Source organism: Perca fluviatilis, chromosome 12, assembly GCF_010015445.1.
Source record: "Perca fluviatilis chromosome 12, GENO_Pfluv_1.0, whole genome shotgun sequence".
In the NCBI taxonomy this organism is placed as follows: Eukaryota; Metazoa; Chordata; class Actinopteri; order Perciformes; family Percidae; genus Perca; species Perca fluviatilis.
Window position 1 is genome coordinate 19,496,477 of NC_053123.1, and position 143,760 is coordinate 19,640,236.

The 143,760-nt window shown below is 40.0% G+C and overlaps 10 protein-coding genes and 1 pseudogene across 15 annotated transcripts in view; 6 read left to right on the plus strand and 5 right to left on the minus strand.

The window, feature by feature from the left end:
* ackr3a (atypical chemokine receptor 3a) overlaps window positions 1-2,084 on the minus strand; it is a 7,050-nt gene extending 4,966 nt beyond the window's left edge. Inside the window, exon 1 of the mRNA XM_039818602.1 lies at window positions 1,898-2,084. The gene's annotated coding sequence lies outside the window, so the exon portion shown is untranslated. The remainder of the gene's footprint in view (window positions 1-1,897) is intronic.
* Window positions 2,085-11,324: 9,240 nt separating this feature from the next.
* Window positions 11,325-18,575, minus strand: LOC120570076 (annotated as a pseudogene).
* Window positions 18,576-21,502: 2,927 nt separating this feature from the next.
* On the plus strand, window positions 21,503-24,696 carry LOC120570242 (helix-loop-helix protein 2-like). The gene is made up of 2 exons (XM_039818483.1): window positions 21,503-21,732; window positions 23,312-24,696. Exons 1-2 carry the CDS (start codon window positions 21,724-21,726, stop codon window positions 23,711-23,713), a joined length of 411 nt encoding a protein of 136 aa, XP_039674417.1. The 5' UTR covers window positions 21,503-21,723; the 3' UTR covers window positions 23,714-24,696.
* Window positions 24,697-28,273: 3,577 nt separating this feature from the next.
* On the plus strand, window positions 28,274-53,177 carry LOC120570493 (vang-like protein 1). The gene is made up of 9 exons (XM_039818876.1): window positions 28,274-28,484; window positions 33,611-33,860; window positions 35,112-35,283; window positions 41,572-42,000; window positions 42,649-42,824; window positions 47,004-47,137; window positions 49,533-49,683; window positions 50,443-50,677; window positions 51,241-53,177. The coding sequence occupies exons 2-9, from the start codon at window positions 33,790-33,792 to the stop codon at window positions 51,499-51,501; spliced, it is 1,629 nt and encodes a 542-aa protein (XP_039674810.1). The 5' UTR covers window positions 28,274-28,484; window positions 33,611-33,789; the 3' UTR covers window positions 51,502-53,177.
* Window positions 53,178-54,849: 1,672 nt separating this feature from the next.
* casq2 (calsequestrin 2) lies at window positions 54,850-60,165 on the minus strand. The gene is made up of 11 exons (XM_039817121.1): window positions 59,572-60,165; window positions 57,810-57,894; window positions 57,570-57,670; window positions 57,346-57,457; window positions 56,831-56,904; window positions 56,624-56,754; window positions 56,474-56,519; window positions 56,316-56,370; window positions 55,613-55,713; window positions 55,437-55,511; window positions 54,850-55,348 (listed from the first exon to the last, which is right to left on the minus strand). The coding sequence occupies exons 1-11, from the start codon at window positions 59,806-59,808 to the stop codon at window positions 55,013-55,015; spliced, it is 1,353 nt and encodes a 450-aa protein (XP_039673055.1). The 5' UTR covers window positions 59,809-60,165; the 3' UTR covers window positions 54,850-55,012.
* Window positions 60,166-61,033: 868 nt separating this feature from the next.
* LOC120570428 (potassium voltage-gated channel subfamily E member 2-like) lies at window positions 61,034-63,043 on the minus strand. The gene is made up of 3 exons (XM_039818776.1): window positions 62,855-63,043; window positions 62,322-62,363; window positions 61,034-61,910 (listed from the first exon to the last, which is right to left on the minus strand). Exons 2-3 carry the CDS (start codon window positions 62,346-62,348, stop codon window positions 61,578-61,580), a joined length of 360 nt encoding a protein of 119 aa, XP_039674710.1. The 5' UTR covers window positions 62,349-62,363; window positions 62,855-63,043; the 3' UTR covers window positions 61,034-61,577.
* An 11,351-nt stretch (window positions 63,044-74,394) lies between these two features.
* On the minus strand, window positions 74,395-79,115 carry LOC120570427 (sodium/myo-inositol cotransporter-like). The gene is given in 3 exon segments (XM_039818774.1): window positions 74,395-76,840; window positions 76,843-77,211; window positions 78,854-79,115. Coding segments are annotated over 2 exon segments (2,130 nt in total). The 5' UTR covers window positions 76,913-77,211; window positions 78,854-79,115; the 3' UTR covers window positions 74,395-74,780.
* Window positions 79,116-87,642: 8,527 nt separating this feature from the next.
* Window positions 87,643-108,820, plus strand: dop1b (DOP1 leucine zipper like protein B). 3 transcript variants are annotated; one of them, XM_039817991.1, is made up of 38 exons: window positions 87,643-87,849; window positions 90,793-90,970; window positions 91,499-91,680; window positions 91,782-91,952; window positions 93,093-93,282; window positions 93,456-93,554; window positions 93,905-94,028; window positions 94,104-94,213; window positions 94,835-94,946; window positions 95,085-95,205; window positions 95,341-95,460; window positions 95,789-95,897; window positions 96,598-96,834; window positions 96,930-97,228; window positions 97,324-97,727; window positions 97,832-98,103; window positions 98,198-98,350; window positions 98,527-98,627; window positions 99,172-99,362; window positions 99,453-101,046; window positions 101,588-101,687; window positions 101,784-101,975; window positions 102,149-102,271; window positions 102,379-102,513; window positions 102,635-102,690; window positions 102,779-102,883; window positions 103,114-103,180; window positions 103,281-103,440; window positions 104,155-104,237; window positions 104,330-104,439; window positions 104,537-104,686; window positions 105,752-105,813; window positions 106,205-106,333; window positions 106,458-106,594; window positions 106,692-106,747; window positions 106,838-106,981; window positions 107,296-107,428; window positions 108,457-108,714. In XM_039817991.1, exons 2-38 carry the CDS (start codon window positions 90,833-90,835, stop codon window positions 108,712-108,714), a joined length of 6,927 nt encoding a protein of 2,308 aa, XP_039673925.1. In that variant the 5' UTR covers window positions 87,643-87,849; window positions 90,793-90,832. The 3 variants fall into 3 exon arrangements, with proteins under 3 accessions (XP_039673925.1, XP_039673926.1, XP_039673927.1); XM_039817992.1 differs by lacking the exon at window positions 87,643-87,849 and adding an exon at window positions 88,694-88,713; XM_039817993.1 differs by lacking the exon at window positions 87,643-87,849 and having other exon boundaries at window positions 90,833-90,970; window positions 108,457-108,820.
* A 4,810-nt stretch (window positions 108,821-113,630) lies between these two features.
* morc3a (MORC family CW-type zinc finger 3a) lies at window positions 113,631-125,602 on the plus strand. 2 transcript variants are annotated; one of them, XM_039818517.1, is made up of 20 exons: window positions 113,631-113,725; window positions 114,679-114,751; window positions 115,474-115,606; window positions 115,817-116,043; window positions 116,337-116,493; window positions 116,863-117,010; window positions 117,413-117,541; window positions 117,642-117,761; window positions 117,835-117,932; window positions 118,066-118,173; window positions 118,256-118,384; window positions 119,823-119,897; window positions 120,079-120,121; window positions 120,309-120,389; window positions 120,526-120,646; window positions 120,736-120,792; window positions 120,871-120,958; window positions 121,040-122,150; window positions 125,064-125,266; window positions 125,405-125,602. In XM_039818517.1, the coding sequence occupies exons 1-20, from the start codon at window positions 113,687-113,689 to the stop codon at window positions 125,577-125,579; spliced, it is 3,315 nt and encodes a 1,104-aa protein (XP_039674451.1). In that variant the 5' UTR covers window positions 113,631-113,686; the 3' UTR covers window positions 125,580-125,602. The 2 variants fall into 2 exon arrangements, with proteins under 2 accessions (XP_039674451.1, XP_039674452.1); XM_039818518.1 differs by lacking the exon at window positions 120,736-120,792.
* Window positions 125,603-127,875: 2,273 nt separating this feature from the next.
* On the plus strand, window positions 127,876-139,525 carry chaf1b (chromatin assembly factor 1, subunit B). Of its 2 annotated transcripts, none has more exons than XM_039819090.1 (14): window positions 127,876-127,951; window positions 128,348-128,496; window positions 129,608-129,740; window positions 129,901-130,021; window positions 132,030-132,133; window positions 132,290-132,386; window positions 135,278-135,362; window positions 135,758-135,851; window positions 135,983-136,052; window positions 136,155-136,246; window positions 136,382-136,541; window positions 136,802-137,371; window positions 138,107-138,195; window positions 138,997-139,525. In XM_039819090.1, exons 2-14 carry the CDS (start codon window positions 128,371-128,373, stop codon window positions 139,074-139,076), a joined length of 1,821 nt encoding a protein of 606 aa, XP_039675024.1. In that variant the 5' UTR covers window positions 127,876-127,951; window positions 128,348-128,370; the 3' UTR covers window positions 139,077-139,525. The 2 variants fall into 2 exon arrangements, with proteins under 2 accessions (XP_039675024.1, XP_039675025.1); XM_039819091.1 differs by lacking the exon at window positions 127,876-127,951 and adding an exon at window positions 128,018-128,263.
* A 1,884-nt stretch (window positions 139,526-141,409) lies between these two features.
* si:dkey-229b18.3 overlaps window positions 141,410-143,760 on the plus strand; it is an 8,025-nt gene continuing 5,674 nt past the window's right edge. For both annotated transcript variants that reach the window (XM_039818150.1, XM_039818151.1), the window contains exons 1-3: window positions 141,410-142,806; window positions 143,187-143,260; window positions 143,481-143,709. In XM_039818150.1, the coding sequence (XP_039674084.1) occupies window positions 142,461-142,806; window positions 143,187-143,260; window positions 143,481-143,709 (649 nt within the window). In that variant the 5' untranslated portion in view covers window positions 141,410-142,460. The remainder of the gene's footprint in view (window positions 142,807-143,186; window positions 143,261-143,480; window positions 143,710-143,760) is intronic.

Below are 143,760 nucleotides of genomic sequence, written 5' to 3' on the forward strand. Positions count from 1 at the left end.
CCAGTGTAGAGTGCATTGCAATAATCTAAACGAGTAGTAATAAAGGCATGAATTAAAATTTCAAAATCATGTGGCGATAGAACCGGTTTCACTTTAGCCAGTTGCCTAAACTGGAAAAAGCTGGTCTTCACCACTGCACCAATCTGAGCATCGAGTTTTAAACGACCATCCAACTTGACTCCCAGGTTTGTAACCACAGGGCTAATATCTCTAGTTAACCAACCCAAGTCAACAGGTGTCATAGCTGCTGAGTCACTAGGAGCAAATAACACAAGCTCAGTCTTGCTCTCATTAAAATACAAAAAATTAATTGACAAGTATTTAAAATAAGCTCCACCAGCTGCAACATCAAAATGCTGTTTACATGTTAATGAGCTGGACTGTTTATTGAAATATATTTCTATATGATATTTGCATCATTGCTTTTTTGCATGTGATTGTTGCAGATTTCTACTTTACGTGATTAGCCAAAACAGACATTCCATTTGGTTATTATATCTATTAACAGTTAACTGCAATACAACATTCCATACGCTGTGATATAAGATTTAGTGCTTATCACCCACTCCTGACATGGGCCAATGAGCCAATTGACTACTGTACATATTCTACACTTCTACATTTTGAATGCAGGACACTTGTCTGTAATGGATTAATCTGCTAATAATGCTCAGTTGTAGCATACCTAAATAAGTACCGCTACCTCTACTTAGTAATGGATCTTCCACCACCGCCTGTGACAAAGCAGTTTCAAAAATGTCAGAATTCTGACATTTAATTATACTTTCAATTATTTTGAGACACTGGAGAGTGCTCTAATAGAGGGATTTGCTATGCTGAGATAATCCCTCACAATGGTCTCTGTCTAATTCCCTTATATTATATGGAAAATACCTGGAGGTGCCAGGTAGCCACACAGGCTTCAAGGTAATTAACCTCTTAACACCTACACCATCAGATAACAGACGGCACATGTAGCCCATCTCTCTTTTTTTTTTTTTTTTTTTTTTTTTTTTTTTTTTTTTTTTTTTTTTCTGTTTCCCCTCTTTTCAGCTCACGGGCATCCAGTTACAAATGACCTGGAAACGTCTTTTGTTACTCAATACACAGCAAATAAAAGCGATTGAAGGCGATGTTCATGTGCTAATGCTGCCGACAAGAATGGTGCAGGTGCAGCGTGTTTGTCAGAAGTTTCTCCTGTCAGTCTCTGTCAACAGGCTTAAATTCGGGAGGATAACATCTTTGCCTTTTAAGACAGGACATTAGGTTCCCGCGTGTAGGTTAGTACAAGTGCTGCCTTGTTGTGCGTCATTACGCACAAGTAGCGAAAGATCCCAGACTGCTGCTGACGGCAAACACATACAATGTCTTTGTTATCATTGTTGATTTTTATCATGCTGGAAACAAACTTCTCTTATCAGGTATCAGTTTGGTATACAGTCAATCCGTGTTTAAACGGGGAGGCAGATAAACAGCATAGAGGCAGGCTGGAGAACCACAAAAAATCGTTGTAATGTTCCTGATATTCCTATAAGAACTTACTGTTTCAGTAATGCTCAGTACTTATACCGCTTTGGTAGACCTATCTATAATAATAGTAGTTAATAAAGTTGTTAAATGTTAATTACATTTTTATATACATATTTTTTTTTATATATGTTTAAGCTGTTGAATGTTGAATGTGTATTGTGGAGGGGGCTTCAACTACATTTCAATCCTGTATTGTATAATGACAATAATAAATCCTTGAATCCTATCCTATTTTGATATGGCCTGTGCATAGCCTCTACGCACTTTCTATCGCAGGTATCGAGCATCTCTGGGGTTTTCTAAATGTTAGAAAGCTGAGCAACTACCTTCTTCCCCCAAACCCCATGAGGTCATAAAAGCAGCTTACTTGTTTTGGATTCCTGCTCCCTCGCTGAAGTCTCCTCTTTAAAAGAAGAGATTTGTTTTCGTTTTGGGGGATGAAGGGTAACTTCAACTCCACTGCGGTAAACTTGTGTGCGCAACCCTCCGCCTCCTTAAATGAATCGGAGTCTGTTCCTTGTTCTGCACTTGTCGATACTCCGAGGAGCTACGCCTCCAAGGCTGGTCCTAACAGCTATGCGTATTGACATGGCATCGCCTCAAGCGTTCAATTAAGCAAACAGCTCGGCGAGTTTCGGCCAAGAAGCAGAAAAAAAAGCTCGTGGAATTTCCGGCTTACGACGCTACATTTGTAATACATAAAACAACATTTTCACAGTTGTGTATTATATGTGTTACTTCATGCACGTGTTTACATGACATGTAGGTAACTGCAAGTATAGGACAATATTCTATATTAGTATCAATGTATCATATGTAATGTATGTGATAAACATTTTCAAAAAAGTGACTATCAAGTAAGACAAATACAATAGCCTAATACTGTATAGTACGTGCAAACCTACATTTAAAAAAATAAAAACCTTTTCAAATGACACGACCTGTTCAGTGATCTAAATTGTTGAATTTTTGTATTTTTTTTTTGTATATTTGTATATGTTATATGCATAGGCCAATAAATCAGAAATGCATAATAAATTATTGAATTAATTATATCTGGCATGCAGCTCTATTTATGCCAAGTGGCTATCATACTGTAATGCAATAATATTATATTGTAGGCTATACTATATAACATGCATACCTACGAAATTGTACATTTTAAGACTACCTGTTAAGATTGATTTGTCTTGTTGTTATGATTCAGTGACTGCAATATACATGCTATAGATAGATAGATAGATAGATAGATAGATAGATAGATAGATAGATAGATAGATAGATAGATAGATAGATAGATAGATAGATAGATAGATAGATAGATACTTTATTGATCCCCAAGGGATACATGGCATACAACATTCAACATTGCACTGTTACCATATGCTAGTTTGTCTATGGCATGCAGGTCTATGTCTATAACTTCCTTAATCATTATTTTTTATTCATTATTATTCATATTCATGTAATGTATCTACAGTAGCCTATAACACTATATCATATAGAATACTATTATATTATCAGCATATAGCATACAGCATATAGTTTTATCCATGAAATCAGTAGAATGGGGGCTGTAATCGAATAAGACAAAAAGTATATTCCTGAATATGCAAACTTGAGAAACTGTAAATTTTACAACAAATTTTCTAGCTCTTTTAAACTGCATTGGATTTTTATCAGGATTTTGTGACAACCATTAAATCACAATATACGGGATGAATGTATAATAAACATAATGCACAATACACATTAACCACATGAAACCATATTGCAAGGGCACGTCCTTGTGCCCCGCCCCAGTTACCTAAATATGAAACCAGAGCTGCAGACAGCCAGTAAACGACATCTATGTTTTCTGCTTCCACCCAAAACCAACAAACTGGTTAAACCCAACACCCAGTTCAACTGAGGTAACTGAAAACACTCTCTGAATAACGAACCACACCAAAAACTAAATTCATGATTTAGTTTAGGCTATATTTAAAACTTCTGTTATTAAGAATCATTTTGACCAAATTAAGGTGCAAAGCTGTCAATTTTCTTATATCTTTTATTAATGTAATGCTTGTCTTGAAATTAGGAACAACAACATCAGCTGCAGAGGCCTTGTTGTTTCATTGTCCTTTGAGCCTTATTCAGGCACATCCTCTGGAAGCAGCACAAAGCATTGTGGGAGGGCGGCTCATGTGTTTACTGAAAGCCATTGAAAGCTCACCTGCAACTCTGGTGGCCTCACAGCTGCTCCTATCATGGCAATTAACCCCAAGTTCAATACTAAGACAGAATCACAAAATGAAGGAAGAACATGGGGAATTTATAAAAGTATACACATGAATTATGTTTGGAAAATCAAATCAGTCAAATTATGATAATATACTTTGATAGAGCTCATAAGTAAAAATAATTATTTTGATGTCATGTCCAATGATTGAAGTATTGACTTAACCAGGTACAGTGTGTCCAGCATGTTTTCTTAGGAAAAAGATATTGTCGACTCGTACAGGTCAAACCAGTTTATTATGACTGCATGCCCTGAATTCATTGATGAAATGCAGCCAGCAGGCTACGCTGACCTCATTACAGTAAAGAGCAGAGTAGTGAAGTCTGTTTCAATGAGGCTTTAAAGAGAGCTCCCACAACACACGCATACCCATTGTCCTCCATATCAGAAGCATCAGGGGGGATTTGTAAGCCTTTCTGATAAGCATCCGTAGCCCTGCAGACTGCTTCCAACCTCTGTTTTGCAGTCCTCATTCACATGGAAGCGTGCATGGGTGAGTGTGTGTGTGTGTGTGTGTGTGTGTGTGTGTGTGTTTTTTTTTTTTTTTTTTTTTGTGTGTGTTTTTTTTTTTTTTGTGGTGCATGTGCATGATCACTTTAGATACATTTTGAGTAAGTTCAGTTCAGCAACAAACATGAACATACAACAATTGCAAATTCAATTACAAAGTTGATTGTTCATTTTCCCCATCTGTACCCTTAAAGCTGCGAGTCACAAACCCGCAGAGCTCATTGTTTTGATTTTACGGCAACTTCACCAGTTCACTCCATAGACAGTCTATGGTTCACTCTCACCAGTGTCGTTTCCAGACGCAACAAGCAGTGGTTTTCAGTAATAAAAAAAAATAGCTCTGATATGATAAACCATATCAACTAAAAAGTTGAAAGGTCAATGTTAAGTTGACTGCTTGTTTCCCCATGTGGCCAAAAAACAATTAATGCAGGTTTAATAATTGTAATTCCAGTTTTCTATACTGTACTGCCATTAGTAATTATGGACAGGGGGACAAACCTTTCCAAATTGGGTCCCTCATCCACAACCCCAGCCACCATAAACCTCTGCATGGGCCCATCTGTACCCTTTAGTCCCCCCAGCTATACATAGGTTACCTGCAGTTCGGCTTTACATGTGTTCATGCTCACAACAACATCCAGAGTTTTATTTGTCCACTATTCAAACATAAGTGTGAGTCCTTCATTTATTGAGAGTGCATTTACACAGTATAGCTCCCTTCAGCTAACACAGGACAAACAGAATGATCAGGAGATAAGGACATGGAAAAGGGTTGTTGACTGCAAGAGGGATACAGGGTGGCGATGACGCAAATGAGGAAACGGGGGTGGGAGGGGGGTGGAAGTGTGGGAGAAAAAACATTGAGGAAAATAGAGGGAGAAAGATTGAGAGAGTTATTACTAATGACTGCCATTTCTTTGTAGTCTAGTCTGCGTCACGGTGGGGGGTCTTACAGACAATCTTTTTTTGTGCAAATCTCCATTCAGAGGGTCCCTCTCAAATTCATTCTCAATCACATCTTTACCATCAGCAGTTGCCCTCCCTCCCGCTCTGAGGCTCCCTCTTGCATTTCTTTACTCCCTCACATTCCTCCTTATCCCCTGCTCTTCTAACCTCACTCATCTTTCACGTAATTACTTGTTCATTTACAATTATCTTTCAGGAGGTTAAGGACCTGTGTGAGCGCTCACAAAGACTGGGTGGAGCTTGTGAAGGAGCGCATGAACATGAGAAAGCAATGGAACTTTTAAAAAGGAAAGAACAATGGCAGCTATTTGTTAAGTTGGGCTTTGTCTTGGGTTTCCATGCCAATGTTTTGTCACTGCTGATATTCTGTGAGCTTGTGATGAGGTGATCTTTTCTGTCTCTCAGGGATATGTTCATGCAGGTGTGTGTTTGGCAGAAAAAGTGCGTCCCTGTCGGGAAATGTAGCAAGCAAGCATTCCTCATATTGACAGAGCATCCCTCACACCAGCCCATGAATGTCAGAGAAACCTGAGAAGTGCTCAAATGTCAAACATGAAAAAAGGGAGAATATACCAAGAGTCTTTGTGTTTAACAGGAATGTAAAATAAATTATTTCTTAAACCAGATTTTTTTGGCCACTTGGTGACAGAAACAAGATGACCACGATCAATGTATGGGTTTAGTGTGTTAGCATGCTAACATTTGCTAACTAGCACTAAACACAACAACTGAAGCTGACGGCTGTCATGATTTTTGCAGGTAATTGGTCATAAAGCAAAGAAAGCAGTGGGCAAAATGAAATTTTGACCAGATGGATGATAAGGATAGATGAACGAGAATAAAATTGTATAATTCATCCTCTGGGGACCATACATGTGTGTACCAAATTGCACAGCAATACACCCAACAGTTATGTCATCCTCATGGTGGCGCTAGAGGAAAAATCAGGAGATCACCAAAGTCAGAAGTAGGCCTATTCATCCACTGGTAACCTTGAATGTTAATACAACATTGCATAGCAATCCATTCAATAGTTGTTGAGATATTTCAGTCTGGACCAAAGTTGTTGACAGACAGACGGATGCAGCATGGCTAAAAAACCCTAATAATAGCAGCTTTTTGCATTTTGCATAGTCTTTTTCTTGCGGCCATGCAGAGCTCTCTCTTTGCTCTTTTCTTCTTGTTTTCTGTTCTTCTCTTTCTCTGACTTCACTAAATCTGTCAGTGAATTCATGCTTAGCTGTTGACCATGACCGGCTGTGGCTGATACAGTCCATTGACTTTGTCTGTCATCTCTGCACGCAGCAGTAACTCAAACAGCGCATGTTCTGCTTTCCTCAAGCCTTACAGGTTTATGTTCACCCCCACCCGTTCAGCACTCTTGCACACACACACACAGACACACACACACACACACACACACACACACACACACACACACACACACACACACACACACACCATGTTCATTAACATGAGCCAGGTCATTGGGATCATGCAGAAGATGGGTAAAAGTAGCTGAAGAAAAGTCTTGCTCCAGGGGACAGTGAGTGTCCACTATGGATTAGTGAATGACAGAATCTGTCCACAGGTCAAGGTGTCCGTCTCACTGTGTTCCCTGGGGCCTATAGCTCTAATCTAGTAATCCTATCCTGACAATCCTGACATGCTTCACAACACGCTGCCTTTCCATGCTGCCGACACGGAGTTCACAGATAAGGTGGCTAACGTTCACCCCTATTGTCCTGTCACGCTAAATGAAGGATGGACCATCAGCACTGCTGGAATGTGCTGGTGTTTTGGAGAAGCCTGTAGCAATAGCTTCACTGGCTACATTACTTTTAGGTGTTGCCTCGCTGGCCTATGGCTGTGCATGAAAGCCTCGGTGTTGACACACTGTCACTGGGATCAAGTTCATGGTTTAACTTGAGTTTGAATCTTTGCATCAATGGTAAACAAGCCGATTTAACATAGACAAAAAGTGACGTTCCATTTGCAAACAAAAAAATGTCAAGTTTTATAAGAGCGTGAGCACTAAGGGAAAACCAAGCACTGCGGGTTTTATTGGATGTAAACACAACTCCACAGCACTCAAAGATGGAATAAATAATGTAGATAAACATGCTAGCAGAATGAAGCCTGACTCGCTTTAATGGAAAAATATCTAAATAGTGATACAATGTAAATATAATGTCCTTTAGAATGACCCTGCAGCACAAAATGATCAGAGCAACATGTGATGGAAAATTACCTCAAGCCATTTTTCTTTGTCCCAGGTGGTTCCCATTCCTGGTCTCCCCACCAGTCGCGTACACTAAAGCAAACGCGGCACTACAGGGGGATTGCGGCCAGGATGTGGCAACACAGGCAGCATCTGGAGTTGAGTGCCTGAAGCTCCTAGTGAGGGGCACTAGCACACCCATTCATCTAGTCTTTCCTCATAGTCTAATCTGTAACCCTGAGCTTCAGCTACATCTATTACTTGCAGACACAAACATATGAAGCCATTTGTAGTCTTTCATTGTTTATACCAATGTGTGACAGTGGGAGAAATATTCAAGGGAGATGCATGAAACTAAAGCCAGAAAGAAGATTGAATCAGAGATAGAAAAGGGAAGAGGAGTCAACATTGGAGCAAGGGATCAAACAGAAGTGAGGGACAGGATGTACCGTGTTCACCACGTGTCTGTTTCTCCCATCCCTCTTCAGGCTGTGATGGAGATAGCAAAGATCTGCTTCTCATTACAATATAGAAAAGGATTTAGAGAGGACCATTATGGCTGACTGCAGTCTTAACCCTGTCACTCTGACGCCCCAAACCACCAAGAGCCTTCCCCGAACCACCCAGCCACACTCAAACCTCGGTTCGTAAATACGAAACAGCTTTGCTGCCTCACGTCAGCTTTCCTGAACCAGACACTCGATACATCAGAGCCTGAATGGAGGCCAATAGCCTGATGTCCATCCATTCATCAAACCCATAGTGGCAGGCCTTCCGTGTAAAAGTTTCAAAGTTGCACAGTGCAGGCTTGCCTGGAACCTATCACTGCCAGGCGAGCTAAGTGAAGTGCATGTCAGGAGCCTGATTTGTGAAAGTGTTTGCTTATATGTGGTCAAATATACAGTCAGTTCCCCCGGAGGAATATGCCTCCAGTGAACATTCAAATCCTTAATGAACAAAAGATGTGTGAAAAGTCCTATTGTGGTAAAAGTTTCCTGTGCAATTTCACTCTGGTGAGAGGAGAAGACTAACACAAAAGAAGGATGGAGATGAGGATGAAAAGAGCAAGGCATGAAAGACACATCCTGCAGAAGTTCATGAAAAGAGGAAGGAGGCAGTGATTGTTATTATTTTTTCACCCATGTTTTTCTATCCTTTTTTGGACCTTCTTTAAGGAGCTATTTGGCTCTATTTGTGGTTGCGTTTCTCCACAGCTGTTTTAGTCCACCTTTTTTTTTATCATTTTATCTAACCAGCTGTTCAGGATGTGATCCCGAACATAGGGTCTGGGAGATTTATCTTTGCACACACATTTTCAGAAACTCGTGCAGGAGTTACACCCTGAATTTATAGAGGGAGAAAATAAAACCATTAAAATACTTTGTGTCATGCCTGAGGCAGATCAACCTGAAATATTTTGCATAGTGTCTTTGGTATGGTAAGCTACTCCCTGTAGTAAAACTATTTTAAAAATGTTTATGAAATGTAAATAAGTGTTTTATTGGACTATCAATCTCAATTTCTTTTCACGGTAACAAGGACTGTGGGAACCTATGTAGTGCTAGAATAACTTGATTTAAGAGGCTACGGTGATGAGTGTAGTTTGGGGGATGATTGTGCTCAGATGTCAGAGTGAATTCCTCAGTTTCATAATGATGGGCAACACACAATGGACACTCTGTGATACGAAGGCAGAGGGGGCAGTTAGGACTTCAGTTAAAGCATAAAGGGAAACAGCAGTGTAGTTCTTCATTACAAACCTTTCCTGCTGCCAATCTTGATATAACTGCCTTGAACTGTGCCTCACTTTCCTCATGTATATGCACACATGGACTCACTCTCTCACTCTCACAGGAAAAGTTCAACAAGCCATGGTATCGTTGAGGTATAATTGATTGGATTTTAATGTAGAGTCTGAAAGAATGAGGGGATGGTTGGTATAAATAATTTGCCTCATTTCTCAGCTGAGCTCTTTTTCTCCTGCACTTTAAAATCTCTCTCTCGCTCTCTCTCTGGTCACAGTATTTAATGGCTGGCCTGTTGTTAGCCCTATGACATTTGGTGCAAACATAAGAACCCATTTACAGCCTTATCAAAACACTCAAAAAGTCAATGAAGAACAATCAATCACATCTGGCTCAGCGCTGCAGAAATGTGTTTATGTATATACTTTTCGTATTTACATTTTGAACTTTATTACAGTCCTTTAAATTAATAATTTGACATTTTGTGAAAAATGCTTATTTGTTTTGTTGCCAAGAGTTCGATCATCTATGGTGCTTTTCTTTTTGAAGCAACTCGGCTTTAAAGTTTGATTAAGTTCAAAGGTCTATATTAATAAAGACCTTCAGGTCCACTTAACCTTCAGGCTTCCTCTGAACAATATATTGCTATTTTTTTATCTGATTGATTGTGTGTATTTGAGCTTTCAGAAAAGCAGGACTGCTTTTCCGGTGACTCTGTTCTGTATCTGGTTTTAAACGGTGCCCACTTCCTTCCATTGAACCAGCCTAAAATGGCCTTCCCTGCAGCCAGGGTGGGAGAATTGGGATGGACAATGGGAAAACCGGATGGACACCAGATCAGAGACTGGTATAACCCTTACATAAACACTCAATGCCCACAGACAATTCAAACACCAACTCTCTGGGTTTCTGTCTGGGATAATGATGCATATAGAAAAAGCAAACATACAAAATCTTCAAACTGACAGTGGCAGGATTTGTCCACATTTCTGTGTAGATCTAATGACTGTGGTTTTACTATGAGGATAAAGCCAATTGGTGCATAATGATTTACACATTTCACACTCAAGACATTTAAAGGCGCGGTCATCATCGCCAGAGGCCTCGAGTCTTAGCACAGTATAAATTAAATGTCTTATTTTGGTTACTGGATTCCTTATGTTTTTGACAGCAAAATATCTGGACATGTAGGTTACAAAGACAGGTGATTATGAAATTGGACTTGACTGAACACAAAAACTGACCTTGTAAAACCTCAGCTGTGAAATATGCACAACATTGAGTTCCTACATGTCAAAGGCTGGTCTGGACATCAGAGTGCAAGGCCATTTCCTTAAAGTGTACGCCCCACCCCACCACCATCTCATTTCCTCCATACCCAAACAACAGCTACTTCTCTGGGAAAAGTGCTCAGCCACTTATGTTTGTATAGAGCCTAAACCTGCTTGCAAGCAGACTCTTTGGTGGTCAGCATGTCTGTATACAAGGTAGAGAGCACTTTAGCTTCAACCAGACAGCATGCAAGACGATTTGATTTGTTCAAATTAACAAGTCCTAAACAAAGTGCACACAAAACTCAGCCCACCCAAACATTCAACTCAAAACTTCCACAAGAATCAGCCAGAAAGTAAGCTTAACTGCACTTGCAGAAGCCAAAGTGCAGTGTTCATCACTACCCTACATCTTTAATCTGGCTTTTGGGTATGAGCGTTTTTTTCCCCAGGTGGGTTCCCACTGTCAGAGCAAACTCCTTGTTAAGCAGGTTTCAGATGGACTTCAGCTGGAAACCTTCTCTCCATCAAAGCAGTCAGTGGAGGAGGGAGTTTCTCCCAAGAGGTCAAGCAGATCTGAGGTCAGAACGAGGATACCTTTCCGGAGATGGGAGCTGCAAAGTAACTATACAAAATTAAAATCCAGAATTGTTGAAGTCAAATAGGCCATTAAAGTCTGAACAAGTCCAAGTCATTTTTGCACAAGTTGAGGGTTTAAAGAGATGGCATCTGCACTACACACAAAAACAATAAATAAAATAACACAGGCAGACACTCATGAGGCCAGGCAGTCTTCAGATTCCAGCTTTCATCTGGCTGTTGGGTGGTATCACCTTTCCCAGGTGGATCCCCACGGTCAGTCCAAACTCCTTGGTGGCATGCTTCTCATGGACCTCAGGCTTCAGCTGGTAACCCTTCTCTCCATCAAAGCAGTCCAATGGAGTGAAGGAAAGCGTTTTTTCTCCCAGGAGGCCTTGCAGTCGCGTACGCCAGCCCTCCAGCATTGTGCTGCTTGCCTCAGAAGGATCAGAAGATGGAGCCCAGAAGTTCTGAGGAGCCAAAACCGGAAAGCCACAATAGTGCAGGATGCCATTCTACAAGAGAGAAACACATTAGTCACTTGGATGTAACGGTTAACAGTTGATTTAATGCTTGGTTGAGTCATATCCTGTTGCAGTACCTGTAGTGGCCACAGTGTGATGTTCATGTCTCCATTAATGCCATTTGCACTGAACATGGACTCACGAGATCCAGTAGTTTCTTGTCCTGTGCAGGAAGCCAACAGATTGGGCAGGGGGGGGCTTTACTCTAGTATTGCAATGTAAGCCTCGAATTTATTTTACCTTGAAGATTCCCTGGCTGTATCGCTGTATCACATCTTGGCATAGGCCGATGTGAGCACCAGGTCGATCCAGCCCTTCATGATTGCAGGAACAGTGAACCAGTACATGGGGAACTGAGAAGTAGGGCTTACAATTAAATTAGTTTAACAGAGGGTTTATCACAAACATTACTATCACTCAGCCTCTACCTGAAAGAGGATGAGGTCTGCCCGAGTGAGTTTACGTTGTTCCTCAGTGATGTCAGCACACAGTTTTCCTTCCTCCCATGCAAGTTTAGTCTCCTCCGCATAACAGAAGTGATCACCATTCTTAACTTCCCCTGCAGAGACACTAGGCTTCAATTCTGAAGACCACAATCAAGCAGAACTTTTTAATTCCAGTAAGATATTTATATACCAGTGATGTCCTCAGCAGTAGCGGTTGCTTTAAACTTCATGGCATACAGGTCAGATGCTTCCACTGTGCAGCCATGAGCAGCTAAAACTTCTACTGCAGCATCTTTGGCGGCAGCGTTGAATGAGCCAGAGCTCTGGTGGGCATACACGATCAAAACTTTCTTTTCAGCTAAACCAAAGATGAGCGCACATCAGATTTTAAAAAAACAACAAAAAAAACACAACTCTGCAAGTCAAACACTAGCACAATATGAGATACAACCTTAAATCAGAACATTGGGCACATACCATCAGAACCCTCAGAAAAATATACAAAAACACAGCTTAACAGCTCACCCATTCTAAAGCAGGATGTCAACTGTAAATGATATGCTTTACAATTAGCTGGTATGTAAAGAGCAGCTCATTCTGGAGTAATTCTCAAGGTGCCTGTTTTATACACCACACTCAACGCGCAGCCTTCTGGCTCATTTGCACTCTCACAGGTACTGTCAATCAGCAACCATGGTCATCAATCAATCCGCTGGTATCTCTCAAGACCCTTATCAAAATGGCTACATATCTTTCTACACACATCTCTTATTGAACCTGGACTGCATTATTAAATGAGGAGTGGAATGTATGTATCACTAAAAGCCAAGAATATGTAGGTTTTTTATCAGTCAAACCAGCTGCAGATTTAACCCATTTTAAACACAGGATACACTTATAATAGTCTTGCACATACATCTTCTAATTCAATGTGTGTTTTTCCCATTTTAGCCTGCCCAGAAAGGACAGTGCCTTGTGTGTCTCTGTTTTTGTGTCTTTTATACAGTAACCGTGTGGATATTTTGAGAGCATGCATGTCTGTCTTTGTCTGTCTGTGTACAAGATGTTTAAAAAATGTTGTGCCACTCTTGATGTCTTCGAACCACATGAAGCAGATGTGGCTCAGTGATTCTCTCATATTGTTACTGGTTTCCAGCTCTGTTTTCCTTGACATTACTTTCCTCTAACGAAACAGTTGCCTGCGGTCGAGCTCACTCACGAATGTTGCCCTGTAAAAAAAAAAAAAAGCAATGGACATCAAAGGCATGAGACATAAGCTGGCACACATCTGGGACCAAAATCTGCCCTGAGTCCCATCTATCCAGCCACTGAAGAGGAGGGATTAATGAACAACTGCAACATATTTGCACATAGGCGTACATGCATGCAAGCACGCCGCATGAGTGAGACATATGGATGCAGTTTGTCAGCTATCCTTCTTCCCATTGTCTCTCCTTTTTTCTCTACTATTGAAATTGATTTAAGTTGTAAGGGTTGGTAGGCATTTGTCAAATTGCATTGTTAAAATTGAAAATTATGAGGCATTATGGTGTTTATGAGGCCGACTCTTTTCATCTCTGTTGCCCGTTTTTTTTACACTATCCCCACACTAGTATGTTGGTCCTCATTGTGCTTCATATTGAGCCTCTGGCTGCATTCCCTCTGTTGTGACGGGAAGGGATTGTGTGTTTTTCCAGGAGGTATGTTTTTATGGTTTGTGATGTATTGAGCTACATGATCCCAGACTGATTTGTTGCAAAATTGCATGAAGTACTCGCAAGTATGTTTCACACTTTCTACTACATGTGTCAGGTGTTTGGTGTGTGCTGCTCAAGGCTTGACAGAACATCTGCATCCCAGCTTTAAAAGCTCCTTTACATAAACCCACAACAATGCACTTATAGAGTACATAGGAGCATAAAAAAATGCACATACGTGCAGAGGCTCTCAGCTTGTTTATTATTCTGATAAATGCCGAAAAAAAATCTAGCCTACAGTGCCGTCACATGGCCAATGTGAGAAAATACAGCTATTTGGTCATTTTTATATGTGGCCAAACTTTTAATAAATTTTTGTATACTTTCTGCAACTAAGGATATGTTGTATTCAGATGGTACAAAAGTAATATAAGAATGTATTATTTTTTGTAAATGTGACAAGGACAACACTAACCTACCCATAGAGAAATTACCAAACTGGCCTACCAGGGGCCTAATGATCAAGAGGCCCCTAAGCCGGAGCATCTATTGGAAGTAAGTGTTTGTTTTTTGTTTTTTTTAAAGTCAGGGCTCAGTCAAAAATAGGGATGTCCCAATCTCCTTTCATACTGAGAATCTAAGTTGAGTAAGGATACCACATCCGATCAACTTTTTATTTTCATTATCAGGTTGTTAGATTTTTCCGACTGTGCATACTTGGGCTGCAGAAGACCTACACTAAAAAAATGTAATGCAGGTAATTTAAAATGATAAACATTTAAATATGGTTGGCAGCAGAACAGATACATAACTGTACACAAATAGAACCTGCATAGAAGATTTACTTTGCTGATTATTTCTGATTGTATAGTATGTCATTTCTTGTATAATACCTGTGGGAAGGGGTGTCACTGTGGCAGAAGGATTTGTACTCTTCATCTTCAGCATGAACTTGCAAAATGTCGTAGAGGCAAGATGGTGATGGGGTGAACACAGAGGGCCGTTTATTGCATCTGTTCCCAGGAGCACATTGCCCCATAGTGATAGTCCATCCAGTTTCCTGCTTTACAGAAATCGTCCTCCTACTTGTTACCACTAGATGGTGACAGTGCCCAGTTACTTCTCCAGGAAAGAGATTGATTTGATGCTGTTTATGGTTTAATCACAGTTTGTGAATATCTGCCAGAGCTTGAGTAGGTTAAGGCCAAAGTGAGTAATAGCCATCCAGATGGTAAGTCATGAACTGTGGCTGTATATTGGCAGAACAGAATCATTGTAAAGCAAGCAAACTGCAACCTTTAAAAGATTAATGTCACTGATCTAATCACTCAAATGACCATAAGTAAACAGAGCTCCAGGATTTACTGTGATACTTTTGGCGTACTCTCAGCACTGCTGCCTGACAGGGTTACAAATTAAAAGTCATTCAAGTCGTTTCAGCTGGAGGAAGTTTATGTCTTGCAGAGGGCTCTAAAATATCTACAAAATTTTTGCTCAGACACTTATCTGATTATATAAAAAAAAATTACAACAGATCTTTAAGAAAATGTGACAATCCCTTACCCCATTTTTAATGTTACATTATAATTAATTTAAGCCCAGACATATCATCTGAAACTCAGTATTAAAGATCTTCTAAAAACAGTTAATAGAGAGTTTATCAGCAGCTCTGGACAAGCTGAATTATGTGTGTAAGATTAAATAACATCAAAGTAATTATACAGTAAGTATTAGTCCACTAGAGAGCAGCATGCACCAGTAAGCGCCATGTTGCATCACCGGCAGCAAGGAAATTTTGCCTCATTTTTCATGACTTTGACATGGTAGCAGCTGCACCATTGTTGGATGTTTATACAATGTTTTAAGGTATAAACAAAAATTTTTTTTGACTCTCTGTGGTGGTACAAGAGTAACAGACAGTGGATGGAGACAATGGATGGAGTATAATTATATCACAGTCTCTGCCATGAGAGGAACTTTATGCTGCTGTAACTTCAGGTTTTGTGTGAAATAGTAAAATGTGAAAGAGGGCTGGTGACTAAGAGTGCTAACAAGCCAGTGTCTGTCATCTGTATGCATAAAAATAACATTGCATGTACTGTATCTAATCATTTGCCAAATGTAATTGTAGATAGATTTAACATCACCTTAAAAGTGGACTGATTCATCGTCCTTGAACTCTTTCAGACACTGGTGAACATAAATAATTAAGAGGCCTGTTTACTTTTGGATCTTAAATCAAAAAGCAGCTGAACCTGCTAGTACATAACCTTTTGTATATGCAATAGTAGGTATAGCGTACTGATTTCAAGGTGAATTATGCTCACATTCTGTTAATGTTCATACAGTAGGATGGGTGGAAAAGTGTTACTAAGACTGAAAACATCCCCAATGAGACATGAGTTCTCAAAATCACAGAGTAAATATATGAGACGAGATCAAAACAACATTTTCTTTCCATATCAAGAGCTTCTACAATGAAAGCCTCGAAAGAGGAATGTGCAATCTAATCTTTCTCTCAGCTTCAGTTCCTCATACATCTGTGCTATTCTTTATCTGGAGTAATGTTCACATCTCACAATACTTTCCTTATTACTGTGGACTGTAAACTTTTAGGTCAGCTGCAAAACCCATCTTTAGAAAATGCTACTAATGTACATATTGCATTCCTGGCTGTTCTTAGATATTACAGACCAATAAACTGCCCTCAGTTATAAAGAGGTAATAAAGGTCTGCTATAGCTGACAGCTGTGACTGCATGGCAACGGATGGTCCAGAAAAAGGAGCAACAGAAAAGAAAAGGAAACTAAAAAAACAGCATTGACATCAAAAAGTTGACATTTGGCCTTTAATATATGACATGCTAACTGCTATACTAATGCTATACACTTCAATGGACCAATGGACCAGTCAGTGCACAACACTCTACGCTCACCTTTGTCAGCCAAGTAGGGTTTTCTGCCCCTGAAGGCAACACGATGAAGTGATGTTCACTGAACTGTGACGGCGTCTAGCAGCAAAACACAGAGTTACATGGTTAATAGAGTGGATGACAGACAAACATTGCGCATATTTATTTAACAGTCATGTACCGAGATAAGAGTCACTGCTTCCAGAGTAAGTTCTCTGACTAAAGTGAATGTCTGTCTTCTCTGTTGCATTAACATGTCTTACACCTCTCCTACCTGTCTATTAACGGCTCCTGAGGAGTTAGAAACAGGTGTCCTCTGTAATGTCTGTCTTACTGAATTGGCGGAAGGATATAACACTCACATTTTAAATCACATGAAACCTCATACAAGCTTTCCCCTGTGTTATTCTCAGGTGTGCAACAAATCCATCTACTCTGCTTTTCCATTTAAGCTTCTTTTCAATCAATTATATTTCGTAAATTGTCTGTTTACTGCCTCATCCTGCTCTTCTGGGATGCTCCTTCTCTTACTTTACAGATGGGCATTTTGTGCCCAGGCCTGAAAACAAAACAGAACTAAGTGCCAGAAGTAAAACTATATAAAACCTTGTTAGAGACTGGATATGTTGTTTGTTATGTTGTCAATAAGCAGAAAGAGACAACTCTACTAAATAAGATAATAGCATAGTTCCTCACTTTACTTTTCACAAACTGCATGGTACAAACTTGGTACCACTTCATTCAATGGCATGAAAGAACAGCTCCATTTAAACTATTAAATATTCATGAATTATTTATTTTACTGTATTATTAGAAACTCTATTCTTCATATGCTTGCCTGTAGACAAATTGCACATTTGTTGCACATCACTGAGTACCAAAGACAATTTTCCGCTTAGGAACAATAAAGTTACAAATTGTTTTGCATATGTGGTTAGACTGAGAATTATGTTGTATTTGTCAAAAAGGCAAAGATCTTTATGTGCTCAAGTGAGATCTGGTGTTTTGCCTTTGACTGTTGAAACAGAACGATATGTTAATTTAGAAGAGGAAAAACGGATCTGTCCCATGTGTTGTTTGAATGATATAGAAAATGAGTTCCATTTTGTTTTCTATTGTCCTTTTTATTGTGAACAGTGTGATTTTTTTGTTTCAGAGGATAAAAGCAGAGATTGACTTGGTAAATATGGATGATGCTCAAAGACTGAGATGGCTGTTCACATATAGCCAATTATCTAGATAAGATAAGAAGAGGAAAAAAAGCTCTTTATCGAGATGAATTGTAGATGAGAATTTGTTGTTTGTGTGTATGTGTATATATATATGTATGTATATACATATATGTATATGTATATGTGTGTATATGTATATACACCTATATGTATATATAGTATTTGTATTCATGTATTTCTCCGAATGATTTGTATATGCGACAGGAAGATGTCTGTTAAATAAGTAAATTTGTGGTGTCTTGTAATCCCGTGTGGGATGGGCCAAAATGTTTGCCATGATACAGAAATAAAACATAACTAACTAACTAACTACTCTACTCTTACTTTGGGTTTTTGACCCTTGATTAGACAAGCCTTAGGCTCTGGGAACTCACAATGAGCATTTTCTTGTATTTTTATTTAATTTTAAAGACTAAATTGTTGATTTATCAATTAATCACCAGCATTATCATCAATGTAAATAAACATTTTTTTTATTTCACCTAATGCATTATTCTTATAATTGTAATTTGTGATGAATGCTGTTTTAAATTGACATTGTCTGATGTGTCTTATGGACATGGTGTCTCATGGAAGTTGTGCCAAAGACCTCAAGAAAATGTCTCACCTCTCTTCTCCTCTTCTAATCCCCTCATCCTCCTCATTGCTATAGCCATGGTGACAAAGCTGATCGATTTGATGTAATCTGATTCCAAATCAGCAGAAACAATATATGACAGCAGATGGTTACCAGACAGAGAGGAGAGCTGAGGGAGGGGGTGGGTGGGATAAATAGGGACCAAATTAAAATGAAACTACTTCAGCTCATTTGCATTTAAAGTATGTGATTTGTTGGTTACACAAGAGGGTTACAGAAACTGGAAAATGGACATGACAGAAGGTAAAAGTGATACAAAGTAAGAGGAAGTAAGGAGGAATAGAAAGTTGGACTGCACTTCTATGATTGACAAGTTTGTATATTGATTAAGTATTGTATAGTGTTTTTTTGCACATTATTTTTGTCTTTTTATGCTAAATTGCTGTGATTAATAAAGTATCTATCTAAACACAAACAAACACAGTGGGTCAACGCAAACGTTTTCACCACTGAAATACAGATCTTGCATATACATAGCATGCTGAAAATTAATTTGCTTTACTGCGGGTGTGAGCAAAATATTTTGCACATGCATGTTCATTAACACACATGCATGCATGAGCAGATGAGGAGGAGGAGATGAAAATGGAGGTTTGTGGCCCTGGCCTTTAAACAGATGGTGTCCAGACTGACACAGACAAGGAGTCAAACCCAGGAGAATTGGCATAGAAAAAGGGGGGAGGAGAGGACACGACACAGACAAGGTGGAGTGCAGCAAAGGGCACAGAACCTGAAAGTCCTCCTATAATATGATCACAAGTGATTTTGAAATCAAGTAGTTTTTTTTTTTTTATGTTGTCCTTTGGAGGTCCAGTTTTACAACGGCATTACAGACACAGGACTTTTTTCATCATCTGATTGAAATAGTCTTAAAGCATTTGGAAATAAAATAGATCATTTAAAAGGCTGGGTGGGGTTTTAAATCTTCATGGCATTGCATCACTAGTCTTGGCCAGGTGAGTTTATCCTACATATGCAGTACAGAGTTAAGGTTCTGAGAGATGTGGAGGCATCGAGCATTATCTATTCATTAGGCCTACTGCGATACTGTGAAGCTAGGCTTTAGATAAAAGAGGTCTCTCTCAAGAGAATGAATAAAACAGGAGGTGGTATGGTTAGATTGTAATAAATGGTAATTTTCTTCATGATGTACATGATGATAACACAGAAGATGATTTAACTGTTAAATGTTTTTGATGGATAGAAAGAAGATATTTTCAGATCTCATAATACATGTAGCTATGTGTCATTTATTATTACAGTGTTTGAAGTAAAATGAAAGGCCTGTCCACAGAACTACAGCACAGACAGGATTGATTATGACAAATGTATCTGTTCAAAGAACTCATAACCTAATGATTCATATCATCACATGCATTGATTTTCCTGGAAATCATATGACCTTATCCAAACCTTACTTCCCTTCGAGCATGACACTGTATATTCTGCATAAAGAGATATTCTGTTCTGTCATCTTAAAACATGCCCTGACAAACATTGGGTTAGCTAACCCAACATGGCATTCTCCTGAATACCGTATACATCTCTAAATAAGGACATGTCCTTTTTTCACCATTGGAAATTAAATAAAATAAGTGTTTGAGGCGATACTCCCAACACCTCAATATACAACACTTATCTAAATCAATGAAGCAGCTACATTAAGTCTAAACAGACTTAAAAAAAAACAATGCAAAGTAAAGGATGGGCTTCCTACCCTCAAATCAATCAGGTCCTCACTGAGAATGGTGTGCAAATACTGCTTTGCAACAATTTTAAGGAAATGGTCTCTATCCAGGGTGACATTTCCCATCGACAAAACAAGAAACGGTCCCATCTTGGAGAGAATGGTAATGATGTTAGCCATATGCCAAAGCCTTCTCAATACCCAAACATGATCCCCACTGAGCGTTTATGGTGCCATTTCTGACAGTGTCTGAGGAAACATTTCCGTCCATCGTCACAGAGGTAGAGGCCTTTTGGTGATTTACTCACAATGATTATGTTAGTAATGATTAGCACTGATATTTCACTCTAAGAGATGAGCAGATGAAAAATAAAATGCCAGAACCCCAATAAATACCACACCAACCACAACAGCCTACAAACACAAATTGAACCACAATATCCGGCTTTATTCTCCTGTGGTACATAGATACCACACATCCAGTATGTTGGCATAAAAGGCACTAGATTGAGTAGCCTTAATTATATTTGGTGTCCATTTATTTTTTCTTGCTTGGATAAATGAGCTGTTTAGATATACAGCCTCCATTCCCTCACCTTCCTTCTCCAAACCCTGTTCCTCCATCAGCAATGGGCCCATTAAAGTGCTGCAAATGGAGAAAATAAAAAGTGCTTTCATGAAATGAACAGCTTATAACCAAACCGAATGGTGTGCACAGATTCCCAGCTATTTACAGGGCCATTTAAAACTCTCATCACCAGCTCAGGCTTTACAGATATGACCCAATCTTTCTTCAGACAAAGGCTGAATTTACCTTTTTCTGGTTTTTATTTTTTCACGTTTAAATGGGCGGAACAGGTGGAGGCAATTTGAGACTATAACCCACATTTGACTCGATTTTCTTTAGACACAGGTGCTCACTTGACCTTATACTAACAGGATCCAGGAAAAAATGGCGTCATTGGAAGTTGTTGCCCGTCTAGTAGACTATAATCAATGTACGTTCATAGACAACAAGTTTGATAATAAGGTCACTGGGTAACCTTTAGAATGAAACGTCTGCACCTCGAACCAATCTAACTAATAAAGCTCTGCTCACGAAGGCGCGTTTCATCTGCAGGGAATGAAAGTGAAAGCTGAGTGGAGGTTTGGACAATAAATGCTCATTATCCCATTGTGCGTGTCGTCACTTCGCTCCAGTTTTATGGGGATATAGGGCTGTGTATCTTGCGCACAACCAGGCGAGGTTGGATGGAAGAAACAGGCAGAGCAACAAGCCAGACTGTCACTTACTGAAGGATGTAATGTGCACCTGACACCATGACGGACAGGGAGGAGGACGAGCGGGGCTGCAGAGCTTTTTCGCCCACGTCCGATCTTCAGCACTTTAATTCGACTGAACTGCATCAAAACCAAGACAGCATGGAGGCTGAAGGGGAGATAACTTTATGTGAGATTCAGTTGGCTCAGTTTTTTTTGAATGTGCAAGGTAAGTTAAATGTAATGCGGTTTACTTCTCCTGCACTCCTGCGCAGTTTCAGAGGTTCGAGATATTCTATAGGCTAGGTACAGATTGCAAGCTAAAATATTTACAATTTTAAAAAGCAAGTTATTACATTTTGAATGAAAAAAAAAGAACAGAAAATAATTACCACCCTTCAGTCTACTCCTGCGTGTTAGAAACAGGCTGCTAATCTGCTGAATAAGAAGTTCAGCGCAGAAAAGGAAGATATTCTGAGTTGGTAATGTGGTATAAAATGTCTTTTTCTGAGATAACATGCAAAAAGTGTTGCTAGATTAAGTACCAATGGCAGAATATGATGTTTATCTCCCTAATGTTTGGTAATTCGATTGTTGAATTGTTATGAGATAACAACAATAGATTTTAAATTATCGTTATTTTTACTAAATGGCTTGAGAGAAAGTCGCGTTTGTTTTTGTAGTCTTGATATTGTTTCAGCACCTCGGACAGCGTCTGTCTCTGCGAGCAGCAAATGTGTGGATCTGCCACTAGGGGTCAGCACGAGTCCCTTATTTCAGGGTCCTTTTCCTGGGCCAAGTTTTACTCAAATAACTAAATCTGACTATCAACAGAGCGGCAACCAGAGATGTGATGAACACAAGCAGACATGTTATCATAATGCAAATGTACTTTTAGGAATAGCCCATCACATAAGTGTTTGTCTTATTACTAAAATAATATAGGCTAATGCTAGAGTAAATCGAGCACAGTTAACATTAAAGATTTGGGTCACCTTTAAAAGTAAAACCACAAGTTGTTTCAAGTTCGAGATCCTCCATCTATTTAAGATGCCTTTAGTAAAACAAAAACTTTACTAAGAAATACCAAGAACATGTTATTTAAGAAAACAAAAAAAAAAGGTCTTTTTTTTATTTTTTTGTATAAAAATTTATTTAAAGTATCATAGTTAATTTTAAAATTTTTTTAAAGTATCAAAGTAAAATTACTAATTTCGTAGAATGGGACATTTACAGAATAATATTATCAAATATTATTTATGCTATTATATTATTCGATCATGATTAGTGATGCATTACTGTAATGTGTACATATACTTTAATATTGCAGCTGGCTAATATCTATATATATTTTATATATATTACCTTTTCTATATAAAGCTGGGTAGCTTGTGAATTACCTACTGGGGATCAATAAAGACTTAGTGATATAATATCATAATCTTGTTGATTATAGTTTGTATTATTAATCTGAATCTGGAAAGTAACTAGTTACTACAATTATCAGATAAATGTAGTGGAGTAAAAAGTGCAATATTTGCTTCTGAATTGTAGCAGAGTAGAAGTATAAAGCAGCAGAAAATGGAAATTCTCAAGTAAAAAAAATTGAGTGTGTGTATTAGTTGCTACCACTGGATGCCTACATGTATGCATTGATGTAGAGCACATGAGTTTTTGTGTATAAAATAAATTTCCCTTGCCTAAGTGAGTCATTGCTTTTGTTCCAATTCCTGGTCATAAAGTTGAAACAGAATCATTCCCAAAGATCTCTGGATGTGTTTTTTACTGACTTCTACTATTTTCTTTAGGATCTTTCCCAGTCTGAGGTCAGAAACATGATGCTCAGTCCTGACCAGCCTGAGTCTGACCTGCCCTGGGGACAAGGTGACAGAGAGACCCTTCTGGACACTTTCAATGTGCAGTGTGGGTCCATGCCAGCCAAACCTGAGGATGGAGAGGGCAAGGCACGCTCCGTGCACGTGCCCGCCCTCAGCAGGGAAGAGAAGAGGCGGAGGAGGCGCGCGACAGCTAAATATCGATCCGCACATGCCACCAGGGAACGTGTGCGCGTAGTGGCCTTCAACCTGGCCTTTGCAGAGCTGAGAAAACTGCTCCCAACACTCCCACCAGACAAGAAGTTGTCTAAAATTGAGATCCTGCGACTCGCAATTTGTTACATCTCCTACCTCAACCACGTGCTGGATGTTTAGGCTGTGAGGACCAACAGGAGTATGGACTGAGGCAGGAGGACTGTTTGTATGACAGCTGAATGATTTCTTGATATTGATACCAGAAAATTTGAGGAATGCCCTGTATATGGTTGGTTATGCAACACACTGTAGATTACAGTGTATCCTAGTTTTTGGAATATCACAATGATTGTTCATCATGGGAAACAGTTGCAGGACTTCAGGTTTAATGTCAGTAAAAGCATGAAAAGAATGCAAATATTTTAAAAGCTGCTGTATATTATATTTCTTTAGCCAAACTACTAAAACATTGCAATGATCAACCTTAAATTTGCTGCCTTGTCTTTAGTTGTGACTTAATGTTTGCACCAATTTGTAAATATATTTAATTCAATTACACAAAAAAATGTCTACTGGACATTTGTGTGCTTTAAATAAATTGTGACAGCTCAAGATATTCAAGAAACATGTTTGATGCTGTTTTGATGCCAGTTATGTTACAATTTCTCTGAACCAAGACGTTTCTGATCTGATCTGTTGGCCGTATTAGATTTTATCTTAGAATGTGACTTCTGAAAGCTCTTTTTTTATTTCAAGTAAAACCATTAAGAGACGCTACCAAACAAGCTGTTCCTCCACTACATGGGAGAGGTCTTGGTATTTGTTGGGGTTTCTCTCCCTCTGGATGGGGCAGATGTTTCTCCAGAACCAAAACAACCATGTTATGGCCATCCGTCTGCTTCCTCTCTGGGGACATACATACAAATGAGGCAGTAATGTGAACATAAACAAGAAATTCTAGTACTCATATTATGCTTTTTGGCTTTTTCCCTTTCTTTTCATTGTCTTATATATCTTTTTTGTGCACGTTATAGGTTTACAAGTGAAAAATCCCAAAGTCCACCCCAAAGGGACATCTTCCAGAGAAAACACTGCTCACAAATGCTCCAAACAGCTTTATTGTAGTCCAGCCTTTACTTCCGTGACGAACGTGCGTCACTTTGTAACACACGTTATAATTTCGTCTAGCTGCTAGCATGGCACGCCTTCATACTCTGCTTCTGACTGGGTAGTAGTCCTTACCTAGCTACTGTGTGACTCCCGACAAAGATGGAATAGAAGCGCAATGCCTCACTCTGTAGCTAAAACAGAGCGCTCAACACACAGGGTGAAAAGAGGAGCTGCAGCAATGTGCAGTACAACAAAAATATGGTGTTTTTTGATAATTAAACCATGTAAACCTATTCTGTTACAACCTCTAAATACAACTATGAACCTGAAAATGAGCATAATATGAGCACTTTAAAAGACAAGAAAAAAAAGTAAAAGTAGTAAGTTTTGGCTTAGTGTTATAATTTGGTGAAGATTTGGATAAATACTTTTGGTAACTTTAGCCCAAAATATTTTAGCAAAACAGTTCCCACTCAACATTTTAGAATGGAACCTGCCATTATATTTTCTAATGCTTTTAAATGTTTGTTTACATCAGTAGTGTCTGTAAAGCAGTAATTGGCCTTTAATGTCATTTTAATTAGTCAAGGCTACATGATGTATAGTAACATTGAACATCTGAGGTCTTTCTCAGTGTTTTGACTGTTACTGCCCCAGCTTTGCCATCACCAAAATATGGCATTTGTATTTCGTAAGATTTCCGTAAGAACTCCTGCGTGTCCCTTTGATATCCCTCTCCATTTGTCAGACGCTGACTGTGCTCCTTCTCTCATCCCTTTATGCGAGTCTCTGCGGTGTAATGTGGCCCAAGGGGCTTGAGGTATTGTTCATGTCCACTCCAGCAGCACAAGTGACAGCCCTTTGTCCACACACTGCACATTACACACACTACACACTTGGTCTACACACTGGATACAATAGCTATGTTAGAGAGGAGAGGCCAAGACTAACATAAGATTTTAAGATAAATGGGGCAGGAAAAGTTGTAAAGGCCATACATAGATGGTTATTAATATTCAGTAGAGATTTAGCCAATGTGGGTCAAATACTAAAACTAGGCAAGAACTGTAGGCTATTTAAGTCTGCATAGAGCTCTGTCACACATTACTGTGATTGAAAGGAGCAACACTGCCCTCTGATGGAGCTTCATAGAGGGACATTTAACTGTTAAAAGTACATATTCACTTTTTTATATATTTTAAAGGGAATCTTTATTTATTTAAAGAGGTCTTTCCTCAAATGTATTTGAGACAAGTGTATGGGCATATGTATATGTACCACTAATGCCTGCATGCTCTACTGAGTCATTGTTGGTCATTACTTGATTCTTACTTGATGTAAGAATATTTATGCCATCATCACATCAATTACAGTGGGTCACTTAAGTCTTTCTATCACGACCCAAGCCAAGTTATAGGTAGAGGTAGTTATTGCTGTTCATATGATATTCAAGGTTATAGCTGCATGTTTTGTTTGTGCCTTGAGCCATTGGAAACAGTGATTTATTTGCATTGAGGAGCTGTTCTGGAGCGTTCAGTCATATTACATGAGATTCTTCAGCAGATGGAGTTTGCTGTTCAATTTCCAAAATGGAAATTTGATCTGTTGATGAAGTAAAAGCTCTAGAACAGCTTCTGAATGAACCTTGAGGTGAGATTTTTTCTTTGTCAACTGCTGTTTTCAAGGTCAACAATAAACTTTAAAACTCAACGCTGCTAAATTGTGTTACTGATATTAGTGTTGTTTTTTCACTCTTGATGTAGCGAAGGTCTTTTTAACATTTAATGAAGTGTTGCAGGACCACCTGTGGCCTACCTTGCCTTTTTTTCCTGGGTACAAATGATAATTCCTCAACATTTTGTCTCTGCTATCTGGCCAGAGATTGAGTGCCCTAAATGAACCAATTTATCCATATCACAAGGAATTTGAGGCAGATTTATGCCCTCCAAATATTTTGCTTTTAATAGTCTAACATGTTTTTTTTGTTTTGTTTTTGTGTTTTTTTTAACACAAAACTCAAACTAATTACATCTACTGTCCTCATTCTCCATCACTGATAAATCCAGATTCTATAAATATGCACATTTCAGAAGTTTACCACCATGACAAAAGATGTCTCCTACTTCACTGAAAGGGCCCTCCTTAGAAAGTTTACACATTACACTTGCTTAAATTGCATAATTGGACCACATTGGCCTAGGGTGACCAGACGTCCCGGTTTGACCGGGACAGTCCTGATTTTGAGTTGCGTGTCCCGAGTCCCGACAAAAGCCTGTCGGGACACTAAAATGTCCCGGTTTACACCAACCACTATGAAATTGTCCCGGTTGTCAGCGATTACATAGCCGACGTGGTCTTATTATAGCCCGATCATTAACTAAACCCATGTAGAAAGACTAATAAAGCGTCCGGTGTATGATTTTAACAATGTGTGTGTGTGTGTGTGTGTGTGTGTGTGTGTGTGTGTGTGTGTGTGTGTGTGTGTGTGTGTGTGTGTGTGTGTGTGTGTGTGTGTTTGTGTGTGTGTGTGTGTGTGTGTGTGTGTGTGTGTGTGTGTGTGTGTGTGTGTGTGTGTGTGTCAGTCAATCGTAGCGGTCTGCGTCTGCATAATCTGTGCAGCCAGCATTACAATATTTGTAAACATTATTGCAATGCTTCTTCTTATCTGTCTCGTTTTAACGGTTGGGCTATGTCGGGCTAAGCATGCAGAGACATTTTGGGCGGCAGGAGCTCAAGAAAAAAAAAGGCTTAATAGTTAATAAATAATTATTTAGATGAAATTTAAACAAAACACTTAATCTATTAACACAACTCTGACTACCTTACCAATGTATCTTATTTCCCTTACGCAATTGTTTAATAGTTTTAAGAAACACTCAACACAATAATCAGTTCACACTGAGACTATTTAGTGTTCATCAGGTTAATCACAAACAGCAAAGGAAACTATGCCACAATGTGCATGTTTTCTATGCTACTAGCTTCAAGTATATATTTAGAACAAGTGACTGCATCAAGGAGACGGACATAGTTTAACTAAGAATTTGTTCATTTTGCAAATGGCAATACATAATGTGAATTCTTTTGGTGTTATTGGAATAAATAACACTTCAAAAAAACTCTTTTTTATAAAAAATCTCAACAAAAATCTCCACACTAAACTGAAAAAGGCTGTCGCTGCAATTTTGTTAATTTTACAGGGAAAAAAAACACTGTTATTATTAGATTAGAGCCTACGATCAAAATAACGAAGTTACTGTCTGTGTTTATGTCTGACCTAGGCTGGCACATGTTCACGTTAAAAAGGATGAGCGTGCAAAGTGTCCCGGTTTTAGTTCAAGGAAATCTGGTCACCCTACATTGGCCTCCAAAGTAGTTGTGATTTTAGGGAAGGAACAGATTTGAAGGTAAACACAGAGACACGTTCCCACTTCAGCAGATGTGATCTTCGAATGTCTAACTCTGCACATACATACACATACAAGTGCACAGTGAAGCTCAAACACCAAGTAGAAGGAACAGTAAGCAGAACACATTTTTAATGGAGGGTATAGTATACTTTGATTCACAGGGAACATAAACCAACTTCCTGCTTATTGCAGGTAAAGGACGTCCTCTTGTGGGCTGCAACCGAAAATACTCATTAAAGGGCACTCTAGTGTATTGTACCTCCATGCTGCCTCCTTCTCTTGGTACTGCTAACCACAATGGCCAGGCTCGTATGAGGGAGCTGCCCCTGTCAGTAGCACAGACGGCTCAGCAGCGCAGCGGCTCCAGATTCACCAGGACACTGACACCGAGACGCAAGTGGGGAATATGACACACATCGGCGAAAAGAAAGGTAGGTAAATGAACTGATTATCGCGATGCTGTCTTCATTACACCGGGTATATCTTTGCCGAATGCCTGAGACACAACCCCTCGCAGGAATTACTGATGAAGTTCAATGCTGCCGTCGTGAAAAAAAAAAATGGTTTCCTTCTCAACAGACAGATGTAGCCTTTAGTCATCCTAACCCATATTTGTCTGGGAGCTAACCTTGTAGTTTTTCTTTAGACACTGCCTCAGAGCCTCTTACGTAAATAAATAGATAGAATCAAAGTAATGCATATAGGCTGCATTATGGTGATAGTAGCTTATAACCTACTGGGGTTAATGGTGTTCAGGATGTGACTGAAACCAGATATATTGTAACCGAAACTGCAGCTGTGTAATAGAGAAGTAACATCACATCCCTATCTCTCTCTCAGACCCAGAGCCTATGAAATAAAGGGCGTATAAGATGCAAACTGCCGCTGCAGGGTGATGGTGTGTATATCGCCATCATCAGCAGCTGTCTGGAGAGAACACTGTGCACAGCTGGATGAGGCGTTACTATGACTGAAGCCGCTTCCCGTGCCTCCTCTGACACTGTCGGTGCTGTCTTCCACAGTATCTCAGAGTCATGATGCTGCAGTGAAACTGTGCAGCACCTACAGTTATGTATTATTGATTAGTGCTGATAGGTCCTGTGCAGAGAGGTTTAAGGGCACTGTGAGGTATGGGAACCCCTTGAATAGATGAGTCATCCCCTGGAAGCTATTCTTGCCATGAATGATCAAAAGAAAGTGGTGTCAGCAGCAAGGCTTTTGTCATTGCTCTCTTTTAAACCATGTTTTTTTCTGCTTGGCAGGGCAGAGTGCCACAAGTGTAATGAGAAGTGGAGCTACCTTTAGGCTTCTGAGGAGCATTAGGCTCCTGCAAAGCTTGGATAGCACGCTACAATGCATGATGCAATGTAGAGTAGTGTACAGAAGTGTATTTACAGGCATAAAAGCACTGCTCTTAAAGTAGGAATGGACCGAGTTATCTTTCTCACAAGCTCACTCCTTCTCCCTCTACTGTACTTTTATTTAGTTCCACATGAGCGGATCAGGAGGTGGGGGTGCATTCCAGAGAACTGTGTCAGGTCTTAACTTTCTCCTTTTACTGTGGTGTGTCAAAGGTCACAGGTTTGATCTCTGCACATATCTGACAAATACCTTTGTGCCAAGAATCAAATGTCAGACTGTCAGAGCAAACAATGAAAGGAAAATACACAGGAAACAAGTTCCTAATGACCTCATATGTCCCGGTGGTAAGGCCCACGAAATAATTTCCATGGGAGTGTCATGTCGCTGCATCTTTGGCTCCGTTCGTGTGATTTTAGTCAGTTAACATTGATTGTATAATGTGTTAATCTGCAGCTGTTCCCCTGGGTTATCTGCAGTTCATGGAGGGATTGGAGATTGTTATCACTATAAATAACACTGGCACACACTTTGTCACCCATTATTTGTTTTCAAAGAGGTCTTACCCAGCTTTCTGGACTGTGTTACTCACGTGTGTGTATGTTTTTTTTATTTGCCACTTTCAAAGAAGTTTTTTATTTAACTAAAATAATATTTAGCTGAAGTGATTTGTATGTAATTACATTTTGATAATCGGTTATTTATTTACGGCATGTATTTAGTAAAAATGCCAACAATTCAGTGGTTCCAGGTCCTCAAGTGTGACTATTTGCTTTTTTTCTTAGTCTCCTGTAATCATAAATTAAATACTAGGGGTGTGAATCTTCACTGGTGTCCCGATTCACTTATGATTATCCTGTCAACGATTCAAATCGATTCAATATCACGATGCATCACGATGCGTCACCTCCTCAATATTATTATATATTGCTACACATGCTTTTCATCAACATATTCAAGCAGTGAGATATATTATGAATTCCCCTTTTTTTGTATCTGCTCTTAAAAAAAAAAAGACACTTCCTGAATGTAGCGGAGTCCGAACACAGCAGACAACAAACAAAAAGGCAAAAACTAAAAAGAAGCAGCGACCGGAAAATCAACAAGTAACATCATTAGGCAATAATCAATTATGGTCTGTCACGGCATCGATGCATATATATGTACATATGTATGCATATATGCATACATATTGAATACTGTGGAAATTTCAACTGTTAGTTCAGATGATTCAAAGCAATTTGAAAATGACCACACGGTTGACTGTTTTTTAAAGAAAATAATCAGTAGCTTAATCAAAAATGACAATAATCATTAGATTTGGCCCTAGAGTAATGTCTGCTGTAGGTATATGTTGTAGATTTGGGTAGTTTGTAGATTGCTTTGAAATTGTGAAACAAACGATAAAGGAAATAAACTAACAGCAGACTGCCAGCTGCTGCATCTGGCTGATTATGGCAGAATGCCACCAGGGCAGGGAGCAAATGAAGAAACCAAGGCACGAGGTCTAATGGATGTGAGGGAGGGCACAGATGCCATGGTAACCAGGCCTCAACATGTGCTCTAGATGAGCTAAGAGGCTGATCTGCGCCATTTAGGATGCCAACATTGAATCGGACGCTTTAATGGAATCGCAAATTCCGCACCTCTCTTTCTCTGCCCAGATTCAAGGCCAAAGTCTTTGCAGCCAAGGACTTTAAGCTAAAATCCCACATTCTCATCTGTTATTATTAACTGATGAGTTGCAGGGGAAAAGGCTAACCTATCCTCACCTAAAGAACCTAACCTATAAGATGTCAAAGCTCTCCCCATAGACTCACACATACACGTATGTGTTGCAATAGTGAAGCCTGGTTATATTCTCTTTTTGGAAGAAAAAAAAAAAATGAGTAAAATGATCTCACGTGTGCCTGAACCTCTGAGCCTATGTAGTTACAGTACAGTAGCTCCCACTGTGCAACAGCCTCCTGCCACTAAACAAACACGTTAATGAGTGTTTGTTTTACATTAGTGTCACTTTCTGCCCTTGTGAATCTCTTATCGATGCAGCCAACCAGAACGGTCTGCAGCGAAGCAACTACGCCTCGCTAGCAAATACATTTTCAACACAGTCCCTCACAGAGGACTACTGAATTTTTTGGATGGACCGCCTCAGAATAAGCATGTTTTCGCCCATCTCTGATGCACTTTGTTATGCTTTATTCATAGTTATCTGATGGTTTGTAACTGATAGTTGTTTTTACCCCGTGGCTGCGATTTTCCACATGGCCTGGTTCACTATGCCTCTTCATGCTCGTCTCGTGGATGAGTGGCTTCTCAGAGGAGTCATCCTGGCCCACATACCACTGCCACGCTCAGAGATCAGCACTCAGGGAGTTAACAGCTTTTATTCAAACCATTGCCTTATCCATTTAACCATACGGGCACTGGGTGTGATGAGAAGCCATTGTTTGCTCTTTGTGCCCTCACACTGTGCCCCCCCCCCCCCCTCTCACTACTCTCATACACGCATAGCACAAATTTACTCTCAGCAGGGGTGATTGATTATTGCTGCTAGATGGGGCCTCCTGCCTCCAATGTTACCAAGGCAACAGTGGACGCTCCAGATGTGGGTTAGAGATGAGAGATGTGACTTTCCTCTGTCAAATCTCTGGTTTGTGTTTAAAAATTGCTTGCAGCTTTGATACTGATGAGTGGTATGTTCAATTACAATATTTATTGAAGTCCTGCATATATATAAAGCTCTGCCTTGTTCAGCATATGTTCCCCCTCTTTCAATAGCGGCTGTATTAGTGTAGACCAATGTCCTATTCGCTCTTAGAGAAACTATTCTGTTTGGCATCACACCATCATTCGCAAAATTCTAGCTTTTGTCTGACACATGTAATTCAGCCAGTAGTGATATTATTACATCATTTATATGCATGTGTGACAATCCTTAAAGGAAATGATGTGGTTTCTCATATGCACGTCCCCATTTCCCATGACGGGTAAAGAAAGGATAGAAAAACATTCAACCCCGTCTGTATCATCTGAATGGAAATCCGCTACATTGCAGTGTCTTCGTCTAACATTTTCAGAGCATGATCTTTCTGCCGCTGTGTGCATTCACATCCTAATATGCTGAATGGGCTATTTTACTGTTTATATGCACCGTTGGCTACAGAGATAACAAATGGCCTGTCAATGACAGGAGGTAGAATAATCCGGTTAGTAAAATGAGACTGGGCTGGGGATGGTGATTGGCAGGTGGTTGTTGGGACAACAGCTGGCAGACAAAAAAGACAAAAAAGTATTTTTTTTTAACGAAGAAAAAAAAAAGAGTCTGTCCAACCTCATAATGACTTAAACAGGAGTGACAGGATGTATTGGTTTTCGGAACCTGATGGAAATTTTAATTTAATTCAAACATGTTATGACTGGATTGCAGTATTTGTTTAATATAGCTTGATAGCACTTCTACAATATGCTATGATTACTTGTCATTGTTTCAAATATGATATTTTGAAAGACATTTCCTATAATATCTTCAATTAGTGCTGGTTAAAAAGGGTTGCACTGGTCTACGTATTCTCCCTGAAGGTCCTGCATTATGACTGTAGGATTTTGATGTAATTGTTAATTTAATCTATATTCAACCAGGAAATCTCCTGAGATGCATTATTTCTTCTACAAGAGAGACCTGGACAAAATGGCATAATTAACACATAAAAAAACCACTCACAGACACAATTACTTTAAGAGCGATGAATGAGAAAGCTTAACTTTTTAAAACATAAAATATGTTGTAAATGTGGCATTTGAATGCCTGGTTTTGAGGCAGTGTTTCCAAATAAAGTTTGTCTTGTAAATTGTTTCAAGACTAGTGTGCTGTACAAAAATGATGTTTTGCTAAATTCAGAACAGACTCTAAAGATAATATGGATCAATTATAACTGTTAGAGACAGGGGAAAGCAATTTACAGAGGTAGACAGGAAAAATATAGCTGGCTTTCCACTCCTAAAGCAGATAATGAAAATGGTGATTACTCTAATATTTGATTACTGGTCATTCTGCTCTTATTTAAAATACATTGAATGATAATCAGCGCAACCCTGTGCAAAAATATATTGCCTGGCTAATATCTCTAATGCATTATTTGTCAGACATTGCAAGTTTTGATGCAAGACTCATAGCCTCTATTTCTCCATCTCTCAGGTCAATGTGGCTATTAAAGCAGCTCTCTGGGGTAGTTATCAGTCGCCGTGGATTCCTGAGGCCTGTCTCTATAGCAACCCATTCCTCCTCCTGAGTGCTGCTGCCAACTTACCCTCTCCACCACACGACAAATCTCTCCTCATCCCCCTGGCCAATCGCTGGATCTGAACTGCGTTGGAATGGACACTGAGTCGACCCACTCGGGCTACTCCTATCACTCTAGCCGCTCGGGGAGATCAAACCGACATGGGTATGTTTCCTGTCTGTCCGCCTTTCCATCTGCTTCTCAGCTGTATCTTTCTACCTCTCCCTTTCCATGACATGGGTTTCAGCTAGATCACAGGCTGCCTCTTTCGCAGCACCTTTTGCTAAGGTAGTTCATGTAATGACTTCTCTGCACATTGAGTTTGTTGTGTTTGTCTTCAGTTTGAGCGGGCAACGGGTTGGTTGTGGGCAAATTAATCAGATGAGAGACTAAGAGAGAGACAGATCAGAGAACAGGCAAGAGAATGAGACAGACAGAGTTTGTGGATTAGGGTCGTCACAGTTGAGTGGCTCTAACCTATTTCAGTGATTCACTCGGTCTATCTTGCAAATGAGAAAATAATTTGATATCTGTCATGTCTATTCCTCAATATTTCCCTCCCTTTCAACCAGCTTTTTAACAAGTAGGTCTGCAACTAGCCAGTATTTTTTTTAAATATTGTTTAATCTGCCTGTTATTGTCCCTATGTGTTGATGAATCATTGGTCCTACAGGATAAAGTGTCAGAAAATTATAAAAAAAACAAGTTCCCCAGAGTCCACAGTTTATATTCTATGATTGGTCAGACAAATAATCCAAAACCCATAGATATTCAGTTTACTATCATAACATATCAGACGAAGAAAAGCAGCAGATTTTAAACACATTTGAGAAGCTGGAACCAGAGATTTCTTTATACAAAAAGTATTTAAATGATAGCAAGGATTTAATTGTTGCCCATTCATTTTCTGCTAATCGACTTCTTCTTTCAGGTCTTGTTGTGTGTGTATATATGTATTTGAGTACTCATAAACAATCTACATGATTTGCTTAATTGCATGAGACCTGAAATGATTTGTCAATTTATATTTTTTTGATCAATAGAAAATATATGGTATGATTTTGATTCTTTGGTCATTTATCAAGCACAAAGGCCAAGCATTTGCTGGCTCCTAGCTTTTCAAATATAAGAATCTTCAAATTGTCTTTGGCATATAAAAGTAATTAACTAAGTAAACTGAGCTTTGGATGAAGCAGGAAAGTTGAATACATCAACTTCTCTTTGGCAAATTGTGAAAGCATTTTAACTATTTTCCGACATTTTATAGACAAAACGATTAATCAAGAAAATAATGTCCAGATTAATCAATAAAATGCATATGAGCACATGAGTGTATGTATTAATGATCATAACTTGATGTGTCTAAATTTCTTTTGTACCGTGCTTCATGTTCATTGTGTGTTTGTTGAACTTTAGGGATCGAAGTCGCGAGCGGCACAAGGCCAGCAGCAGTAAAGACAGCAGTCGCTCTGAGAGGTCCGTTGTCATCAACCCCCCTGACACGCCCTCCCAGGACTCCCCCGTTCACAATGGAGATCCGCTGCCAGGAGAACCCACACCAGCAGCAGATCAGGGAGATGAGGCCCAGGTATTTTCCATGGAAGTGTACACAAAGCTGTTCACGTGACAAAAATTTGATGTTTAAACTGTGAAGGAATGCAGGCTGTTTGTCAGAGAAATAATTTATTCCTAATACAGTAAATCAGAAGGCCTAGTAATCCATCTACAGTATAAACTCAGCACCATGACCTCTTCCTCTCAGCAGCTGGCTGCCCATTGCCACAGCGCCTGAAACATAATAACAATGGTGACAAGGGATCAAATAGGTCAGAGGATTAGCATTTCTCTTGTAGGCCTGTACGGATTTGTACGGACAACGCTGTGTTACAGTGTGTGTGTGTGTGTGTGTGTGTGTGTGTGTGTGTGTGTGTGTGTGTGTGTATGTGTGTATGTGTATGTGTATGTGTGTGTGTGTGTGTGGGTGTGGGTGTGTGTGCAATGCTGGGTATAACTGTCATGCCTGATCGCTTTGAAAGCAGAGCAAATTGGTACCAGTCATTCCATAAAGCTGATCTTGGTGAGCTCTGCAAGCAATAGAGGTTTTTAAGTAGACACAGGGAGGCAAAATGCTGTGATAATGCAGCTCAAAGACAGAATGGATATTGAACCAAGTCAACACCGCAGGGATTAAAGATGCATTCAAATCGTGATCATTATTCAAAGTAGTTCTAATAAATACAAATACACTTGTGTTAGATGGAAGGTCTCACTCTTACATCTGTCAGCTATTGCCAGCAGTTGGTTAGCTTAGCTTAGCTTAGTTTAGCTTATCTTATCTTAGCTTAGCACAAAGACTGCAAACGAGGAGAAACAGCTAGCCTGCCTCGATCCAAAAATAGATATCTCATTTTAATCTGTACAAAAACCAAAGTGTAAAAACAGCAATTTTTCATATGCCAGACTTTTCTTTTGCCAGGAGCAGGACAGGATTTAGTTATATTATATAGGATATATTGTTCTTTAGCTTTGGACAGAGCCAGGCTAGCTCTTTTCATGCAGATGAGCAGGTACATTGCAATGAAAGTTAAAGAAAGCTGAGTGAGAAGCAAAAAGACAACCAAAGGAGGAGAAAAGAATTACATATATATATTGCTCTGCCTTGGGCTCTCTTCACAGTCTTTCTGACCTACTTGAAATCTATAGTAAAAAGAGAGCATTTTGTCATTCTAAGTACTGTTGGTTTGTGTGTAAGAGAAAAAGGAGAAAATGTGTGTGTATGTGGAGCATACAAGCTGCCGGAAAAATAAGTACTATAGAGTATAGAGTATTATTTAATGTGAATAGTATCTGAGCATGTCTTCAGCCAGACTTTCTGAGAATTTCGGAGAGGTCTGACCTATTTTGCCATCTCGGCTCAGCATCCCCTTCTGGCTGGGCAGCCACATTCCACGATGTCATGTGAGTGTCAGCTTGTATCTTACGTTCATTGTCCGCAGTGTAAAGTAATCTGCCATTGTATTGCATTAGCCCTCCAGAAAAATGTGTCCAAATGGCACAGCAGCAGCACCATCATTACCACCACCAAAGTCCACCCCAGCCACTGTTTCTTTGGAGCAGCTCTGTTAGATGGCAGAGCTGCTGTAACACTTACAGGCTCCAGTGCAGAGATACATTCTCACAGACTGAGATTAGCCTTAACATCCAGCCAAACGCCACTTTGAGGAAAGCTGATATGAATAATCCTCCATGTTTACACGCATGGCTATGACATAAGGATACGGTCTTGGACCTCAGCTTCTGTGTGAGTATGTGTATGAGTCATAGAGAGAGTGCAGAATCTGTTACTGAGACTGTCCATGCTGCTTTGTGAGACAGGCGCGGTGACTTTATGCCAGAAGGCAGCGGCTTCAATTCACAATGTTAGCTCTAGCAACACCAAAGCATATGGGGAGAAGCACATACTCTTGTTTTGGCATTTTTCCACTTTGCTTCTAAGCCCTTTCCATCGAATTGTTGTACGCACACACATACTTATAGCTGCTACACACACATCGTTTAATGTAATGTAAAAATAACCACTCAATTAAAAGAATGGATTAAATTGTAGGGAACCTGCCAGGCATGATAAACTAATGCCAGTTGTTTTTGTCTAGTAACATCTATGACTCACTTGAACACAAACACATACACAGTGACACTAATACGCTTGCAAACACACTAATGTGCAAATTTCGTTTTAACCTCCACCCAGGCCAGTGGGGCTTAGCCATTGTGTTTTGCTGTTGGCAGACTGTCTGGTTTCTGTATGTGTGAGTCTGTGTGAACGGTGCTAATCAGTATGTTGTTGTTGTGTTGTGCTTTATGATGGTGGAACAGGCCTAACCATAATCCATATTCACCCTCTGCCAGATGAAAAGACTGCCAAGCAAGCAGCCATGTTGCCCGCCTCTCTCTCTCTCTCTCTCTCCTGTAACCCTTCTCTGTTTCATTCTCTATAAGTGACTTACTTTTCCTCCTCGCTTTACTGTATGTAGAGATCAGGCCTGATTAGTGTGGCATTAATCTTTGGGATTAATCCATTGAGACTTAATGGCTGGTTCTACCAGTGTATTAGCTCAATAAGTGATACAATGTTTCTCTCACTAAATGAAACATCAGCATGAAAGCTTGCCTGTATAAATGCCTTGGGGGTAATTGTTGAGGTGAATTAAATGTTCAGATGCTGATTTATAAGATCAACTATTAGGGTGCATATTTACCTGAACTGTCTAAAATGTCTGATTGAATTGGCCTTTTTCACAGTAGACATTTTGACTTATAACAAAGTCTTGCATTGCCAGACCTATCTCCACAGCACTGCGTCAGTGCTGAAGTATGGTCTGGCTACACCGCTTATCTATTCTGGGATTGGGGGAAAAAATGCTCTGACTCGTTCGTATTTCTTTAAACCAATCACAACCGTCCTTGGAGGCGCTAAGCCCTCGATGCAGCGACAGGGTGTGGGCCCTTGCAAAATAGATAGCAGAAGGGGAAGGACATTCGCCGGATGTCAGGCTTTATGCCAGCAACATACATTTGTTAAGACAGACTACTAATACATTTAATGATGGCTCTGTTCTATTCAAGTGTCTAAGTGAGTCATGACAGTGAGCCAGCATGCACAATACCAGCGCTTGTGATGTGTAAAAATTACTTCCTTGAAAAAGCCATATTGCATGTAGTTGAGCCTACAACACCAAACCATGTGTCACTTTTGGACATTTTTGTTAAATAGAGGAAGATTTTATAAGCTAAATTTCATCTTCTTCCTCCTCTTTCAGCCAGCAAAAACATAATTGTACCTTAGAGCTGACATCTGGTGATGAGTAACACAGACACAGAGTCTGGTTTCTCTGCTGACTCTCAGCTTCTCTTGAGCTCTATCACCCCTACTGTGTTTAAGATACAGCCAAACCAGGTTTAGTCACTCTCATTTGCATATTTTTCTGCAGTATACAATGCTGAGCTGATCTAAAGGACATTTATTGCGTGAAATAAACAAAAGCTTAATTTGGACAGAGGGTCAAAATTAAGTAAAAATACATATTTATCCCACCATGCATACATACAAAAGACAACGTCTATGTACATGTAAAAACTGAGCAACCTATCTGCTGATGAATACCGTGTAATGCTGCCAAAAGCTAAAGAACAGGTGAATAAGTTGAACTTAAGTGGAGATTGTTTCGTTAACTGCTGTTTCCACAGTTAAGAATGAAGTGTCAAGCTTAATGGGGTATTGGTTTTGTATTCCTACTTGTTCTGCTCTTTCACAGAAGTGTGGAATGACGTTGATTGTTCGCAGAGGTGGGGACCCTGTTAACAGAGTTGGCTTAAAGGTCCCATGGCATGAACATTTCACTTTATGAGGTTTTTTAACATTAATATGAGTTCCCCCAGCCAGCCTGTGGTCCCCCAGTGGCTAGAAATGGCAATAGGTGTAAACCGAGCCCTGGGTATCCTGCTCTGCCTTTGAGAAAATGAAAGCTCAGATGGGCCAATCTGTAATCTTCCCTTTATGACTTCATAAGGGGAAAGGTTACCTCCCCTTTCTTTGCTTTGCCCGCCCAGAGAATTTGGCCCGCCCATGAGAAAGAGAGAGACATCATGGCTTACAAACGAGCGAAGCATGGCAGTTGGTCAAGGCCACACCCCCACCCTCCACCTTGCCCCACCTCTCTCCTCCTCAGTAGCATTTAAAGCTTCAGACACCGAAATAGCACATCCTAAGGAAAGCTCACTGTGGGACTGGCTCGTAGTGGCTGTAATTCTGCACCAAGGCTGAATTTTGGGAAAGAGACTTCAGATACAGTATTAGGGGACCACTGAGGCCTAGTTAAAAGCATCCAAAAAGCAGCATGTCATAGGACCTTTAAGATAGAAAAGGGAGCAAAAGAGGAGAAATGTGAGAGGAATAGAAATGAGATTGGATACTAAATGGAGTTGACACTGCACTTACCTCCCTTCTTACTTCTATCCCACACCTTAAACCACTGCCACCCTCCCTCTCTCCCTTCCCCTTCCTCTCCTCTTATCCTGCTCATTCATGTTCTGCCTCCTGTTGGCATCCCCTCCTCCAGCACGGCTGAGTTAATTAGCTATAAACAGTAATGGAGGGCAGAATTCATATTTATGCACCACTTAATATGCAAAAGTTACATTACTGTAACTTCTTGCGGTAATAGGCACAGTTTACAGTGCGATACACACTCTAGACATGTGAGAATTAATGTAACCATCTTCTGTCTGCGGTACCTTCATCATGCCCATATGGCTTGAGTTTTGGGTTTTAGCCTCGTTTGATGTGTCTAAGTGTGTGTGTGTGTGTGTGTGTGTGTGTGTGTGTGTGTGTGTGTGTGTGTGTGTGTGTGTGTGTGTGTGTGTGTGTGTGTGTGTGTGTGTGTGTGTGTGTGTGTGTGTGTGTGTGTGTGAACATGTGTGGACCCACGAAGGCTTATCTTTTCAGCTTGTCAGCTTGTCTTTTTTCTAGCCCTCATTCCTCTCTCTGCAGCTGCTGCTCCTGATTAGTTGTAGTTTGAGATATACTGTACAATGCAGTGACACTCTGGGGGAAAATGAGTGGCTAATTACCTGAATTAATGACAGGCACACAAAGAAATAACTGCCTCAGATTTGTCATGTATTTATACTCCCTGTCTCTCTTTCTTGGAAATCTTGGAATTTATGCTTAAAATGACCCTGCTTGCTTGAAAGAAAATAATTGACTCTAATTTCCAGTGATGGGCCAGGGCCTGGAAAGCTTCAGCTTTTGTTGTTGTTGTGTGTGTGTGTGTGTGTGTGTGTGTGTGTGTGTGTGTGTGTGTGTGTGTGTGTGTGTGTGTGTGTGTGTGTGTGTGTGTGTGTGTGTGTGTGTGTGTGTGTGTGTGTGTGTGTGAGACGTTACAGCACTCCCTAACATGTCATCTTATATTACTTCAATGGGACATTGAAGGCCTGTCATAATGAGGCAAAACTCCAAGAAAATCAAACATCTCTGAATAGCCTGAAGGATGTGCTGTGTGCATGGTGCATAACATCTATAATTCACTCATGCAAAGACAAGAGTAAAATAGGATAATTAAGGCATTGTTTCTTGTCAGTTTCAGGTTTCTATTTATCAATTGATTTGCCAGTTTCTCATTAATTTTACCCTGATTTGGCTATTTTGTCAGCCATTTTAAAATGACAAAGAAACATCTTACCTCTAGTGGTATCTAGCAATGCAGATAGATTTGGTTTTCTTTGCCCAGGTTATCTCCTCTACCCCAATACAACAACATTTAGTTTGTGCTCACAGCATTGAAAAATGACATTTAAAGCTACACTGGCCAATATTTTCAATAGATCAATGAACTATGGGTAATTTAAATGGGGTTACTCCTACAGAGTATTATCACCCAAATCTGTGCCCTTTAGCTCTGCAGAGCTTTTTAGCATCTTTCTGCTCATTGTTTTGGTTTTTTCCAGACACAGCAGGCAGCTGTTTTCAGCCATGATAAACCCACTGCCCTGCACCTGCCCAGCACCACAAGGCAGACAGACAAAGTTAGCGACTAGCTGGTAAACATAGTGGAGCATTTAGCAACTAAAAGGAGGATGACTACTGTACTTGCATTCATATGAATGTAAATGTTGCCCAGTGTCTGCTGGATGTACGAAAAGGAAGTGTTTTTCTTTCACTTATTAAGGTGCTAATATGTCAGTATTGATTGTACAGCTTGTTCTGCTGCCCTCACAGGGCCAAAAACGGCAGCAAAAAAAGTATTTGTTTTGTGTTATTTGGGTGAACACATTATGTGCCAACCCTCCCTTCAGCTTTCTTTCATTCCTCCCTCAGGATGATAACTGGGGGGAAACCACCACCGCAGTGACAGGCACCTCAGAGCTGAGTATTTCTCAGGAGGAAGTGGTTGGACTGGGGAAGGGAATGCAGGACCGGACCGCAGGCTTCCGCCGTTATCTTCCCCTGGCTGTAGGCTCATGTGTGGGGCTGCTGGTGCTGGCCACGCCCTTGGCCTTCCTGCTTCTTCCGGCTGTAATGTGGCCAGACAGGCTGCAGGCTTGTGGCGCAGCCTGTGAGGGACTCTTCCTCTCCATCGCCTTCAAGCTCCTCATCCTCCTGTTGGCCATGTGGGCCTTGTTTCTCAAGCCAGGCCGGGCAAGCCTGCCCAGAGTGTGTGTGTACCGTGCCTTCCTTACCACACTTACACTTCTGCTCACCATGTCTTATTGGCTCTTCTATGGGGTCCGGATCCTTGATGCACAGGTGGGTTTGAGAGTGTGTCATTAGAGCATTAAAAGTATTTTTATGGCTTCAAAGATCTTATATATTTTTACAAAATATTTAAACAGTGTTGAGGCTGATGCATGGTGCATGTGGTTACCTAGAAATAATGCACAACCAATCAGAATCAGCCACTCTGCAGCGATTGTATGATCATCTTCTAACGTTATCTCTTCTTATTTGGCCCTTTATTTTGGATTTCATTAATCTAAGGAAAAACATTTTTATTTTATTTTTATTCGTCCACACAAACATATCTATAATTGTGCAGTGTGTACATAAACAGTACTTATCATACAACTAAAAAGTATTTTGTGGTTTTAAATACCTCTGGGGTTGTTTTTAATGTGGCATTTGGTTATTAGATCTTATTCTAATAAGCCATTTTAGTCATGATTTATAATCACATTTTTGTTTAATGCTAAATTTGTGACATGTTTGCGTTATTTGTGGTATTTTATTTTCCTGTAACTGGTTATTGCTGCCTATCTTGCTCTTGAAAACAAGATTCTTAATCTAATTTTTAATCTTCAGACTTTTCTGATTAAATATAGGTGAAATGAAATTAAAGAAGAGGGTTTTCATCCAGCAGTGAGTGTTTTCATTAAACCTATGATGTGGTCTGAGCAGGATGAGGACTACCATGGGATCGTCCAGTTTGCTGTGTCCCTCGTGGACTCCCAGCTGTTTGTCCACTACCTGGCCGTGGTGCTGCTGGAGCTCCGCCACCTCCAGCCCTGCTACAGCGTCTGTGTCATCCGTTCCACAGACGGCGAGACACGTCACTACAACATAGGACAGCTTAGGTACGCAATCGCTGTTATTACGTACTCTAAGTGATATACATATATTCCTAATCCCTTTTATATCCTAATATTCCTATTCCTAATAAAAAGATGGATTAAAGAATAAGCTATAAATACAAGCATATTAGCATTTTACATGTGAACATGACTTTTCTGTACAGCACACATTCAGACACTCTCACTGGCACTTGGTACAGTCATTACACTGTTGAAGTGTGTTTGTAAATGGAGGCCAATGTCCACAGGGAAGACACAGGCAGTAATTGAGTTACTCATCAGCCTCCTCGTCTAGTAGTCCAGTTGGGTAGTGCACATATTAAATAATACCGTTACCGTGATAGGTGATAAAAGCACCAAATTTTACTTGAAGCTTTTTAGGACCTCCTGAATGATTCCAGCCTAGGAGCCCAGCTGAAATATTGAAATTTAGTGTCAAATCACTTAAAAATCAATATTCATGAAAAACCTTTTTTGTTTTATTTCCTCTCAAGTAAAACTTTCAGGGTAATGGCCTTTTAAGACCACTGAATAAGCTTCCTTTTGTTAATTTGTGCTCAGGCCAGTAGATCTTAATTATAAGTGTAAAATAGAGTGCCAAGACATCTTATACCTCAAAAAAACTCAAAAAGCCCTGTATAATATAGGCGGAATTATTTAAAAAGGCAGCAAAAATGTTTAAATGTTAAGAGATCTTGGTTTTCTCTTTTATTTTTCAATTCAACTAGGTCATTCATGTAGCTTTCTACTGAGTTCATAGTTTGGTCATTAGTTTTATGTTAGGCTGCATCACATCACATTGAATCCTATCTGTGTGTGACAGTACATAGCTAGATGTACTTTCAGTTATTTTGGTTTCCTATTGTAGACGTGTTGCAGATCAGAATGTCTTGATTTGTTCGTTCTTTTATGCTTACATAACATTTCAATCAGGAGAGACTTCGTTGCAGATATGCAAATATTTATTATAGATGAGCATGATATGAACATAGATACATGAATTATGCATAGTCTTTGGGGATTAAACTCCATCATAGTAAATATTTAAAGGGGCAGAGAAACAGGCATATCCCCCCCCCCGATGGAGCGTAGACACTGGTGATGGCGGAGAGGGAACCAGGAGGTCGAACGGAAGACCCGTCCGCCAGAAGGGACTCCGGTGGCAATGGTTGAAGAAGCCCGGAGGTGGAAGGGGAGGAGGAGGGTTGCAGCTTTGCCTGAGAAGCAACATGTCATTCTGTGATTGGATCATGATTTCGAGGCCAACTCTGATTGGCCTACCGAAGAGTGCACGTCTCCTACCAGCTGAACAGAATTAGGGAGAAATAGTGGTGATTGCAGTCATAGAAGTCTTCCTGAAAGAATTTGCGCTGAACTTCATTAGTTTCTGAGACTTCAACATGGAGCTGAACTGGGCCCTATGTATTATTTGCCAGAAATACTCCTGAACCCCTGAGATGTCCCTTGCAGACACCTGGGACAAGTGGTGATAAATCTGATGCCTATAGATAATTTCTTGCTAATGTCGAGCTATTCTGGGCGATTGACAATCTTCCAACTAAACTCTATTTTGTGAATGATTAAATTGCTAGCAATTTTGCTTCACATTCTGCTTCTTGGCACAAATCTTTCCACCTAAAGTTTAACAATTCAAAGTTTATGAAAGCGACAAAGAAGAACGTGCGGAATGCTGTTGAATCTGGAGGGGGAAAGCCAATGAAATGCCAACGACTGGATGTTCGAAAGTGCTTCTTCTGTGAGGGTGGCATAGGTCAAGGTGCTCTCCATGAAGTATCAACATTTGATACTGACAGGAATATCCGAACCATGATCACTGAACTTGAGCACACAAGGCTTATGACAAGGATAATTGAAGGAGATTTAATTGGAGGAGATTTAATTGCAATTGAGGCAAATACCATTTACCATGCCTTGTAAAGCTGAGAAATCGCTACCGTGGACTCGCTAGTAAGAGCGACCAATGTCCAGAAAACATAGATGAAAAGATGAAGTCTCGCGCTTTCATTGAACTTCAGGACTACGTTGAAAAATGTGTTGATTCTGAATTCCTTCTCTTTATGCTATCAGAGCTCCACTCTTTGTATGTAAATCGACTTCAGGAATTGGGTGTCAGGAAGCAAGTCAACAAACCAGATTGAAAAAAAATAATTTGCTTCAACGCTTTCCAGATGCACAAGAACAATTTGATGGAAGGAATACAGTTCTTGTTTTCGAGGAGGGCATGAGAAATATGCTAAGGGAAGGTATGAGGAAGAGAGATTTTGATGAAGACGCTCTCATCCTGGCAAAAGCTGCGAAGATTATTAGAAATTACATATTCAACCATATAGGCTTCAAATTCACTGGATCCTTCCCAGAAAGATGTCAAGAAACCTAATTTCAAGTCTCTTATCTCAATGATAATGAATGGCTCCAACTTGAAAGATCAAGAGAAATGTGAGTCTCAGGCTTGCTTCACAGTGGGACAAGGCATTCATTATAACACAAAGAAAAGGGCAACACCCACTGCTAGGATGACCAGACACAGCCTTGAACGTGAACCACTGCTCCCTATTTACATAAGCCTTAATGTACATGTACAAACCAGAAGCAAGCAACTGGTCCAGCAATTAAACCAAATGGGTATTAGCATTTCATTTGACAGAGTTATTCAAATTGAAGACTGGCTTGCTAAAGCCACATGTGAACGCTTTGAAGTTGATGGTGTTGTGGTTCCAACTTGTTTCCAGAAAGGGCTCTTCACAGTTGGTATCCTTGATAACCTTGACTATGACCCAAGTTCAACCACTTCTGTAGTCTCCTTTCATGGTACTGGAATCAGCATGTTTCAATTACCAACTAAGGATGACTGTGGTGTACAGAGACCACCCATTATGATACCACCTTTTGAAAATAAAAATAAAGCTCTTCCTGGCACTTTTGCCACTGTCCCTGCTGTAGCTCTGAAAAACACTTCTGTTTCAGTGCCAGAGTGTAATGTAGTTACAGCTATGGGCTTATTAGATTATGCAAGAGAAGAACAACTGGGTCAATCATGCACTGCCACTTCTAGAGAAGATAGAACTGGCCAGTGATGATGCAGTTGCATGGTCTGCATATCATGCTTCTATGCAGCCATTGGTGGAAGACCCCCCAGCAAAATGTGCACTCCTTCCTCTCTTTTATGAGAAATCTGACAACTATCAAGCACTGTTGATGTTCCATGCCTATTCAGGTTGTGATACAACATCTGCTTTTACTGGGAAGGGTAAGAAGTCAGTTTGGCGGGCCTGGCAAGCCTATGATGACCTGCAAATATGGCAAAGCAAGTCTAGACTGCTCACCTCTTTGTATATCCAGCTGTAATGACTCATAATTATCAATTACAGTGCCAATAAAGATCATATTCCTAATACTTTAACGTGTATTGAGGCATAAGTTATGTAAAAGTTCATAAATATAAATAAACATATAAAATGTTAACTTTGGGATTTATTTGAACACTTTATCTTGTGGAGCAACTTGAAAATCACTGTGTTTTTAAGCATATTTAATTCATAATGATATACTTATAATATGACATGTTACAAAGTTTTTTTCCGAGGGCTCCTAGGCCAAAATTACACTATAGACCATAAGGAAACAACATGCAAAATTTGGTGCTTTTGTCACTTCGGTAACGGTGTTTTCACACCACCGGACTAGTCTGCTCAAGGCGAGCTATTCTTGGAGTTTGGGGGGAGGGAAGACAACGTGCTGGACACAGGCGCTCTTCCTTTGGATGTCTTACTTTGTATTTTTTCTAAATGAGTGTGTCAGCATGACTACGAGACAATGTGGTAATTAGATATGGTTTGTATGAGGCCTGAAATACACTACGGATACATATTTTATAAATAACTTCCAATAACTTTTGTGGAATTATTATAAGGCAAAAGAACTGATCAACAGAATCAACAGAACTTTGTTCTCTGTTTCTGTTTCTCTTCTGTTTGTCTAATAACTCAATGTTCAGTGGATCCAAGGGCATTATTATTATCATTATTTCTTATATAAGTCAGCCATTATGTAAATTGTATTTCTTGTGTCTATAAATTTAATCTTACCTTCTCTCTCTCTCTCCATCTCTCTCCATCTCTCTCCATCTCTCTCTCTCTCTCTCTCTCTCTCTCTCTCACACAGCATTCAAAAGGCTGCTCTGTCCATTTTGGAGTATTACTACAGAGACTTTCCACTCCATAACCCAGCCCTTCTCTCTGCCTCTAAGCACCGGGCTGCCAAACACCTGGCCGGGTTGAAGGTGTACAATGTGGATGGTTAGTCGCCTCATCTGTCCTATATTGGTGTTTCATTTGTTCCCAAGGGCCTGTTTCACTTAGTCTATGCTAGACAGTTTCAGATATACAGAGACCAATTTATTTTAAGCCTAAAAAGTTACAGAGGACGTCGTCGGTAGGGTTGGACATCGTTTGGATTTTAAAAATTCGGATTCCAATTCCGATTCTTTGTTTCGATTGCGGTTCTTATCCATTCTCGATTCCGATTCTTTGAGGGGTGGAGTTGAAACGGGTCACATGCCTATTTTCACAAATAAGAGGAAAGTTTTATTTTGATTCAGTTGTGGTTTGCAGTTTTACAGGGCTTTTTCAATGTAAAATAAGCGATAATCGGATTTGAAACCAAATCCTAAACGATTCCAAACAATTCCAATAAAGAAACGATTCTATTGGAATCGTAATTTTTGAAACGATTCCAAGTAGGAAGTGGTTCTCGATGCCCAATCCTAGTCGTCAGTCATTTCTGTTTGCCCAAAGAAACTAATCTGAGCCTACAGGTCTGCACTGCACAGGATTGTATGTTTCTGGAGGTTTTTATGTTGGTACACTCTTAGCTGAATTTTCTGTTAGGGAAACTGTTGAATTCTTCCATAAGGCAAATGTTTTCTGTCAGAGTGCAGGGAGCTGAGCGGTTAGATGTGGTTACTAAAATAGTCAAGAACTAGACAGCTTTGTTTCAACAGATTAAACTGGAAGTCTGTCTGAAGTCTGATTATTCGTTAAAACTAAACCATAGTCAAAGTCTATCTCTGTGTGAAACAGGTCCCTGTTTTGTCTTCCGCTCCTTCTGCTTTCTTGTTGTGATGTTTTCTTTTCCATCTCCATCTCTTCCATGAGCAGCTTTTAAAAACAAACTGAGAAAATACCTTTTGGACAGTAAGTATAGATAAAAGTCCTCAACATCACGCAGCATTCTTTCACAGGAAGCCACTAATTTCACGGTTCAGTTCACTCCATCTTTACTGCACTCTGAAGCCACCGTCCCTGAAATAATGTATATATTGCATGTGGGGAAAGCACTGCTGCTACACACACACACACACACACACACACACACACACACACACACACACACACACACACACAAACAAACTCCAACTGTGGTACTACAATGCTTCTGATACATTGCCCTGCACCCACAAACACACATCCTGTAATGCCACATATTGCACTCTTTCCTGCAATTAAAAGGGTCCTGCAAAGCACAGTGGATTTGATGATCTATGGCAGGGATGCAGTATGGGATATGGTGTCCTGATAGCACCTCCCATCTACCCCACCCCCTTCCCTATCAAAGTGCAGTGGAGAGGCCTCTAGGGGGCCATGGAATTTCAAGCCTTAAATAATTCATCAGAGTAACGCTCATTCCTCACATACTCCCACATCTCTCCTTCCTCCCGCTTAGCCCGTCTCCAGCTCGGCTCGCTCTCACTTTCTTTTTTTCACCCTTTCTTTTCATGTTTCACTTACTTCAACACCCACCCACCCCCCTCTCTCTTTCTCATTCACAGGCATTCAAAGTCACTCTTCTCATGGCTTTAATATTTAGGCCAGGAAATTAAAGAGGCTGGTGTTTACCCATATTTTCAGTGAAAATATTTACAATGCTCCCTGTGCAAATTATCTGACGGTATTCTTTCCACAGTATACACTAGGATAGTTTTTCTTCAATTTTGTCATGGCTACATTCAGCTTATCTTTCTCACCTGCACACACACACACACACACACACATAAACATATGCAGATCAGATAATTAATGATTTATATCCTTACCTGACCTGCAGCGTTTACTCTCTATAACGTCCCCCAAACTGTACTGATCTTCATTAATATGGAGCAGACCTTACTCCCCCACAATAAAATCCCGGGAACTCTAATATACTGCTGTACAAGCTCCATTAGCTTTATGGGTTTGTCACACTAACCAGTAAATTCATAGATCAGACAAGAACCATGGGCTTTGAAGTGTAAAATAGTGAATATTTAATCAATCCAGCCATATAAATGTTTCTGCATCAGTCTTTCTGAGGAGAAACATAGATGCTTCTAGTGGAAATTGCCTCTTTGTGAGTGCTATGATTACATTCTCTGTGCCAGAGACACATGATCTGGCTGGATGCCCCAGATAAGTAACAAAGATTAACAACAACTCTTCTGAAATATTTCTCAAACCTAGGAAATGGATAATACTGACCAAAGAGGCTGATTTATTGTTGTTTTATACTCTCCTCCCATCTGACCTTTGCTGTCCATGATTCAGATTGAGATACAGCCCATTAATCGGAGTCAAGGACCCTGATGGGGTCAGGTGCTACTTCCTCCTGCTTAAACTGATATAACCAATTTTCCTCTGTCCTCTCCATTTGGTCCAGCTCCGGGGAACACAGCAGGAGCGCAGCCTGGTAATGGGAATCAGTCACGGGCTATGGTTACAGCTGCCGCCAAACGCAAAGACAGCGCCCACAATGAGCTGTATTATGAAGAGGCCGACTACGAGAGAAGAGTCCGTAAACGTAGAGCCAGGTGAGACACGGAAAACAATTGAAAGCATGTCAAATGGCTGCTTACTGATCTGTAGACTCTTCCAGACAGAAATGTGAAAGCAATTTTGCACGGTCTGAATGCACGTCAAGTCTGGCCATTAAAGGTTCCATTCCTAATGTGCTTTCAATGTAAGGGATGGAGGATGAAATCCACAGTCCTTGTTTGGTGCAAAAATGTATTCAAAAGTTTATCTGAAGCTAATATGAGATTCAGGAGTCTTGAGTTAGTCAAGTCAAGTGGACTGTTCCAAAGTTACAGTCGTTCTACAGTTATAGTGGATCTCCTGATGTCAAGTATAAACAGGAGGAATATACATCAAGACCAGTTTCAAAGTACATATGGGCAACTGACTATTGTCTTAAAACAGACTTAAAAAATAAAGAGCACTGTAATAAACATTACTTAGTTATCATCTCTTATGCACAAAGAAAATGAAATCAGTTCAATAAACCAGGAAACATTGTGAACGCCATATTTTATGTTGATGCGGAGATTATTCTCCTGTAGTCTATAATAATATAAATGTATTCATAATTTTCCCCTCATGCTTCAGGGCAAATAAACTGAATGACAAAAAGCCATTACTTTAACAGATTTATATTATGTACTCCATGTATGAAAAGGGCTCAACGGTTTTATTGGTAGATTAGAGTGTTGCCCAATGGATTAAATATGAGTGTAGAGAGCCGACAGTAAGTTAACTGCTGTGTGTGTGTGTGTGTGTTCCCACTTTGTCAGGCTGGTGGTGGCTGTGGAGGAGGCCTTCACACATGTCCGTCGGATGAAAAAAGAGGATGAGCGTGAGACACCGTCTGACATCATGGATGTGCGTGAAGCAGCTCTGGCTATATTTCCCTCCATGGCCCGTGTGCTGCAGAAGTACCTCCGCACCACCAGGAGGCAGCACTGCCACAGCATGGAGAGCATCCAGAAGCACCTGGCTTTCTGCCTCGTTAATAACATGAGCCCTAAGGTGAGTTTGGCTTTGAACCTTGACATATTTGAATAAGAATAGATGCAGGTTTTTTTTGTGGCCGGGTTAGCTCAGTTGGTGGAGCAGGCGTACATTTGTGGAGGATTGCTCCTTGACGCAGCGGCCACGAGTTCGACTCCGACCTGCGGTCCTTTGCTGCATGTCGTTCCCCTTCTCTCTCCTCTTTCATGTCTTCATCTGTCCTGTGGAATTAAAGGCCTGAAATGCCCCAAAAAATTATATATATATATATATATATATATATATATATATATATATATATATATATATATATATATATATATATATATATAAAATAGAATAGATGCGTTTTTAATATTCCAAGCCACAGAAGTCAGTGTTTACAGGACTTAAACGATAATCCCAAGTTAATAATGTTCATACTTTTGGCCATCATGATATGATAACATTGTAGGCCTACTTACCAGTATCATTTAAACCATCAAACAGGTTTAAAATAAAGTTCTCAGTGTTGTGCCTTCCCAAAATGGATTGTCTTGGTGAACATTGTTTTTTATTATTGGCTGTTTCTGTGTGTCTAGGCGTTCCTCGAGGCATACCTGGCCCCTGGTCCGACCCTGCAGTACGGCCCTGAGCGCTGGATGGCAGACCAGTGGACTTTGGTCAGCGAGGCTTCTGTCACCGGCGGCATAAAGGAGGGGTCAGAGTTCCTGCTAAGATGTCTTGACTTTAGCTTAGCTGTGACCGTCAAGGGCATCCCGTACATCAGACTGACTGAGGAGTACATAGACCCCAAGTCTCACAAGTTTATACTGCTGCTCCAATCAGAAACCTCAGTTTAACGCAGTGGACCAGTGCTGCTGATCTGGACTTACAGGACTGTTACACATCTCCGACTGAATTTTTCAAACAATGACTTTTTGTACTGTTTTTTTTGTACTTTTGTTTATGTAATTTCCTCACAAAGAATATCTTTGTTTCCTTGTCTTTGTCCCGAGCAACATGAAAGGTGATCAAAGACAGAAAATGGGAGGGAGTATGCTTGGATTTCTCTGTCCTGACGTTTGCAGAACACAGTTCAGGTATTCCTCTATGCACGACAGATGACCCTCACAAACCTTCTTTTTCCTTTTATTTGCATGTGCCAGTGTGTGCCTGCGTGGGGGAGTTCATGATTTTTGAGCAGTGTGTGTGATTTAGGATGAAAAAGTATGTGTTTTGAGTGTAGCGTACACTCAGGATCTGTCTAGACCTGTCTCTTCTTTCGCCTTAGCGTTAGTGACTGGGACATTTGATATAACCTGAACCCTTTTTCTCCCAAACTACTCTTTTAGTTTTCACAACAATTATTTAACTGCCCTGTATTACAGATGTATGTACAGTATTTATATGTGAATATACTTTATCCTTCCAGACTTTTTATATCAAAATTGTGCATTGCTAGATTTTTTTTTTACATTGTCAAAGATATGTTTTTTTACCTTGTCTGTCTGCACTGTTATTGTGGCGATAACTGTACTGTAAATAGATGAAACATGTTTGTAAATGTCAAAATCACTGGAATCTCTTGGACTGAGTGCAACCACAGTACAGCTGAATATAGATGGTTCTAGCCAATAGATTGTGAGCAAACACGTGACCACTTATTGTGTATGTACAGTCAAGTGTGTGCAGTGTACACTGATCTTTTTGTAGGCCAGCAGAGAGAACGCTATTAGGTTTATGTGGGTGACCTTTTATATCTTGTGTTAAAACTGTTGCCTTTGTGCTGTTTAATTTTAAAACATATGCCACTGATTTTCATCTTAATTCATCATGAGGAGAGTGTATTGTTACAGCACCCATCTGCATAATGTAAATCATGGAGCACAAGAAAATGCATAACCTAACCTAACCTACTTTCTCACCTAAATGAATAGTCACTTATTTCATGCTGGCAAGTGTTTAAACATGTGCTGCAAATGAATAATTTAGTGTAAATCAGATCAACCCAGTGTCAGTATTTCTGCTGTCAGTATTTTGTCTCAGTATCACACTACTGCCACCTATCTGCAGCTACTGGAACAGGAACACTGTCCTGAGCTTCAATCAAACTGTTGATTCGTATGAATATTTAATCTGTTTTTTTCAAACCCTTTGTATTTATGAGCACTGTTATGTTGTAAATTTATATTTACACAAGTGTTACTGTGGTCAATGATGGTGTAGTTTTGTTTAGGCTTTTAGAGTGTTGATGGTTGTAAATAGTTCTTGACTACACGTGCCTCAGTTATACATATTTAGGATGTGCTCAGCATACATGTACAGTTTTCAAGTGTGTGTGTGTGTGTGTGTGTGTGTGTGTGAGAGAGCGAGAGAGTGAGAGAGAGAAGAAAGGGAACATAATGAAGAAAAGAGATGCTTTTCCAAATACTTTGTTCCTGTCTTCTTTTATACAACAGAACATGTAAAATCACAGCAGCTGTGTCAAAGTCACATTTGTAAAAAAATAAATATTTGTATCGACCTTTTTACGGCATTTGATTGTTGTAATTTTATGTTACAATGATTGATACATTTTAGCAGCCTTTCTAGTAGTTTAACTGTTAGTTAGTGTAGTCATGTAACTTTGTTCATGGATAGTAAGTTGTTAGTTAGAAACACATTTTTTTGTTGTGAAATCACAACATCCCACATTAAATGTTTTTCACCATGCAGAGATCTGAGGAGCTAGTTAGCCATAGTCCTCATAAATCCACCGGAGTTTAAAATTCCAACACTAAGAAAGCAGAAGGAAACGGACATCAGCGAAAATACATTCATCCGGCGGAATTTCCTGGAGCAATCCCGGAAGTGGAACATCAAGGATATCTATAGACTACTGAACCACCAACTACTGCTGACCTGACAGAGAACCACTACCGGCTGAAACCCTCACAGCTACACATTCTAATGAATGGGTTCGTATGATATTGTACGAAAAGTTATGCACACTAAAACGTATGATATTATACAAAAACTAGGAGACCTCCGACTGGTGACATCGGCTACAGAGCTCCGTGCTACAGAGCAACAGTTGCTAACTGTTTAAGCCGCAACAGAGCTTTGTGCTGCCGACTACAGTGCTCCACATTGTGCTCCGTCAGGTCAGCGGTAGTTGGTGGTCTATTTACCCCAGAATAGGTGACTGTGAGCTGGGTACAGAGCACCACGAGCTACTGGTCATTTCGGCGGAGATACGGTTAAGTTTAGGAAAAGATCGTGGTTTGTATAAATCACTCCCAAGGAACACGTTTGTTTTCACCGGGAAGCAAACTCCAATCCCTGGCTCCTGAATGTTAACGCCCACCCATCCTCCCGGACCAGCTCCCTACGCGGCCAGCCGCGTTGTTATGCAGCAGTCAATGTGGTGCACACAGCAAAAAAGCATGTAAATCATATGAATTACAGTACTTAACTTTTCGTAGCTTTTCAAACTATGGTTCATGAGAACAGGCTGCTCACAGTCACCTATTCTTGGATTGAAGTTTCCACAATGTTATGGTTTAAAAGATGAAATAAATAAGTTAACAGAGATAGAATGACAGTCCTTTATTAACAGTATTTAAAGGTACCCTGCCACACGTATTTCATTACTTTGTGGTAATGTCTGAAGTTCTACCATGGACTCTGTAACATGTTTTGTGGAAAAAATGCCTTGGTTACCTTGTTTCAAGCAATTCTAGCGTGGTGTAGAAAGCCTGCAGGAAGACTCACCTCGATTTGTGCCAGTTCTCATTAATATTCAACAAGCTAAGCTGCTTGACTCTGATTGGCTAACAGCTAGCCAATGAGAGCCTGGCTATCAGCATCCATTACCCAGCGCAACTGGGCGAGCTCATGAATAGTAATGAGCTCAGGCAATATGTCAGATTGACCAGCTTTTGTAATTGGCCTGATTTCTCCACTCATTTCTTTTCAGTGGCTAGAGCTGACAGAGGAGGTAGCAGTTCATTTTCACATTCACCACATAACACAAACACATATGGACCTAACATATTTAAAAAAATACAAGTAAAAACGGTTTTGTGTGACAGGGCACCTTTAAAATATTGATTGTCATGTATTGTGAGGTACAAGTCTGGTCCAGAAACGTAAGTATGTACAGTCTGTATGTCTTTTATTTTAAATCCTAAAACCTATTCCAGGCTTATTTAAATAAAAAAATGACATTTTGGATATTAAATAGATTTATTATTATTATTAGTGGGCACATGTTCAGTACAAATTTGACATTGTTTGTGAAAGGTTATTTTACTGTCTGAAATCCATGGTAAACTCGGCCAGAAGTAAAAAACCCAGAAGAGTCCACATTTACTAGGATTGCACTATGAATTACTCATCGTCGTCATCATCATCATCATCATCATCATCATCATCATCATCATCATCATCATCATCATCATCATCGTCATCATCGTCACCATCGTCCTCATTCTCACCATTATCCTCCTCATCATTGTCATTATTATCTTCATCATCACCACCGTCATCTTCATCATCATCATCGTCGTCGTCATCGTCGTCGTTGTCATCATCGTCGTCGTCATCGTCGTCATCATCATCCTCAGTGTTGACTTTGCCAGAGAGTACATCCTCAATCCAGTCCTCCAGCTCATGGGCGCTGGGCAGATCCTCCTCGTCGTCCATCTCCATCCACAGGCTGTCGGCCTGCTCACAGACAGACAGGTCAAATAACGTCAGGAGAAACTCAACACAAAACGTTCATGTCACGCCAGACAGGTTGTCGTAGACTCACATCTGTAACGTTGATAACGCCAATCTGTGGCCTGAACAGGTCCACCTTGAAGGTCTTCTCCCAATAGGGGATCAGCTGATGGGGGTCAGTGAAAAAAGAAAAGATGCCATTAGACCTCACATGCAGCGTGTGAGCTAAATATCTAGCTACGTTTTCTTTTTCTTTTGACGGCTCACCAGGGGAAAGTCATCAGGGTCAATCCAGATGATGCTGAGCTCAGGAAGTTGGGTGTTGTCTCTTGCGACCTCCTTCAGAATCTCCAAGAACTCAAAACCATCTGGAAGCAAATTCATACATCAATTGATACAACACTCTGCTGCCTAAGTATTGACTAGACCCAGAAGGAGAGAGCACATTACAACCGATTTAAATAAACATTTTCGCATTTAGAGAAATACGCTTATTCCTCGAGAGTTAGTACAATTCCATCACCTTCCATCTAATTCTTGGCAAGAAATTGAATAAGCACATCTCCCAAAATGTTACTATTAACTAACTATTGCTACAGTATAAAGTCAGTCAGTTTTTGTATTGATAAGTTCTGCAAATTCTCTTATATTTTGTAATTCTTTATTGGGATGTTTTCTGAACATTATTATTACATTATTAGATTTTCAACATTACATTTAAATCTTGTTTTTAAATGTTTTCATTGCTTTATATATTTTTCTATCTGTGGTTTTTACCATTTCAGTTGTACATGTTGCATTAGTCTCAAATTGTCTTACTGTTTTATTTTTAGCTTGTTAGTCACTAACCTGTATGAAAGGTGCAAATATTGATTGAATATCAGGACACAAGAGTTACTGAGCCAGTTGCTGTATAATTACAGTGTGTAGATTTAATCTGTTCTAGTCTCATTTTTATCCCCTCCCTTACCGGGGTCCTCCTCCTCTGCAAAAGCCACAATGTGGATCCCCTCAATGTCATCCTCCTGAGAAGAGGCAGGCAAATATAAATGTCACATTACTATACGTGTCAGGGAAAATTAAATATAAAGTTGGTAATGTTGTCCGCAGCCAGCCAATCACACTCACCCAGGTCTCAAACATATCTTCTGCACGCAGCTTTCTCAGAGTTGGTCTGATGGCACAGAAAACCCATTGAATGTTACAGTATGTATTTATACAATATTGGTTAAAGACACATTTGTCTGAGTAATTAGTTCAACATTGCTCTTTGTTTACCGTCTGTGTTCGGTTATGAATTCCACAAGTTCCTCTTCAGAGTGAGGCTTGCCTGGGATGGTGACTGGCTCCTCCATGAAGGGCTCATAGAAATCTACCTCATTCAACTTCAGAGTCAGCTCCTTAGCCACCTGAAGCAACCAAGACAGATGACTCAAGAATAATAATGCATCTGTTTTTTTATTTTTTTATTTATTTGTTACTTACAGATTTATCAAATGTGGCAAAGAACTTAATATAGGGCTGGAACTGCTCTGCGGCTTCTTTAAATGCTTCGTAGTCTGAGGATGAAAAAGTAAATATACAGTGTTATTCAGTTGAATTGTGTTCATTGTGTGTACATGGTTTTGTTGTACTCTTGTTTTCCTGGTCACACATCTGTTTTGTGCTTTCTCTGGCTGTTGTATACATGACATTTGCACATAAGGGAGTGAAAATAGCTGAACTTTGACCTCCACTTAATGCTGTTGGTGAGATGGGATGTCGCTGCAGTAAACTACTCTATACTCTACAGCATGTGCGATGGGAGCAGGCAGTGGCAGCTGTGTGTGCAGCAGTGGTAAAAATGGATCTGTAAATCCGTGGGGATGAAGGGGTTAAAATGCACTCATATTATAATGAAGGGCATGTGCCACAGAAAGCCCATCACAGACCCAGCTAACAAGCAAAGTAAAAAAAAAAATGTACAAACATCATTCATGCCATCAGCCTGATACACTCACGCTCAGAGTCCTCGCTCTTGAAGTAACCAATGAGGCGGATGTCTTCCTCCATCCTATCAAAGGCTCTCAGCTCCAGAGCATTTCCTATCACCTCCACTGGCGCCTCCAACAGCTAGAGACATACAGACAGAGTGAGAAGTACTGGGATAAGCTTGTAACTTTGGCAAGACTGGTGTTGATTAGTGCCAGCAGCTGGGAATCTGCTTTTAAATCAGTCTACTCACGTCCAACAAGAACTCCACCAGAACGTTAGCCGAAAGCAAGCCATCAAACTCGATCACCCGATCGGCCTTGAAAACATACACACTGCCCTCCTCCTCCAGGCCTGTGATCGAAGGAAATTACATTTTATATATATTATATACATTTACAAACTACTCCTTAAGTTATATGACTCGATTAAGGGCATCTTTTAGGACTTTAGTATCAATCAGATAAACGGTATGCTGCATTCATATACTTACCCAGTTTCTTTGCCACCTTTGCATCTTTGTGGGAGTCGACCATTCCAAACCCAACGTCCTTCACCTCCATAACCTGAGCTGCAAGCTGCAGCCAAAAAAGGAGAGCACAAAGGGCTAAATGGTAAGAGCAGGGTTGTAAAAAAACATAAGATGTAAAGAAACAAGACTAACATTATTCATTTTGGGTTCTGACTTCTGAGAACAACAATCACAGTTTAGTTGAAATATTCATAGAGGCAACTTTTGTGAATAAAATAAATTAATGGGAGCTTTACTGAGGTGTTGGGTATGGTCTTAAGAAGAAAAGAAATACCAAAGTTGGCAATATGACAGAGGTGCTCAAGCTGCCCAGGGGCCACGGAGACACAGTTACATAATCACCCTGGCTGCCATGTTCTAAATATAACCAAAGCCACAGTATATGTAATTGTTCTGGCAATTGTTCTGTGAAGTACAGTAGTTGAGAAGTATGAGACTCTCCTGCCGGAAATTATCCTTACACAGATGGAAGAAGCGTATTCAAAGTATGATAAATGTGCAGTGTTCAATGCACAGTAAAAGCCGAGGGTATGACGTTAGGAACTCTATGCAGCAATGGTTTTGCATTGTGCACAAGGACGTTCATGCACACGTGTGAGCATGCAGGCTGTGCGATTCATGTCTTGCCATTAGTTTCAAGCTATTTCACTGAATGTCAGTTGGTGGAAATAACATGCCAACAAACGTAGCAATGCACCAACAATGGTAGTGAAGAAGAAAATTGCTTGTCAGCAAACATGAATTTAAAAAATGCTATCTTCATGTGTTTACAAGAAAATTCCACAGAGCACCTTTAAATTATTTTCCATCAACTTCAAAAAAGAAGTAAATAGATCTCAAACGGTTTGTAAGGCTGCAAAACCATCTGCAAATATGTCAAATACTATCAGCTTTGATAAATTAATCTTCGTACATGGATACTGCACCTGGGTGCCTGACTCTTTAGTAGCATTGCCCACCTGTGCGGTGTCAAATAAGTGAAGCTAATATCAGGACTGCACTGATATGGACTGGGCTCAGATTACCTTTGACAGATCAGAGAGCAAATGCCATGTGTAACATGAGACAGGGCACAGTGTGCACTGTTTCCTGCTGTATGGAATTCAAACAAAGACAAATCAACTAGACGCCTGCTATTTAGCTGAGCCTGAATACAAAATAACTTATAGCTGTCTTTTACATTTTCTTTGAACATCAGAGTCCACCAAAACACTACAATAAAGGAGAAGGTAGTTGTGCCTTCACATGTATTGCTCTAAAACATAATACACATGAGCTTATTTCTGCCAAAAGAGGAGAGCCACAGGCAAATTCAGAGTGACATATTTCTAAGGGATAGAAGCACACATTGATTTAAGACGATAGAGGACACCTTAGGTGACAGCACTGCATCTTACTGGACTATTGAGAACTCATAGAGTACAAACATATACACAATGACCTTGATGAAACTCATCAACACATACAAACATTAAGATGGAGTTGTATATCTAACCAATTGGCACTCTGATTATTTGAGCACTAATGTGGAGTTATTATACTCTAAATCTTTTAAGTCTGGTTAATTTGACTATTAGTGTCCTTTCCCACTGGCACCAAAACAAACTGTCTTTTTAATTACGTTTATGTCCTTCATCTCCTGTAGCGACAACTTTCATTTCATCCCTGCTTTTCTCCCACTATCCTGTTCCTCTACCTGCTTTTCCTCTTCTTAATACTTTACCTCCAATACCAACTCAGTCATCTGGTGTCGTTTTTGCAGCTCCTTGCTGTCTGGTATGGGCCCATGATAGAACATGCACACCATGCTGTGTTTCTTCAAGGCTTTCTTGTAGTTCCTGTCATTGATGTCTAGGACACGGTCTTTTCCGTCATACTGTGGGAACTCCAGGCCCTTCGCAGCCGGGGCCAGAGGCACAAGGCTCAGGCAAGGGAGCAGGAACAGGCACAGGGAGAGCATGGTCCAGAGCTACCACACACCCCCGAAAGTCAGAGTTTGGTTTTAGTCTGACAGTATAAAACTTCACAATCAAAAAGGTCACCTTAGCCCCGCAGAAGGGTAGGGAAATTTAGGAAATGCTGCAGAAAACGTTGGAGGTAAAAGTTGGTCCGTCAGTGGCAGTTCTCAAGCATCTCAAGCGATCCAGAGAAATCCAACTTCTACAAGCATCCTCAAGACCTAGCAACTGTTTCTCCCTCTGTGATCACTACTACACGCATTCTCTCTGCAGACACAAAGGCAAAAGAGGAGTACTGCCGGGCCTGAGAGGTACCAGGGGGGTGGATACCATACATAGCAGCGCTCCTCTGCCACTACTTGTGCAGGACAGGCCCATTTTTAGGAGCCCAGTTGTTTGAATGCTAAAAATAAAGCGGCAAGTGAGAAAGAGAGATAGCAAGGGGGGTTAATAGTGAGTACATTTCTTGCTCCCTGTGAGAGAGTCCGTGATGTGGCGGAGAGAGTTGAGCCCCAGAGATTTGGGGGTTTCAGTTATTTTTAGGTGTTTAAGTCTGTGAGGATGTTTGATTTGGTGGTGTATTTTAAGTGACAGCTTATGAGACAATCTGCCAACAGGTGTGCAAAGGGCAAAGCAAATAATCTGTGTGTAATGGTTGCTCTGCAGATGTCCTCATGATTTTAGCACGTGCAATGTCTGACTATAAAGTGAACATATTGTTTGATTTGTTTGATTGTCAGAATGCAATGTGCCTTCTTGATTTCTCAACAATTGTTCCCATTTTGCTCTTCACAAGCCTACACATTCTTCATAAACTTTATATTTAATCTTCACATTCAGTGTTATTACACTATTGACAAAGCCACAGCAGCTGCACCACAGATGTACAGCTGCACCTCTATTTTTGCCTCCCTCTTTAGTCTTCTTCATCTCCACTTTCAAGTACAATAGTTTTCTAGCTGCTTGGGAAGGAGCCTCTTCTGCTCTCTGCAGGTAGAAACCAAGTATGCTCTGATGAATAACGAGAGTTACAGCGCAGCGTGTGGTGGATGGTCTGGCAAAGCGAGACTAGAGTTACAGTAACACCACGCCTAAAAGTTTAAGATGCACTTATGCTTCCAGGGTGTCCAGGGGATATGTGAAAGAATCATGGAGTAGCTCAGCTTTTGGATAATAATACAACACAAAAATAGGATTATAATTGGTGTGAGGTTGAATTTTAGTATATTTATTGTCAATAGCCCTTTTTCACAGTAGGCATGTTGACTTGCAGTAGCATGAAAATCAGTTGTTTTTTCTAATACCATTAACGATGGCTCTGTTCTATTAAGGTGCCCCAAAAAGTCAGGACAGTGGAATGGAATTCAGCCATTTTTTATTTCATTATTTCAGGGTCACTATAATTTGTATTCATTTATAATTGTAACAAAATTCAATTTTATATAATGAACAGTGTCAAATAACATTCTCTTTAAAACTAGGGTATGGGTACTTGATTTCATCTGACAGAGCCATTGCAAAAGGTTGGGAACCTCTGCCCTAATGCCTTATTGATGCTGATGGGTGAAAGATCGAGGTCTAAACAGCTGAACCACAAGTTACATACACAATATCGATTAGACTTTATTATTATGGTTACAAATTTGACCAGTGTGAAAAGCATTCACTGAAAAAAAAAAAGATATTGACTTGTGCAAATCTTTTATAGTTATGCTGATGCTGCTTCTGCTGATAATAATGATCTGCTGTGAATTAAATGTCTTTGCTTGCATTATGCAGCTGCAAAGTTGTTGACGATGTCACCCTGTTGTATTTGGGCAGTCCAGTCCTCCTTGATGTATTGGTGGTAGGGGTCATTAGAGTGCTCTCTCCTCTTGGATTTGACTGTGCTCACCAGTATAGCCACAAGAATGAAGGCAAACATGCCAATCATCACCGCCAGATACCAGATGACGTTCCTGAAGTTCTCCTCAGCCAGGGTCTTGTCCAAAGCGTTGGCTGCAGCTGTCATGTTATGCCTCCAGTTGTCCAGGTAATGACCCAAAGCACTGGTCAGGGACCCCTCCAGGTGAAGGGTCAGGTTGGACCAATCAGGTGCACTCATCTAGTTGGAGGAAATAAGAGAAAGATTTTGGAGTAAAAAATTAATGTGCACATTTCACTGGAAAAAGTCTTAAATCCTCTGAAAGTATTTTTCAACACAACAAGATAGTCATAACTAAATAAGCAACAATTAGATTTAACGTATAAAAAAACAAAAACATTCTTAGGTGTTATTTAGTTCATTCTAAGAGTTTGACAATAATGTATAGGTTAGTCTTTAAAGCAGAAAGCAACAAGTAATAGAGCTCTAAAAAGCCAAATCATCAGGGCCCAAACTGATATTGAATTGCTTCAAAGTCATTTATGCGCAATTCTACAGTCAATCATTTAAATAACATAAGAAACAGGTTTAGCAGCTTGAATTTCATATTATCATTTAACTAAACAGAAATGAAGAATATACTGTACCAACCGTCTGCCAGTTTTTCAAAGCCCGCATAATGAAATTGGTCACCTTGGGGAGAAAACAGAACAGAATAGCGAATTACTGACAGAGAGCCAGCCTGCAACACTAAGAAGCAAAGTAATTAGCTCACAGGAACAAAGTCAACCACTGGTCATTCTTTGTTTACTTTTTTAATCTTTTCTCCCTGGATAACAGTGGGTTTAGAGGTGTGTGTGTGTGTGTGTGTGTGTGTGTGTGTGTGTGTGTGTGTGTGTGTGTGTGTGTGTGTGTGTGTGTGTGTGTGTGTGTGTGTGTGTGTGTGTGTGTGTGTGTGTGTGTGTGTGGGTGAGAGGGAAAGATAGTGGGGCATGACCTTAAAAATGTTAGGCTTACAAAAAGTTAATGTAGCTGATAAAGAAAATTGAGTGCTGGAAGTCATTATAACCTGACACACACATACACACACACACATTCATATGCATTATTATCCATATCCAGCAACAAATGCAGGGCAGGACATTGAATAATTAAAGATTGACCTGACCAGTGTGTTTATCTACCTGTAATTCCTCATCTGCCCACACAGAGTGCAACAGGACAGTTATTGCTACTCTGTAGTAATTTTACTGAAGCTCTCCCTAGATGGCAGCAAAATGCAACATATTTTAGAGTCATAGTCACATGCACTTACAACATTGTTTCAGAGAAATTAGTCAATGATTGCTTCATTATCAAATTATCAATTTAAGATTGTTTGTCTCCCTATTCTATAAAAAATTAAAAAAGCAAATGTGTGCTATTTGGTTAAGTAAGGAATTGAAATGGGGTTTTCATTTGAGGTCAATTGAAATGATGTATCAGTGTCGGTCACAACGCAGCACCATTAAGTCATCAAAGATCCATTGTCTTGCTCAAGGACACTTCAGCATGGTATCTGCTGACAATAACACTTGATACTTGATCCTGTGTTTGAAGGGCTGGTGTTTCATTCCCTGGAGTGTTTCTCTCTGCTGGAGAAAATGACTCCCACCACCTCTGATCAGTCCCAGATCATGTTTGTTTGTCCAGTGCCAGCGGGCGGCTCTGTAAAGTGAAACAAGAGAAAAATGGAACAGTATGCACAAAGAAACAGATGCACATACATACATATAAAGTTGAGCTGAAAATGAGCTTGGGACTGGTAAATTCACAACCTAAAGGAGTCGTGATGACGAAAGGGGTGAAATGTTAACAGCAAGACCCTAATTGGATGTGTGTGCATGTCTTGCAAATGTTTGAACTGTTCTATGCAAAAGAAAGTTTTGTAAGATAAAAAAGGGAATGTTAGTACATTGCAAATGCAAGACTTTCCTAATGCAAACCTTAGTATAACGTGTCTTATGGAAATGAAAATTTGCATGTGCAAATATCAGGGTCTTTCCGTGTGGAGCTGGGTTATTGGGTTATTGTGGGTTTCCTCCCGGTGCCCTGATCTCCTCCCACCACCACTGTTTGTCAGGTTAGTGCTCCTGTCAATGCCCCTTGACCAAAAGGCTCTGTCAAAAAAGACTGTCGTTGGTCCCCGGGCGCCTGTGGTTGCCCCCTGCTCCTATAAAGGCCTATAGGATGGGTTAAATATGACAAATTTAATTATGTTTAATAATTAGTTATGTATGAAGTACAATCAGTCAGAGCAGTAGCAGACACATATTTTACAATGGTAAAAGTAGAAATACTCTTATTTATGCAATTAATGCGACATCTTTAAATGTTGAAGGTAAAATTCCAGCTTTAAAGAATTATTCTGTAAAAAATGTTTATAACTTTCTAGTAAGGCAACCTTTAAAGGTGCAGTAGGTAAGCCTTATAACACTAACTTTCTGTCATATTTGCTGAAACTGATCCTATGTTCGAGTAGAACTACATGAAGCTGGTAATAAAAAAAAAAAATCTGGCTCCTCTGGCACAACTGCTACCTGTTCAGATGCACCAATCAGGGCCAGGGGGGGTGTCTAACTGAGTGTCAATTACTGCTCATGCACACGCATTCATTCTCCCTTGTGGGGGGGAGGGGCTTAGGAGACCGTTTTGGGCTTTAGCAGAAAGGGGGGAGGGACTGAGAAGTTGTTGATCAAATTTTTTGGCTAAGTCCTGGATCTTCACAATCCTACCTACAGCACATTTAAAGGAAGGTATTTCCTAAGGTATATCCTAAGGTTTGTTTGTTTTTACAACCTGGCCCCCAAAAGTGGTTTTTAATAATGGATCATAACTGATAACCTGACTCCGCCAGATGGATTGCTTCGCATTTGCTTGGCATATCCATCTGGGAACTTTCCGTTGGAGAACTTTTGGGAAGGGGCGAAAATGCTAGTTAGCTGATTGGATAAATCATATGTCTATCACCACCTATGTTGGTGATAGACAGGCCAAATCAATCAATCAGATCAAACTCTTGCTGAAACCAGTCGGGAGAAAAGCAAAAACATATTTTCCTTCGAGAAAAGACTCCAGTGCCATTTTTTGCTCTTCTTTCAATGAAGGAATACTTTCTAATTCTGATAAAATTTGCGCAATAGCTACGTTCATCTCATCTGTGGAAGCTGCCATGTTGTTTAGACTAACAAACGCTTCTCTTTGCGTCACACCTAAACCCGCCTCAAAACCAACGCTGATTCGGTCGTTTGGCGAACGGCTCCAAATTTTCTCTATCTCAAGATGCCAGACTGATCTGCGAGTGGAAAACTGGAGCTTGCGAGATCAGGACGGTCTTACAAGGCTACATAACTGATAAAAGCATTAGTTAACTATCAATAAAATAGTAAGTTACAACTTATAAACCCTTTATAAAGGGTACCTTATAATCTTACCGGACAATACTTCAAAGCTGGATTAATTTTACCATCAACATACAAGAATTTCGAAAAATACATATATTTACTTTATATAATTATGATACACACTATTCTGTTTAGGTTACACTGCTCCAACTGGCTGTCCAGTGCTTAAAACTTCATTATGTTTGCAGATAATGCCATTTGTATACTCCTATATTTTCTGTCAAATGAACTAGCAACTACAGACACAATTTAATAAATATAAGGATGTAGAATGTATAATACCAGCATGGTAAGTATATGCAGATACTTGATTATTACAAAGTACACCGAACATGTACAGCTCTTCCTGGGTGTAAACAAGTTAAGGACAGCAAAACTATGACTTAACTAACCTAAGGGGCACCTGACATCATTCATCATCACAAGCCTGGCTGGATTAAACATCAGCGGTCAGAGACGGACCAGAACAGCAACGGAAACCCCCCAAGGCAAAGAGAGGGCAGTGCTACTGGAGCCAGTGAATCATAAACCCCCTGATAGGCTTGAATGTTACATAAACTCTGAAATGCAGATTCACACATATTGACCAGAATATAAGAAATACTGTCCCTACTTATTTACGCACACATAGGCAGGAACATGCTCATACGTAGTGTGTTTTTGTTACCTCATATGTTAAGTGTGTGTATGTGTGTGCTCGTGGTCATTTGGGTTATGTCATTCATAAAGCGTAAACACAACTAGTGAGTCACAGGAGTCAGGATACATGCTTATATAAACGAGTGAAAATAAAAATGATCATTGGTTGAAAGTTAGAATGAGAATTGTCTTCCTGTTTCATCACATTCATTTGTTTCAGTACAAGTTCTGGGGTGTCTGGTAAGCCTGTACAATTTGTACATTTTTCATAGCTGAAGTGTTAAAAACAATGACATAATACAGGTGCAGTTTAGCATTATTGTACATACATTAGGCTACTTTCAATACTGGGAAAATACTGGGTTTATATGGTACATAATGACATGACATTGCTTCTCCCAATAAAATGCAAAACATTGTAGAAGGAGAATTCAGGTCCTGGAGGAGTTACCCAAGACAATAGGAAAAATGGAAATATTACTTGCTTTTTATTTTTCTAAAGCAGTGGCATGTCCCATGTTATTAAGTGACCATGTGGGAAATGTCAGATCAGGATTGTGTTTTCCTCATGCATTATGATTTGCAAGAATTAAATCTGTTGATAAAGTTTGCTTCATCACTTAATAATAATGTAAGCTACTGTTTTTTCTGCATCACATCAATAAGTCACTTTTATTTTAGAAGACCTTTATCAGAAAGTTCACACTTAATATGTCTCTAGTCAAGAAACCATACAGCCTTCTTATTGTTAAACAGTTATATTGTACATGTTTGTTAAGGTTGTTGTGTGTTTCCTTGTAAGTGTTACTTAAATCATATTCTGATTCTGAAGAATTCTGTTGACATCAGCCAGTTTGGCCCAGACGAGAAAAGGCCTCAGCGGTGTATGCTTCATTTATTCTCATTTATAATGTCACAGCACTAGACACTATTCTTTTCGCTGTTATTAACAAGGGAGGGAAATGTATGGAGTTTCCATTTGCCATTGAAGCCCAATTCCATGGATTAAGGCCAGAATACCAGACATGCCGTCATAGTTTAGTCAGGGCTTTGCATAGGAAATGACTGGAATGCATTACTGGCAAAGTAATTAGGACATTACTACTTTTAATGTATTTACAGTGAATAGCAAAAGAAGAGCAAAAAAGGAGTTCATTGTGGTGGGAAAACAAACAAAAAAGCTAATTAGGGTTACATATTAATTGGCCGGTTTTCACAGTGCTCGGCCATGACCGGTGACCACAGGTCAGTCTGACACATGCCGATTTCATTCCGGTCAAAGCTACAATATTTTTTAGTTGGATATTGGATGTGAAAAGAAGGAAATGGTTCTAACATTGCACTTTAGATGTGTGTGAATTTCCCACACCAGGAGTAATATATATAGTTCTATTTTATAGTGATCCATTATCTGTTCAAAACATGTTCTATGTTCTGTGCGAAATGTTCTATTAAAGAAAAGATAGAAAAGAAATATTTGTGTGTGCTGTAGAGTGGTTAGAAAATCGGAATCGGCTTAGAAATTTGTAATAGTTGAATCTCTAATACTGAGTGGATTATACTGGAGGGAAGGATGGGACATTTGCATTGCTCTATGAGATAAGTCAACAGGCCTGGCACACAATTGTCCACCCCTGTACTGCCTAACTGCCACTTATCCCTCGTGAGCCAGCTATTACATGAATGGTATTGCCTCTCTGTTGTCACAGACGGGGTTCAAGGCATTCTGACAAGGCAAAGTTGTCACAACCTCCCCATCTTGACAAGATGCAATGTGCACTCCCCTGGATGCAGCTGCTGGATGACAGAAGAGTGCATCACCACTGTAACACGTAGGCCTGACACAAATACAAAAGTGAAAGCACAAACATTAAGAAACAGTTCAAATTAAGAAATTATACAAATAGGCTACCCAGACATAACATGCAAGCATTGATATAACTGATACCTTAGTAATATAGTTTAAAATGCAGCTACCTCTGTGTTATCTGTATATTTATTATTTTAATTTGGAGGTAGGGGGGGTTACCCCCCAGTCCATTGCACCACCACCACCTTCAAAAGAGAATAGGGGTTAGGGTTACATTTTATTTTTTTGGATGGGGGTGGATGAAGTTTCCTAAGGGGAAAAAAGGTCTTCAGATCCTACTGGGGAACCAGGCAACAGGTAGAAGGCCAAAGTCTGTAAAGCATTGCATTGCAAGTGTATAGTTTTTATGCGACCCTCCTATCTTCCCCGTGAATTTCCACAAATATTTGTGACTGTTGTCTACATACATCCAAGAGCAGACATAAAACAAGGCAGCAGACATTATTTTTAATACCACCCAGGAATTGGATGAAATCTCACCAGATGCACCAAAGTTTATAATGGGGGACTTTAATAACTGCACCCTCAAAAAAACTCTTGTCTACCTTCTCACAGTATGTCACCTGTCCAACACAAAAAAATTAAATAATCGATTTATGTTACGGCTCCATCCCCAAGGATTACCCATCCAGTGCCAGGGCCCCCCTGGGTGGCTCAGATCACAACACAGTCCTTCTAAGACCCACCTATAAACAGGTTTTGAAAAGGGTTAAGCCTGTGGAAAAGCAGATCCAGGTGTGGGATGAGGACAGTATAGAGACACTGAAAGGATGCCTGGAGTGTACATCCTGGACCATCTTTGAGGACTCTTCAGCTGACTTGCATGAACAGACAGAAGCTATTTCGGGAAAAAAATGATTTCATGGATGACACAGCATCCCGTGCTTTGGCCAACAACTTAAATGAACATTTTACCCGCTTTGAAATAAATGACAGTGATAACGTCACTGCCTGGCAGCAGATTGAAATAGATTGTGCTGGGATGGTGAGCACTTTGATTATTAAGGAGGAGATGGTCCAGCGAGTGTTTGAGAAGATTAATGTGCGGAAGAGTCCGGGGCCGGATAACTGTGCGGTTCAATTAAGTGGAATTTTATGTTCCCTCTTCCAGCTCTCAATGGACACTCAGGTGGTTCCACTGCTTTGGAAAACAGCAGTCGTGACCCCCCTTCCCAAAGTCTCCCATCCATCCTCATCCAAGGATTATAGGCCCATCGCCCTCACCTCTCCTTTAGTTAAATCACTGGAGCGGATCATCAAAACACACATCATTAACTCCTGTGGACATGTCCTTGACCCTTTACAATTTGCCTATAGATTTGGGAGGGGGATGGACGATGCCATTGCAGTGCTTTTAAATTATCTGTATACTCACTTGGAGGGTTGTAAAACACATGCTCGCGTTTTATTTGCAGACTTTTCATCAGCATTCAATACAATCCACCCACACATTTTACCAAACAGACTTAGAGACAATTTCCAGCTAAACCCAACATTAATTAAATGGATCTTGGATTCCCTGAGTGGGCGGCCACAACGAGTAAAGGTGGGAAACACATTATCTGGGGTCCGCTTTACTTCAATTGGGACACCACAAGGTAGTGTCTTGTCACCACTGCTATACATATTGTACACTGACTGTTGTCGCAGTTGTTACCCTGGATGTCATGTAATTAAATTTGCAGATGATACTGCTGTGATTAGTTTATTGGAGTGAGATGAAACTGAACATGGTCCAGTGTTGCAGGAATTTGCTGACTGGTGTGAAGCCTCCTAGTTGCAGTTGAATACGTCCAAGACCAAAGAATTGGTCTTTGATTTTAGACTTGGGGCTCCCTCACCCACTCCGACTCTGATAAGAGGAGAGGAGATAGAGATGGTGACGGAGTGCAAATACCTCAATGTTATTATTGATCATAAATTATCCTGGGATCAGTGTGCTGATGCCGTTTTTAAAAAGGGCCAACGTTTGTATTTTCTTAGGAAACTTAATTATTTTAATGTGGACAACAACATTTTGAGTCCTTTATCAAGAGTATTCTTTCCTACTGTATTGTATGCTGGTATGGACATTCAAAAATTACCCATAGGAACAAATTGGGGAAGATTGTTAAAACCTGTGGGAAAATCATTTGGTAGTCAACAGGTAGACCTGTACCAATTATATCTGACCAGATTGGAACAGAAGGCAGAAGAGGTTTGTATAGATACAACCCAGTGGAACTATTGCAGCTGGGAGATCTAAGCTGCTCAGCTTCTCCCTTTCAGTCGTCAAATCATGAGGTGGGTTTTTTTTTTGTGCTTTTTCATTTCAAGGTGGTTTCATGTGGTACCTCCTTCGTTTGATCTAGGCCATATCTGAGGGGCCCTTTTTTTGTGTCTGCCGGGCCCTTCGCAGCAGATAATTTGTCTGGCAGGGGCCATTCAATCCTCTGTGTGACCTGCCTGTTCATATCAGATTGGTTTGAGATGGTACTTTTGAATGTTTGATCAAACACATTTTGTCAGCTCTCTTTGAGGCCCCCAGGGGCCAAATGCAGAAGTGGGGCTCTGGCAGACATCCATATCTGCATATGAGAGGTCATCCCCTGGAGGTCCCTGTGCTCAAATGTTGGTACTCTTTTTGTTTGATCAAAAGGCTCTGGGCTGCCGGACTGTGGGGCGAGACACCTCGATACCACGTCTCTGGCAGGTGCTCCATCTTAATTCTGAGGAGCAACTACACCAACAGACTCAAAGGCAGGAAGACATGGAGAATGCTATGAGGCCATACTGGATGAGTGTAAATAAAGTGGGTCTGCACAGGCATGTGTGTAGACTCAGGCAACCAAACCTACTGTAAACGATTTTAATGTCCTGAGTTGAATCTCTCAGGCAGTCCTAAATCCCGCCAGGATTGACAGAATTTAACTCCGACCATCTTTATCCTAAGACATTTGATTACTATAACTTGTTGGAAGAAGTAGACAGTAACGCACTGTCTTTAGAGGATAAGTTCAGGGCAGGAATTAAATTTGTAATACATCCCCTGCCAAAAGATTACCACCCTTAAAGATCCTAAACAGCAATAATAAGAAGACATAACATAGGGAGAAGGCTGAGTCACTGCGATCACTGACACAGATTACCAATAGGATGCAAATAAAGACTAAGCAGGTTATGTTAAGGGTTATGGTGTTTTAATGGGGAAAGTCCTGCTCAGTATGCCTTTAGGCAAACAAATGCCATTTATCTATAGAGTTCATCTGAAACTGATATGTTGTTATGCTACAGACAGTTGTATATTCTAAGGTGTGTAACTTTACGTATGCATGTTACACATAGCTATTGACAGATTGTAAAGGATACAGCCTAATTAATCCCATCTAATAATATCATCATTCCGACGCCGTGAGGCTATTTGGAGCAGTTGTTTCAGGCTATTGTTCGTGTTTTCACTCTCCAAAATAGACAATGAACAAAGCATGGCCTGGATGCCAGTACTTTTCCACAAGGACAATATTATTACTTCCCTCTAGTAAAGAGGGAGGGTGTGTGTTGGATGGGGGTTAGTGGAGGAGTATGCAAAGCATGTAAGAGAAATGGAATGACAAGTGAAAAAGAAAATTCTAACTAGTTTGAAGTACAGCGCTGTCAAACTCGAAGTGTGTGTTGTATCTTACAGTGGCAATGTAAAATAACACCAATAGAAGAGAGCTGAGGTCCTGGCCTGCAGCTTTAATACTATCAGAGAGGAAAAACAAGGACATGTTATTGTGCACAGGCAGACTATCAATTAGATGAGTGCTATTACATGAGAGCTATCCACCTCCACTACTTAAATAAACAGTGGTGGAAGAAGTATTCAGGGCATTTAAATGTAGTGTGACACCTTTGCCTTTTACTGAAATATCTCAACAACTGTTTTGATTGATGTGAAATTTGGTGCAGATATCCATGGTGCCCAGATCATGAACACTAGTGACGTAGGTGCTTACCTGACTTCCTTTAGCAACACATGTGTGAAATATTTCAACATCTCCTGGATGGATTGGCACGAGCTATTATCTGACATTTACGTTCCCCATGAGGATGTATCATATTGACTTTTGTGATACGTTGACTTTCCCAGCACCACCAGCAGCTTCACATTTGTGGTTTTAAGTGAAATATTTCGACAACTATCAGATTGTTTGCCATGAAATGTTGACATTCATGTTCCCCTCAGAATCATTGTTCTCACTTTGATGATACCCTGACTTTGCCTCCAGCCCTATCATTAAGTCAAATGTATTATTTGTCCAATAATTTGGTTTATGACCAAATACCTTAAACACAAACGACATCCTCAATTTGTAGTTTACATTTAGTGCTAGTTAGCGTTACATTTAAACGTGTACGTGTGCTTTCAACCTCGGAAAATAAGAGCACTGATGCAATATTCGCAATAACATTCAAGGGACTACGAAGGCATTGTCTGATCAGCTCAGAAACAACATGAGACATTTAATCTTCAATAATTTTCCATGGATCATGCCTGAAGGGTGTAAAGGAGTGTACCTTTCTTTTAGCTGAGGTGAATTGAGGTCATCCTTACACATGTTGAAACATAGTCATTCATGGTTGAGTGAATGATGCACAAACAATAATCACACTATTATGAGAGAATGTGCTCTTCCTGCTGAAGGTAAGGTTTTAGGTGATACTAAAAGAAAATTTTCCATTGAACAAATTAATAAAGTTATTTATTCACCTGCCTTGCAAAGCACCTGCTGTCAGGAAAAGTAGGTCATATTCTCAATTTGTTCCCGACTCCTACCCGCCCACCCCTTTGAAGTGTGCGTCCTAGATCTTGACTTGTTGCAATGGGTAGTCATAGGACATCAGTGATAGGACATTTCATGGTCTCTAAATGCCACAACAGTGTAAGTTGTGTCACTGTTAAAAACACACTGTATTCATCAACACATTACCTAACCGTATGAATCATTATGATATTGCTTAGTTTTGCATTTTAGCCTCTGGGCTTCCTAAGAAGTGGCATTACATTTTAAAGTACGCCTACATGTTCACAGGTTGTTTAATCCACTCTTATTTAATCATAGAAAGTTACAGAGGTGTAAGATTTGGTCATCTGAGGATAGAGGAATGTATGGAGCTAAACTGGTAAGAAGTGGAGATTTATAAGCCACTGATCCTGGCTTTTTGATTGGCTGAATCTTGTGTAAAGAAGCCTGGAATCACCCAATGCTCTTTTGGCTCTGAGCAGATTAGTAAGGCCGTGCTGGGGTTTATGTTACCCTGGTCAACAATGACAGAAAGCCCCGAAATATATGGGAAACACTAAATGGGAGGGTAGGTTTGTTACCACCCAAGCTCAGTATGAATATAACTAAAAAAGCACATTAAAAGGGTACTTTATTTCAAATGTTGAACCACGGTTTCATAAAAAGTATTAGTAAAGTATTTTTTCCAACTGTTCCTCTTTTTTACGGTCACAATATGAAGAATGAGTGCACATTTGTCTTTGTCTCCACAGAAATTTTATTTTCAGTCTCTAAAAATCCATAAAAAATAACGCACTGTATATTTAAAGCTCTTTCCCATACAGAAATCATCACACATTAATCCTCATGTTATTAATAAGGATTGGCCTGTCACATGACACCGACATTTTAGACGGATTCCAAAATACATGTAAACACAGATATATTTATTTGGGGAGGTGGACACTGACTTTAAAATGGGAATGTATAACGTAAACTAGACACGATATGCACGACAAAGTTGATTTATCACAGGCTTTAAACAAATATGGTATTCACTGCACAACATTTTCAGGACATTTTTGTTTTGAAGACACATTTGGTAAGAGGTTTATAAAAGACGCACTTGAAACAAGAATAAATGCACTGCAGTGCACTAAAGGTACATTTACACACAGCAGATATCGAACAGATAGCCTGCTATAGAAGAAATGTATATTGTGAATGATCCAATGAGCCCTGAATTATATTGTAGGTTACAGGTAACATAATACAGACTCAACATGCTTTTCAATGATGCAACTACAAAATCATGAGCATTGATATTTGTGACTTATACTACAACAGTAGTGCATAACGTGTGTGTGTGTTATATGTATGTATGTATGTATGTATGTATGTATGTATGTTTATGTTGCATGTATATTTTGTATGTATATATATATATATATATATATATATAAAAATAAAAAGAGGATACCAATTTCTAATATTGTGCTTTGTTTCATTTCCTGTGCTTCAAAACACACATAAGCTTGACCTACCTCCAGTAGCCTAAATCAAACCGGTGATTATAACAATCACCATAAACATAATAGTCACATGTAACAGCAGCAGAGAAGTAATGTTTTTAGAACTTAATATTAACTTGTTTTAAAAAACTTCATAATGGTCCCCTTTTAAAAAAAAATAAAAATAAAAAAAATAATGAGTTAGATATCATTTCCACCTCTTGTCCCCAGGGAAACAAAATGGATATGTATTAGGTGATTTACTAATAACATTGAAATGACAGTTCAGGGAACAATAAAAAATTCAATAGTAATCACATACTCAAAGTTCTACTGATACAATGCAGTAATAATACAGTGTTCAGTGGCAGAAACTTGTTCAAAACTGTCATGGCCTATAAGTTCGTTTGACTACAGCTACGTACTCTACGCCAGCAACTAAGCCTACAGTCACTATCAAGAATGGGGTGAGAAAAAAAAATAAATAAAAAAAAAGAGAAAAAAATAAATAAAAAGTGTAAATCACAGGATACATTTATTTTTCACAAAACACAAAAAGACCGACAAGTGCATATGTCAAATAAGGCAAATACAAATTCACTAAGAGTACAGCCATTCTAAAAAAACTCTGAATGCAGGATTAACAAGCGCTGTACAAAATAAAAAAAAAAATAAGCTTCATAGTCTTAAGGAATATATTTGTTTGTGGAGAAGCTTTAATCATTTAAATAAATGATTAGAATAAGCTTAAAACCCTGTTAAAGAGCTACACATGACAACTGTAAATATTACAGAAAGCTTCTCAAATCTTTGAAAATGCAACTGTTCGTGTAACAGCCCCCGATCCCCCCCACCTTAATAAAAGCCCCCACACCAGTCAGTTAGTTCAGTGCAGAGTTCAATTACAGTGAGAAATAAACAAACATAAAGATGCCCAAAGAGCAGACGAACACCAGACACACGTTCAGAATAACTTTATCTCTAGGTGACTCGTACAGCATCTCTGCAATCACCGTTGCATCCTCCTGCTGTACTTTTTGCTGATCGCTCTGTGCTCCGTCCTTACATCCACAAAAACATTCCAGTACACGCATACACCTGCCAGTCTCGTGATAAACATTGCTGCTTTCTTCTCTGGTCATCTCCAGCCTTCCGTTACCAAACTGCTCTGCAGGGGTGGTGGCAGGGGATGTTTCTGTACTAGGGGTTGCTGGGTCATGGTCAGTGGATGGGACCAGGAGCTTGACATCCGCCCCATCCAAACACATCTCCTTTCTGATATCTGGGGGCATTTCTTTATGAAGTCTCCCATCTCCACTACATGGACTCTTTTCATTCATCCTGTAGGTCTCCTTTCGGTCCTTTGTGGGAACCATTTTAATGTTGCGAAGCCCCCAGAATGTGGTGGTGCGAACCCGTTCCTCATCTGGTGGAGAGGTGCAGAGGCTGACCACCACCGCCACCGCCCCTGAAATCCAGAACAGCCCAGCGGCAAAATACATGTAGTGAACATTAAAAATGAAGGCAGGCCTATCATCTGGCTGATCACAGCGAGGCTGGCGGTAGATGAAAGCTAGGATCAGTCGTAGGGCACCGAGTGTGAAACCTGTCATGCCTCCGCAAAATGCACCCGTCTCATTACACCGTTTCCAGAACACACCTAACAGGAAGAGGGCAGCGATTGGTGGAGTGAGGTAGCCAGCAACTTCCTGGATATAGAGGTACGTCTGTCCACCTTGCATATTAATAATTACAGGGACCCAGGCAATGCTGATTGCCACCATGGCAACAACAAACAGGCGGCCCACAGTCATCAGCTCACGCTGAGACGCGTTCTTCCGAACAGTTTTGTAGATGTCCAGTGTGAAGATGGTGCTTGCACTGTTGAAGATTGAGTCTAGATCACTCATCAGAGCAGCGATCATGACGGCCATCATCAGACCCCTTAGCCCAACAGGCATCACTGCCATGACCAGGCGTGGGTAGGCAAGGTTTGAGCAGCCGGCCTGAGAACCACACACAGCCATGCAGTGCTCTGGTCCAATGCAGGCAATCTCGTCCGCAAACAAGATGCGGGAGATCATTCCTGGAATGACTATTAGAAACATGGGCAGAATCTTGAGGAATCCAGCCATTAGCGTAGAGCCCTTGGCATGAACAATGTTCTTTGCTGCTAGTACTCTCTGAACAATGACTTGGTCTGCACACCAATACCAAATAGATGCAGGGGTCTGGCCAAGAATGAAGCCTGGCCAGGGGATGTCTTCATCCATGGGACCTCGAAGGATGCGTAGAGAGTTTGGTTTGGGCTCAATGCGGCAGGAAGGAGAATAGGTGAAGTTTCCAGTGGCCATTATAGCAGTAACATTGGGAACTGCCAGCATGTACTTAGTTCTAACACCCTCTAGCCCGCCAACTTTGATTAGGCTGAGGATGGTTAAGGTTAGGGCTCCACCAATCATCAACACTGCCTGAAGTGCATCCGTGTAGAGTACTGCCGTCAATCCACCAGTGACAGTGAGCAGTGCAGTCATACTGATGAGCAGGACGATCGACACATAAAGGTTCCACCCCAGGGACTCCTGAATGAAGAGAGCTCCAGCATATAAGTCCACAGAGAGCTTGGTAAATATGTAAAGTAACACAGACAAGAGGGCAAAATAAACCTTTAGCCTGGTGCCACCGTAGCGTTTTGACAGGTACTCCGGCATGGTGTAGACTCCCGAGTGTATATACACAGGGATAAAAACCCAGCCAAGCAGCTGAAGAAGTAGAAGGGCATTAAATTCCCATGCTCCAACAGCAAAGCCACTTGCTGCTCCTGACCCAGCCAGGCCAATGAAATGTTCACTGCCAATGTTGCTGACAAAGAGTGAGGCACCTACCACTATCCACGTCATGGAGCGTCCAGCCAGGAAGTAGCCACTCACAGTGCTGCGATTGGCTTTCCACATGGCAAAAACCCAATGGCTAGCACCAGGACAAAATACAGTCCTACCACAGCTATGTCCACCGTTTCCATTCCAGGACCCATTTTTTACAGATTACTTTTTTTTTTTCTTTTTTTTTTTTTTTTTTAAATCTCTTGGCTCACAGCAATACAAAAAAAAGAAAGTAATACAAAAGTCAAACTTCAAGACTTAATTGTTCAAAAAGGGGCAATGGAAATGCTTTGCTTTGGTTTGCTGTCTGTATGGAATCTGCAGTATCCACCGTCAGGTCAAATTCACTAGGTGTGCTTCGGAGGGGGTTATCAACTGGCACTGAGGTCGTTCTAGTTTTAGAGGAGGATGTTGTAGGCCTCTGGTCTAGATAAGCCTAGAGTTAGCATTCCTGCAAGACAGCAAAGACAATGAAAAACACCTCATTAGAGTCTTAATTTAAGAAGGGAAAAACACACAAATGCTTGAAGGTTTACAGCCTCTCAGGATAGAACTTAAAGTGAGGTTTAAAAATGGCTGGAGTCTAACCATCATATCACAATCAATTACGTAAAATTATCAAAAAAATCACTAATTAAAGAAATGGTAAAATATGGTATAGCACTCTATGAACCACATGCGGTTTAATAAGAATGCTGATTATTCAGTTTTGCAACTGCAGTATTTTTCCAGCGTCAGTCCTTGGGTTTAGCCTGCCTATGACTTTCCTCCTTAATCTTTTTAAGACAAAGAACTTAAGCCTGTAAAGTTCAATAACATTGTGCAAGAAATCAAGAGTCAAGAAGGAACAAAAACCATGTAGCCAAAGACTATTCAACTCTTACATTACCTAATAAGTGGCCTGACTTATATCATCTTCAACATTTTGCAATTCTTGACATGCCTCAATGTAGGTAGTCTTAAGCATTTTTGGAAAATGACAGACACACACACACAATTAATATTGTATTTGCTAAGTTATATAATGTGGGATTCAAACATAATCACTACCAGCCACACTCAGGCTTCTTCCAAAATAAAAAAAAATATGGTGCTGTCACTGTCACAGGGACACTAACTTAAGGCCAAGCGGATTTATATAACTGGGTAAAACAAAATCAACAAGTGTAATCCGTATATTCTTTCCCTTTCTGTAACAGATTATTGACTCAGGCAAAGCCAACAACTAAGTTCCACCAGAGGTGGTGAAACTGGAGCGCAGTTATAAGAAAAGCAGAATTAATGAGACTGTGCCAGGTATTCTAAAGCCAAGAAAGATGCAAACGCAAACCAGCCTTGACATGCATAAAGCCAGAGGTATATTGCTCAACCACAAAAAGGAGCTGAGGACTTATAATTTTTTAACAAGTGAAAGAAATTACAGATTAATGGTACTCTTGCACAAGTCCACTTATCTTGAATGGAGACACTGAATGCTTCACCTTTGCTTTCAAATATACTAATTAATACATGAATGAAGTAAACATATCCAGGCTGCAAGTAAACCCCAGCTGCCACCACTTTAAAAAAGTGGCATCATAGATACTTTGTGTACAGAAAAATTGCTACTTTACTTAATGGCCAAGTGTGGCGGACAGTCTTTGTGAATACAAAGGAGAGGTGACACCAGTCCAAGCCCTGCATGTGGTGCACAGACGCACCTATCAGGAGTGTGGAAATTTCTAGAAGTCAATCTGACTACAAGAGCTGCGCATCTTCAAGGACCTTGCATTCCTAGCCATCTGAGATGCACTGCAGGATTAATTTTTACATATATATATATATATTATAGCATACAGGCAAGTCTGACATAATATTACAAAGTGTTTCTTCCTGACTGAAGTCAGCGGCCAGATCTCAACAGAACTGTCAGTTGGTTGAGACATAGCCTACGGTCTATGCATTTGACACATAATTTAAATGGTACATTCAATGTCATTCCCGAAAACACAAACGCACAGCCTTAATGCTATGACCACATATTTAAAAAGTCAAAGTCACTCGAGCACTCGCCGGCTTAATTGTTTAAACACAGATACACATTGAAGATGTACCTTGTTGGCCCGTGTTAGCATACACGCTAAAGATGCTAAAACGACACTCCACGCCACAGAGGGGAGATGTGAATGATGAAGTGAGTCCTTCCTGAAGACCGGTCCTCCCAAAGGATAGCTGCGTTCTCGTACTACGCAGTGCTCCTTCACAGCCGCTATGTTCTTATGACGTTTGCAGTCCGTTTTCTACTCTGTACCTTTTACATTTCACAGGAAACGTAATGCCCGCTAGACATTTGCTGCCACTCCTCTTTATATGAGCCTGTTCAATCCACGCCCCACCACCCACGTGTACATACACATACACACACACACACACACACACACACACACACACACAGCCGCGAGGCTTTTGGGTGCTAAACGCCAACTGGAAATTTCTCAAGCTAATAATCCCGGATTCTTGTATTGACCTAAGTGTTTACATTAACTAAAAATAATAAAAAGGAAGCGTTTATTTAAAAAAATAAATAAAAATTTTTTTAAAAAAGTGGCCAACTATCTTCCAAAGTTTGTTTTAATTGAGAGAAGAGAATTTACCACTTTGTTTAAGGTGCTTTTCCCATAAAATAACTTAATAAACTACACCTATACATTGTATCAAACTAATCGGAATTAAACAATGAAAATTCTGGTTACTTTACTGACAATGACGATGACGATGACACTTGTAGACTTATAAAGATAGTTGTATGTTTTTTGTCTATGGTAAATGCAATAGCCTACGCTTCATTATAAACTACACCCCTGTAACCTACCAAAATACCTCATAATACAGTTTAGATAATCTTCTCCAGCATGCAACCACAATATATATGAAGTTGGCTTATTAACCTGAAATAATACAGTTGTAATGTCTCAAATCATAGAAACTTCTAGAAACCCGTACTCTGACTGATTACGGAAGTCTAACTTTTAATCGGATTTTAGAGTCGTAGCCTAATCTGGAACCATCCAGAAACGTTCCTGCTGCCTCTTTTCAAAAGTTATTTTTTTTACTTTTTCAGTGCTTTATTTTTTCTAAAGCTTCCCTGAGATGGAATTGTATCCTGCATACAAATGACAAAGCCCATAAGAGACAGAAATGTATGCATACTTATTTCTTGCAAGCACAAATCTTTTTGTTTTACAACAGAGATGAACCTATTCATTGAAGAAGCATCAGGCTAGTAAATGAGGAAATGGATGTCATTTTAGGGCCATAGGAGGACATTTTCCGTTAGCGCTGGCTAAAACAACCTTATTGGGGGGCACCAAGCATTCCTCTATGCAGGAAAAACCCCGTCTATATAGGTTAATATAGGCTAAATATAACTGGCAACAGCCACAGCAGTCACATGGTTGACTTCCAACAAAACATCCTGCAAAGCAGACATGCTTTGCATACTACCGGGGGAGGGAATCAGTAAATTTCCACTCACTCTTCTAAAGAGCTATTTTGGAAAATTCCATTTCAACAAAAACTCCATTTCCCAGCAAGCCCTGCGCGTCTGTGTGCGTGTTTGTCTAGCGATAGCAGGTCACTCGAGGACAAATGGTAGTGTAATTTGTTTAATTAATTAAATTTATGAATTAATTCACTTTTTTTAATTTACCGTGTGGCTCTGCAATTGTTTTGCTTGGAAAAGCTGATCTGATTATATTTGAAGTATTGATCATTGTGCCCTCAAATCAAATGCACTTATAAAGCAAACGTTTCTCACATTACAGTAGGCCTATAGTTATGCTAGCCTATCCAGTGGTGTTGTTGTCTAACGTTAACACATTCTAGAGAATACATTTGACTCGTTCATTCTCTACACTTATCCAATCCACCAGTATTTTTAAAACACAATATAGCCAATCAGCTATCATGTAAAAAATGAAAATTAAGTATCCTATATTATTCCAGAAGATATCCAACAATAATATGTAGAACTAAATGAGAACTTAAACACAGCCTCATATGAATACAAACACATAAACAAGTAGTAGGCCTATATACATAAGTATTAACAGAACATTAAAGTGGACATATACATAAATAATAAAAAAGCCCAACTATTTTAGTTTATCTTGCTTTTTTACTCTAAATTTAGAAATCAAACTTCTTGACTCAATGTTAGTTGCAAATCCTAATATAAAGGACAGTAGCAAACAAAAATGAAAAATGTTAAATTATCTTCTGTTTGATAGGCCATGGTAGAATTCTTTACATTATATTCTGTGATAATCACAACAGCATTTATTCTTTAATTCTCATGTTAATTAAAAAATAAGTAATTTTACCTAGAAATTCCTTGAACTTATTCCCATCCCAGAATACAGAAATTCTGGTTAAACATTCTCACATAATACAGCTGTCATAATGCAATAATACATAAAACAGCAGGCTTTAGAAGCAGTAGATACAAAGAGAGAAGTAAAGAAGAAGTAATTTGTCAAATGTTTGTTTGGGTTTAACTTTAAGCTGTATTTTATTTGAAAATCCCCACATTTTAGCACATCGTATTATTGTAATAATAATAATCATAATCATTTTAACAACCATTAAAACAATTTAAGAATCATGCACTTTAGTATCTGCAATATATGGAATAAAGCATTTTTTCATCGACCACACAGTGGTTATTCAAATAAAGAGTATAGCCTATGTAAAACAATGCTGTTGATTAACCGAGTCAATGAGTACTTAGACCGGGGAAAGATCATAGTTTCCCATCATGCATTAAGGTTTTACAGTTAGGGGAGATCAACTGAAGCGTCTGGCTCTACAAACTGCCGCCACTTTAATCTTTTAAGATTATCATTGCTCATATCATGCAACTGACTGACATGCATTGTGCAGTGAGTAATTGATCCTGTGAAGGCCTGTTTACTTTGGCCAGGTTTTGCCTCTTCATCCCAGCAATAAGACCTGTGGTGTTAACTAGCATCATGTCTCAAATTATGTTTTTCGTTGTGGGTTACACTGAGAATTCATGACAAAATAGTTTAGTTTTAGTTCACTGCCCAGCAGGTTATTTATAAGTAGGCCAAGTGGAGATATCAAATGTACCTCATCTATTATATTTCAAAACCTTTTAAAGTGATTTGTATCATTGCCACAAAGTGGTCAGATTTCTCAGTCCATAACATAAATGTAAAGTTGGACTGACCACTAATTAGCTGTTTATTTTGTCTGTTATCGGTTTGCTATTTTTGTGGTTACTGACAGTTTGTATATCACCTTCTTTTTTCCCTCATTAACCTCCCATTCAGGTTTATGGAGGAAAAGGCCGCAATGCCACAGCTTTCTCTTTGCACTAGGAACTGGCTCCAGGGTCGGTCAGTTATTTTCAGCTGTCTTTTTTTCTCTAATCTATCAACTTGGTCAATGGTCAGCCCTGTGGGTATTTCTGCTCAGATATTTAACAAAACCACCTAGCCACTTAACATAACCAAAGCCTCGTTTTATTTATGGAAAAGTCTCATTATTATGTTCCATTTCTCCTCAATCCAGTATATATATGCTACATTTAAAAGTTTTTCACTTGTGACATTACACTGCCAAAAAAAGAACTAATTTACAATTCATTTACATGCTCTCAACTTACACTTTCAGGTGAAATTGGCATGCATCATAGCAGGCCTTGGAGTATAAGCATCCTTGCAAATCCACGTCATGAGCAGCACCCTAAAAATGCCCACCATTCTTAAACATGGCAGGCAACCCAGATAGAACCCACACAGCGCTGCCTCTCCTCCTGATACAGACTGTAGTTGACTCAACCAATTTCTCTATTGTTGTGCTGAAGAAGCCAGTGCTGAGAGGGGACGTTTTGGACATTATGACCTTATTCTCATATATTAACGTTGAAGAACTTACTCAAACTCTTCCTTAAATGACAAGTGTTAGCCTGTCTTACTGTAGTTCTTTTATCAAGATTCAGCATCATCAATACATTTTTCATTTGACAGAACTTATTCAGGAACAGATTTTTTGAACTAGAAATGTAAGCTAATGATTGCTGTGCTCTTGCTCTCATGTCACAGTACTCCAACATTGTAGTTGATGCTATTTACAAATGCCCTCCCATTCAATGACCAGGGGTTAAGATATGAAGTGGGGGAAAGTGGAAACTGGTATGCAGGATCATGTTTACCATCACCTTGTTTTCTCAGTGAGATGGGGGCTTGAGTATACTCAGTATGAATCCCCACAATCAGCTATTTATGGACAAACATCAGGAGGACAAGGGCTTACAGTATGTACAGGAAAGCACCTTGCTGTATTGTGTGAATTATCTCACCTTACATTGTTGTTAGTGCTAACACTGCATGTGTAAAAGACATAAAAGACAAAGATTTGGCTCTGGCAATCATCTAACTCATAGAACCATGGTTAGAGTGTATACTTAAAGTGTATACGTAAACTCAAATGCTGCACAATCTTCTAGATTTCTTTAGACATTTTTAATATCCATCTGGATCCGTGCAAACTGAGTTTGGTACAAGGATGAATTGTGCAAAATTCCAAGTGAGTTAGTTTCATGACCACTGAGATATGTTTGTTTAAATGTATCATGTTGCTGTAGTGCCACCTAGGCAAATTTGGGACATCAGGATCTCTTTTTTGTTGTTGAAATTGACAGTGCTTAAGAATTATGGCAGTTTGTCAGGAAGGCAACTTTTACAAGAATTTAGCAACCAGTTCTAGGTCAATGTTGACCTGTGAACATGTCACAGGAAAAGCTCTATCATTGAAATATATAAAATCTAGTTTTTGAGATTTCTCTTTGAGTTCCCCCCTTCCTCTAGTCCACCTTGGTTGTGGCTGATATGAAACACCAGTGTAATAGTAATTTATACTTTATTTATCCCACAAGGGAAATTGCAATGTTATTATTATACACATTACACAAAGGCCTAAATTACACACACATGCTCAGTACCTATACATGCACTAATAAAGAGATGTCAGAGTGAGGGAGCTGCAGCTGTCTAGGAGGTGAACTGGCATCTCTCCATCTACCAGTCCACCATCATATTTTGAGCCATATGGGGATTTGAACCAGTGACCCTCTGTTTCCCAACCCAATTCCCTACAGACTGAGTTACTGCCACTATTCATGTGCTATATATGCAAATTGACCTTTGTGTCACAAAGCACATTAGCCAGATTAATTTTGAGTTAGCTGACATCACACAAACATTGGTAAACTTGAACATAACAGGTTTCACAGGGCAAGTTACCACAAAGTGTGAACTAAGGAGGAGTAAGGTCTGGCAATGCAAGACTACAATGTGTGTAACTCTTTCCAAACCAGCAATGAGCTTGTTTAAGAAGTGAAATTTGTGACAAAGTCAGATCAAGTGTAGTGCAACTACTGTAAATCAAATAAATAGAATGCCATCAGAGAGCTCATGCATGTCATTTTGTGCAAATAGGCTATACCTCCAATAATTTGGCAATCAGTTGTAGAAAAACAGAATACAATTCCAAAAATAAATTCAAATTATTTGTTCAGATGTTTGACCGAACCAACCGACCAAATTTAATGAAGATTGGACAAAATTTGTAGTGAAAAAATTCTGAGATGATCCAAGGAATACAGATCAAATTTGCTTATTTGCCACAAAGGTTAGTAGATATTTGAAAAATATAAAGTGCTTTTTAAATGGCCACGTGGTGGTGCTGTCCATGCCATACTGGACTCTTTAAACTAGATTTTATGATAATTTCCTAAATAACAGACAGACAAGCAAGACTGAAAATATAAACTCGTATAGGTGGAATTGAAATGGTTTAATGAAGAAAAAAAAAGTATCATAAATAAGTATGACAAATGAAAAACATTTTTTAACAGTGAAAAGTACGGAGTCCCTTAGAAGCAAGGTAAGAGAAAAAAGTTGGCGGACAATGTTGGCAAAAAACAAAACCTGAGGAAAAAAAAAAAAAAAAAAAAAAAATTTGAAAAAATTTTATTATGTTTTGAGAATTTGAGTTAGTTGAAAGTAAATCTTTTGTTTGTGCTGCATTTTGCTGAACTTTCAATGCACTTTGTATTGTGCACTAGATGCTTCATTTTGCATGGCTTTTTCACTCTCAAAACAGCTTAATTAAGCCTATCCTAATATTTTTTGAGATTTAACACCAAACCAAAGTGTATTTTAGGTAATACCATGAATGCCTTGGCAACTAAAACAATCACCGTACTACAGTCAAAACAGTTTTAGATAAGTTAAAAACATATTATTAAACTCATTTTTAAAAACTCAATTCTGCCTTTCTAAAAATGTTTTGACTGTTAGTACAGTGATTGTTTTAGTTGCCAAGGCATTCATGGGATTACCTAAAATACACTTTAGTTTGGTGTTAATGAGGCAATAACAGGCCCCACTTTTAGAGCACTGTGGGCAGGTACTTTCTCACTCTGTCTATATACAGCTTTTATATTATTGGTAAATACTGTATTATGTCATTGAGTCTATAAAACAATGTTCTATTATTAAATTAGATGTTAAATAATGTTCTCTGGTGCAAAATGCTTAGATATAGTATTGTCCACTATCTGCCTCTTGATTGTTAGAATTGTGAAACAAACATGTATAATATTTGATGTTTGACTGTAGATTGTCAGATGTTTTACCAAATGGTCTGTAAAATGAGCTTTTTCTACAGTCCGATATTTAACAGCCTATTGAGCACTTTTTAAGTATATCACTTTCAATTACACACACACGTGCTACAGTAAACAGTGAACTACTGTGATGTCAGCTTATCAAAAGAAAGCATAATATAGTGTATAATAAATATAGTGTATAATATACAAAAAAAAACACTTCAAAAAGGTAACAGTAAATTTGAAGGCTAAAAATAAAAGGCAAATGTTGTTGACTGTAAACAGCTTTACATCAGATAGAACATGTGGGTGAAAAGTCACAACTTAGAAATCTTTGTTTGACTTCAGTTCTGACTCACAACGTCAATATATTCAATGAATTGTCACAAGAGAAGAATGACCAGTATTTGTCAATCCATAACTGTGTTGTACAAATACTAATAGACCATAAAAGTTGGACATGTTGCAGTCAATGAATTACAGGTGTTTAAAACAAGCAAAATCACAAATCCCTTTTCTAATAATTTCACTGATTGACGTCCTACCTTTTAGTTTAAAAAACGTGTTCTGTGATGTATATTTCATAATGTGCAGCATGTATGCAGTTTATATTTGTATTGATACTTTTAATATAAAGCACTGTAATTGACCATATTATCTGAGCTGTGGCAGTTAAGTACAGGCAGGTTAGGAAATGTTTGTATAATACAGGAGCTCCATCTAGAGACCAGTGCCTTGTGTGCACATACAGCCTGTTCAATTCAATTTAATTCAATACAATACAACTGTATTACTCCACAAATGCAATTTGATTTTGGGCATAAGTAAAAACAGACATATGCAAGGACAGACAATTCCATGCAAAAGAGCTGTGTGGGACTATGTAGAGCTAGAGTGCAGTATCATTTAAAAAGTAATAAAAGACATAATAAAAATCACATGCCCTTCACCATACCTAGAGATTGGCGTGGGGTACTTTCCATAAAATCATCTTTCAATGCAAATCAAACCAGCTATTAGGCTAACCAACATAAAACCATGCCAATCTAGGTATCTAGGTATGGTGAAATGTATGTGATGATGTGGGCTTTTAATTCCAAAGGCCAAGGGAACTTTATAAGGATGCATAGTATCCTGGATCCATGAAATAACTGGCCTTTAAAAATAGTGAACGACATATTTAAGAAGACATAGTAAGCACACATCCACAACAGGCTTATCACAGATTTGTCAGCCAGTAAGTAACAAGAATTAGCAGTATCCTGTAGTTTGTCCACCACAGAGCAGGGGTTCACTTCAGTTTTTAACTTAAATATCCTGCACAGTATTAGTCAGAATTCTTTAATAACCAAATCCAATTGATATTTTAACACATTTTTGTTATGCATTTATGTTTAGAAAAATATATACCAGCCATTATATTGAAATATGGAATGTAACTACATTCACTCAAGTACTGTACTTAATTTGGAGGCACTTGAAGCCTACTAAAATTGAGTAAAAAATGTTACTTCACTCAACTACATTTCAGAGGGAAATAGAGTAGCCTACTTCTTCCATCACTAATTTTTTAAAACTCAAAATATCGATACCAGTATCGGCCCCAAAATTAGCTGTGTGTGCTTTTCAGGCTGTCATGTCGTCTGCTGTGAAAAGAGCCCATATTGAACTGTTTAGATATGCCTAATTTAATTGTATGTAGGCCTATTTAAAGTGTATATTACATCAAAATAACCCCTAATTAAATATTTCCGAGCTAAACAATATCAAAACAACACACACAGTTTTTTTTATTGTATTTGCAGTGACAAGTATGGCTAGTATGGTAAGGTTGTGTTTTAAGTTTGCTAATGACTGTATCAAATATTCTCTATAACTATGGTTGCAACACAGTGTGCAGTCCACAGTCAAATATCTGGCAGTGAAAAGTTTGTAAACACAGCACATCCTGGACTATACCAAAAGCGAGAGCAGTGATTTCACAGTTATGTCTACATCTAAATTTTAAAGATGCACGAGGAGAAACTTGTTTATTTTTTGCTGTAAGTGAGAATTTGGCTTCCGTTTTTCGTGTATTGACTTAATGGCGCTGGTTTAAAGACAAAAAACAATCATTTTATTGTATAAAATACTCCCTCCCCACCCCTTCTCTATCAGGAAGTGGACATTCCGTCCGCCTTCAGCTCTGAATCAGCTGAGTTTGAGGATCCCGCCCCGTTTTGACTATCAGCCATCTGGGGATGTTTAGTGACACACGACTCATCCTCTGGACAAATAACAGGATAACCATCTCCTTTCTTTGAGCTACGTTAGCGTGAAGAATGCACTATGAGGACCGGGCTGTCGCTTCTTTAAGTCGGACTGCTTTGAAGCGAGGGTGCTTCGGCGCATCTTGGGTTTGTTTCGCAGTTGGTGAGTCATTGATGCACCTGATAGCTAGCTAATTTTGTTTACGGGGCGATGCTCTAAGGTGTTGTCTTGTTGTAAACACAATACAGTAATATTTCTTCTGGCACTCTAAAAAACGAGAGCCTGACGTTAAAATAATTACGTTAACGTTACGTTTATTTATTTTTTTAAATAGCTAACGTAGCTGCATCTTTGAATTTCCCCTAACGTTAGTTCAATTTCGTAATGACAAAAATGTGCATACGCTAACCTTAGCTGTACACAAACATATTTCACTTTCTGTAAATATAGCTTACTCGTTTCCTAGTCTTGGAGGCAATAACATCATCCAGTCTGAGGTCGTGCAATTACATAATGTACTACTCAGCTCCATAATGCTACAGTATCCTCACAGGCCAAAAGCTGCAGCAGCCAGCTGTCAATTGGCCAGTTTGTTGTCTTCTCATCTGCTTTCTCGCAGCGAAACCCCGTCACATTACAGCCTGCTGTGGTGTTGGTGTCAGTCAGGTGACACAGTCGATAGCGGGGCTTGTTGTGTGCCATAGTGCGTGTGTCCACCCTCAAAGCACACACTCCGCTGCCAACAACAGTCTGTAGAAATGCATTGTTTTATCGCACTTGCTGTCCTGCGTATACATAACAATGAGGAAGTGAGAATGTACATTTAGTTCTGCTTGGCCTACACAATTTAATTATCTAGCTGTCAGCTGTGATCAGACGGGGCTTTTAAGGATCCTCATTTGCTTGGTTTCACACAAATAAGTTCTCTCTTTTCAGGAAGAATGATGGTCCATCTAAGGAGAAACATCTGAGCAGGGACTGGGTAGAATAGCAACACCTAACCTGTGGGTGGTTTGCTTTGAAGGGGTGACTTTTTTTTTTACATATTCTGTCTTTAACCACTCTTAATTTTGATAAAGCTGTCAATTTGGAAGAAAACGTTGGAAAGGTTAATCCACGTGTGACAGGGTTGTGGCCAGGAGCTTTCTGCAGTCACGAGTACTGCATGTGGCTTTTAGGGATTAGAAGTTTTTGATGTCATAAATCTGTTTTGGTCAGAGATTACAAACCAGTTGGCATACATTTTTTTTCTCTCCATTTGATCATTTCCAGACATGTGTTTTATATCACTCAGTCACTTTTTGTTCCTTTGCTTTTGTAATCTCTTGAGCTGCTGTAATGTGTACATTTTCCTGGTGCGGGATCAATTAAGTTTATCTTATCTTATATGAAATGGGTAATAAGTGGTAATTGGTGCATGTATATGGCATGTTCTATCAATCATATTCAAGAAAGAACATGGCAAAAAAGTATACTATTACCAAACCAGATTTTCCTAAATAAAAAGTTGCACAATAGTAGCAGTTTGCTAAATGTACCATATCACCTAAAAGCCAGGGCCGTAGGAAAATGCATCTTCCGTACAGTAGAGAGCATTATTGATATTATTGACCAGGCCAAGGTTAGTTTATTACAAATATGTCATTATAGGTCTATGTGTTAGCCACTATGTAACAGGAAATTGCAATACAGAAATCCCCAAAGAGTACTGGTAGGTAGGCCTAATTGAAGGATAAAGTTATACAGTCTATTTTAACTGATACTAAATCAATTTCCAGTGAAGTTCTTTGTTTAAAATGTTTTATGTTATATTTGCTGTTAGTGTTATGTTTTTGACAAGTTAATGAATCTGCTACAAAATGTTCTTTTCAGAATATCTACTTGTTTTGATCACTTAATTGCATATTGTTGATATATCATTATCAGATCACTATTGGTATTGGCCTGAAAAAATTCTGTATTGGTTGGGCTAGAACGAGAGCGTAATTAATTAATGGAAGGTTTTTTGAGGTCAGTGTAGAGGTGGACCTGCTGCTGACTAAGGCTGAGCCATGTAATGACAACAGAAATAATTTTGATTCTTCATCCTTCTTCATCACTTTGGCACTTAATTGCTTACTCTCACTCTCCTGTTGTTGTTTTTTCCACAAGAAATAAACCCAACTCATCCTGTCTTATTCCCATATATTTATTATTTCACTTTTTATTTTAATTGTTGATTAAATTTAACATATTGTTTTTACATGTATTTATTACTTGCTGATAATTTCACCACTAATACAGAGTCGCCCAGCACGTGTTGTTGGGTTTGTCTGCGATGGTAAAGCTCCTCTCAGCTCCTCTCAGCTCAGACACAGGGAGTCCAGATGTCTGTGCTTCTCTAATCCTGCTGTCGATTCCCCCACCCATCTCTCAAATACACTACACACACAGACACACACAGACACACACACACACACACACACACACATACACACCACCGCCTTTGCCATGTGCTTGAAAGCAAAAAAGCTACTCTTTCTAGATTATACAGTATATTTAGCAGTTGGCTACTTGTAAACAGAGCTAAAAAGAGACTTAAATCCATCAGGTGGCCAGAAACCTATCCGAATGAATGCTAATGTTGCTCTGTGCCTGTTGGATATTTGCTATGACAACACTATAAGGTGATAATGTTGCCCCATGTTTGCCCCTGGGCCAAAAAAAGCCTATTATTGCTGCTTTAAATGTTATTGTGTAAACAAGAGAGAAAACTGTATGCCTCTGTTTGTGCCCAGTCCATAACTTGTTTTTTTCTCTGGAAGTGCATGCATGGCCACACAGTTTGTGTTAGCAGGACTCCTCCCTCCTCAGACTGAGAGACAGGTCAATCAGACAAACACTGACCAGTCATGAATGAGGACATTTGTCTTCATAGCCTCAGAGCGTGTTAGTGAAGGGAGCTAATTGGCTAATTTTATTTGCCATAAACAAGTCTAAGAGGCAGAAGGATAACCAGGAGGCTGCAGACAGAAATACTACCGCCGAACTGAATATTCTTTTGAGTTTGAAAAACATATATGTCTCTTTCCTCAAAACCTCTTATTTGTCTCACTTCTTTTCCAGAAATATTGTGCTGAACATGCTTGCATCAGACTGATATATCATGGATCCTGAGGAGTTAGAACTGCAGAATGACTACCGTTATCGTAGCTATGCGGTGGTCATTGAGAAGGCACTGCGAAACTTTGAGTCCTCGAGTGAGTGGGCCGATCTCATCTCCTCCCTGGGCAAGCTCAATAAGGTACGATGTATGATGCACAGAGTGGACCTGATGCCATGGAAATACTGTAACTGCTAATATTTGTATATGGATATCTCAGTATGGCCTGCTTATAGTGTAAAACTAAGTCTGTAAAGGAAGAACTTTGGTCTCTTGGTTTATCTGAATTTACAGCAGCATTTGCGGTTGTCAACTTCACAGCTATTTTGTGTGTTTAAGTTCTCTGTACTTACAGTATGAGGAAGTTATTGTTGAGACTCTATCTGTGTTATACACCCTTATTGCTCAAGTATTCTGGCTTTTTATTTTTGGGTAATAAATGTGCCATAAGAGCATATGTTTACTTTGGAGTGTCAATGTGTGTTGATGCAAAAACATAAGTCCTTAAAGTACACAGAGAATGTGAGGGAAAGACTATGACACTATGTACAAAATGTCCTCAATATGCCTGTAGGTTTATTGGTTTTATTGGATGGTTGTACAAAATTCTTACTTTATATGTAAACTTTTTAGTTATTGGCCAACCCAGTTTTTTTGTCTTTCTTTCAGGCTCTGCAGAGTAACCTTCGCTACTCCCTACTCCCCAAAAGGCTGATCATAGGGAAGCGTCTCGCCCAGTGCCTGCACCCTGCTCTGCCGAGCGGAGTACACCTCAAGGCTCTGGAGACCTACGAAGTCATTTTCAAAATCATTGGAACAAAATGGCTGGCCAAGGATCTTTTTATTTACAGGTAAAGAAATTGGCATGAATTCGTTACTGCTTTGAGGAGAGAGCTGGTCTTATTATGTGCAGCTTTTTATGATATAACTCGTGTGTGTTTATGGTTTTCAGCTCAGGATTGTTCCCGCTGTTGGGCCATGCAGCCATGGCAGTGAAGCCAATGCTGCTAACACTGTATGAGCGTTACTATCTCCCGCTGCAGAGGGCTTTGCTGCCCAGTCTTCAGGCCTTCATAACAGGACTACTACCAGGCCTGGAGGAGGGACTGGAGGTTTACGACAGGTACGTAACGTGACAATATTCTATATTTCTCTCATTGTAAACAAATCCCATGAAAAGACCAAAACCAACAGTGATCTTACTAACAAGTATTGTCTATGAAGCCAAAGCCTGATAGCTTATTCCTCTGTGCCATAGAGCTCCATTGTTGTCCAAAAACTATTAAAAAAAAAAAAAACATCAAATAGCCACATTGTTGAACTGGGTGACATGTTCCTGCATTATGATGAACATGGGCACTGTAGTTTCTTTTGAGTCAATCCCACAGACACCATCCTGCTGCCATAAATACTCGATTACTGAATGTTTATTAATCTGCAGCTGAAAATATTCAAATAGTGCACTATTTACTCCTGTTGTAGTAACGTTTGCTAAAACCTACAGTGACCAGCTGTTTTGGAAATCTACTTTTGGTCTCTCTTGAGGATGAGACTGCATTTCTGAATGAGATTACCTGTCTAAATAAAGGTTAAAAAAAAAATCCCCATACTGGGATCATTGGGCAACATAAACCCTGGATTCCACCCGACACACCTGCGCTGCATTCCAGCAGAGAATGCAGCCGCCGGAGCTGATAGCTGCCACTCTAGACAATATTCCACAAACATCCTCATTTATTTGCACATTCTACAAAAAACATCAACAGTGCGAAAAAGATTGTGAAATAATTGTTTGACTGTGAACTAGCTAGACACCGAGAGAATATATGATACCTTATAAACCATACAACCACACAAATTGTAATTATATATTTTCAGTCTGTTGTTAGTGTTAAGGAATGTTGTGTTCATTTTCATTAAATTGCCTTTTTCTGTATTGTTTTTACATAAGTTTAAATATGGGTCACCAAAAATGTACTTTGGCAACCAAATTTAAGGGCTTGGTGGCCAGTGGGGCCAGTGTTTAAAAAAAATGAGTGTCCCTGAGCTAATATACTGACATTTTCGGCCAGTTGACTCCTTAGGATTGTATACTGCCTAAACCGTACTTCTATTCTGAAACAACAGAGGATTTTGATCAGAATTATATGGTATGACATTACTAACTACAAGGTCAGCCTGCCACTCAGAAATACAGATTTATTAATGGCATAACAGGGAGTTCTCTCCATTTTGTACTCTCTCTCCCTCTCTCTCTGTCCAGGACTGATGCCTTGCTGCTCAAGTTGTCACTGCTGGTGGGTCAGCAGGTGTTCTATGGTGCACTGTGGGGCACTATGCTGGTCACCCCCTTGGTGCGACTGCCTGCATCTGTCTTTATAGTCACACATTTTGACTGCATGGCATCCCTGCGCCAGCAAACATACATGCTAGGCTATGACCACCGACTGGTGGTGAGTGTCTGTGTTTGTCTTACTGCAAAAATGTGGAATGAAGTACATTTAATAGTTATGGGGATATTGTTGTATTGTGGACATATTTCAGTCATGTTTCAGTTCTGCTCCATAACCCATCTTTTTGTCATCTGTCTGAACTTCTGAGCTTCTCGGCTTCTGTCTGTCTTCAGATTAAGTCGGTGTGTCTTTCTCTGCAAGATTCAAATGTCCTGGTGCAGAGGAACATGCTTGAAATCCTGCTCTACTTTTTTCCATTTGCTACATGCCTGGTAGGTACACACATACACACACTCACTACCTGTTTTATTTGGACAACATCTTTGGTTCTAAGTGATCTAAATAAAGTGTTTTTTTCATTTCCACTCCTGAAATCATTTGTCAAACATCATTATATTCAGGTTATGTATGAGGAAAAATGAATGACCCTGTAATTACAATTATATACTGTATAAACAGCTGTCACTGCTGCTTGATAATCTAGTGCATTACTTTTGTGAATTGTCTCCAATACTACCTCTTTACCTTCTTTCCCATTGAACATAGTGCCTGTCCTGTCATTACGCTCCCTTCTTTGCTGTTGTTCCTCAACCAACTGTAACTCTGTGTGTTTTTGGTTTAGGACCCAGTGGAGTCTGGTATTGCCATGAGTGGTAAAGACATGATAACAGTGGTGTCTGCAGCCTCGCTTACACTACTCCGCAGAGACATGTCCCTCAACAGACGCCTCTACGCCTGGCTCCTAGGTGCCGATCATTGAAATTCCCTTCAGTAATAAATTACCCACTCAGTCTCCCAGTTAACTGTGAATGTGTTTTCAGGGACCGACAAAAAAGGAGGAATGGTGGCGCCGCACCCCACCCTCTCCTCTACCACAGAGGAACATACGTCCTTCTACTTCAACACCTACTCTAAAGATTTCCTTGTGCAGGTAACTCACTCATGTGTTGGCAAGTGCACAAACAAACAAACATTTTTTTTTGTATAACCTGATTTGTCAATGCTGTTTAAGAAAACGTTCATTTTGGGAAATACACTTACTGACTTTCTTGCTACGATTTCAATGAGAAGATTAATACCACACTTATGTTTGTACTGTAATTATGAAGCTACAGCCAGTAGCAGGTAAGCTTAGCTTTATGACTGAAATCAGGGGGGAACAGCCACCTCTTTAATTAAGACGTTATATATCGTTTGGTTGATCCGTAGTGTCTGAAAATGAAAGGTTGTGGTTTTACAGGGGTTTATGTGCGGGACCATTTCTGGACTGGGAGCAGCGACTTTTCTTGTTGTCACAATGAGGTTCCAGATAGGAATTGACTGCGCCCAGCCAAGAAATAGTACCCGCTCTAACTTCTATCTTTATTCTCGGCAAAAAGCAAATAAGCACGTACAGTAAAGTAAATGAGAGGAAGTGGAATCCACTTGTCACAGCTTGGTCAGGTGTATCTGTTTGAACGGTGTACAAATGTTTGTCACGTTTCTCTTATTCTCATTTGTTTGTTTCTGTGACTTCAGACTTATTATTCTTATTATTATTATTATTCTTCAGGCTCTTATTAACATCCTCAAACAGAAGGATGTGGAGAGCGATCTGGAGAATGTGATTGGGTACCTCAGGCCCTTTCGCATCATCATCAGCCTGTTGGATAAACCGGAGATAGGTAGGTAACACTGAGCAGTACAGTACGCAAACATGTCAAAATGTTGAATTACTTGATCACCACCACCACCACTCTTGTCAATGTCTCAGCTTTAATCTAAGCATGTTTCACTGTGATAATGACAATGTCTCTGCGTAGGTCCAGTGGTCTTGAGCAGTTTGTTGTTGGAGGTGGTCCGAGCCTTCTACAGCTACTGTCTAGAGATGCTGGGGGAGGAAACCATCGCCAGCTCAGGGCTCTCAGGCAACCAGCTAGCCATGTGAGAGCGATAGATGATAGGACAGATGCAAGGATGTTCACTGTTGAATTCATATTGAACTGAACCTGTGACAATATTACAACTGACAAATGGAAGACAGCAAAAAAAAATTTTTTCATATGTTTTCTTAAACAGTAGGATAAAAGAGAATAAGAATGCATCGGAGATCATAAAGACGGTGAATATGCTTGTGAGCTCCATGAACAGTGAATACCTGTGGGAGTACATGATGCGACGCTTCTGCACTTCTCTCAGGTATGGCTGGAATGACTGTGACGTTCAATCCTTATTTATAAAGGGGAATTTATCAGGTGTTGACTATACAGTACGTTGTGCCAACTCAGAAACATGCAAGATTATAGGTCAAATTAAAAGTTAGCAGTAACATACGTTATATAAACTACAGCTTCATTAAAACAGTGAGGTTAAAGAAAGCCAATGGCTGAATAGAATAAATTGTTTCTGTGCAAAATAAACATTGCCAAAAATTTGTACAAAATGTGTGTGAACTTTTTCTTGTTTACCCTCAATTATCAACCGACAAAGGATCACTGTTTTTATTTTTTTCATCTTTACTCAATAGCGACAAAGGTGACCCACCGACGCCTCCTCGGCAGGACCGCTATCACCCTGCTCCGTCTGTCACAGAGATGTCCAATCTCATCATTTTCCTCCTTGACATTCTCCCTCTGGTAAACATCTCTCACACTTGCACACCATGAGTTCCCTGCCTTGTGAAACTAAATTGCAAGTAATAATTTTTAAGATTTGCCTAAAAAACAAGTTACAGGTTTGACATTTTGGCAAAATCCAAATACAAAAAAAAAATGTAGACAGATTGAAAAGGCAAGGTATTATTTCGAGAAAAAGAGTTAACCATTTCTTGCATCCCTCTGGTAATCAGTTACAGTTAGGTTTAAACAAATATTGACTATTATTCAGCACTAGTTTGACTCATAGACACACCTGAAGAAATTTGTATACACAAACAGTAGAGCGTTTCACACTGCACAGGCTAAGGGGACCTGTTAGCCTGGGGCTAAGCTTTCACATTGGCCCCATCCTGGCACATTCCAATGTGGGCTAGCTGCAATTTTATCCTTGGGCTTGTAGGCCCTGCTTCAGAGCAGGGTTAGCCTCAAGTTTGTTGGGTTATCCCCTGAAAATTAACTAAACACGGAGTATAAGGTTGCCGGATTAGATTGCTAAAGTAAAGTTTTTTGTTGTCCAATCACGTGACTTCTTCGTCATGTAAACATTAATCACTTGTTCCAACAGACATTTGACCCAGGGCTAGTAGAAGTGCAGTGTGACTTGTATAGCCCTGGGCTTAGGTCAACATTGTGTTAAGAATATGCAGTGTAAAAAGGGCTAGTGTGTTTTTCCCCACAGGAGCTCCATGCTGACATCCAGTCCCAGTTTCTCCCTGAGATGTTGGGCACCATGCTGGGGACCCTGCACAGCCACATGGAATGTGTTAACCTGGAAGATGTAACACAGGGTCTACGCGCCTGCTTTAAGGTTCTGAGTAAGATCCAGATGCCTGTGGCTTATATGGATGTTGAGGCAGGGGCACAGACAGAGGACGTAGAGTTACAGTCACTGGAGGAGGAAAGCAAAAAGACTCAGGTAAGGCATTTTACAGTCTGTGCCAATGTGTTTTCTTTTTAAAGTACTCATGCTTGATGTTCCACTGTTCCTCATATCGATATTACTCTATCTAGGATATAGAGAAAGAAGGCAGTGTTAGCCAGGTTAATGGTGACCATGGAGATGAAGATCTGAACAGAGATGGAGGAGATGAAGCAGAACCTGCAGATGGTATATACCCAACACTCAGGTCCGAAGACAGTGGATTGGGCATCAGCGCCTCACCGTCAGAGCAACATCTCCTACCAGGGATGGGGATGGGCCAGGAGGGAAATGGAATATGCAAAGAAGGCGAGGGAGTGTGGAGGAGAGGAGGCTGTGTAGACACCATGACCCAGTGTCTGCAGGACATCCTGGCCTTCATAACCACAAGGTAAACCACTGAGCCACTATCAAATTTGCTGTAACCTACATGGACCTCTTTTATTAAGTGTGATTCTTAATATTTTCACTACTACCATGTTTCAGATACCTGCTGGTGCAGGTGGAGGATGTCGGAGGACCGGAGGCTGGACCCCAGTCTGACCTAACTGCTGCTTCTGTGGATCAGAAGACATTGTTGCCAGGCATAGGGGGACGTGAAATTAAAGACAAACTAACTGAACTGTTTACTCAGCACAAGCCTAAACCCTGCCCTACATCTGATGGCCAGCTCTTAGCAGCCCCCACAGAGAAGAAAAAGGAGCGTGGGCGTGTAGGGTGTCTGAACTGGGCGGCTGGCTACATGCCCCGGAGCAAGGCAGAGATCTCTGAGGCCTGTCGACAGGCCTTCACCGCCACCTGCCACCTGCTGCTGGAGTGCACCACCTTCCCTGTCTACCTAAGTGAGGAGGAGACTCTGGTTCTCCACACAGACATGTTTGGCAACACAGGTCAGCACATGCATGTATATGTTATTTATCCAGTTGAGTTAATACTACTGTCAGCTACATACTTGAACCCACAGAAGTGATTAAAACGTTTTTGTTTTCCATAGGTAGTGACGTCGACAGCCTGCCAGTGTGGATTAGGTCCTTGATGACACTGTGCTGCCTGTCCAGGGACTACAACATCCAGCACACTGCAGTGGCCTCCCTGTTGGAATTCATCAACCACTCCCAGTCCTTAGCACTGGTCATCCAGGACAAGCACAGGCGCTACCAAAAATCTGACTCCAACCCTCTGAGTGGGCGGCTGCAGATGGTCACTGTGCCACCCATCTACCCTGCTCTGCTTCGTGCCATAGAGGAAGGCACAGATTTCTATCAGGTTAGGTTATAAAAGGAAAATGTTGGTGTAACTCAAATCTGTAGTGTAAAGCATAAATGCTGATGTTTTTTTGTTTTCTTTTGCTGTGACCCAGAGGGTGTCCCAGGTGTTGTGGAACCAGCTGGACACAGAGCGGAGAGAGCAGCACATTTCCTGTGTGGAACTCTTTTACCGGCTTCACTGTTTGGCTCCATCAGCCTCCATCTGTGAAGACATCATCTGCCAGGCACTACTGCACAAAGACAAGGTGTTTTTGCCTGCACACACACACACACACACACTCAACACGATTTGTTCGCATATTTGTTCTCCCAGCATCTTCTAGATGTGTCAGTTTGACTGGGACACATGAACAGAGACACTAGAAAATGTGACAAGTTGAACAAAGAAGCCAAGAGATTACCTTGTGTTTGTCTGCCCCAGGCTGTTAGGCTGGAAGCACTACACCGCTTCACAGTTCTATGGCACCTGACCCGGGAGATCCAGACCAACAGGACCGTGTCTCGCAATCGCTCCTTTGACCGGTTAGTAGTACATAGTTGTAAAGTGGGGACAACTTGAGGGTAGTGTCTTTATTAACGCACATCACTATGTCTATAATTCTTTAATACTGTATATTTTATATGTAAGTACTCATTTTATATAGCTTACAATATCAACATATGTGTCAGTGCTCCTCTGATGGTGGATTAACCTGCCATACGAGGAGGCATTAGAGTCAGAGGTGCAACGATGGAAAGTGGCACAACAAAGTTGAGAAAAGTTCTACTTTACGTAAATGTCCCACAGTGTGCAAAGTGAAACCTCCGATGTAACAATAGTACTTGAATACGTAAAATCTGAATGAAATGTCAATGTGATTTATATGATGTATAACATGATCAAAACACTGCAGATTGAGTAAGATCTGAGATCTTCGTATCCGTAACCCATCGTGAGAAGCACTGTGTGAACTCCACAGTTTGAAATCTTTTTTTTTTTTTTTTTTTTTAAAAGGCATGATTTTAATTTTGGGTTGGGAATCCTTTATTTACTGAATCTGACTGTTGAAGTGTGTGTCTCTCTCAGGTCTCTGTGTGTTGTGGTGAATAGTCTAAGCTGTACAGATGGCTCAATAAGTGCAGCAGCTCAGTGTTGGCTGGTCAGGGCTCTTTCCCTTAATGACGTAATTCGAATCCTGGAGCCTATTCTGTTGTTGCTGCTTCACCCCTCCACTCAGCGCTGCTCCATTCAGAGCATCAAACAAAATCTCACTGCTGGTAAGTGCATTTGTCAGCATATGTTGTGTAAGTGAATACAACTTCGATTGGATGAACATATGAATGTGTGTTTTGTTTTGTTTCTTAAAGGTAATCTGAAAGGTCTAAGCAACAAAAGTCGAAGCTCCACCAAAACATCTGGGACATCTGCAGATGCCATGGCAACAGAGGTCACCAGCTTTAATCTCATGAACATTGTGGACCGGGAATCCCTGTGGGCAGAGTTAGACAGTGGCCCGGAGTTGGCCAAACCACCGGACACTTTAGTGATATCTAGGAGTGAGAGTGAAGCGACAGAAGAGGAAGAGGATGGAGAGGAGGAGGAGGAAGAAGCCGAGAGTGAACACACTGAGTCAGCTGACACTAGTGGTGCCCAGGTATCCACTGAGAACTCCAGCTCAGGCTCTGTCCCCTACCGCAGCATTGAGGAAGGAGGCATTGTCAACGGCCTGCGGAGGGCAGAGTCCGAGCACACACAGGCATCTGATTCACTGTCAAGTGAGGATGAGGAGGATTTAGAGCTGGAGGCTATGGCCAGGTCTCGTCTGTTAAAACAGGAGCGTGAGAAGAGAGAGGCCATCGACTCTCTGTTTCGCCATGTGCTTCTGTATCCTGTGGCAGACGGCTGGCGCCATCTGCTCCAAGGCTTGGCACTGCTAGACAGCCTGCTGCGGAGCAATGCTGAGTGCTTACTGGTGGATGCCCTCTCCTACACTTCTCTGGACACAAGCTCTGCTGCACATTTAAACCTGGTTTCCAACCTCTTGCAGCGTCACCAACAAGCTCAAGATGGTCAGGGTTTCTACGGCGGCCTACTTTCTCCTTCATCCTCCCCCTCTTTGCCCCCATCCCTGCTCATTGAACTGCTGGTGTCCTTGTGCCTGCGATTCCTGCGCTCTCAATACCCTTCCTATCTGAGCCTGGGTCCTCTTGACCTGCAGGGAAACAGGGAGGTTCAGGTGAAGAGTGTGGAGGTGCTGACCCGAATGGTGAATCAACTTGGCTGTATGGCACGGGGACAAGAGGGCAATGGGGCCAGTCTGGAGCCTATCCGCAGACTCCTTTCAGGATGTAAAGTGCAGCAATATGCTCTGCTTACACTTTCTGCATCCATGTATGTCAGCCAGAGGGGAACAGACAAGGGACCACCCAAGGGTCTGGAGCTGCTGGATGAGCAGGGATGCCTGTCAGAGGAGAGTCTGGTGAATCTTGGAGCAGGAGGTGGACAGGAACAGTACCCCTTACAAATGGAATTACTGAAACTCCTCCAGGCTCTCATAGTCCTGGAGTGCCAAGTGTGGCCTGGTGGGGCTGTCTCAGCAGCTGGTGCAGTTGGAGCATCTGGCCAGACCGGGGAGCCTCGTGAATCCCCAACTGCCACCACCCCCCTTGCTCGAGAGTGGCAAACGGCAGTTCTTTTTCAGCAGTCCATCAAGGCAGCACAGTACGTCCAAAGCCACCCCATCACAGCCCAGGGAATGTTTGTTTCTGCCGCAGCCAGGGCTCTGCAGCCGCAGTACGGCTATGCCATGCACCCCCACTGGGTCTCACTGCTGTGCTCCTCTCTGCCATACTTGGGTCGCTCATTAGGCATCATTGTGGCTCCACTCATCAGTCAGATCTGCAGGAACTTGGACGAGCTGGTCAAGCTTTACGAGCATGATGGAGGAAAGACAAATCAGAGGTAAACTAAGCACCACTGGAAACCTAGGCTCTCACTGATATAGTTTTGTACACTGTAACAATTTGACAGATTTAAGTTGGTCCTTTCTTAAGTTTAGGGGTGCCAGTTAGGTCTCTCTCCTGCTATGTAGGATTTTATGTCGGTCTCAAGTCATCCAATAGTCAAACCCACGTAGATCCAATAACTAAAACCAATGTAAAAAAGTAAGTAAAGTCATGCAAGAAAATGTTCCACTTCACAAGGACAATATAAAACAGTACAAAGACACACTGCTTAGTTTGCGAATAGTTTTTGTAATTCAAGAGGTTAAGCAGTGTAAGTAGTTATGTGGACCAGTGTGTATCATGGTAAATGTGCAAGAACCAGCAGCAGCCATCAATCGCAAAAATCCCCAAATTTTGTCTTTTAAATTGTAGATATGTTTTATGTTCACTGCTGCATGCTAATTTAAAATCATCAAAAATTAACAGTGAGGACACTATTGTGCTTTAAATGTTTTGTATTTATGTATTTGATGTATGTGTTTCTGTCTACTGGTCAGCCTGAGTGGTAGGAGGGAAAACATTGCTCCTGACTACCCTCTGACTTTGCTAGAAGGCCTGACCACCATTACACACTATTGTCTACTGGACAACAAAAGGGTGAGGAATTAAGCATAGACACAGATATGTAGGCCTACCTCTTTTATGTATGAGAATGTAAATACCCATTTTCCTCTCTCTTTCTCTCTCTGTCAGTCCTTGGTTGCCTGTGATCCTGTAGATGTCCGTAATGCACGCAACGCTGTGATCGAGGCACTACCGCACATGCTCAGTAGCATGGCATTGTTATGGGGGGTGGTCATGAGGGAAGAGCTTCAGAGGCGGGCATCTGACACTGCACAGAGCAGTAGACACATTTCTAACTCTGTCTACTTTAAAAGCACCAAGGTGTGTTACATACGTGCATATTTCACTTTTTTATACAAATGTATGTAATAACAGATCTGTGTAATTTATGCTGTATGTGATTGTTGATCCAGCCCTTTCACATTTTCTCCTGTTTGGCCATGTGCATGGGTTATTATGGAAAATGTCATCCATTCATTTTATGGTGTGTTTAGATCTTACAGCAGCGGATACTGGAGTTCTTGGTCCCTCTAACTGGGCAGTATGGGATTCAGCTCATGGCTTCACTGGGAGCAGTGTGGAGCACCAGGAAGAGTAAAAGGAGACATAAAAACAAAGTAAGAACTGCAGTGTTTCTAGAAACCTAGAAAAGACACAGTCACATAAGTCTCACTGGAAAGCTTTAGTGCATTTGTTGACATCATTACACTCCTGTCTTTTTTAGGTTTTACCTGTGACCAGTGAGTCTCGTCTAACCATTGTGGCTCTGGTGAAATCATTGCACACCTTGCACACAGATGCCATCCTACAATTGGTCAAGGAGGTTGTGAAAAAACCACATCAGATCAAAGGAGAACAGGTATACAAACCTACATATATGCACAGCTTTTCAAAACTATACTGTATATATACGGTATCCTGGAAGTTTCTAAAGTCAATTCCCTCATTTTTGTAACTTATTATACTTTTCTCTCCATCAGAAGTCAACCCTGGTAGATATCCCCATGTTACAGTTCAGCTATGCCTATATCCAAAGGTAGGTAGGAAATACAATGCAACCTCAGATTTAATAAGACCATTCTATAAATGCTCACTGTTATAATCATTTATGTTGCTGTATGTAGCATTTCAGCTCAGACTCTGCAGGAAAACGTGGCTCCTCTCCTCAGTTTGTTACGGGAATCTGTTCAGCTCAACCTAGCCCCGCCTGGGCACTTCTTGTTGCTGGGGTCAGTTTTAAACACTTTCTTTACATTTTCAAGGTTCATTTACTGTCAATGCACAATGCAGGGTTGCACAACAAAATGCAGTTGTTGTCCCTTTATTCTAAGAAAAACAAAAGTTTTTAGAAATGCACTGCAGTCCATGACATAACAATGATTGGCCTGCTGTATCTGCTCAACATTTGTTAGTTTCCTTTGGGGAAATATGATACTCATTAAACGTTTCTGTCTTGCAGAATACTGAATGACATTGTCAATAGGCTTCCGAACCTGGACAATAAGAAGGACACTAGAGATCTGCAGGTATGACGCATGTTGTATCGCTCTAGCTATGATTGAGATAGCGAGCGAGTGCATGCATGGGAGATACTGCGGTGATATTGATGGTGTCATTATCATGCAGGAGGTGACTCAGCGGATCCTCGAGGCAGTGGGCGGGATCGCAGGGTCATCTCTGGAGCAGACCAGTTGGCTCAGCCGCAACCTTGAGGTCAAAGTTCAGCCACAGGTTTGCCCTGAGGCGGACGAACCTGAAGACGTAGACGTGGATGGTGATCATTACGGTAACTTCCTTTGACAAATACATGCAGGCATGACCTCATCCTATCCACTGGTTGAGAAAGTAAAACCCAGGCAATCAATATAGCCCTGTGTCAGATAGTAAATAGAGCTTATAAATCACTAATGTTAATTAGGAACAATGACTAAAGTGACATCTGCATTTAGATCTATGGGAACAGTACAGACCTGAATGCTTGATTTCTACACTGAGATTGTCCTGATGCTGTCTGGGGCATTTTCCTGCCATAGTTTGGGACTACCTGTATTCTGAGTGATCACTTTTATTCTATGATGAAACATTTATTTTAGGGGTGGGGGAAAAAATTCGATACAGCATAGTATAGCGATATTTTCCATGGCAATACTGTATCGATACACAGACGACAAGTATCAATCTTTTATTATGTGTTTTTGCAGCAATAAAATTGAAGTGAGATGACCAAACAAAGAAATTAATCTTTTTAGATAAAACAGATGTTGACAAATTTTAAATTGGGAAAGATTTGTTGGAAAAAAGGTAATAAATTGCAATATATCATAGAATATTACAATATGTTTAAAATGGCAATAATATTGTATCATGACGTAAGTATTGTGATGATATCGTATTGTGAGGCCTCTGGTGATTCCCACCCCTAATTTCTATCTATAATTGGCACCTACTTGTCACTTACAAGTAATGTCACTATTCCCTCTCTCCTTCATCTCCTTGTCAGAGTCAGTGGCTCAAGCTAGCACCATGGTTTCCTCTTCGGCTCCCTCAGGTTACAGCGTGCAAGCTCTTGTACTCCTGGCTGAGGTAGGGTTTTTTGAGGTTTTATTTATGCTGAGGGAATGAAAGTGTGAATCTTTTTGTGTTTGTATTTTCTCACACATTCTCTTACCGTATAGGTCTTGGCACCTCTTCTGGACATGGTATACCGCAGTGATGAAAAGGAGAAAGCCGTTCCTCTAATTTCTCGGCTCATGTACTATGTTTTCCCCTACCTGAAGAACCACAGGTAACTTGTGTGCAGGGCTATCTTTATGCTAATATATAACAGCTTTGGTCTGTTTGGTCTCAGTAGACTTCATCTATCTTGGACTTTTCTCCTCTAGTGCCTACAACATGCCCAGCTTTGAAGCGAGTGCTCAGCTGCTGAGTAGCTTGAGTGGGTATGCCTATACCAAAAGGGCCTGGAGGAAAGAGGTCTTTGAGTTCTTCATGGACCCCCTCTTCTTCACCATGGCTGCCTCCTGTGCTCCCAGGTTAGTATGTTTATTTGACACACACACACACACACACACACACACACACACACACACACACACACACACACACACACACACAGAGGAGTTATATTAGCTCTTACAAAAGAAGAGATTATACAGTACACACTTTGGAAAAGTGCAATTAGCATAATGTAATGGATATATGTTATGGATATATGTTATTTATGGCAGTGAACATGAAGGATGACTTCATCTAAAGTCCAAACATTCAGGACTTGGGGCTTACTACTCGGGCAGGAGAGTAGAAGGGAGAGTAGTCAGTCTGCTGCCGCAGATGGGAAAGTCTGATGGTGACCAAGCTGATTTGGCAATCAAATCCAGGAGTTGACACAGCCCATAGTTCAGAGAGGCTAAGGAAAGTCCAAGTTGTTCTTCTTACTCTTTTCATGTCAGTAACCATATGGATTAAAGGGGAGATGGTGACACTTATTTATAAATGTGTGCATATCTGGTATATCCGATCACTGTAGAGAGTACTTTCTCCAGAAACTCAAATTTAATATGAAAATATATACAGTATCATATTATTTTGTACATGCAGTACTTTTATAAATATAATTACTCAGTTACATAAATGTTCTAAACAGTTTTTTTGAGATTTTAAGGATATGTTGGAGGGATAACTGCTGTTGAGTGTGTGACTCTAGGTTTTATGATCAGAGATTACAGAGGGATGAGTGAGTCAATGCTTTAGATTGACCACCCTAATGGATTAGGTGTTCTCACTTTTTTTTTTCTCACGCATTTAGGATTAGGTATTGGATAATCCTGCACGTTATCAGGGTTTTTTTATATGTTTTTTATGACATTCTTTTCTTTCTTGACATTTCTCTTACTTTAATCTCATCTTTGTTGCTCTGCATGGAGGCAGTTGATAGAGCGCGAGAAACGTGTCAAGCTCACAGCTCTGGCTGTTGGAGCAGGGAAAAATGTGTGTGCATACCATGTGTAAAATGATCTTACTCCATCATTATATAGAAGTGTATTTCATTTTATAACATGTCTAAAGTCCTGTTGTTGATTGCCCTGTGTTCTTTATAGTTGGAAATCCATTATTGACCACCTGCTGACTCATGAGAAGACCATGTTTAAAGACCTCATGAGTAAGTACAGCCTCGAGGAAATGTTTGTGGTGCTGTAAAGATACAATTATAATCTAGTGAGAGGTAAACTGTGACACAGAAGGTTCATTTGTTACTTTTAACATCTAGATCATAAAATGGCGATAATGCAGAAGCTTTCCAGGCAAAGATTTCAGGGAACAGATACATAGTGATGGAGAGAACTTATGGAGATTGTTAAAAATGATCAATTCCTAAAAAATAGAAGAGTTAAACCTCCAAGTATTTAAAGATAGACAGGTACAGTTTAGACAAGAAATGAATTGTTTTCAAGCCAGTGCAGTCAAAATATCACTTCTGGAAGTGGTGTGTCAAATTACAGACACATTTTTGATTATTTGCTGTTACAAAGCTGTATTTCTTTCTGCTGTAGGCATGCAGAGTGGCTCCCTGAAGCTGTTTGCTAATGTAGACCAGAAACCCATGCTGCTGAAGCGCCAGGCATTTGCCATGTTCAGTGGAGAAGTTGACCAGTATCATCTGTATCTGCCCTCCATTCAAGGTAAGGTGCTGTTTCTCGATATTTCTGTAGATTTGTATGTCATGTTCAATTAAGTGGTTGAAACAGACATTCAAATTGACTGTGTTCTTTAACGATTATACAACTTTACTCCCCCTCCTTTCAGAGCGTCTCACTGAGGCTTTGCGTATGAACCCTAGCCCTGGTGTTTCAGCCCAGATGTTCCTGATGTTTCGTGTTCTCCTGTTGCGGATTTCATCCCAGCACCTCACATCTCTTTGGCCAATCATGGTCACAGAACTGGTATGATACCATCTTCTAAGAGCCTGGCTTTATATACTGGGCGGATACTGTTCAAGTGTCTATTTTAATATTCGTTAATGGAAACTTATTTTTGCAGATTCGCATATTGGCACGTCTAGAGAAAGCTCTGCAGTTAGATAAAGAGGTCTCAAAGTGAGTTGATTTATTTTATTCACAAGTTCACATTTCACTGACATTCTGTTGAGGCTGTCATTCAAAAGACTTTCCTTGTGTACCACCTAGGCTGGCTAAAGTGGTGCGGGGAGCCCTTGATAGGAATGGACCAGTGAATTTCTCTCAGGCGGAGTTGGACATGTACCTGTCAGCCTGCAAGTTTCTGGATGCCTCCCTGGCTTTTCCTCCGGAGAGAATGCCACTCTTTCAGATGTAAGAGCCTAATTCAGGACAAAAGGACTGAAAAACATGCTAACATATGTCTTTGTATATACGTTGGGCACTGCCAAGGTGCTCTTGAGCAAGGCACCGAACCCCAACTGCTTGGGGCACCTGTCCATTGACAGCAGCAGCGCCCTCACTCTGACATGTATAGGTACTGAACATGTGTGTTTAATTCAGGCCTGTGTGCAATGTGTATAATAATAACAGAGTGAAAACATTGTAATTTCCCTTGTGTTAATAAATTATTATTATTATTATTTTCTGTCTTACCTTTTCTGTACAACTATCTGTTCCATGGACAGGTATCGTTGGGCATTTGTCCCTGAAGTGGATGTGACCCGCTACGGTGGCCCAGAGAATGCGCTGATAGAAGGCGAGCAGGAATGCACACCCCATGTTGTCAGAGTACTGGAAGGGATACAGCAGCGATACAAGGTAAGATCGTACATGGGTTAAAAACAGCCAATGTCAAACTTTTAAAAGTCCACAATATTTAATGTACATTTGGATTAGATGCTTAGAATTACTGCAAGTTATGCTAAATACTCTTGGAAAATATATATTTTTTTTTAACAGGGGACATCTCAAACATACTTTAAGTCATCAGTTTAACCATTCTAAATCATTGTGCAAGTTATTAGATTGTGAGTAACCATAGCAACAAAACCTATGCGTCATGCTTTAACATCTCACTGGCGAAACGAACCTAAACACAGCCTTCACCTTGTTTTGATAAGTGATTGTTGAATAAGTGCAATAATGCCATCTGAGATGTCCATATATAATATATGAAGGGTGTATAAAGGGTTCTTCCCTTCCCATTTCCCTAAATTGGGACACTTGGTCATGCATAGTCACATAATTATTGATGATGTTTATTTTGCCGCCCTAGTCTCAGATTGCTGATATGTTATCATGGAAATGGCATAAGTATAATGAATATCCCAGTGTCTGTGATAAACGTCAGCTGAAACTGAACTCTGTCAATATTGTCTAACAAAAGAACATACAAAGTCCAAAAGTCACATTCATTTAAATTGTGTGCATGTGCACGCAGCGACCGGCAGTAGTGGCGTTTTCTTGTTTTTTCTCTGGCGTTTTTTTTGTTGAGTTATTTATTTGTCACTGCTGCAAAGCCAATTGTCCCTCTGGGGACAAATAAAGTTCTACTTGAGAAAAAGTCTTGAGTGCTCAGAAGTTCAAAACAAATTATGAAGGTGCTCTTTGGAAAGGGAACAAAAGCTTCAAAGAAAAAAAGGATCCAAGGCACTCTTCTTGTGAAATATATTATAAAAAGCCTTTATTTAGATGACTATTTCATATTGAAATCTTACTTTAAAAGTAGAGCTGCCCACCTTTTTATAATAATTTTCACAAGAAGAGTGCCTTGGATTCTTTTTTTTCTTTAAAGTTCTACTTGACTTGACTTGTGAAATGACCACATCTCACTCTTGTTATTCCAGATGCTGAATGGGCTGAGTGAGGAATCTTCCACAGAGCATTTGACGTTCCCGCTCCTCACTCAACGCTCACTGTCCTCCATCACCCAGCTGTTGCCTTTCCTTCACACCCTTTGCTGTTCTTTCCAGGGCCCTCCCACAAATAGCCACTCTATACCCCACTTCCCAGTAGCAGACTACCCAGCAGCCAGTGCAGACACAGTCCTGAAGAGGCTGGAGTACATCACTGAAGAAGAGTTCCTGGACTCCATGGAGAGTTAGAACTCAAGCATGAAGCGTTAAAGGACAATTCCGGCGCAAAATGAACCTAGGGGTTAATAACATATGTGTACCCAGTCGAACGTTCTCTGGGATCTGTTTTTAAATGCTAATCGAATGTGTCTCTAGCTTTAAACAAGCTAACGCAAACCGGTGGTTAGTTGCTAACGCTAGCTTTCAGGGCAGATGGTAAATCACTATTTTAAACCACTAACAAGGCTCAAAATAGCACCCCACTTCAGTCATGAGCAGTCAGTTACTGGTTGCATAGCGCTCGTGGTTTGACTGCTCATGACTGTTTTACAAGATGCGCCCTCATGTAAACATGAATGCTACTGTCTTTATAATCTATCTTTTTAATAAACTTAGTACACTTACAAAGTTCTCCATGCTTCGGTTTACATGTAGGGACCCTCATTCTGCTACCGTTGAAGTGTGGTGCTATTTTGAGCCTTGTTAGTGGTATAAAATACCGATTTACCATCTGCCCCGAAAGCTAGCGTTAGCAGCTAACCACCGGTTAGCGTTAGCTTGTTTAAAGCTAGAGACGCATTCAATTAGCATGAAAAAAGATCCCGGAGAACGTTCGACTCGGTACACATATGTTATTAACCCTAGGTTCATTTTGCACCGGAATTGTCCTTTAATGAACTAAGTCCTCTTCTCAAGCTCTTAGACCTGCAGCCATACAAGTGGAATACCTAAAATAGGCACAGTTGGTGATAATGTTGTATTGTGAACTAGAATCAAAAGGAAATGTTTTGGAATTTTGTTTTTTAATGTGTTAACTTGTCTGATCTCCACATAAAAACGTATACATCTGAGATGCTTTCACACTGAATCCGTATTAGAAAAGCCTAGGCCTACTTTGTTGTTGTTATTTTACTTTGAAAAAACACGGTAGAAGTATTAACTACAAATTACTGTGGAATGCTTCTTTCTCTCTCAAGGACGAGCATCATCTTAGTTGTAAAATATTCACACATTGAGATTGCGTCAGTCTACTCTCTGCTTCATATGGTTTAAGACCAAAATATGTTACCATTAAAAATGGTTATTATGTAAACCAACTTCAAATGATTACCTTCTGTTATTATTAGGCATGCACCTTGTAATAACAATAGTTCCAGTAAATAGTTTTTAGTTTGACACCAAATAGCAGATTCACTGTGAAGAACTCTTATTAAGTATTGTTAATGTGTTCTTTTCACTTTTTCATAACTTCTGGTTAACCACCCTTTCTGGTGCGTGCATACTTTGTCTGACTTTGTAAGAATGTTAAGAAGAATGTAAAGACTACAGTATTTGGCTGCTGTTGAAGAGGTTATTTCTCTTTGATTGTTATTGGATACATTGGACCTCACAAACCTTTGGCTAAAATTCATGTTAAGAGTTGTATGAGTAAGGTACTGAATGTAGTTTAGGTACACCACAAATACCCTTTGAAAAATTATTGGGTGTACCCCGCTAAAATACATGCTTGTCATTTTCTGGTGTTTAAGGGAAATCTGCTTTCTTTGTCATTGTTCATGGATAGTTTTTGCAACAGTCTGTTGTCTTTTTTTTTTTTCCATGATGCTGAATGCTTGAGTAATTTATTTTGGATGTTCAAAAGACCATGTCAAGTTTTTGAATAAACAGAAGACTCATTAAAATAAATATTACGCTTAAATAATGTGTTTTCAATTTACAGCTACAGTTGCTTATTTTTCTGCATTTGTGTTGGAAAGAATTTGCTATAGGACTCAGAACTGTGACAAATCTAATCAAATTGGTGGTTTCAATCCCTGATTCCAACTGCCCACATATTGTGTTGGTCAATATGTAATATAGTTCTACTATTGTAGACTTTGGTACCAGTTTGGGTTTCTCTTGTAATCTTTTCTACAGGTGGGTGTCTGTGGATGGCATAATGAATCTCCATTGAGGTATAAGAGATTGAGATTTTTTAGACTACATAGGTCTACATTGCCTTAGCATTCCCTATTCACCCAAAACTAAAAACTGAACTCATATGCCTTGAAGATTAACACAATATGCCAACATAAGCTTGTCCTTCCTGATTCTTTTGTATAAATAAACTTCAACTGGGCCAGAAGTCTTCAAGTCCTCCACCACACTTCATAACTCGATAATAACTATATACCTTTCAAAAGTCTTCAATAATCAAAGACACATACTTGATCCGGCAGAGTGCAATAATTCACTGTATCATACGCACAATACAGAAGCTGTTTGAAATAAATACAAATCTAACATGAGCACTCTTACTCTTAATGAAACCCCTCCTTCTGTGGACTACTCTGAAGTTCCGCTTTATCTCCAAAATGTTAGGCGTTTTACACCATTAGATGATCTGTGTCCTTGAGTCTCTCATGCAACCTTTTGGGGTTCAATTTTCCACTGAATACTTATTACAATATTCTGTACCCACTTTGTCACCTGGTTCATGGCAGCAGCTGCTGCCCTGGTCCTGCTCCCACTGCTACTATTATTATTAGTCATAGTTCTATTATCTTTACTGTTACTATAAATGCCATTCATATGTTATTGCTGTGCATCTCTCTCTCCCTCGCTCCATGGCCGCCCGCCTATTAAGTAAGGTTCTGTTCGTTACATTACATACATAACATCCCATTTTTCACAAATGTTGCGACCCCTCATTCCTGGTTTCCTATTATTTCTGATTGCAGTTGAAGGATAAAATTTGACTGCTTCTGGTCTGGCCCCAAAGGCCAGAGTCTCTCTGACTCCAACATGGTCACCTCAAATACTGCTCCTTTAAGTTTTGTGTTTGTTGAATGTTAGACCGGAAAATCAATACACAGGATTCGTTCAGTTAGTCTATAACAAACTTTAGTAAATGATATTGCAAGCAAAATACAACTTATGCATAAGGAATCAGATTTCCTTCAAGACCATTATCTCTCGCCCTAACGCCAACAGTCTCTTCGGAATTCTGAATTTCCAACCTGACCTTTCCCTCTCTCTCTTTATCCTCTTCAGGTTTCCTCCTTCCACAGGGTACACCGCTGCTTATCAGTGCATCTGTTCCAAACGTCCTGTTTCTCACAGCAATTCGCACAAACCTCATGACTAGACCATTGTTTTCGCTGCTTTTCTGACCAAAGTAAATTTTGTTACTGTGTCAATTATTTCCTGGGTGCTTCTCCGGTCCAGCTGCACCCTCCACAAGTCTTATCACTCCCAGGCCTATTGAAACAGAAAAAGCAAGGTCAATGTGGCTTAAGGCCTCTTACTAATATTCTACAAAATATATTCTTCAGTAACCATATAAATTTCTATCTTTATTTTTAATTTAATACATACTGTGTACATATACTTATATTGTTTATACCTATACTTTTATTGTTTAATATTACATTTAGAGAATGTGTGATGTGCACCAACAACACCAAAACAAATTCCTTGTATGTGTCAAAAAACATACTTGGCAATAAAACCCTTTCTGATTCTGATTCTGAAACAAATCCCTTTCTGGTTTCAACCACGTCTGTATATATTTATGGAAGCCCATTTGCGACAAGTGATTAAAAAAAAAGATCCTGTAAGTTATAATTAGAAACTTTCTCTAAATAATGACTTAGTATCTCAAAAATGAGGTTAGTTTCTTTAAATAATGTGATGTTTTCTTAAAATAATGAGATGGTATCTAAAATGAGAAACTTTCTCCAATTTATGATTTAGTATCCCAAAATAATAAGTCTACTCAAAATCACGTCATTATTTTTTAGATACTGTATATCTAAAAAAAAAAAAAAAAAAAGACTTGATTACTAACTCATTATTTTAATAGTGCATCACTATTTGAGATAATATAGTCATGTGATGGCTCCTAGGCCTTAAGACCTGTCCCTTTGGTTGCTGGGATCTGGGGATTGGCTAATAAGGACTGATGATTGACACCTGGATCAACTGATTGCTCACATGTCCATAAATAGGAGTGCCTGGGCAGTCACTCTCTGGCACTCCTCAAGGTTGCTTGGATTTTGGGTTTAGTTAGACATTACTGATAAACTGATTGCATGTTTACCTTTTTGTTTATTTAAATAAATTTGATTTTCTTAAGCAAACTGTGTTCTCCACCTTTTGTCATACCTTTGAGCCAGGTCATGACAAGTCATTATTTTGAAATTCTAACTCGTGACATACATTATGCTTTCTTTTCATCACATTGGTGGAAATGGGTTGGTTCATTTAATTAAACTTTTTGAATACTTGTCCATTGGCAAAAAAAAGGCCAAATATGCTAACCGTCTGTCCGTCTCTGACATGGTAGCCTACTAAAGGATGTCAAAGATGGAAGGCTACGTGTGCCCCTAAGGGTACTTTGGAAGGCTGCAGGGGGTACGTGACATTTTTTGCAAAACGTTTTTCAGTTACAAGGCTGTAGTCATTTTCTTCGCTTTTTTTCAAAGTTTTTGTCCCTGCTTTTGTGTCTCTTGTTTTGACCAATTCTTGCCTTTCTTCCTTTTTTCTACGAAGTTTTTTTTTTCTACGAAGTTTTTTTTCTTTTCTTTTTTCTTCAAAATTTGTCACTTTCGTCGCCCTAGTTTTGCCTTCCTTCTTTCTTTTTTTCTTTCAAAGTTTGTATTACTATTTTCGACGTATTCTTGCCTTTCTTCTTTCTACAGTCTTTCCCCAAGGTTTTGTTTAAAAAACATAAATCATTCAAATGTTGCAGTTGTTTAGTAAATCTATCGCTGACGTCGCTGTATTGTTCCTCCTTTTTTACTTTTTTGTTTTTCTACCAAAAACTATTCGCGCTGGTTAGGGGTTACATGGCTTAAAAAACTGTTCAAAGGGGGTACATTATTGAAGTAAGCTTGAGAACCACTGCTCCAAAGCTCGTCTGAGGATTCTAGGCAGTTCCTGTACTCACGTGGGCTTTACAGGAACGCCCGACCGTCTCCTTCGGTCGGTCTTCCGCCTACAGCTATCCGTGTACGGAAAGATGGCGGCACAAACAGACCGCGGTGTCCCACTCAGTACGGTGAGTAGAATTTACTCATTGTTTTTTTGTTTTTTTTATTATGACAGTTATACTATGACTTCAACGGTTCAACTATCGTTATAGCTAACGTCATGTGGGTAAAGAGGTTAAATATGTCGTAGGCATAACGTTACTGATTGAAATTACCTTCTTGCCTTTAGACTCTCTGCAGAGCTCTGCATTTCAGCTAACACGTGTAATCGTTAGAATAATGCTAGTAAAGGTCTAAATCATTGACATATATATAAGGTCTAAATTCGGGCAAATATATCCCTGCTCGAAGCTGCACTGTCAGGGGGGTTTGACTTCCGGTTCGCTAGTTAACGAGCTACTCTTTTGTTATTTCAGTTTGTATGTTAACTAATCAAGAAAGCAACGTTACATGTCGTGCACCGACAATTGTCGAGCAAACTGCGTTTTTGAAACGACAACGGCCAGTCGCAAATGTGTCATTTTAACACAAGGAAAGTAAAATGTTTTCCCTGTTTACGCTGTGGGACAAAAAGTTTGACAACACCCCATCACAAAAGTGTCAACACCACGTGTGACTCGTCACATTATGGGAAAACAAAACTGTTTCACATTCAATTCTCCTTCCAGACCGCATACGACATCGGCTGGTAGTAGCCATACAGTAAGCCGTTCATAGTTAAACTGTGGGCGTCCTCTGACTGGGATCATTGTTGATCCCACACTTTCTGCCCACATTTCCCATCTCTCCTCATATGTCAGATAAAAGCAGAAATTCCCCAAAATAAGAAGACTGAATGATTTGCCGTCCATAAACACAAGCGTTAAGACTCAGTTTACAGATCATTAGGTTTTCTGTGACTTTACTTGTCATTTCACTGCATTGAGTTAAGGCCACATTGATTGAATTTGAATAGATTGGGAGAAAATAAGGCAACTTTCAAGTATTTATTGTGCACTTCTTATTTTTCTCCAACTTGCAGCTTTGTCCTAAATTTCTTCATACCAATTCCACTAGCCACACCTGGCCCTTCAGCGCCATAGCTGAGCTCATAGGTGAGTCATCATATGTTGTATTTTCAAAAGAAACAAATTATTTGAAAGCTGAGCATGAAGGGTTGTCTGTCTCTATAGCCCCCACTTTTTCCATAACCAGGACAGATTTACATCAAATTGAAAGGAAAATTTTAAATCCCTTTCAACGCCAAGATTCTTCTCAGCAAACAACCCACCAACTACATTAACCTGTAACAAACATTTGAATTTCACGATACTCACAAAGACTTACTTAATTTGGTTTTGAGAATGACAAAAGACTTAGTGATGCGCAGTAGTTGCCAATGTATTTAACCACTCACAATGTTGTTGTAGTAATGAGAATCGTGTCACTACTTGATAAATATTCCAAAAGGTTTGAATATGTTAATGTATTTATGGAGGAATTTAGTTGAATTAAATGTCCCTTACATTAAACATTTAAAAACCAGCATATTTCAGATTATGATTCAATGTATGCTTAAATCACCTCTCTCACTAGTGTGTGAAAGCTTTTTGAATAGCGATGAGCTCAGGTAGAGAGTGAGGATGGTGTTGATAGAGCTGATGCCTCACTAGAATGCTGAGGTAATGCAGCAATAATGTATAAAAAGTGGGCAGTGGTAGTACATTTGTTGTTTTTGTTCTGATTCAACTTTTATTATTATACCCTCATGCAACACATTGAGGTTGAGCTTTTTATGTGAATTTAAGTTGCCCCTAAAAATGGTTTCTTTTGACAGACAATGCTTATGATCCAGATGTCAGTGCCAAACAGTTCTGGATTGATAAGACTGTGGTCAAAGACATAGAATGCCTCACTTTTATGGATAATGGAAATGGACTGGACCATGAAACAATGCATAAGATGCTCAGGTACAGACACTGCTGCTTGGTATTTTTTGGAAATTATGGAAAATGTGTTATGGCCCACTGTATGTTGACATTGCACTGCCACTACTGGCAAACCTAATGACCACTGCCTAAAACCTTTACAAATGAATGTTGTATATGATGCTACATTCATGTATGGACCATGATGTAATTCATAAAGAATATATGCACTCTTCCCCCCCCCCCACCCAGCTTTGGGTACAGTGACAAGACTGCTTTAAAGGGTGTGAAGCCAATTGGCATGTATGGCAACGGTTTCAAGTCTGGATCCATGCGTCTCGGCAAAGACGCCATTGTGTTTTCGAAGTCAAAGAGCGTGTCGTGTGTTGGGATGCTCTCTCAGACCTACCTGGAAGAGATTGGTGCTAACCAAATAAGTGTTCCTATTGTCTGCTTTGAACAGAGAGAGAAAAACAAGTATATCCTTTGTCTACTGAATTATGCCATATTGAATCATGTAAACAAAATGTAAATCTTCTTGATTTATTGACATGATGAAAGTATTATGTTTTTTTTAACTGGATTGGGTACAAGAGGACTCCAGTAAACTTGTAGAGAAATCTGAATAATACTCAAAGATTGGATTCACCAGTGTAGTTGTTCATGCTGGATACAATTCTACATAGATTTTTCATCAGTTTGACTTGTTTTAGAGTCATATTTCCATTTGTCCTAATTTTATATTGCAAGTTGTCCTTAACTTCAACTTTACTCAAGGTAAAAGAGGAGCACAAAGCCAGTCTGCAGGACATCCTGCGCTATTCCCCTTTCAAGACACAGGAAGAACTGCTCGTTGAGATCGATGCCATCAGTGCCCACTCGCCCATAGGGAAAACTGGCACACAGATCATCATCTGGAATCTCCGCAGGTCTGTCTGTACTTTATACAACATTATCAACAATACATCATCTATGTTTTATTCCAGAAACAAAGTGCTAGTCTGTGTAAGTGTCTCAGATTTGTACAGAACATTACGGAAAGTAAACATTTTCTTAAATGAAAGAGAAAGATCCCTATGTGCAGGCATGCTCCTGAACATTACCATTAGCCCTAGAGACCGGCAGGTTTAATGCCACTCCAGAGGAGAATAGGCTGTTGGCTTATAATAGAGAATACTCTAGTGGGGTATTTCCATGTGTTCAAGAATCCCCAATGTTAGGGAGATTAGAAAACTTAAAGACATCACTGTAATGGGGGCCCATTCACCTATATTAGTACATGTTTATGATTTCAACAGGACATCAACTGGAACAACAGAGTTTGATTTAGCGAAGGACCGTTACGATATCCGAATACCATCTGATATCTACGAATCAATGAAAGACACTTCTCAACAATCAGACATTGTCACGTCATACATACCTGAGAGTTTTTACTCGCTACGGGTAAGGAGCCGCAATGTGCATGTCTTCAAACAATTTCTTAATGATTGTATAAAACCTATAAGGCATTTTTTTATTTTATTTTATTTTTTTTATTTAATATGCCTGATCCACAACGTCACAAATTCTATAATGTTACGCTTACAGCAGTTCAACTTTTGACATTGACCACATTTGCACATTCACAGATTTGTGTATTTTTCAAGTAGTATATGTAGTTTTAAGTCTTTTTAACAAAGTAATTAAAGTTTTTTTTTTGTTTTTTTTTGAAAAAACTATCAAGTAATCTGTGTTGTGTCCCTGGGGAAAAAACACCATAGAATTGTTACACTTCTGATACTGTCTCTTGATCTCACTTTCGATTTGCATTTGTAAATAATTGGTACTTGTTTTTATTGGTTGTAGGCATATTGCAGTATTCTCTACCTGAAGCCTATAATGCAGATCATCATACGTGGTCAAAAGGTGAAATCTCAGCTCATTGCTAAGAGTCTGGCCTTCGTCAGAAAAGACCACTACAAGCCCACTTTCCTTGTATCCTTTCATCGCAAAGTATTGATGAATGCATTTAATTTGGGACAATTTGAATGTGCGCAGATAATGTTTCTTGAGTTTTCCTTAAATGTTTTTTTAGACCAAACGCATTCCTATCACTTTTGGCTATAACACCAAAAGTAAAGACCAGTATGGCATTATGATGTATCACAAGAATCGTCTCATCAAAGCCTATGAACGTGTGGGCTGCCAGCTCAAGGTAAGTTATATTTTCAAGGGTTTCTAAATGTTATTATCCGGTGTTCGTGCTTCTGAACCTTTGCCTTCTGCAGGCCAACAACAAAGGTGTTGGGGTCATTGGGGTCATAGAGTGTTACTTTCTGGAACCGACCCACAACAAACAGAGCTTTAATGAGACCGATAAGTACAGGTAATGGCACAAATGCTGCATTCTCTTTTGATAACATTGGTCTGATTTATGGTCTAAATGAGTTTCTGTTTGAATCTTTCACACAAAAAATATTGTTCTAGTCTTAGTCAAATTACTGGATTTCTTGGTACAGGAAAACTATGACCAATTTGGGGACCAAACTGGAGGAATACTGGAATGAAATTTGTTACAGGAGAAAAACAGAGGATCCAACCAGCACCATACCAGTGGAAGATACCAAGTTAGTACATTTTGCAGTGATTGACATGATGTATTCTACACGTTTATTTGTCTAACCATACTTGCCTCATCTATGTCCTCAGGAAGCAACCAGATCAAAACTGGGTGCAGTGTGATGACTGTTTGCGCTGGCGCAAACTCCCTGATGGGATCGACAGCAGCAAGCTGCCAGATAAATGGTTCTGTCGTATGAACCCTGATCCTCAGTTCAGGTAACTAGAGCCTTATTGGAAAAAAAATTGTTGGAATAATCGTAATGTCATGTGATAAAATACGTACAAATGGAATACAAATACAAATGGAAAAAAAGATACCTGTATTCCTATGCACAAATCTTTTTTGTAAAAATGCAAAACTTTACTCTGTAAAAGTATTTCTTGATCTTCACATTGTGTTCACATTACTCGCGTGAGTTTGACCACAGGATCATATTGGGATAATTTGTGTTTATCCATGACTTGAGCAAGACGCAAACTGCAAGGGGTCGGGCATGCAACCTGTGACGTCCTTCAGGTGGCACAACACCAGCCTCTCAAAGGATTTCATGACCACTGACCTCAGGGCGACAGGCCTGTAGTCATTAAATCCTGTGATGGTGGATTTTTTTGGGAACCGGGATGATGGTGGAGCGTTTGAAGCAGGAGGGAACTTCACACTGCTCCAATGATCTGTTGAAGATCTGTGTAAAGATGAGGGCCAGCTGGTCAGCACAGGCTTTCAGGCAGGAGGGCGACGTGCCGTCTGGGCCTGTTGAGGGTGCATAGGGTTGTTAGATGTCAGAGCAGGTGAGGGGTGTGAATGTGGGCCTATCAAACCTGCAGTAAAAATGCATGTCGTCGGCCAGTTGACGGGTCTTTATAGTGTGTGTGTGTGTGTGTGTGTGGGGGGGGGGGGGTCTCCTGGAGCTGGTTATGTCCTGCAGGCCTCTCCACACAAATGCAGTGTCGTTTGCTGAGAACATGTTTTTCAACTTTGTGTGACTGTGCCTTGATGTTGCGTCCCCCGGTGCAAATTTGCATCTTTGCATTGACTGTATGTCATCGCGTTACTTGTTGTGTGATCATCATCTAAAAATAAATGTTGCATCATTTACAAGAGCACATGTGTGCATCCAACTTTTTTCCGCAAACATAGAAAATGTCCAAACATATTTTCTTATATTTTTAGAGCTACATACACACCAGTAAACATAAACAGATATATACATTCCTGAATCACATGAATCATACATGTGACTCACAACTTGAAACTCTCAAATAAAAATTCAACAAATGTCTGTTTAGGGTCCGATATAACTAGTAACTATTAATAAAACTAGTCAAGCTAAATAAGCAGGTGTATCGTCTGGACTACTGGGCGGGACATGGCAACCCAGCGGAGCCAGCCACTGTGTGTTGGCTTTAAAGGTACTTTAGGTTAACAGTGTCACCTGTGAGATGGCTCGGTAGATTTATGACAGCGAAGGTCAAAACATCAGTTAACATGAATACTCCACTAACTTTTGGCACATTTATCTGTGTATTGACAACTAGAAGTACCCAAAACGCATGCACATTATTGATATCATTGTATTTTGTCAAAAATTGTATAACCCGAATGTAGCTCGGACTCAGTGGATGTTTTCAATCTCTATCTATTTCGCCCTCCCAGGAGCTGCCAGGCAGGGCAGGAGCCTGTGGACTCTGATGAGGAGCAACCTTCATACTGCAAAACCTATAAACAACAGTGAGCCCCATTTCATTTAAAACCACTGTCACAACTTTCGCCCAGAAATAAATGGAATATTTAGACTTACTAAGAATAGCATATTTCTATATAAAGCTGCCAAATCTGCCCCAATATGTTAACTGAGCATAGTAAATGAAGTGACTTGCCTAACCTTACCTCTGTGATGTATTTTTTACAGGGAGAGGAAAGACAAAAAGAAACAAGAGATGGAAAGACAAAAAGTAAGGACACATCATATGCTGTAAATTACCTGTCATTTTCTGCATGCTATTGCAGTTTCCTCCACATGGTACTATGTAACACCTCCGCATGATTTGGAATAAATAGTTATTTTTCTGATAATATTGGTTTCTGATTTCATAAAGATCGACATGTGATTAATAGCGCTTTTGGGAATTGTTTTTCTAGGCTGAGGAGGATCGAAAGCGTCAGGAAGAGCAGCGTTTGGCTGATCTCTCCAGGCAAAAACAGGCCCAGAAACGGCTGAAGGTTGGGAATGATGACTTAAGACTAATGGTTATGTTAACAGAAGTTTTAATAAATACATTGCAGGAGGTAGATATGGTGTAGGAATATTTAATAATTGCAAATTAAATGTTTTTGTTTTTATTGTTCTTGTTGCCAGACTGTCGATTCCCCTTACATCCCAACTACTCCAAGGAGTAGGTTTAAGACTAATTTAACACAAGGGGGTGCTGCGAGAGCTGAATCCTCTCCACTGAGGTCCTCCACCATTTCACAAGCTGGTAAGAAAATTTGGTCTGTGTGAGAGAGAGTGAGAATGAGAGTGAGGGAGAGATTCTTCAGAGAAAAATGTCTGTTTTCTTCTTACAAGGGGGTGCTGTGAGAGCTGAATCCTCTCCACTGACATCCTCCATCCTTTCACAAGCTGGTAAGATAATTTAGAGAGAGAGAGAGAGAAAGAGAGAGAGATTCTTCAGAGAAAAATGCCTAATTTTTCTCTCATTAGCTTGCAGCCCCTCCAGTAGCAGTGGTCTTCCAGTTATTTCTAGTGTATGCTCACTGTCGCCAGCTTTACTGTCAACAGGCCATCTGAGGTATGACTTTGTGTTGTTTCTGAGCTTATCCATTTTACTTTGTTTAAGAAGTATATTAATTGTGCTTTGTGTACACTGCAGGGGGAAAAGAACACAGCCTGTTACACCACATGCAACGCCCAAAAGACCTAAAAAGATGAATGGCTTCCATCGGGGTAACTCTAATAAATCCACATTAGTGGATGTGAGTCCAGTAAGCTCCCCATCAGTGCTCATTGATGATGGTGATGATGATGATGATGATACTGATGATGACATTTGTATCTTGGAGGCTGTCAGTGACCCCAGGCCCAAAAAGCCAGATATTGATTTGAACAAAGTGAAGACCGAACAAGAGCAAAGTGATGCTAATGTCAGCATGCTGATGGAGTGCAGCGATGATGCTGCAGTGGAGGACACCTCGGAGATGAATGTTGCAGGAACGGGCTTGGCAAGGTCTGCTGCTGTGGCAACCAGTCCCTCCCCAGTACCCTCTACAGGGGTGACCAGCAGCACCACCCAGACAGAAGTACCCAAAGTGAAGCAGGAAGAAGAGGACCAAAATCAAACTCAAGTGGAGGCGAAAGCAGGGCAGAGTACATCTAATGAAAGAGGTAGAGAACAGAGTTCAGGTGTAGACATGGGTGTCTGCAGTGTTGAGCAGCAAAGCGTTATTAAGCAAGAGAGCGGAGACGCTCACAGTGAGAATCGAGGAAAGCAGACCTTGCAGAATGGCGTGATGCGTCATCTGGATGGTGAAGAAGATGCTGGACCTTCCTGTTCAAAGAGAGACTCTCCACTTCCCTACCCCAGTGTGACTGAGGTACAGGAACAGCAAGACCAGCTCATAGATCTTATGCAGGCTACAGCTCAGGAAAGGGATTCCTTTAAAGAGCAGGTCCATACACTTACCTGCCAGCTGCAAGACCTGCAGAGCCAACTGCAGGAGCTGTCTCAGATCAATGTAAAGAAGGAGTGTTCTCACCAGGCCAGCCAGACAGAGATTACTGAGGAAGGGGAAGACTACAAAAGTCTGTTTGAGAAGGCAAAACAGAAAGTCGATGAACTGATTAAGGACAAAGAAGCTTTACTGGCAGCCACTGAGCCCAGTACTGCCCAAGGTGATGACATGGATGAGATTGCACTGCAAGTTGACTCTCTCATCCGTAAGCTGGATGAAAGAAACAAGGAGAGGGATGAACTGCGCTCACAGGTCAGTGTTCCAGCTGTATTTTGAGCCCCCCTCCATTCAAAAATTTGTTTTTTTTTGTTGTTGTTTTTTAAGTTTATGTCCCCTACAATGGCTTACCTTGACTATACTGACTTGTATTTGTGCAAAGTTTGTCACTACAGAGGTGTTTTCACATTCCTCTTCTAAAGGGGGAGGTGTCTGTGCACTAGTCTGAAATCTGAGATTTAAACTAGGGCTGGGCAATATGGGGATAATAAAATATCACGATATTTTTGACCAAATACCTCGATCGATCTCGCCACAATATTGTAGTGTTGACTATTGGTGCTTTCACTAAATATTTACACAATGAGATTTTTGATAAATAATCATCAGTAATGTGGACATAATGTCTAAGTGGGGTAAAGGCAAATAATAGAACAGTTACTAACAGTCTGGTTAGTTCAGAAAATGACATAACTTTACTCTAATGCAGCCTTTAAAACCAGGAAAAGGCAACACTTATGCCATATTACGATATGATATCCAAAATCTGAGACAATGTCTAGTCTCATATCACGATATCGATATATTGCCCAGCTCTAATTTAAACGTATCCCGTCACTAGCCCTAAACAAATCGCTGTCTAATAACAAAAGCCAGCAGAGAAACCTAAAACCTCCAGCGCAGAGCGGACTGCACACAAACAACATAGACAAATAAAAGATGCTAACTACACTTACCATTCTGATATGTCTGCTAGTCGCCAATTTTAGTGCACAACGGACTCCTCCTCATGTGAGTCTGGATCTGACTGATGGCGGGGTTCAGACAGAGCGCACAAACTATAGTTGCAGACCGCATGCTCACCTAGCTCTGCAAGCGGGCTGCCTGAGTTTTTCCTTTCCTTTACCGGTCAACCTAAGGTAGATGCTAAATGTTGTCACTGAATGAGTCTCAACCAAGCACGAGGATGGTGGGCAGGGCAAAGCCTGATCCAGAATTTCTCAGTGAGGGAGAAAGGGTACATGTGCTTCCAGTCCTTTCCAGACTTTTATTTTACTTTTTATGTGGGTAAACCAAAATATTGATCATAAACAGAGTAGTTTTACATACTTTAAAATTAGTCTGGATTGGGACTTAAAAGTACAACCCTGGTGATACTCTTTATTTTTCCTATTGCCAACAAATCCCATAAAAAGACCAAAGCCAACAGTCTCTCAGTACTGCCGAGATTGGCTCAATATAACCTAAAGTGCCCATGTTTATCGTAATGAAGAAACTAGAGCTGGGTGGGGTTTTTTATTTTTTTTTTCCTACAAAAAATCTGTGATTTATTTACTTATTTTTTTTCATAAAAAACTCCATTTAAGATTCCATTGGATTTTTTCCCCCCCTTCCATTTTAAAACAAAATAACTGCAAACTGTAAATATATTTTAAAATATATATTTATTGTATTTAATTAAAGTGCATCAACATAAACAATATTGCAAAGGCAAACCCTTTCTCTAACTGAAAAGTCACTGTGCAGTGTGCAACAAAGATTGTTAAACATCCAAATTATTTATACTGTATAATGAACCGTAAGTAAGTAAGTAAAATTTATTTATATAGCACCTTTCACAGACAAGAATGGTCACAAAGTGCTTTACAGTCGGAACAAATAAAAGAAACAACAACAAATAAAATACAATACAAAGCCATATTGCTAACTAAATGCTTGTCTAAAAAGAAGAGTCTTTAGGTGTTTCCTAAAAGTTTCAACAGAGTCCAAGGCTCTCAGGGCTAAAGGGAGAGAGTTCCAGAGCCTTGGAGCCACCACAGAAAATGCATGATCACCTCTTGTTTTAAAACGTGTTCTGGGGAACAGTTAAAAGGTCTTGACTTGAAGACCTCAGAGAGCGACCAGAAGTGTGTGCGTGCAATAGATCCTGGATATAAGAGGGAGCTTGGCCGTGTAAGGCTCTATAAGTAATGGTTAAAATTTTAAAATGCACTCTAAAACTAATTGGTAGCCAGTGAAGAGCCTTAAGCACAGGAGTAATGTGCGATCTCCTGTTGGTATTAGACAATAGTCTTGCTGCTGCATTCTGTACGACGTGTAATTTGTCCATGTATGATTTGTTTAAACAAGTGTACAGAACATTACAATAATCAATAACCGTAAGACACATGTAAGGGCTGCATGGTTCGCCTCGACCACAGGTCAGTAGTGGCAGCGTAAAAGTCAATTCCCTTCAACTTGGTTATTATCTTTTGCCGAGTGTTGTTATACAGCTGAGGAAGAGCAATGTCAGAGAAATACTTGCGGCTAGGTACTGTATATTGAGCGTCCAAAACTTTCAGCATGTTGTTAAACCCTCTCTTCTCAACAGAGTAAACTGGCAGCATATCCGTAGCTATGTAGAGAGTAATTGCCTGACTACTACTGAAGAGGGGGAGGAAAAAAAATCTAAAAACATAGATTTTTTGAAAATAGGAATCGATTTGACCTACCAACTCGATTTTTAAATCAAATCGATTTTTTTCCCAGCCCTAGAAGAAACGTCAACCAGTACAATCACTGATGTGTTTTCAATCGTTTTGAGGAAACTGTGGAGCTCTATGGCACATAGGAATAAGCTATATCAGCTTTGGCAGAGTTTAGAAGACAGTAAGATTAGTTGAAAGCACTGAAAGGCTACACAGTGGACTTTTGAGCTGAGATTATTCATCCTAAAAATATAACAACAAAGCCGAATAAATCTGACTGTGCGCTTAATGTAAAACAAAGTAACTATAAAAAAGTTATGTAAGGTTGTATGGATATGTCATTGTCTTTTGTATAATTTACTCTCTCTATACACTTTATTTGCTTTGCCATGTAGATGTACCTTTATTTTATTAATGTTGCCTACCCTCCCTCCTTTATTAATTTTTGTTTCTTCTGTGGTTCACTGTGTTCTGCCACCAGTTGAACAGTTTGGAGGAGGAAAAGGCAAACCTGGCATCCCAGTGTGAAGAGCTCAGGTTGAGCCTGCAGCAGCAGAGGGAAAAGGCACAAGAGAGAAGCCCAACTCAACACAGAGTGACTGATTCTACTGTACAAACCGATCCAGAGGAGGCAGGAGGGACAGTGAACTCTGGCATAGATTCAAGCTCAGATGCATCTAGAAGGTTGGATTGTTGGAAAATCACTTTCTCTCACATGTTGCATGAATTATCACAATCCATTTTATCTGATTCATGAACTTAGCCACCCAGCAGAAAAACAATGTAAATCAGATTTTTTTCACTCTGTGCTTCTCTCCTCAGTTTGATTGAGCTGAGGCATAACATTGGGCGCCTTCTTGTCTCCTTCGTGCCTTTTCTGGAACTGGACCAAGTGAATTATGAGTGTAATGTAATTGATGAGATCCTAGAACAGGTTCTCTCCGATGTGGATGCTATCGCACCAGTGGGGCTGAGGAACAGAGGGACGGAGCAATAAATAAATATAGTAAACGAATCATAGGATCCTGGACTTGTGTTGCACTCCACCTGTAAATAATCCATACAGATTCCTATGAGTGTGGGAAATTAAGTCTAATTTATTTTAAGGTGTGTAAATATTTTTTTAATTAATAATTTTTACAGTTTTTGTATTGATAAACAGTGGATTCAACACACTTATGAGCAGCTTAGTACTATTTCATTAACCATCTCATTAAATACAATACAATCACAGTGTACTTTAATGAATGTTACAGGCCGATTACTTTGCTCTTGAGTTTCTGGGTAGAAAGTAAACTTGTCTAGGTTTTCCAAACAAACAGGCTCTTTATCCGAATTTGTTGATGATTGACATTGACACCTGACTGTTTTCTCTTTGGTTTGAATTGATGCATATGTTGGATATATTTGTCTTTTAATATATATTTTTTATATTTCCTGTCTTTGCATTGTGATTAAATGCTCTATTATCATTGGTATCCTGTGAACCTTTCTGATTGAACAAACATAGAAACTAGGGCTGTCTAGGGCTGTCTAATAAATCTCTACCGTTGGAAAGCCTGTTTAGTTCCTTTCAAATGGTGCCCCATTTGTAAGGAACATGCATTTGTGGGATGAGCAGCGCTGAGTATGTGGGTTGCGCCTGTGAAAAATTTGCCAAATCTTCTCTGCCAATACCAAACAGCTTATTCTGCCATTGACTCGTTTGGTGGATTGGATGATTGAGTTTTGAAGAAACAAGACCTATTGGCAATTTAACAATTTATTCATTTAACAAACAGGAGCCTCAGTAGCTTGTGGAAGAACCATACACAGCCACAACAGCCTGGCCCCTCCTCCTCATGCTGGTTACCAGCCTGGTCACACACTGCTGTGGGATGGCATCCCATTCTTTAACCAGCATTTGTTGCAAGTCAGCCAGCATGGTTGAGTTGGTTACTCCGGCACGAACAGCACGCCCAAGCTGATCCCACAAGTGTTCAATGGGGTTGAGGTCAGGACTGCTGGCAGGCCATTCCATCCTCTCCACTCCCACATTCTGGAGGTAGTCTCTGATAACACCCCCCCCCCCACCCCCCCGTGGGGGTGAGTGTTGTCCTCTTGGAGGATGGAGTTTGGTCCCAGACTGTGGAGATATGGGATGACCACTGGTTGTGGAATCAGGCACCTGATTGTCAGCACCTGGGGGTACCAGAAGCTCAAAACAAGAATCGATAGCAACAGCAAAGAAAAGCTGTTTGGCAATTTTTTCATGGGTGCAACCCACATACTCCGCGCTGCTGCTCATCCCACAAATGCATGTTCCTTACAAATTGGGCACCATTTGAAAGGGAACTATACAGGCTTCCCAACGGTATAATATTTATTGCCAAAAAACATTGTTACCTCAGAGAAATAATCCACCAAACACAAATTTCCTTACTTTTTGTTTTAAGTTTAAAACTTAAAGGGATACTTTAAGCCATCTGTCATCTTTGTATCTGATACCTAAACAAACGGGTATCAGATTTTGACAGGCATGTATTTCAGTCAGTTCGGGTTGTGACGATGAAGGGATTTTTGGGGTGCATATGTTGAGCTGTGTTTATTCAGGAAGCCTCATTAAGATCAAGATGTGTTTGGCGAGAGAGAACAAATTACATGTATTCAGGATCACAAGACACACAAAGCAACCATGACACACACACGAAAACATAAATGCTTATTTTAAATGTCATCTATGTTTTCATGTAACTTGCTGAGTGTGACATGTTTTTGGTAATGAATCGAAAGGCACTGTTAGTCCAAAGTGTCCAATGGTAATGACATGAGCATACAAGATATCTCAATATCCAGTGTATAAAATGGGATGGTTTTTTTATACCGACATTCTAGTAAACTAATACTTTGAAGGGACTCCGTACCAAAAAAAAAACATTGTGAGGCTGACCTGTGGAAGAATAGGTCTACATTTCCGTCACATTGTTTATTAATCATTTAACAAAACAAATCTCAAATGGCACACATGATAATGCCCTCTCAATAAGATTTACATACTTTAAACTACATATTACAGGTTAATAAGTGAAAACTGTGTGTGTGTTATCTAATAGGCTTATCCTTGATTCGTGAATAGAATATCCCCCAGAACGTTTTGTAAAGATACATGTAACTGTTTTACAAGCAAGAATTAACCAAAGAGTAGCGTTAAGTAATTAACACGAGTCTAACTGATACAAGTATGGACATACATGTAAAAGAAAAAAAAACTGAACAGACAGTCACCTCCCCTTTCACGTTTTCGTCCAATCACTGCAGCCTACTCGACCGGAAGTTTTGAAGAATCGTACGCGGGAAATTACTAATCGCTTCAGCTGGGCAACAGAGGAGGTAATACACTAACTTACTTCGATGTAACTTTAGTTTAAACAATAAACCGATGTAATGTTAACTATTTGTAGTGAACATGATCTTATCTAACAGGAATTTATGTACACATGTACCTGGTTTTGTCATTTGTCTGTAACGTTAGCAAGTCAACTCGACAAATCCGCTGCATTTATTGCTAACGCTATTAGCTAGCTAACTTTGTTGTAGCTTTCATTTCCAGTGACTGTGTGGCCAAGTTAGCCACTTTATCAATATATATATTCTTATGTAACACGTAACACAGGCCCCATATTGCCCACCATGTGGAGATAAGTCAGTATTAGCAGCTTCGCTAATATCAGCCCATTTGAAACTATCAGTATTATCGTATTTACATGTTTTTTTCCCCCTCCCGAGGTCTGTTTTGGATATAAAAAAAGATGAAGGTGGTAACGTGTGAGATTGCATGGCACAACAAGGAGCCAGTCTACAGTCTGGACTTCCAGCACAGTTCAGATGGACGCATTCATCGGCTGGCCACAGCTGGAGTGGACACCACAGTCAGAGTGAGTGGAGAGGGAGGGATGAATACATCTGGTTAATTCAGCGATGAACCAACAGTTTTGTAAGAAAACAAACTTGTCTTCCCCAGAGTCATTTTAATGACAACGTGATAAATGTGTAAATCGGTGCACATGTATTTGTATTGGAAAGGAGCAGTGTAACACAAGGCATATGGTATTTAACCTATCTGCATGAAGTTGACAATAAAAGCAAGCGTGATGGTTGCAGCTGTAAAGGGCAAATGTGCAGGCCCAAAGAAGTGGTTCACGCTTTCTCTTGAAGAAAACGTCATGTAACATCAATGGTGCTTTTTTACAGAATATAATAATCTTGCATTTTCATATTGAGAAACTTAATAGGATATTATTTAGGCTTTTCCAGGACTTAAATGGGTTAATGCGTCAGAATTGTCCAAACACTTATTTCACTAATCAGATTTTTACATATTTAACCTGTTAGTAGGGCTGGGCGATATGGAGAAAATCAAATATCACGATATTTCTTACCAAATCCCTCTATCGATACCGCAACGATATTGTAGTGTTGACTATTGATGCTTTCACAAAATGTTTACACAATGAGATTTTTGATAAATAATCATCAGTAATGTGGACATAATGTCTAAGTGGGGTAAAGGCAAATAATAGAACAGTTACAACAGTCTGGTAAGTTCAGAAAATAACATCACTTTACTGTAATACAGCCTTTTAAAACCAGGAAAAAACAACAATTACGCCATATTACGATATCCAAAATCTAACACGATATCTAGTCTCATATCACGATATCGATATAATATCGATATATTGCCCAGCTCTACCGGTTAGTTCTATAAACTTTCTCCCACTAAACCTACATCAATGGGTATGATTAAAAAGCAATGAAATTTTTTTTTTGTGTTTTATAAATTGGAGTATACCTTAAGCCAGGTCCTTAAACGGCCGAATTTGGAATGGAATTTCATAATTGAAAAGTGAATAACGTGCAAAATATTGCATTGAGTAAAATATTACTTTGTGAGTAGTTTTTTTTTAACCTGCAGCTGTAGTATATAAAGTCACAGTTGTGTACAGAGTTTGAGATTAATTACTTTTTGCTTTGATGCTGATGCAGTTGTGGCGGGTAGACACGGGCCCCGACGGGAAAGCAGTGGTGGATTTTTTGTCTAATCTGGCTAGACATACCAAGGCTGTCAACGTAGTGCGCTTTAGTCCCAATGGAGAGCTGCTTGCCTCAGGAGGAGATGGTATGTCAAACATAACACACAGATGTTCGATCAAATATTTGCTATGTAATATTTTAAGAGTCAGTATTTAAAAGGCACTAGTAATGTTATTCTCAAACTGGAACAGGTGTTTTAAAAAACAATGGCCTGCAGTAATCATATGGGTTTTTATTTGGTACAGATGCAGCAATTCTGCTGTGGAAGCTCAATGACTCTAAGGAGCCTGAGCAGGCACCCATGTTCCAGGAGGAGGAAGATGCTCAGCTCAACAAGGAGAGCTGGTCTGTGGTCAAGACATTGAGGTACACAGCTCTGGTTCACAACTCTGGCAGTTTCAATCCCATCAAGTTAGAATGTAATTAATGACCACCACATTACCTTTTGATTCTAAAGACTCTTAGGCTGTGCTCAGACTGACAATAGTGCAGCCTCCTTATTCATTTTGATGTTACCGCTGGGCGGCACAGTGCTTTCAAAACAGGATGAAATGATTCCTACTAAGATGATCTTTTAGAGTTGTAAAATCCTACCCTGTAGTATTATAAACCACTATGCAGCGATTTAGTGTATAGGTCATATTTATCTTCTCACTGGGGTCTGTGTCGCTCAGTTTTGATTACTTTGCAAGCAATTGTATATGTCAATACATGTATCAATTAGAGATGGCCCGATACCATTTTTTGCTTCCCAATTCCGATACCTGAACTTGCCTATCGACCGATACCGAGTACCGATCCGATACCAGTGTGTCATATATTTTATTATGTTTACTAACTGTATACTACTATCCCTGTATGGATGTGATATGATTTCTATCTTTTTGGTCGGTCTGGCTCAGGTTAAACTCTTTGTGAAACATGAACAAATACAAACAATGAATGCCACGTAACTTTCTTTTATTATGCAGTTTGACAGTCAGTTATAACGAGAGAAAAAAAACTACTTTAACGTAGATTTTCTTTAGGGCTTTATTACGTGGTATCGGATCGGTGCATAAACTCCAGTACTTCCTGATACCGATACCAGCGTTTTAGGCAGTATCGGAGCAGATACTGGTGTCTGGATCGGAACATCTCTAGTATCATGTCTTGCTCAGCATTTAAAATCAGTGAGGTCAGACATAGGGGTGCTATTTTAGATTTATTATTTTTCCTGAACTATCGTCAACCAATCATTAACCGTTAACCGACAAGCAGGCATCGGAGTCCCAGTTCGGTCCAGGACACTCGGACATATACTCTGGAGACAGCTGTGGACTTGTACCGGTTGAGCAGCCACGGTGTTACTTGCATTGTTGTGGACACATGCCGCCACTTTCCTGGAACCGCGTACACATCCGTGCGACCGACACAAGTCTGCAGCTGTCTGCGGAGCATATGTCTGAGGCGAGCCCATCTCCACCACGTCCACTGGTGAGGTTGTCAGCTGTGTGTCTGCCTGGCATACTCAGTGTGTAGGATGGCTGATTTAACCCGCAAGTCCTCATCAATATAGTGGCATGTGTTGTTCTCCGCTGTGAGCACTGTCCAGCAGGGAGCCACAAACATAGCAGAAAAAAAGAAGACTTAAAACGCAACGTAGCTAGCAGTTAAAAAATAAACTGTATAGCCTATTTTTCTTTTACAATGCAAAACACTTTTTTGATTAGCTTTTTTTTTATAATTTTGTTTTTAACTGATAGTATTAATCTGTCAGACTTCTTATTGTTGATTAACAGTTATACGGTTAATCATTAACATCCCTAGTCAGACAAGATGGTAAACGTTTCAGAATTACAAGAGAACCATTACTTTATTAGTAATTGTTAGAATCATTTCATTATCAAGAATAGACAGGAACCACTGAAGTTATATCAATGTTTATTTTTACTTGCAAACACAACAAGGAGCCATTTACAACACTCCACAGAGTACAGATAATGCCTAATGTAAGCCTCAAACAGTAGCTTATGTATGTGTGCAATACAATCATAATTCAGAGTTGATGTCGTCAGTTGTTATCTGGTCAGAGTTGATGACGTCTGCCTTATCTGGTCAGGGAGTGCATGTTCTTTCCTCAGCATCCCACCGTGCTCAGACAAGGAAACGCAGTCACTCCATGTGATCTAGTTGGAGCACTCAGTATAATATCTCATTATTATGCAAACATTTTTAATAATAAGACATGTTCTTCTAACGGTAATATTTTAATTAGTCGGAGTATGAAGATCTACTTGTTTTTTTTTTTTGCAATTTGCTATCTGATTGATGTAAATGTGTAGCAACAGTGTGGTTATACAAAGAATTTTTTTGTCATTTCATTTGTCTTTAGGGGGCACATAGAGGACGTGTATGACATCTGCTGGACACGGGATGGAAACTTCATGGTATCTGGGTCTGTCGACAACACTGCTATTATGTGGGACATCAACAAAGGTTTGCTTAGACTCATAGCTATCCGTGTGTATTCCATACAATTTCAGTTCCCTCCTATTATATTTGTATTAGTAATGCAAATCCACAGCATACTGAGAGTATATCTTATTTTGGCTTTGTATGTATTATGTTGCTTGCAACTGTTTTTGTGTTTAGGACAGAAGCTGTGTATCTTGAATGACCATAAGAGCTACGTGCAGGGGGTGACCTGGGATCCTCAAGGGCAATATGTCGCCACTCTCAGCTGTGACAGGTAGACAGACGCCTCATGGCATGCCTAAGGGTCTAATCCAATGGTTCTCAACCTTTTTTGTGCCAGCGCCCCCCTATCCATTATCCAGGTCCCTAATGCCCCCCCCCATCAAATATTATGTAGGCTAATTGCCCCGAATATTAATGACTACGCCCTAATATAGGCCTATTATTGTTTTTTACTATTGTTATCAAAAATAATAAAAAAATCAAATCATTGAATGACAAACAACACATGTATTAGTTCCCCAGGTATCAAAAAAGCCATGTGAATAGCAATATTTACAGGTTTTAAAAAAAATGCAACCATTTGACATTCAAATTAAATAACAGCAGCCAATCAGAATGACTAGATATGTAACATTCAAACTATAATTTGGTATTATCAAAAGGCCTGCTGCATGTCCCTGGTGTGAACCTCAGCACCTTTATAAGAGGACTATAATTTGAATGTCCTTTTTTGGTTGTGAAGTGACCTTGGGTGTCATGAAAGGCGCTTTAAATAAAATGTATTATTATTATTATTATTATTATTACAAACACTAACAGTAGCCAATCAGAAACCGCTAGCAATTTAACCGTCAAATCTATTTTTCATTCAAATCTATAATCAAGTTATTCCAACTGAAAACAAGCTGGCACTTATCAAGGGGTAAAAGCAGGATCTCACTCTCTCACACACACACACACACACACACACAGAAAAGTATTTTAGTGATGACAAACGACTTGAACAACGACCCCTACTGCCGAATGGAAATAAGTTTACAACCACTAGAGGAACTGCCCAAGGATGCCCCCTCTCACCATCATTGTTTGCATTAGCAATTGAACCCTTGGCTCAAAAAATTAGAGAGACAAAAGAGATAGGAGGTATCGAGATTGAAAGAAACGGTTTAAATTGAGCCTATTCACGGATGATTTATTACTTTACTTAAGTAATGCGGTAACCTCAGTTCCACATGTTATGAAAATAATCACAACCTTTTCAAGGATCTCAGGTTATAAAATGAATATTGCAAAAACGGAGCTGTTGGTAATTAGGCTCTTGCAAAAAGGACTTGGGGAATCTCACACAATTTCGAATACAAAAAAAAAAAAAAAAATACCTTGGAACTTATATTAGCCATGATAAGATCCAGTTGTATAAGGATAACTTTCTTCCACTTGTGAAAGACTTTAAGAAGAATGTTAGGCAGTGGCAAGACTTGAAGATTAATTTAATAGGAAGAGTAAACCTCTTTAAGATGATGTGGCTACCGAAATATTTATTTAAATTTCAAATGCAATTGCAAATATAATCTAAAAGATACAGAATTATTTAGGTATATGCAACTGAAAAATTGGATTGTCTGCAATTTTTACATGGAAAAGAATATCAGCCCTGAAATGTCTAACATTTTCCGCCAAATCAACAAAAAAAGTAGGCTGATCGGCTCTATGTACAATTTACTGATAAGTATGCAAAATAGTGATACATTATTACAAAGTATATACAGTAAATGATATGAAGACCTAGGGGTTGACGTTAAAGGAAAATGGAAAGAAAGCTTGTCACTAACATACAAATTAACTACTAACGAAAATCTGCGTCTAATACAGTTTAAGATAATGACAAGAATATATTACACTAGAGATAAAATAAACAAGTTTGATAACACATCATCCGATATATGCCTAAAATGTAATCTATATGGTGACTCCCTTATGAATTTCTTTTTGGTACTGCAAAGGAATTAAGAAGACTTGGGAGGGTATAGAGATTTGGTTATCTAGGTATATTAACAGAAAAATGATATTCTCTCCAAAAATGTGATTTATTTATTTTTTTGTTTATTTTTTATTTTGTATCGCATTGTTTGATGTATTTCCTGGAACCGGATTATGGTGACCCACAGAAATTAATAAAAAAAAAAAAGGAAATAAGTTTACAACCTTTGAAAGTTAGTGAGAGCCCTTTTTGATGCTTAGAAGAGTCTAGGTTAGAGGAGTCTAGGTTAGAAGAGTATATGTTTGCTATCGCCTGTCTTGCGAGTAAATAGCAGAAAACGTTTGGAGAAACGCAACCCCACTTCGTGCTGTGTTTTGTGGAGGTGTGAGAATCCTGTACAGTAAACAGTGACATCACTGCCTCTATTGCTTCCATAAGAAAGTTTTAAAACCGCAAACACAAGCCCTGAACTGCCCGGGAGTTTGGGGAACAGCTAAATGTTTGCCAAACAACAAAGCACAGTTGATGTCTCTCACACGTCTCTTTTCTTTCTCTTTTTTTCGTGAAATGAAGCTGCCTTCAGGTACAGTAGGAAACGTTGGGTTCTATAAAAATCTGACGAAAAACTGTTACTGTGAAATATAAAGTCTACTTGTGCTACATTGGTAAAGAACATAACAGGACGTCGCACCACCCTGCGGCAATTGCTATTTTTTTCTGAACGCAGCTTCACGCTGAAGTACGGAGCTCATTTAAGAAGATGCTCTTACGTCCCGTTTCCATGAAGGCAGCATGGAGTTGCGCCAAACAAAGCTGAAAGAAGCACAGAAGAGAAGTAGAGTTATGATCCACCGTCTCGTCCAGTTGCGGTGCCGTGAACTGGCAGGTTTTAATGTTGCAGACCACTGTTTTTTGCAAGTAGTTTAAAGTGTAAACATGTATTGTTATTGTGAATCTTTGGTTTAAACTAGCTTTCAAACAAACGCCCCCCAAGGGCACCTCAATGCCCCCCTTTTCCAAAATATTGCTTCCAACGCCCCCCATCATCTTCTGAACGCCCCCTGTTGAGAAACACTGGTCTAATCTTTAAATCAACGTAGTTGCTGTTAGTCACTAATCAGCGAAAGTGGGTCTTCAGGAGCTTGATTCCTAACAGGTTTTTGTTTTTCCCTCCCTTTCAGAGTGATGCGTGTGTACAGCACTCACACCAAGAAGAAAGCCTTCTGTATCAGTAAAATGAGCTCTGGGCCACTTGCAGAGGGAGAGGTCAGTAGAAATGTTGATTTTGATGATACTTGGTTGAGTCACTGTCATTGTCTTAGATGTGACTAAGGTCTTAAATTCAACAACTTTTTCTTTTCAATCATGAATTTTGTCCGAATTAGTCATGTACACTGAACCGAATATCTAATTTGTACCTTTTGCAGACACCTTTTTGACATTATTTTACATGAAACCAGCTCTCTGTTCTGGCTCATGCTCGTGTTTTGGCCACCTGTTGACTAAAAACTTGTTTATGACGCTTCAGGAATGTTTGTCTTCCCTTTTGGTCTTAAAATTCTTAAATTTACTCTAATATCTTCAGAGATCTTCTGCCCTGCTGCCAGGTGAGTGAGGCATGTAACACGTGCTCTGTTCAGCATTTCTCTTTATCGTTGCAGGTCAAGCAGTACAGAATGTTCCACGATGACAGCATGAGGTCCTTTTTCCGACGTCTCTCATTCACACCAGATGGGTCTTTCTTGCTCGCCCCAGGTACCTACACTGCATACTTAAAATGTTTACCTGGCTTTTTTTGGTTTTGGTAATGTTAAGTGTTGTAATATCCTAGTTAAGATAGTTGATATAAACTAATTTCTGTCTTCTGTCACCATTTTTAACCTCAGCTGGATGTGTGGAGATCGGAGAAAACGTCATAAATACCACATACGTCTTTTCCAGGAAGGGCCTCAAGAGGTAACTTTTGTGACTTGCTGTGGCATTTAGAGTTGTTCAGAGTCTGGGTTGGCTGTATTAATGGTAGTAATTGAGGTACAAATCTCTGTCTGTGTATTTTAGGCCCATCGCCCACTTGCCGTGTCCAACTAAAGCTACGCTGGCTGTGCGCTGCTGCCCCGTCTACTTTGAACTGAGGACCAAGAAGGCTGAAGGTAAGAACATATGCCCCATTAGTTAACAGACAATATTGATCATTAAGGCCTCCCTTTTTTGTTGTCTGCACCCTTTATGTCCCGTTTGTTTTACTTTTATGTATTTTTCATTCTTCCTCCATCTTTCCTCTACAGATGGTTCGAGTCAGGCTCTTCCCAACGTATTCCAGTTGCCGTACCGCATGGTGTTTGCTGTGGCATCGGAGGACTCCATCTTTTTATATGACACGCAGCAGACCCTTCCTTTCGGCCTGGTGTCCAACATCCACTACCACACACTCAGCGATCTTACATGGTAAACTAGGGCTCTCTTCTATTGTCTTCTTTTGGCTTTTCATATTGTATAAAGATATTATGAGGCTTCAACAGAGGGAAGATACCGACTTAATTTTGGTAATTTGAGATTGACTTTGGACATTGGGATGTATTTTTACACGGAACAAGAGCTGTGGATCTTGTCCCCCATATAAGATTTACAACGATGAATTTAAAACTGTTTCATTCATGTTTTAGTCTTCCACCCACTGACATGTTTTTGTATTCTATCCACTTTAGGTCTCGTGACGGTTCCTTCCTGGCTGTGTCCTCCACAGACGGCTACTGCTCCTTCCTGACCTTCTCTCCAGGGGAGCTGGGCACTCCGCTGAAGGAGCCCCCAACTCTGGAGGTCTTTGTCCCAAGCAGTGGGGTTGAGAAAAAGGGCAAGAAGTCGTCAGCGGCCAGGACCTCATCTCCTTTGACCCAGACACCAAGCTCAGCCCTGACTCCCACATCCCAAACCAGCCTTGGTAAAGATGCCCCCTCTGTCACCCCCCCAGAAGAGAAGAAGAGCACCCCGAGTGTTAAGTCTAAACCCCAGCCCCGGAGGATCACCCTCAACACCCTGGAGGGTTGGGGGAAACCCTCTAATCCTAAAACCGCAGCACCTCAGACCCCAACATCTGCAAGCACAAGCACACCCTCTACTCCCCAACCCCGTATTACCCCTCTCACCCCAACCAACTCCTCCACAACCCAGCTACGCATCGCCCCTCTAACCCCCTCCACTCCTAAAGCCCCCAACAGTGCTGATGCTGGGCCCACTACTCCTAAGGGAACAACCACCCCAAAGGGGCCCGCCCCAAGGTAAATGCTTTTATTATTCCTAAACCTTTACATCCACTAAGGCTATTTAAAACTCTGTTAAGATGTACTTTGGATGGTGTGAAAAATGCAGGTGTTGCCGCATACAAGAGTGCATATGGTAATTTATGGAAATATTTGAGTTATTCAAATGTGTTGTGACTGGTGTCAGACTGGGAAGAAAACCACACAGAGCACACTGTGTCCACCTCCCTCCCCCCTGATGATTAAAGTAACTAAGCTGATTATCTCTAGGATAGATGCAGTTTACAGATAAGTACTAAATGTAAGAAAGCACTGTGTTCTTTAAAATGTGTAAAATGTATTTTTTTAATATACTTTTTAAACTAAAAAGTCAAATATAAATGGCTGTAATGGGCTCATGATGTTTGTTTGTATGTGCTCAGTACTGGCAGTAAGAACAAAGCCCTGTCTGGTATGAGGGATCCGTTGGACCCCCCACTGACTATAAAATAATAATCGCTCTGACAGACTGCATGTAGACAATGGCAGGTCTGCACATGCTTTTGTATTTGCCTTGTATCTGTAACTTGGAGCATTTGCCTAAGCTCGTTTACTTGGCAACAGCTGAATCAGAAGAACAAAAGAGAAGATGAATAAAATGGGACAGTGATCAACTTTTCACTGTAGAAGAGTAATATTGTGTGCTTGTGTGTTTGCTGTTGATCTCATGCTTAAAACCTCGTAACCATTTGTGCTCCTTCCATTTGTTTACAGGAGAGTATCTCTGACTCCCGTTGCATCCCGATCTCCAGCTGTTGGTTCACTCTTCCGCACCCCCTCTTCCACTGAGAAGGCCAAACATGGTTAGTAAGGGCAACTGCTTTGGCTGTTGTCCTTCATGTTGAAAACATCCCAACAGAAGTCAGTGATTACTGACGGAAAATCCATCCACCCTCATTGACAGCCTACTCGTTGTAGGTAATCGTTGTAGAGTAGATGAGATCTGTTAACACAGCAACAGCCAAACCATTTTGTTTAGAGGTAAAACTGGAAGTCAGCACACATAAAAACGTTGGCAATGATCCTTCGTTGCACCGTGTGTGTGTGTGTGTGTGTGTGTGTGTGTGTGTGTGTGTGTGTGTGTGTGTGTGTGTGTGTGTGTGTGTGTGTGTGTGTGTGTGTGTGTGTGTGTGTGTGTGTGTGTGTGTGTGTGTGTGTGTGTTGTCAAGCAATGTAGGCCAGTTGAACCAGCAACTGGGTCTATGAACTGTGATAACTACATTCGCTTTAGTGTTTTCTTTGGAATGAATTGTGCTAACCTGGAGGTTTGTTTAAAACCTGTATAATCGTCTGACTGCTCATGCTTATTGCCCAGTCAGACTTTTTAGCAATATTGCCACGTTCACAGATCCGGTGAATAATTTGGTGAATAATTTAGTTATTAGTGATGGGAAGAATGACCAGAACTATCAAAATAATTTTCATTAGTAGTATGGTAATCAGTGTATTTCACAGTGCATATTAACTTGTTGGTCTGCTACATAAATGTTGACTAAATTATATCTAGCCAAGTGTTGCATACAGTTTCTTACATCAAAGCAGAAGAACCATGCCATCATGTGTAACTGATTCTGTCACTGATCCTGTCACTTGTATTTCTCCAGAACGTCCTTCTCCTCCCACTGATCCAGTGTGCCAGCCGCCAGAGTCCAAGCGGCCAAAGACCACTGGCACCCAGACTTAGTGTCTACTGGGACCAGTGTGCTGCTACGATATCGGAAAAGAGTACATACAGCAGAAGGTGACGAAGAAGCTTCAGTACAAAACCACTGAGGCTCCCCATGGATGGAACACCATAGGGCAGTAGAATTGTGTGTGGGTTGATATTGTCCATACTTGAGTTAACTGGATGAAGTTTGATGAATATTTGATTTGTTTGACATTTAGATGCTCAAGTACTGTTGTACAAAAGGAAAGTTCTGTCTCACTTCTTTCCAAAGACAGAAAACCACTCCAAACCTGAAGAAGAAAGTGGGGGGGAAAAGCACCTCAAGGTTTAGTGCCTTGTATATAGCTTTGAATATACAACCTCTTAATTTGCTGAAGACTGCGGGTCAGCAGCTTGAGTGAAAAGCTCCAAATTGTCAAGTCTTTTTTTCATTGTCTAATAAAGGACGTTTCATATACAGCGCACGGAGTAATTGGCTGTGGGATGATTCATGTTTTCTTAACTGCAAGCAGCTGACTGTTTTCTTTTAGGAAAAGGATCATTCATGGGCTGTCTTTGTGTTAAACCTAAACTGATTTGATGGTGTCCATGTCTTGATCCATCTTTACAGTTGACGTGAGGTCGAGGTAGAAGGAACATGTATGATGTTCACGGCTGTTTGTCTTGACGTATTGAGGACTGTTGCCAGGATTTAAAAAGAAATGAGGTCAGAAGATCAAGGCTGACCTCCAATTTTCCTCTTTGGATTTTTTGAATTCAATTAACTGTTACTGTTATGTATATTTTCTGATATAGATTTGAAAATGCTACATGAGGGTCTAAATGTTCTCCATGCTGCCAGGAGAAATAATTAATCTATTATATCTTTATTGTCATGAAATAAGTCACATTTAAACATTATGCATCTTTAAAAAAAAAAAAATGCAGGAATCCTTCAGTAAGTGACCCATCATGTGTACATTTCTTGTAGAATTTAAACCATAATATAGTCTTCTATGGTTGCTTTGGCTTAGTTTTCACAGCCTTTTTATTTAAAGATCCAACTAAATTCTTGCCTTTAAACACAGAATGCTGTCCTTATAAAGTGCAAGACTAAATTATTACATTGCATTCATTTAGCTGAAGCTTTTATCCGAAGCGACATACAATAAGTCCATTCAACCATAAAGATACCACCCATAAATAGCAAGTATCATGCATATAAAATTAATCAAATAATCAATCTGATGCTCTGTCCTCAGAGTACACACCTCATATTATTACATGTTTCATTTCTTATTAACTGCACAGGTTATTGAATAAGTGCAGCATGTGTTTACATGCCTTTTAACATTACCCTGGTAGTTGCTAATGATGTGGTGGAAAGAAAAAATAAAATACTGTTCTGTTCAGTAGCGTAAATTGTGGTTTAATGTTATAGCTTTCCAGCATTACAGTTCAGCTTTCTGTATTTGAGATGCTTACTGTAAATGTACAAGTGATTGTATAAACGCCAAAGGATTGGTGTCTTGAAATCAAAAGCAAACTTGGTGATCAATAATACAAGACAAACAGTAAACTGAAGTACCATCACAGTCATCGTTTTGCCTTGCATACATGTGGAATTTGCTGTGGTGTAAAGTCAGACTCTAGACTTCATCTGTATTTACAAAAGTAGCCTACAGCATATCCAATTAATAAAATGAAAGTCATTGTTACTCTAGAGGTCATTTCAAACTATGCATACATTGCACATTTTTTCTCAATACTGTTTGTATAATCTTTAGGAAATTGCCACTGTTTGACAACAGTATTCAATAATACCCTTTGTTTTTAAGTTGCAATGATTCAAATTTAGCATTGAACTACAATGGTTTGGTGTTGACATAGTTGACTGATGTATAATTTGATCCCGATGTTTTCATTTTCTGTTCTCTTTTGTGGCTACATTTCAGAGGGTTACATTTTGTGTTAAAAAAGGTTGTGATAACTGAGCCAAAGTAATTGTAAAATGATTATTTCAGTATATGTAATTGACATTGAGATGATAGTGACAGCTAACATTTTGCAAATCTGAATCATTTGAAAGTATTTATTCTAGCTAAATAACGTTAGGTAATTTCCAGAAGATAAAAACTGGATAACCTTCATTTAATAGTATCTGGGGTTTTTTTCAGAAGTGAGGAAAATACACTGGGTGTATCATGTTTATTTTGACAGTGCTGCAAGTGAAGCAATTAATACTACAATACTATTGGCATCGTGTGCGAACAACCTACCTTGCTGCTAGGGGAAGAAAACTAACTTGAGTGGCAGCTCTGTCAGCAAATCACAGGTCGTCTAGCAGAAGTTCTTTAAAGCTTCTGCTAATGGCCTTTGTGTGAAGGCGGGGATGACTTGTCTCGGTTAGGCTGCTGATTAGCAACAAACAGAAGGTTACGAGTTTAACAAATTGGACTATTTAACCCGCCAGACTGGTTTTGCGGCAACGAGAGAGGTATGAACTATGTCGGGTACCTAACCAGAGCTTGTTGGAACGCTTTTGAGGGGACCCTGCGGTGATTTGCAACATTTCTGGCTGATCGCGGAGACAACCTCGCTTTTAGGTCGTTCCAAGTGGCGATGCTGAGCTGATAGCTGCGTCATCATGTTGCTTCCGACTCGAGTTGGCGAAAAGAAATCTCAAGTTAACGCCAGAGGTGAGGCTGCCCGCCGTCATCCAGCACCGGAGGCCACTGCCAGCCCCTGAAATAGATGGAAGACGGGCTGCTGGTGAGCGCTTTGCGGTGGTCGCTGTGAATCTGGTGACTTTAACGTTACATCACTTGCTCGGCGGTGTTGGCGCGATAACGTACTCTCCTGGCTGCATTTATTATCTACACTCGGATGGACAGTTAAAACAATTCTATTGATGGTGCGCAGCGTTAGAAACCGCAAACATTGTACAGAAATGTGACCAAACCGAAAGTGGAACTACATTGATATTTTAGGGATGCTAGCCACAACAGTTTGGCGTAGTGAGAAGTGATGCCCTCACTGACAGATAACGTTAGGGTACAAAGCAGGACCCTTAAGTGAACTGCTGCTGACTCCCATCTGATGGTGACTTTTATTCTTCTGCGCCAGATGAGAAAAAACAAGCTTTAGTGAGGCATAATGAGACGTTGCGGTTAATTTTAGCTAATTGGCTAATTTGTAGCTTTCCACTAGGTTATGTCAGATTTTTAGCAGGCGTGTTTAGTTGGGACTTATTGTTAGGTCGGTGGTCTGTTGTCTGCTGTCACCGTATCCACGTGGACTTTGTTTCTGGTCGGTGGGTAAAGTTTGGCTCGGGGTGACCCGGCACTGTAAAGCTAAAGGACTGAGTGGACTGAGTGGACAAAGTTAATTTTTTTACATCCGAATATAAAACCGGATAAAATGGCCGGCGAGTGCACCCACACCAATGCTCATTACGGGAACTCAGAGACGTTTTGTCCGTCCAAACCCTGCTCGGATGCAGCCAGAGAGAGAGCCAGAGAGATGGAGTCAGCCGGGAACTCGAAAGGGCGTGGACTTCCAGCACAGTGGTCGTCCAACTTCGAGACGATAGACGGGCTGTTGTACCGCAAGAAGTTGGAAAAGGGCTTCATCAACTACCGGGAGGTTTTGGATGAGGAACGGAGACATGAGGCCCTCAACACCTTTCACCGGCGGAGGCTCGGCCAGCGCCACCTCTCCCTGGAGGAGACTTACAAATGCGTGGCTGAAAACTACTGGTGGGAAGGTATGAACTCCACTGCCTGCCTTCTCATTTGATAGAACAGCATGTGGTTCTTGGCTCTGTAAACCCACTTCTGACATCTTACTGGTTTTCTTATCTATATTTAAGGGTTTATTGATTTCTTATTGTTAGGAAGTGTAAAGACATTTGAAACCCCTACACACTAATGATTGATCAATGATTGATCAAAGATCAAGAAACTACTTTAACATGAATGACAGCCGTTAATTATGACCCTTGCTTTTCTTATTTGTAAGACAATACATTTCAGCTTGTGGCTTTCATCAGGGTCAAAAGTCAATATTACAAGTGTTGCTGGAGTTTTGACCCTTTAAAAAAAAAAAAAAATATATATATATATTTTGTCTGTATTTTCTTCACAGGGATGTACTTTGAGATCAGAGATTTTGTCCTGGGCTGTCTAGAGTGTAAGAGCCAGCGCACCATGAACATAAAGGTATAAAATACTGTCCTAATGTCCTTTTTTTTTATTCATGCTTTTGTCAAACTTTCAGCTTTGTTTTTATCAGTCCCTCATTTTTTTTCCTCTTCATTTTCACACTTCCACTGTCATTCTCACTTAATCCTGCTCTCACACTTGAAATGTTTGCTGCAAGTGCTTTCTCACACATTGTGTTCTTATAACGATGCCTCTCTATCTGCTTTTTATCTCTCAGGAGCTGGGTGGCAGAGGATGTGTCACAAAGACGATGGTGTCCCACAGCGCCGACATGCTGAGCAAGCTGAGGAGTCAGCGAGAGGCGGGCCTGTTCTGTGACATTACACTGCGGACGAACGGGCGATCCTACTCTGCCCACAGAGCTGTCCTGGCGGCTGTCAGCGATCACTTCCAGGAAATCTTCACAGAAATGGACTCGAGCATGAAAGCAGACATAGATCTCACTGGTAAGATTAGAGGCCAAACTGACACTAGAAGACTTTGCTTCTTGTGTCAGG

Excerpts from the sequence above, each read along its gene's own strand:
- LOC120570493 (XM_039818876.1), top strand. The coding sequence starts at position 33,790 with ATGGACACTGAGTCGACCCACTCGGGCTACTCCTATCACTCTAGCCGC. Across the intron at positions 35,284-41,571 it reads ATCAGGGAGATGAGGCCCAG|GATGATAACTGGGGGGAAAC; the intron begins GTATTTTCCATG and ends TTCCTCCCTCAG. Across the intron at positions 42,825-47,003 it reads TACAACATAGGACAGCTTAG|CATTCAAAAGGCTGCTCTGT; the intron begins GTACGCAATCGC and ends TCTCTCACACAG.
- casq2 (XM_039817121.1), bottom strand. The coding sequence starts at position 59,808 with ATGCTCTCCCTGTGCCTGTTCCTGCTCCCTTGCCTGAGCCTTGTGCCT. Across the intron at positions 56,520-56,623 it reads TTCATAACCGAACACAGACG|ACCAACTCTGAGAAAGCTGC; the intron begins GTAAACAAAGAG and ends CTGTGCCATCAG. Across the intron at positions 55,349-55,436 it reads GCGTTATCAACGTTACAGAT|GCCGACAGCCTGTGGATGGA; the intron begins GTGAGTCTACGA and ends GTCTGTGAGCAG.
- LOC120570428 (XM_039818776.1), bottom strand. The coding sequence starts at position 62,348 with ATGCGGGCTTTGAAAAACTGGCAGACG. Across the intron at positions 61,911-62,321 it reads CTTTGAAAAACTGGCAGACG|ATGAGTGCACCTGATTGGTC; the intron begins GTTGGTACAGTA and ends TCCTCCAACTAG.
- dop1b (XM_039817991.1), top strand. The coding sequence starts at position 90,833 with ATGGATCCTGAGGAGTTAGAACTGCAGAATGACTACCGTTATCGTAGC. Across the intron at positions 98,351-98,526 it reads CACTACTGCACAAAGACAAG|GCTGTTAGGCTGGAAGCACT; the intron begins GTGTTTTTGCCT and ends TGTCTGCCCCAG. Across the intron at positions 104,238-104,329 it reads CTCTTGTACTCCTGGCTGAG|GTCTTGGCACCTCTTCTGGA; the intron begins GTAGGGTTTTTT and ends CTTACCGTATAG.
- morc3a (XM_039818517.1), top strand. The coding sequence starts at position 113,687 with ATGGCGGCACAAACAGACCGCGGTGTCCCACTCAGTACG. Across the intron at positions 115,607-115,816 it reads ACAATGCATAAGATGCTCAG|CTTTGGGTACAGTGACAAGA; the intron begins GTACAGACACTG and ends CCCCCCACCCAG. Across the intron at positions 122,151-125,063 it reads GGGATGAACTGCGCTCACAG|TTGAACAGTTTGGAGGAGGA; the intron begins GTCAGTGTTCCA and ends TTCTGCCACCAG.
- chaf1b (XM_039819090.1), top strand. The coding sequence starts at position 128,371 with ATGAAGGTGGTAACGTGTGAGATTGCATGGCACAACAAGGAGCCAGTC. Across the intron at positions 128,497-129,607 it reads GAGTGGACACCACAGTCAGA|TTGTGGCGGGTAGACACGGG; the intron begins GTGAGTGGAGAG and ends ATGCTGATGCAG. Across the intron at positions 136,247-136,381 it reads GAGGACCAAGAAGGCTGAAG|ATGGTTCGAGTCAGGCTCTT; the intron begins GTAAGAACATAT and ends TTTCCTCTACAG.